At 38.0% G+C, this 129395-nt stretch overlaps 2 protein-coding genes across 30 annotated transcripts; one reads left to right on the top strand and one right to left on the bottom strand.

Moving 5' to 3' along the window:
• Positions 1-9432: 9432 nt before the first annotated feature.
• Positions 9433-70331, bottom strand: LOC139121718 (heterogeneous nuclear ribonucleoprotein K-like). 7 transcript variants are annotated; one of them, XM_070686832.1, is made up of 15 exons: positions 70199-70331; positions 70012-70068; positions 43181-43368; positions 28923-29026; positions 25001-25057; positions 23799-23842; positions 22939-23011; positions 22342-22455; positions 19990-20118; positions 19081-19421; positions 18825-18894; positions 16599-16641; positions 15967-16028; positions 13630-13799; positions 9433-10733 (listed from the first exon to the last, which is right to left on the bottom strand). In XM_070686832.1, the coding sequence occupies exons 3-15, from the start codon at positions 43191-43193 to the stop codon at positions 10673-10675; spliced, it is 1281 nt and encodes a 426-aa protein (XP_070542933.1). In that variant the 5' UTR covers positions 43194-43368; positions 70012-70068; positions 70199-70331; the 3' UTR covers positions 9433-10672. The 7 variants fall into 7 exon arrangements, with proteins under 7 accessions (XP_070542933.1, XP_070542936.1, XP_070542932.1 ...); XM_070686835.1 differs by having other exon boundaries at positions 9433-10719; XM_070686831.1 differs by having other exon boundaries at positions 70012-70087; positions 70199-70272.
• LOC139121717 (DET1 homolog) lies at positions 70264-122359 on the top strand. Of its 23 annotated transcripts, none has more exons than XM_070686821.1 (7): positions 70264-70381; positions 87818-87938; positions 96058-96140; positions 96743-96843; positions 110904-110928; positions 117364-118907; positions 121569-122359. In XM_070686821.1, the coding sequence occupies exons 6-7, from the start codon at positions 117397-117399 to the stop codon at positions 121759-121761; spliced, it is 1704 nt and encodes a 567-aa protein (XP_070542922.1). In that variant the 5' UTR covers positions 70264-70381; positions 87818-87938; positions 96058-96140; positions 96743-96843; positions 110904-110928; positions 117364-117396; the 3' UTR covers positions 121762-122359. The 23 variants fall into 23 exon arrangements, 17 of the variants coding, with proteins under 17 accessions (XP_070542922.1, XP_070542916.1, XP_070542915.1 ...); XM_070686815.1 differs by having other exon boundaries at positions 96058-96224; XM_070686817.1 differs by lacking the exon at positions 70264-70381 and adding an exon at positions 70476-70660 and having other exon boundaries at positions 96058-96224.
• Positions 122360-129395: the final 7036 nt, after the last annotated feature.

Here is a 129395-nt window from a genome sequence, read left to right as displayed (position 1 = left end):
ATAGCAACCAAGGCAAGTATAGACGATATAATTAGCTGTTCATCCTTTTTATCCTTTTTAATCCTATTTTTTGTATAGTAGTCATATATGTATAATCAAAACTGAAATTTGTATCACAAGGGAACCTTCCTGCAACTTGCGTCATTTGAAAACTTCAAGACAAAAAAAGCTGACAGATGCTTCAACCTTCACAGAAGTGCTTTAAAGATTTCTCAAGGAGCGTGTGCATGTATTACGTGTCGTGACAAAGTGTCAGACGACACACACAGCAATCTATCAACAGGTGTCAGGTCATAGTTCAATGTCCGTGTAAGTGTTGGAAAATAGAAATCTGAAGGTTTTTATCCATCTCCAAAACCAAAGTGGCATCTGATTATACGTTGCAAGCGTTCATGATATCAGAACCATTATTCAGTAGCTGTTGAAGACTTGGCTCTCCCTGCCATCATTGCAATGAGTTAAAGGCAAGGCAGATGCAGTTTATGTATAATTCAGAATGAAAAAAAATGAGGGCCCCTTGGCTATCTGACTTGGAAATTTTGTACAGAGAAAGCCTGATGGCTCAAATGATGGTACAATTGGCTAAATTATATAATGAAAGCCTGATGGCTACAATGACAAATGAAGGCAGGAAGTGGGAAGTCATGCACATCTGTAGAATACTGGAACCATGTCTTTATGGTGGTGAATTGGCTTTTGTAAAATATGAATATACTGTAGAATTCAAGCCTTCAAAACGATATAATTTTGGGAAGATTGCCTCAATGGTTATGAATTGTAATTTTGAAGTCCATCCATGGGCCTGCTGCAAGGTATCTTTCAGATATGATGTACCGATTGGTAAATAGAAGGTTAGCTGAGCAGTTGAGACATATAGTGATCTTGCATTCAGAAATTTGGAGAACATTCCTGTTTGTGTTAATGCAGAACCACTTCTTTGGAATTATCCTCTGCTCGAGCATTAATCTGTCTCTAACCCTGTCAGTTTTGAAATTGAATCTGAAATTGAATCTGAAAATCATTTGACCATTTACCATTCTGTTGATTATGCATTTTGTCAATTGTTATCAGCGTGATCGCTATCTGTATCTTCACTGACATCTTTGATCATGTTCTTGCGATTCTTAACATGTATTAATATATTTTATTTCAATATTACCACTACTACTACTACTACTACTACTACTACTACTACTACTAATACCGGAGTAAAAATAATAATTATAATAAGTAGTAGTAGTATTTTAAAGATACGTCGCACCTCGAAATTTGAGAAACTTGGACTTTTGCCAGATAACTTTCCCCAAGAACACTTCAAATCATTCCCTTTTTAAAACAAGAATAAAAATCTGGGGGTCAAAGTAAAAAATTAATCCAATATTTACTGACACCAGAAATTCAAAATGGTGGCAATCCCCGTGTTATGGAAAAATTTAATTTGGATTTTCATAAAATTACTTTGGTGAAAGTGGTGAAAACTTTATTTTATAATACTCCATGAGCTTCAAAATGAGCCTGCACCAGCGGGAGATCAAAAATGTATTGCAAAAGTGTGAGAGCCCCTAAATTTGTCCTCGAGACACATCTACCTTAGTGTCAAATTTCTTTTGAGGAAAAGAATCTTCCCCTTAAAAATAGGCGAAAAAATTTAGCTGTTATAGTGTTTTTCATGTTTGTTTGAGATTTACTGATGCTTTCTTTGAAAAAAGTTTGCTGGGAAAGAATGGATCTGGTAGATGCCGATCATTAGAGCTACTAAGACATGAGAGGCGACTAGACTGGCAGAATTTGCTGAGATTTGGTTGGATATTGGTTTGTCCATGTCATCAATGAAATTCAATCACAGAAGACAATCATTTGTCTGACTGTGCTTTACATTATTGCAACCTCCATGGCTGGGTGGGAAAATGCCTCACCTACAGTGTGAAATGCAACATGACAATGAACTTGGCCTTTCATGAGATATTAAAGGTATACTGTCACCTGTTTCAATTTTGCCACAGTCACCATGAAAAGAGAAAATCTAACGAATCACAGATTTTAAGCAAGTGGCCACTTTTTAAAAATAGCGCCCTCACATGGGCATTTTGAATACCAAGGAACGCCCCTTTGACCATATATGGGCATATTTAAATTACAGGTGACTGTATACCTTTAAATACAATATTTCCAAGTCTGGTGAATTGTAGTGATCATGTAACAAAGAAAGTTGTGTTGAATAGAAAATTTTATTCTTTATTTATAAGCTTCATTCATATGTTATTGTGTATCGGATAAGCAAGCAATATCCATATTGAAAACAAATATGCTTGCATAAAAGAATTGGGAGGTCATTCAAGAATGAGGATAGCTGTGTGGCTCCGTGATGAAAAATTAGTTCAATGCCTCAATTATTTTCAATACAAAAAATTCTGTTTTTACGATAAAGCTACAGGCAACCCATGGTCATTTTGATTCTCAATTTAAATGTTGGTAAAATTTCAATGTTGGTCAAATTTTCAGCAATCTTGGTTGTTTTACTTTCAGAAAAAAATTGGATGGTTTCCCGGATTTTGTGCTCATTCCTTGGCATTTTAAGATCTGTCCTTCACAGTAAAAGCAAAAAAAATGAACAAAAATGAAAATAGGTAATTTTTGAATGAATAAGTAGATGAATCCATAAATCCATATAATTTTGCCTTAATACATTTCATGAACATTTCGCTTATGGAGTACATTTCACAAAGGTGACATTGATTTTATACTTTCCCAAATACTTTTCATTCTTCTTATGTAGCTTTGAATAAATTGATTGACTTTGTAGTCCCACTTCACAGGAAAGTCTTTGCACTCATGTATACAACCATGTATACAACCATGTTTATTCAAACATTTTCTTTCAGTAGTTCATCATCATCATACAATGTTAGCATTTACACCGAATAGACAAATCTCTATGGTTTCGTCGGTGATTGCTGCATTTGTTGCTTGGCAACAGAATCCTTATTTGCTAAAGCAACCAATGGGCCTTCTTTGGCCAAGTTTGCTGGAACCTCCAACATGAGATGAGGCCCTAGAGGAGCTAGCAGTTTGTGTAAATGTCAAGAAAAAATTAAATCTCGACTCGACCTTGAAGCCTACATATAACACAAGTCTATGATAAGACATGGCAACTGTAACCTCACCATATATTAAAATAAAATTGGTTTCTAATTTATCAAAGCAGCTGTCAGCTTGCTACCAATTTCTCATGTAACGTTTGATTATCTTAATTTATTCATTTATGCAAAGTGTATTAATTAGCATTGTGTGAATATGCAAATTAAATTATAATGAGCATTATCAATGGAGAATATTCATTGTCCTAAACTTTTGTATTATATAATTTTTAGTGAAGATAGAAATTATGTGAATTCTTCATCCACTGTTTTCTTTCTGTAAATATGCCTGAGAGTGTTTTGCTGTGACCACGGCCCTCTTTCAACTATTACTTCAATACGTATGCAGAGCAACATGATCAACTTAACGAACGTGAAAAAACTCAGAAAAATGTCTGCAGTTTCTTTGCAAGAGCAATATAAACATTCTTTTTTCTTAGCAAATTGTTAACCTTGCTAATTTTCATAACTTCCATTATGCAAATGGAGCATATGCTGATCGGCAAATGTTTAAGGTATCTCGATTCTCTCGTCTGCCTCACAAGGTCAGCAATGCAGTCACCCTGTATTATCTCCCGTGTGCGTTGTCTCCAAACAGGCGCCTGAATCCCATCTGTTATATTTTAAGCTCTGTGTTCGGAAATTTTCCCCCGGATCATACATTTTTAATCAAGCACTGCACTCAAAGAATGAAGAGATAACTTCTTTTCCTCTCAAGAACATCCGACTGCTCTTCTCAGTTCAACTATGTCACCCCTATTTTTATGTCTGTACGTCAAGCCATACTATTCAAAACACTGAATAGGGGGATGTATCATAGGTCTAAGGGTGAAAGGATCCAACCTATGCACCCCCGTTTCAAGTAAACAGGTCCACAATCACCATAACAACAATAGTTTTGGGCTAAACCATGGTGGTGAGAGGGTTAACTTTGTCATTTACTTGGAATAATGAGTAGTTTTGTATTGCTGAAAGGTAAATTTACAAGTTAGTTTCCCCCTACGGTTACAAGAAAAAAAATGCAAAATTGAAATTTGAAACGGAAGACTACCGGTACACTAGGTCTTTGCCAAGATAGAATAACACAATTCTGATTCTAATAAAATGGAGTGTGAATAAATCATCTTTCCTCTAGTTTTCAAAATGATTCTATACCAGATTGTAGGGTTTCAAAACACTGAAGACGTAGCAACAAATGTCATTTTTTCTGGAAATGTCCTTGAGGCAGTGTTAACTTGCATGCAAAACCCTGGAAACTGAGAATAAACTGCCCATATTATGCTGTTTATTTTTTATTGCATTTGTCAACACAGGTTGTTTACGTGTGATACAGCGATATTATTGTAGACTATTGAAATAATGTCTTTGACATGTAAATGCGATTGTTGACAGTGATAGTGCTTTTAATGTTCATTGTTTTAAAATGTTGAACATTGGGCATTAAACCCTCTGAGTGCCAAAGTCAAGTTTTGTTGCCTTTATAAAATATACCCTGGTCAATTTGTTTTTCAGGTTTATGCCAAAATTTTGATAAAAAGCTGGAGCCAATGAAAAGTGATGTCCATTTGGTCCAAAATTATGAAAAAAATCAGAAAAATTTCATGAAAATTGTAAAATGCTGCAACAAAATTTTTGGTGCTAAAAAATTAAAGCACTCAAAGGGTTAATTCCCTCAATTCCTTGCTTTCTGGAAAAAAACTGAGAAAGTGAGGCGAATTTGCTGCACACACAAAAAACCTGAATAAAATTGCTTAGGTTAGAGTTACTAGAGTTTAGATAGGTGAAATGTAGAAATTTAGAATGAAAAGTCTCATTGCACGAGTGTGGAGTTACCAAAGCTGAATGTGCTAACAGCCTGTTCTCTCTCTCTCTCTCTGTCTCTCTCTGTCTCTCTCTCTCACTCTGTGAATTTGTTATGTGCCTAATTCTGTTTTTTAAGACAAACCAACACTGAAAGCAATTTATCAGGACACAAGCAAAGATCAGAGTAAGAAAAGCTTTCAATAAAGATTTGCAGGTCTGGAAAGAATTGGCTAAGCTAACCATGGCTGCCTGAAACTCTAAAGGGTGACTCAAACTATGGTGAAAAATGTACAATTATCGAGAGAATGCACGCATCTTCACATCATATACGACCCCTGGGGGAAAACTAAATGATTTTGGGAGGAAGGTGCGGAGCAATTTTTAAAAATTTGGCCACTCAAAGAGACGAAAGAAAGTAATTTGTTCTGATATCTGAAAGTATAAGAAACTGTAGTCGGTCACATCCCTGCCCTTTAGGAGTGAGGACTGGCAAATAAGTACGGAAAACTGTGTTACACGCTACAAGAACGCAGGATATCATTTCACGTTTCCACAAACTGCCTGAGGTGGCTCAAACACCTGAAAAATGTTTTAGCAAAATCGCTTTAAAAGTGAAGAAATAAGTTGTAGATAATCTTCAATATTACTCTGGTACATCCTGTCCAATGGCAAATCAGTTTCTGTTGCCCAGGGGGAAAAATCTCTTTGATTTTGGAATGGAGACTGTGGTGCATTTCCTTGGCATTACTTTAGAATGTACTATTAAAAAAGAATTTATGATTGTTTTTGGGGAAAGTGAAACTAGGTACACTCTGTTGTACACGGAATAATATTATTACCAACGATCACCAATAATAGAGAACTGCACTGTTACACTATTATGATAAGCACTGTAACCTTTCATTCATGTTGACGAAAAAAATGCAAAATGAAAAAAAAAAAAAGGTGGGGGATGGGAGGGGGGGAGCCAGTAAGCATTGGATGTTGTACCAGAAAGCATCTGAGAAGCCTTAGTGATGCAAAACTTCAAAACGTGGGAGTAAAGTACACCATTCCTACAGTTATATGCCTCTCGAATTCTTCCTTCAGCAGGGTTAATTTGCAAAGTGTGCCCGACTTTAAGGAGAGAGCAGAAATTGATAGTTACATTTGATAATATGTATACATGTATTTCGGGAATTGATAAAGTTTCTATCATTGATCTGGTCGGTGAAAAATCTAAAATCATCAAAAATATTGCCATGACAATAATATGTTGAATTAATGACAGCTGAGGTCTTTTGTTTGATGACCAGCGTTTATAAGAAAGATAAACCACAGAAAATTACATTCTGTTTAATACTTGGGTTGAAAAATCACACTAAACTTTTCTCCGTCAATACCAGCATTAATTTCATGTGCCCTCTTGACAGACTTTGCCAGAATTCTGAAGAATTGAAAATTGCACAATCATCAATGTGAACAGAGGTTGCACTGAGAAACTGGAAAATTATAGAGTTATATTTCCAAATCCTTCCTCAATTTGATGCCTCGACAGAGCTCGGGGCGTAATATGAGCATTGAAAATGAATGTTAAATCCACGCTCACACACCACTCGGGTAAATTTTGGGTATAATTGCAAGATTAAGAAAAGGTTTTTGAACTATTCCCGAGGTATATTCAACTCACACCCTGTACATCTTATCCAGAAAGCTAAGAAACTTCTGATAAAGACATTCATTTTGAAACGACACCAAATCTTTCTTGGTTCATTAATTCATAAATCATCCCAGTGGTAATTTATTTGTAAATCAGGGAAATGTAAGACACTATATCTTTTCAGCGAGACGCCTGGGAATGGTTTACGCAACTTGGGTATTTCCTGATGGCTCTAACAGGTTTAACCCTTTGAGTGCCGGAATTTTTTTCCCACCAAAATTTTAGTGCAACATTTTACCAATATTATGAATTTTTCTCTAATTGTTTTGAAATTTTGGGCCAAATGGACATCATATTTCATTGGCTTAAGCTTTTTATCAGAATTTTGGCAAAAATCTGAAAAAAATTAACTGGGGTATATTTTATATTGGCAACAAAAGTTGACTTTGGGGCTCAAAGGGTTATATGAAGCCAAAGTAGCTTTGACACCATTATACTTTGTTACTATGTGCATCACGGCTGAGATCCATATTTTGTGAAGAATTTTTTTATAGTTTCTCTTAACCTGTTTTTGTTTTGTTGTCACGTTTTCAAGGTTTCTGGACAAGGCTGTTTGACTGGAGCATTGTTTTCAATGCATGGCAAAAAATTTGTCTGAAATACACAGTTATGTAACTTTTTGCATTCTAAATATGGTTTACATGGGATAGGAAGGGGTGAAAACTAGTATCCTCTTCACCCCCATTCCCAAGTACACAGATCCACCAACACCATTGATATCAATGGGTTCAAAGGTCAAACCATGGTGGTGAAAGGGTTAATAGGGCCATATGTGCCTCAAGACAGTTACGGGGGCTTTAAAACTTTTTCATTACTTATTTGGCCTACCACTTTTGGCGGCTCATTTTGAAGCTCATGCAATAACCAAGTGTTCACTGGCTTAATTTTGTGAAAATTGAAAATATTCCCCAACACAGTTAACACAGGGATGTCGGCCATTTTGAATTTCAAGTGTACCGGGTAAGTAAATATTGGGCAATTCGTTTCTCTTGTCCAAAATTTTTCATAGAGACCCTTGGTTTTGACTGTTGATTTAGAAAGTGAATGGTTCAGAGTTTCTTGAAAGACTGTCTTTCAAATTTCAAGGTGCGAAAACTAGATTCTGCGGTACAGATTATGGACAATGTTGGACGAACTTATGGTTGAACCACAGGGATAAAAGCACGACTTTGAATGCTGTAATTTTCTCCCGCAAAAATTCAAGTGCAAAATTTTCACAACCTTTATGATTTTTTCTGTAATTTTTTGATAATTTTTGACCAAATGGACATCATATTTCATTGGCTACAGTTTTTTCTCAAAATTTTGGCAAAAATCTGAGAAAAATTGACTGAGATTTTATAAAGGGGACAAAAATAGACTTTGGCGCCCAAAGGGTAAAATTTGAAAGTCTATGCAAGCCATGCGTGGAACATCTCACCATTCACGGTGTTGAAAGTTTAACATCTTCAGGACACATTCTTTGACCGATATTTTAACAAGAACATCTGTTACAACTCCAAGACTGTTCAGTGTTAAATTTGATTACTATGTTTAATTAATCCACGAGAATATCTGATACTGTTTTCTTCGGTTAAATTCCTTTTTTGACGTTCACTACTTTCAGTTTAACCATAGACCTATGGTTTAACACTTTACACTTTAATTTTTTGTGTGTGCCAGCATGCAGATTTTCCTCCATTTTGTTTTGTCAGTTTTATTTGGGTGCCTGGTTGGCGACTCTCCAAATACATTTTTAAACAAATGAAACCTTTCTATTCTCACACTTTGAGGACAAAAGCTTTAAGTGTTTTTTCTCTACAAAATTAATATTTGAACTCTGTTCATCAAGAATAATCAGATGAACACAGCTACAAAGTACTACTCCATTCATAGCAGGCATTCTATAAATTTGGAATAATGAACTTATGGTATTGGTATGATAATATATGGTGCCCCATGGCGGGATAACTGGTGAAAATCTTCACACAAATCCGTGGATACAACTGATTTAAGGTTTCATATTTTCACACAAGACTGCTTCTTCAGTGTCTACCCTGACACAACCAGCATCTCCCGGTAGAAATCTAAACTTTTATGTCAAAAAATAATACCTCATTTCATAAAAAGACAAGTTTATGCACTATATGCCAGATGTCTTGCAGTTGAGGATTTTTAAAGATGGATGCAGTAGACTGAAGATTTTCAGTTTGTATTACCAGGATTTCCTTCTGTGCTTAACCACAGGGGAGCCAGGAAAAAACAAACAAGCGTACAAACAAACAAACAAAAAATAAACAAATCTACAAACAAGCATACAAATATGTAAAGAAATAATAAACAAACATACATCCTGGCGCCCCTGTGCTTTAACCAGTTCCAGGAGAGTACAAAAAAGGTGATTGAATACATTTGGATATAGATCAAGGCCAGCTCTCTATATCACAACTGCTTTGGAGATAAACATACACATGCATCATATTGTCACAAGACTTGGCCAATCTGGCTTGTATAGCACACAACCTGACACTGAAGATCCACGTGAGATCTTGGGTAGATACAGGTACCGAAGACATTGAAAAATTAGCTCTCGCCACAGAGAATAAGCCAACAATAATACCATATGCACCTTGTCCACTCTAAAATTGCAAGAATTTTTCCGTCTTTAGATGAGAAAAGAACGGTGATAACTCAAGGTTGGGATAAATCTAAACTCTATTCATGTTCCTTGTACATGAAGATGCAATGAGCGAGTAAAACAACACAACACACTGACACAGTGAAAATATTATAAAACAACACACAGTGAGAACATTTTAAAATTTCAATCCTGTTTATTGTCATATGAAAAATGTACAGTTTCCTTTGCCGAAGAAAAAGGGAGCAACAAATACGAAAGTGGAAACAGAACTGCACCTAGGTCATATTTTAACCTCACAGAATTACTTTTCTATTATTATTTATAAAAAAGGCCCGTAGCTTTTCAACTGTAGTACTTTCACAATGGGTTCAAAATTTGGAATAAAACAGCTCTCTTGTACTGTAACATGTTCACAGACTGACTGATCATTCAACCGATAACAATTCATCGTCATTTGGAAAGCTTACTGACAGGGTTGTCCTTTTGAATACCATACAAAATTTTCATTTTTTCTCTCTTGGTTGATCCAAATCCAAATCCATATACACTTTTAGTCCTGACAAGTACAAAATTCCTCGCAAAAAATAAAAACTATTTTTGTCATTCTTTCTATGACAGCTAAGACAAAATTAGTCGACAAAAATTTGTAACGTCTAGAGTAGCACTACATATCTAAAATAGGCAACCGCTAATAGGCCAGGTATTACAAAACATCTGGAGGAGCGTTTCTGAACAGAGATAATTTTTTTACATGCACTATGAGAAATTTGGCAGATATAACACACTGAAATTTTGCTTTAAATTTTTACTCCGAAAGTTTACCACGTTCTCGTAATGAGATGATCAGGAAAAACATGTACATTATTGAAACACTTGCATAAAATCCAATAACATGAAGGAGAGAACAAAATGTCAACAATTCCTGAATAACAAAACTTGGTTTGAAGATTTGTATGTGTGGACCCATAACATTATTAAAGGATAAAAATTTTGTCATTACAAATTCTCAAGGCAACATCCACCGTTATTTATGAACATGTAAAAAAAACAAGGAGAATGAATGAAAACAAAAACACAATGAGCTCCATGCTGAATTGAGATTAAAGATTATCATTTTAAACATCCTGTATAATTTCTGGGAATGACAAAACTAATCATTACAAATGATAGGAGATATTGGCAAAACCTTGTATGAAAATGATCGACCTGGGTCATTACCATGACGACCATCAAAGCTCCTTTGAAGAGTAAAATACGACTATATCAGGTTACAAGTGAAAATACAAGAAGGGTTATGTATACTCTGTTTAAAATTGCAAGAATAAGAAGAGAAATGGGTGCTGTTTGAAGGTTGACTCTCCCCCAATCTTGCCAGCCAGTATTTCTTCTCCTGTCGCTCTCTCTTCGTTCAATCTACCATTTACTGAATCTAGAAAAGCTTCCCTGAGTGTTCCCGGACGCTGCAGATGAAACACTATTTTTAGTTAGGGCACATTCAATAGCATAGAATGAGAAAAAAAACCACCATGGTTGTATCGTTTATCCATGATAGCATGAGACTAAAGGTAGTATGTGCTTCAAAACTGATTTTCATTTATAGCAGAGCTAAAAAAAGTGCAGGTAGCTTTTCTAAAATCTAAATGACTGTAAACTAAACAGTGATGCAGTAGCAATAGGGCTTGTTTTAGTCTGTCACTAGCCATGCTTAATGTTACATGGTCCCTGATAAAACATACAACCAACACCTTTTTTACTGTTAAATATCACACAGTACTGTAGATTTCCCATAATTCATTGCGATTTGTATCCTCGGAGATAACTGAGTGAAGTCTACTATGTCTCCCATGTGTAGACAAATTCACAGACTATTTATCAAAATTTTGAAAACGTACTTTTATGCACACCATTCTTCTCAATTCTCATTTGAAATAATTTGGAAAATTGTGCATAATTGAGAGAGGAGATAGCATTTTTGTGAAATTTGCCAGAGATTGTGTCCTCAGCCATACAGAATAATGTGATGGAAAGTAGGGAGGCTAGTTGCACCTGTTTTATGAAACAAAAGGATATTGATTTTTTCCAATGGAAATGACAAAAGAAATTTGCACGCTAAGTTTTCTCAGAGAATGACCCCTTCAGTTCGTCATAACTTGCTGCCTAAAAAGTATGGCATTTGTAGTACCTGCAGAATGTGACTTTTATGGTTGTATAGTGGTTTTCACTGAAATATCTAAACGTACTTTTACTAGATATTATTTAAAAATCATTCTGATGCTGCACACTAGTGCTTACATGCAGAACTGAAAAAGTTTTTAGAAAAGTAACCTTCAAGGATACAAATCAAAGAGTATTGTGGGTAATTTATTGTACTGTGTATCACGACATTAACCGCTTATTTCATTTATTTCAGCTTTTGACAGTTTTAATGGCGGTTTTGTTCACCACAAGTTCAGCTTTAATCTACTAATACACACTGCTCTGCCTATTTCATAAACCTCTTGGCACAGTTATCTAGACACCAGACCCTAAAGACAACCAATTTTCCCTAATTCCACGGCCACAGAATCCACTGATTCTTGTTCACTGCATTCCCAACATCCTTTGTGTTTTGTTGTCATTTTCACACACAGTAATGGATGACTGTGATTTTTTGTTTGTAAGCTAGCAACAACAACAAAATCACTAGTCTTCCATACCGTGAGTGACATCAATTGATTGCCATGGTGATTTAGGCTATCCTGGCACTGACTGAGTCCCCCAGAAGCATTTGCTTTCACGTATGTCATTGACCCTCTTATGCTGATCTAGCCTTCACACACTGCTGCACACCCGTTTCTGCCACTGATGTGGTTCAGTCAGAAGAGAAAAGAAGCCTAATGGACCAAACCACTCATAAAAAAGAGGTAAAAACCATGTATTGTCCCCATTAGGTCCACCCAGGGGACTTCGGATATGCTGTCGTCATTTGAGCTCTTTTGCAACAAATGACAGTGGAAGTCTGGAGGTGTGAACTCGCATAGAATGACGAAGGTTCGTTTCTTCCACAGGGTCAGGAACGCCCACAGATCACCACATAATGACACAGCATGGTAGCGCTGTACAGTATTGGCAAATGTCAAACCGATAGCAGTATGGGCTTTGATTGGCATGATCAAAGCCACACAGGGAGCTAACAAAGACAGAGATATCGAAGAAAAGAGAGCCCAAGGGATGGTGAAACATCACATCAGAGAGAGAAAGGGGAGGGAATACCCCCGCTAGATAGCTGGATACGTCATTGTCTAGCATGCAAAGTCTTCTGATGTCTTTGGCAAGAGATAAAAAGGTTGAATGTGGAGTTGTCCAGGAGATATGGGAAATATGTAAAATTTCAAAAAAAGCAGATTTTACATTATTCAACCCAAAATTTAATGGAATATCCTGCGCCTCTGAGAAAATCCACTTCATTTATTATCTGCTCACCAAACACCTCTAAATTACCATCCTCTCACAACCCTGCCTTCCCCAATCGCCCAAGTGAAATACAGCGAGGGGATTCCTGACCCAAAACACACACAAGAACCAAGGACCCATTTCAAAAGTATTTTCTGATGAACCAGAATGAAAACTCACATGGCAGTGAAACAAAAACAGGCCTTTACAGGCTCAGTGACTGAAGCTTTTGACAATTTTTTTCTCAGCTTTTGTTGCATGTGTAAGCTACAGATTCTATGTCTACTTCCCATAGTGTGTTGAAATACTCAGTACTCAGTGTGTCACCGCTGACTGTATGTGTGTAGCCTGGATTGTTAGTGTTGAAATCAAATTCAGTTCTAGGACTTGAATTTACTTGTAAACAATAAGCCATGCACTTCACACTCTGATACGCCGTGCTGACAAACCAAATACTGGTTTTCAAAATGCTGTAGGCAGTACATGGTAGACAAAATAGTTGATACATGGATCAAATATTTCAAAAAACTGTCAAAAGTTAGTTGCTGTAGCTTTTAACACTTTGAGTGCTGTCATTTTTCCTACCAAAATTTTAGTGCAACATTTTACCAATTTTTATGAATTTTTCAGTAATTTTTTTGAAAATTTTAGACCAAATGGACTTGTCATGTCATTGGCTACAGTTTTTCATCAAAAGTTTGGCAAAATTCTGAAAAAAATTTGACTGGGTACATTTTACTGTGGTAAATAAACAAAAATTTACTTTGGTGCTCAATGGGTTACGGGGACTGTTGTGATCACAAGCAATGAACGCTTTTGTCTGCAGGAGGGAATGGATTAGCATAAATGCACACAGATACACAAAGACAGAAAGAGAGGCATGCATAAACAATACAAATGAAATCGAGAATGCTTCTATATACAGGGAGTCTATTCACCTGTTCTGCAGGAGAAACTGTGCATTCTGAATTTGATCCGGAGATCCAGTGATGGTGATGATGCGGTCATTTGATCCCGGCAACGGCTCATCTATCTTGATTTTGGCTGCCGAGTCCTGACGTATCTGACGAATGCGGGAACCGCCTTTGCCAATGATGGAGCCTGCCAACTGGAATGTGATGAAAGAGAAGTAAATGTGACGGCCACACATGGAATGAGTAATGTCTCTGGACTTTCCAGGGATTGTGCTTTCAATTCCAGTGACATTATCTTGTCAATATTCACACATGGAAGTCCACTTTCTGAACCAACTATGCAGTGTTTTGCCCAGGAATTGTAAAGGTGGGACACAGTGTCCCATGATTGTCAAAATAGGGGGACACTTAGTTTACAATAGGGGTCAATGTGTGAGCGAAGAACGCAAAGCAAAGTCAAGTCACCAAGGCAGAAAGGTATACATTCATTTTAAAATTAATATTGCTGGCCGTCTCCTATAATGGTTTGTGACAAAGTCATTTTAACTGGTTGTATTTACAGTTTTGAATTGTAAAAAAAGACATCATTATGATAAAATCAATTTCATGCACATTTTCTTTTATTGTGATTCTTGCCAGTGACTGCATTGCATGTGTTTTAACAGAAATAAAGAAGATGTTTCATTACACTTATGACTCCAGAACTAGAAGTGGTTGAAGACAATAGTTTGATGCACACTGTAACCTGGTTTTTATCATTACTGCTATAAAGTTCTCTTCTTTTTTATAATTGCTCCAATGACTGGCAATTTTCCCTGAAAATTGCAAAAAATAAAGTTTGAAAACACAAATATCTGAGAGAACTCCTTGATCCTCATGATAGCACTAGCACATTGCCATAAAGCTGTTTTGACAAGCTAGGTGGTTCTTGTTAAGATCAGCTACAATCGAGCTAGGGGGTCTTGACTATATAAGGAATTTCAGCATGGTGACCTCGATCTCTCTGGCCTGCAGACGACCGGAGAGTTGTATGAGATTCCTTCTGGGAGAATTTAAGGCAAATTACTACTTTGAAAGTCAGGGATATATAGTGTTTCAACAAAATTGTGGGGGTGATGATATTTTTAGGTGAAGTCATGAGCTTCCAGTACACCAAAATACACGTACAGTCAATTCCGTTTGATGCCATGTTACCGGGCTAGTATAGTGACTGAAAATTTGATTCTCCTTACTTCACTCCATGCTTCACTGTACTAGCATATACATGTATTTACAAGTAAAAGTTTCATTCAAAGTTGGTGGTCAATAAAATTTGCTTTTTATGAAAAGTTTGTTGTTCTTTTTACAAGCCTTCCGCTTCCGAAATCATTGCCTGGTTATCGGGATCGTACGTGGCCTCAGGTATTGAGTCTGTCCCCAAGGCTGCAGGGCTCAGTGGACGCACATCGCCTTGCTCATATGAACCCTGAATCGTAAACTGTAACAAACTAACTGATTTTCCAATAGCGTTTACATTGTGACGAAAAAAATAGACGAAATTTTAAATGTTTCATTGTCTCAATAGAGAAGCAATAACCATGGATGTGGGGTTTTACATCCATGCAATAACTGTACGGACTATCAAGTATGTAATTCGGTAGCTAAAAAAGTAGTCTCTCTGTGGACACTGGACTTACAATTCTAGCCCTGATTTTAGTGCGTCCCTGTGACCCATGTCCAGTATTTTTGCGGGACATTGTTGCTAATTTTGCGTCAAAAGACGCAAGAACGCACTCTGGGCAAAACACTGACTATGCGCCAACACACAATTGACAGAGCGACAGAATAAAATATGAAACATTTCTTGGAAGAGGATATTATAAATAATGATGGGAAATGGATTTGAGGACGAAGGCTGAAGATTCTGCTTGAGGCTAAAGTCGGCTTAATCTATCAGACTTGACTGAAAGTTTGCACGGATTCAGTTCAGAAGACAAATGGTGAAAAAAGGAGCACAACAACAAATCAATAATAAGCAGATCAGTAACCATGATCAAACAGCAATGTTAATTAGTTTTGGAGACCTATTACCCTACTGATATTCACGATTTTATTAATTCACATATGTGTGAGGGAGAGTCTGAGAGGAGGCTGGGGTGGGGTCTAATAGGGGAAACATTACTATAGATCTTTGTCTGTGTGTATTGATATCAGAATGACATGGAAGGAGGGGGGAATAATACGGTGAAAGGTTAATATGATCTCTGAATGGGTGCATTTACGACAGGGTGACATTTTTCAGTGTTCATTTAGCTTGCTAAGCCATGAGTTAAAATCTACACGGGTAATTTTCAAAGGAGTAATATATGTACCGGTACTTACATCTTTTGGGATTGTAACTTGAGTTGAGGTAAACTGGTTACTGTTGTATTGATCCATGCCGTCTGGAATGCAAAGAGAAAATACGTGCGTCACATGACCTACTCTTCGCAATAAAATGACACACACACGCAGTGGAGCCAAAGACAGCCATAGACATTCTGGCTCCACTCACATTCAGGTTCAAAAGTCACACTGTCACACATACTGGCTGATCATGCTTTCTGTACTAGGTACCGCTAAGTATGACAGGGTATGATAGCACACACAGAAAGACAAAATTTAATCATGCCAAGGTGATAACAATACCTTAGCTGAGTAAGAATGATAAATAAAATACAAGCAATCATGGGAATTCCCTATAATAAATGAATTTCTCATGTACAAATGAGTTTCAGGAAGGGTCATTTTACTTTCTGCCTTCATCCTCTTTCTAGAGTATACACTTCAAATATTTATAGAGCTACCTAGACATTTATTGCCAAAAACCTAATCTCAACAAGTCATTAATTTTGAAACAGATTCGCATAAATGTGACGATGTATTTTTTTTTGTACAATATTTCTGCCTTTCACTGGAGCTCATAACAATAGTCCTACAACACTACAAGACAGCAATCTGAGTCAAAAGCTTACCATTGTCATAGCTTGAAACATCACTGAAATTTGAACCACCAACCTGAAAGGTAAGAGAAATCAGTGTATAGTTGTAAGATAGAGAGTGGTCCAACAGAAATTAAAGGGTTGGAATACATGGCAATTACTGTTGTTCTCCCTGTGTTGAACAAATGTGACATGTTTCAAAACTCAACATTGGGCACTTTGCTATGCCATATCTAATTCTACACACCAAGGGGCAGTCAACACACACCAAATTTACCATAATTGACGGAGTCGGCATCTACTTGAACGATATGATTTTTTCATGAAAAGGTCATGTCGCTAAACTATTCGCATTTTTTTCCATGAGTTGCACTGCAATAGGAATCCTCAATGTTCACTTTCTTTCTTCCCGACTAGAACACAACACGGTCAGAAAAACCCATATTTATATCAAATTGTCTTGCACAGTGAAATCTCGTGATGTCCATGTGGACTTACACGTTCTATGTATTTTGTCAATAACATTGCATGTAATGAATTTGTCAGCCCTAAAACAACGTGCAAATTGCTCCCACTGGCTATAGCACACCAATGGTAAACATGCCCTGAATAAACCATGAACTTCATGGATGAATGGAGAGGATTCCTGCCCCCTCTCCCCAACAGTGTTTCGTCTTTTTCATGAGTGTGTACTACAGAGTGTGTTTTATCTTTACATCAACCCTGAAACGCACACCCTGCTTTGTAAATCTCTGGAGATTGCTAAGCAGACACTCAATCTAGAACATACTCATTTACTTTCATCAATCATTGCGGAATCAATTTTGAAAATGAAATGATTGCTTCATGAACACCGGATCTGTGCCACCGAAGAGCGCCATAACTTGAGAAACGGCTGAATTAGTCACGGCTTTGATATGGACATTTTTAAGGCTACACAGGATCTTGTGAAGCGAGAAAAACTCACTTCAATAAGAAAGAAAACACACTTGCTAAACCAGATATCAGGGACCGGAGCACAGATTACAAACCAGTGATCGCTGAGACATGGTTTACTGAAGCCAAAGTCTGACGGATGCTCTGTCTCTGTCAAGATGCTCTTGATATTAAAACTTTGCCCACAAGCATTACAGTTCAAGGATGTACGGACATCAAGATGGATCACAGACACTGAATATCTCAAAGAATGGTGGCATAAACTAGCAACAAACGGAAGGAAAATTCTCTATGTACATGATTCAGACAGAATTTTTTAAATTATTTACTGATTTGGATTCAGGGAAGGTTGTTGATGGGTGGTGTTCATCACTTTCTCAAAAGTAATTTAGTGCGTAGGAGGTTTTTTTCATAATTTTTCACCTAGCTGCACCTAAAAATATTCTCGCCAAACAGAAAATGTTATTGCTTTGGTCAACAAATAGTTTCTTTCCTGGTGATATTAAAACCCATGAGGTGTTCAAATACTGCAATTATGCAGAACTTCCAATATTTGTTTTTAATATCAAACACAATGTCCAGATTATGAGGCCGTTTCACAGAACTTTCTACCACTGACGTGGCTAAACCATTTGTTACAAAAATTTTTGTGACTTGGCACTTAGTAAAGGAATAAAATCATTAAAAATTCATAAAAGAAAGGCAAATTCCAAGGGGTAAAATTATCAAACTATGAAAAAGTTTGAAACAAATCAGAGATACATTTATTACCCGGGAGATTGATATTCCTAGCAAATCTTTGATTTCTTAACCGTATCGATAACTCAGTTTAATGGAAATTTATCTTAGCAAGCACCGATTTCACTATCATCGTATTAAAACTTTGCCTTCTATTACACACATTCTATTACACACATTCAATTCATCCAAGATGGGCTCTGTTTCCTCCAAGAGACAGACAATGACATTTTTGGAATGAATCTGATGTATGCATTGATATTTTATGCTTCCTGAATGATACGTTTGGTTCCAGAACCATGACACAACAATGTCATCATATAAAAAACAAAAAAAAAAAAGGTTACAAAACGATTGTATATAACATAAGTTGGTAGTATGGTAGTATTTCTGCACCAGACATTTAAACAGAATCAAGCCTTGTCACTGTTTAGTCTTTTAATTGTGCCATGAAGATGTGAAACTGCCACTGTGCCTATGAATTGCATTTATAATACTATGTTTTGTGATGAATGATGGGTCATGTTGCATTTGATGAGATACTATATTACTGAACAATTTACAGCCATGAACAATTAGACTTACCGGATCTTGAGCAAAGTTTTGATTGTAACCCTGGGAACTGCAAAACTCATCTCGGCTGCTAAATCCAGACCTGAGAAGAAAAGTGTTCATGTAATGGTTTACGATGTCTTTTCATGTACACTGCAGTTACTGAATAGTCAATGTTGAATTGAATAACTAAAGAAACTAGCTCACATAAACATATTTCGTTGATATGGTAATCATGTAAAATTAAACAAACCCTAAAAAGGCAGGAAGTTGATATAAACAAACTTACCCGTAAGAGAATGAGCCTGCACCGCCTCCACCTCCTCCAAGACTGCTGCGTCCACGAACCCCACCTCCAGAGCCTCCTCGGCCTCCTCGCATCATCGGGGCCCCTCTGTTGAACCCTCTTGGGCTGGTTCTTGGTGGGGGGCCTCCTCTCATTCCCCCTCTTGGTCCCCCACCTCTTGACGGTGGTGGACCCATTCTTCCCCTGGGCCCACCACCGCCACGGCCACGTCCGCCACGTCCACCACTGCCTCTGCCCATGTCATCATAAGCGCTGAAACCACCGTACTCATATTCGTCGTGGCAGAAGGGATCGTACAGTTGTGAGACTCCTTTGATAGGTGTCTGAAAGAATATTGAAAGCATATAACATCTCAGAACAGACGGATAAGTACTCTGCTTGCAGTAAATAAAAACTAGGAAGTACGGTCCTGCAAGCAAAATGAAAAAGCTAGGTGCAGTATAAATTGTAATGACATGGCAACAGTGACATCATTTCAGGAAGAAATGACAGTCAGTTATATTCACACAAATAATTTATTGCCTCTACAGAACACACAATGGGCTTGCATCAACTCACAAAGAATAGTCAGTAAAAAGTCTTCATTTTTTTAAATATTTGTACAAAAGCTCATTGCAGTGAGAGTGAATTAATCATTGATTATAGGACCAGAAACAAACACGAATAATAAAGACTCTGCATTTTGTTTTTTACACTGACCTGAGTTTAGAGTGTATGAAACTGAACTGTAAAATGCAAAAATACGTACACCTTCCCCTACGTCACTCATCTGTTTTCAGAACAGGCTGGTAGTTAACAAAGGAGAGATTGTGAACAACATGAGAAAAACTTGCTGTCATTGACCACGATACATTTTCACAAATGATCTTAAACAACCAATATTCTTTTTACCTGATGTAAGAGATTCAGTATGGAGTTAATGCACTCCACCACGACCTGCGGTCTTCCGTTCATCTGCACAACCCTTTCAGTAGAGTTGGGGCAGCATTCTGAATACACCTTAATATTGGAACCAGTTTGCTGAAAAATATCGGAGAGGGGGAAAAAAATAATGAATAACAATACAGTAGTTTATCAAATATCTAGACTTGACCCCTCCGACAAATATTGGCTGAAAAAGATGACCAAATCACCTGCATTGACAGTCAGGAAATTACACAGAGAAAATTTCCAATTTTTTTCTCTTTCATGATTCGTGAATTCTCAGCAGAATATCATAAAAGGCCCGCCCACGCAGTTATTGATAAAAGACTGCAAGGAAAATGTGTTATAGATGAAGTCACTTTTGAACCTCCTTGGCATAGAATGAAGGTCTGCTATTAAACTGGCAGTGCGTCCATGTATACGAGATATTCTGTACATGGGTTTTTACATATCATATGACAAGACACTGAAATTTGAAGGGCCTTTCAGGGGTCAGAGAACACCAGCCTTGGCACAGAAGAAGAGATTGCAGTTTACAATTTCTACACAAAGACAATATTGGATGACGACAAAAGAATTAATAAGACACGACACGTCTCAATTTCAGTGAAATTTGAGCCAAGCCAGGCTCCTTGCAAATCAAGAGGATCCGTGTTAGCATAGATTTATATGCTAAGAAGTACGAAGAAATAAACAGAGCCGCTGGGAGTGATGAAACATAATTCTGTAATCAAAATGTGTACCTTTTCCACGCGCTGATAGAATGAAGACCACCACAAATGATTCGCAAGTACGTTTAAATGAGAAAACTACACAAATAAATGAAAAGGTAGATAAAGATGAAAGGGACGGCATGCTGAACCGAATTAACCAATTTGTAATATTGCCAGGCACGATGGGTGGCCACAAAGACTAGTACAGAATTAATTTTCATATTTATTTCCTGCATTATATATCAAGGAGATTATACCCGTTATCACAGCAGACTTTGTTCATATGCTGGACTGAACATCTAACTTTCCCTATGAATGACCACAATTCTGCAGAATAGAAGTGAGAGTACGTGCATGAACCAACAATCACAACACCAATCTCCATACAGATGCTTTCAAATCCAAATTTTTACATTGGTTTTCTCATCAAAAGAGTCCCAAAACGAGCAGAAAATGGCAAAAGAATAAACGTTTTCACAAAAAATAAAATACATCAGCGAACTATATTACACAGTTCTCTTGAAAGTTCAAACCAAGCCATGCCGTGTAATATGACTGGGAGGTGTCCAGTTTCCCTGTACCGAAACATACACACGTATGACTAACACTCACTGACATGATCCACATCAAAGAAATCCACAAAGGTCACTCTCGAACAGATGGAGGTCAGGCGATATTTTCTGCATCACAAAGTAGTCCATATGATCTCCACTTCCAGCTTTGATTGAATAATATCAACACTGACACAGGGATTAGGCAGAAATGATTGGGTCACAAACCTAAAATGACATCACACTGACGACCACAATGAATAAAACATGCCTGGCTATTTGTAATACGCTCCCAAGTGAGAAACACTTGGCTTAACGTCATTGATAAAATGCACGCACCTCAGCGGTGTTGTACACGGATACTAGTTTTTTAAAGTGGGAATTAAACACAGGGACATATGTTCACATCATGTTCAGGTTTGCATACATGTAATTACTTTCATCTATGCAAATGGTCAAACACAAGTATACAAATTTACCATCGAAGAGATCAGCAGAATGATACACTTGATGTACGGGTACACATGAAGATACAAGCTAGGGACATGTACTCGTTGAAACACAAACATTCCTACATATTTATCTATGTATCCACACAAACACACACACACACACACACACACACACACACACACACACACACACACACACACACACACAGAGGAACAGGCACAACAAAACAAGGATGTGCAAGAGCACAGACTTCATATAAAATCTTCACTCGATCCCATACATTCAAAGTTGAAACATATAGGAACTACTGTCATAAAGGCTTGAAGAGATTCACATTCTTGTATATGCAGGACAGACAGAAAGACTGGCACACAACACATTCAGAGCGATCAATGACACCTATACAACTCTAGAGATACACATATGCAGTTAAATACAAGTGTGTCTGTGTGTGTGTGTGCATGCGTGCGCATACAGACAACAAGACAGAAAGGGAAAGAGAGACACACAAAAACACAAACTTACACAGGCAAATCTTTCAGCAGGAACAGAAGTACAATTGTGGCACAAGGTCAAAAATTGAATTATCTACTACTCCTCACCTCTCTGAGTTCCTTGATTTTAAATCCAGCTCTTCCAATGATGGCACCGGCTTGACTCTGGTGAACTAGCATTCGCAGCTCACAGTCGAAATTCAAATCCTTAAATTTCTGGTACTGGAAGAGAAGAAAACAAGGTTCAATCAGACTGCCAGGAAATTGTCAACGTATGAAGTACACATGGCGTATGATTAAATGCAAAGAAAAATATGTTTGTAAATGCGATATACATGGAAACAAAAGATTTAATATTTTTGTAGTGAAAGGATGATTAATATTGCACTGTTCTGATTATTTTTACATCTTCTTACAGTCTGGCTGATTGATTTCTCTGTTCAGAGAAAAGGTGACTTTCTCATGCTACATGTGACTGATGAGAGTCAATTATGCAAATGATGTGTTCTAGTCTCTGCCTGTAGGTGAGATTTGAATGGGTATGGTGGTATCCCCTGTGTAAATACCTTGCCAGTTTCTTGTCATCCAGAATGATAACAGCTTTAAAGCCAGCATTGATTGAGGGTGTAGGCGGGTGGGTGGGAGTTGGAGTCAAAACCGTCACTTTTTGCAGCCCAGCTACAGGGGGAGAAAAAGTGCACTTACCTCCTCAAGTACAGGGATGATGTCAAGCAAGCATTCCAAAACAGTGTCCTGTTTGGCTGCAATAGTCAGGATTCTGTCGATTTTGCCGAGCAATCACCAAGCCAGGGAGTCCACATCGCACAGCAGACAGCAAGATAATGCAGAATAGAAAATGAAATAGACCAACGTTAGTACTGCGACAATGGTGCGACCAATTTTTCAAATTTACCAAAACTTGCCACACTGTAAACTTTTCCCCCCTTAAATCAGTTGATTGTACTTTCACATTAGGTAGTATGAATTCTATCACATAGGAGCAATTTGATTAAACAATTAGTGTGCAAAATTCAATTTGTGAGAATTCCCCTAAATCTACAACATTAGGTTTGGCTTTTTACTACTCAACGTATCCAAGCAATTACTGCTCTTTCATCGGAACTATTTGATTAAACATGATAAATCGAGTTGGAAAACTTGAAAGCTAATATAATGCAACAGAGAAAAAAAAAGAAACAAAAAGGAAAGAAGAAGAGAGAAGAGAATAGGAACATTACACAAAAACCAAAAAACAGCACATCACTTTAGAATCACTAAAGTTGACGAAAGAAATAAAATAAAAATCAAATTACACGAAAAGATTTTAAAAATAAAATTTTCCCCTTGGCAGAGTGTTACAGTCCCAACCCCAGATAAAGGATGCTATTTTGAGAAAAATCTTGGCACTTCTAGGAAATGTTCTTGTGTCAGTCCGTCTTTCCGTGTTAGGTTTATATGTATACATGTCCCCACCCTTATTTGAGAATTACGGGGAATCCCGATATAACACTAGAAGTCTATAATATATAAAATATGGGCAAGAGAATCTACACACTGGGACGTACCGCTCTGGCCCACTGCAGTCGGGCACTGTGACTGTTGCATTGTACTGGATGGACGTGTGGAAGTAGCGGAACAGGGATTCGGACACAACAGAACGGGCCACAGTGGTCGGGTCGTGTTCCAGAACAGGGCCGGGGACATGGCATTGTGGGCACAGATGTTGGCGGGCCGTCAATCATTGATGGCGTCGTGTTGGGCAAGGCCAGTAGAACAGAGTCAGTTCATATCAGAGTTGTGAGCGTGCAATATGGGGGAACAAACAAGTAAAAGAGAAGGGATTCATGGGCATAAAGGGCACATTGGGCAAAATATATAATTCAAATATAGAGTCAAACTACATGATAAAACTGGCATAAAAGTATCATAGAATTCAAAGCAGAATATAACGAAGCGTCACAAATATCATAATGCGTATCTGATGCTGAACTGATTTTTAAAGTGATCCATTCACTAGGAGAAATTAAAAATGGTCGAGACTAGCGACTTTTCCAGGGTATCTTCTTTTTTAATACAAATTGAAATTTTCAACAATGAATTGCGTCACCTACCGAGGTGGTTTCCAAATTGATATTATGTGAAATTTGAATTACCACTGGCATAAAGAATTTGACTTGGTCATCGTGCAGATGTGCAATACGCCTTTTTCGATATTTTTGAACTCAACAACAGAAAATAAAGACATAGCGACGAGTCAAAATTGCAACACAACATGACACAAGGTATCAACATTAATAACTATCACAGAATCAATGGGTGCGATGAGATGCGTACACTTTAATCACCAATGATACTATACTGGAAGCTGCCCCTTGTGAAATGCTGGCAAGCTGGACCAAAGGGCACGACAAAGGCTGTAATGAACCGCGTGCAAGTGTGACAGTCGAAAAATAAAAAAGGCAAGAAATAGGAAGGCTGAAAACCAGCAATGCTCTGCTTAGCTTCACATGGACAACATTACCGCCTAGTGATGAAATGTTAGATTTAGAAATAATCCTGAGCATTAATCATATCCTTTTTTTTTATCTTTTATCAACAAATAAATCCTTTAGACAAAACATGCAGCAAATGTGAGATGAGATGTCTGTCTTTCTTCTTCTTTTCTTGCAAGAAGTATCTTTACAGCAAAAGTGACATTTTTTGGTGATTATGGATAAGCTCCATAGCACAGGGATTTAGATGAATGTGCGCTAGTATAGACACTCACCTCTGTCCGCAAGCGTTTGATATTACTCCCTCCTTTACCTATGATGGCACCAGCGTTCTGTAACAGAACAATAAAGGGGAAAAAGGAAAAGATTCCAATTAATATTTAACATACATGTATACAGTATCCATTGTTTTGCTAATCCTTTGACATGCATGCATATCATCCCTATCAGTATTGGCAATAGCCAGGACTTTTTGAAAGTAGATTTGCAGAGCTGTTCACCCAGTCAAAATGCCTTATGTTTATTAAACACCACACTGCCGCCTTTGGTAATTTTTGAAATACCATAAAAAACAAACAGAAGCTGTTATTAGCATTTGGATGTTTGGGATATCAAATCAATATAAGAGCTAAGTCACTGCCTTTGTAAAATAACACTGCACTGGTGATATAATATGCCAACACCAACAAAAAAATAGGTGCCATTTTTCCATGCTGTGGGTATTCTGTACAATGATCAGGCTACCTGGGTTTAAATTGTCTGGACTTCAATTCAATATTCCTGGTGGATTAGAGGTATTTCAATTCCCATTAAAGTATTTATGAGACTGGCTGGTATTTCCTGGATACAAAGCTATCATGGCAGCCATGCCTCCCTACAAGGTCATCACTGCGGAACAAGTCTCTTTCTTTTTAATACTATAAGACTACAGGCACGTTATATCTTCAAAATTTCATAACAGAAGTTGTACTTTTCCCAGCGCATAATTTGACGGTCCGTTTGACAAAAACTGTGACGACTTTTAAAACGGTTTTTGTTTACAGCACATATGAATGGTAACGATGTTGATCATTAAAGGGCTGTCACAATGATGATTTTCCAAGAGAAATGATAATCACTCCAAATTTGTATCAACTAGATACTGCACGAGTTCATGATTACACTCATGTAGTGAAGAAAACTGGCACACATATACATCAATGTTGCCAGAAAGAATAAAATGATGAATATCTTAAATCTAATTTTAATGCAAACATTGAGCACATACATTTTGGAGAGCTAAGAATATCTGAACGGTCGGCAGGTAGTCTCCATCCTTAGTTTCTATATGCTTGGAGTATAGATGGATGTTAAAATGTCGGATGTGAGGTTAGCCAAAACTGCTTACAGTAGGCAAGACTTTTTTAACATGCATTACATATTGTGTGAATTTTCCATTTGCAGTGACAGTGGCAGGAAACGGGTTAATAAATAATCACAATTAAACAAAATCACCTGTCGGCGATTTCTTAATGTATCGCTCTTTTCATAAACTCCTTTAGATGTCATATGCTTTTCAACTGTTTGCAAGCCACATATTTAGAGGAAAAAAGTCAGAATCTTTCCAATGTGAATGTGAATGAAATGGCTGGGGTTAATAGCTCTTTTGAGACTGATGCACTGATGGGATCTGTTGAGCCGAGAGGCCAGGGACCAAACGAAATTCAGAATCACACCGAATATTCGCTGTTAAGTAGCACCGATACGTATACATCTGCACAAAATGTGGATACCCTGAATGGAAGGTGTCGATGCCGGATCCTTGAAAAGAGAAAGTCATTCCTTGCTTCAGTGCATTCACGGGTAAAAGATTTTGGCTGTCAGGTGGTAGTTGGCCTTCAAGCACTGTGCTTTCACATGCAGACACTGGCTGTCATTAGAGTTGCAGCAAGATGTAGGTGAAGGGAATTCAAGCATAGTAGGGGAACTGAAAAGCAAATGCAATTCACACTATCCCCTGTCACATGCAGGCACTGAGTCGCTGTAATTCAGCGGCACTGACGATGAACACTCCAAAAGAGTCAGAAGTGATCATGCCTCTTGTTGCTATTCAGTAGATTCCTTTGAAGTTCTCTCTCTCTCTCTCTTGGCACTAGCAGCCAGTAACTCATTTATTCCCTCATGAAGTTGCTTGACGAGTGCTCACAACAGATGCATCGCCGGTTATTTTCAATACCTCCATTCTTCTCTTTTTTCTCCCCTTCTTTCGTCTGTGACTGCCGCATCCAGTGTATTTGGCAGCGAAGTCGGTCCTCCAACCCCCTTCAACCATCAAAACCCGTTCTGCCTACACTCCATTTCACAATTGCCTCTCTCATTTACCTCCCCAATTTAATCTCGTTAAGCAAATTGATTGGCTCATTATCCTTATTAGACATTATTGTATGTATAACATTTTTGTCAATCAGCCATGAATTCTATGGGTGCTTTCTAATATTGTCGGGGGCTGCAGAAACCCTCTTTGTTTAACTCCCCAGTGGTCCACCTATTTCCGCATTCAACATTTCCAGTTTTCTTCTGATCATCCCAATATCTACACAACAACAAAAAAATTTGGCCTTGTAACAAAACCGACCGCATAATTGAATAGTAAGCTGTTGCCTTGTCACTGTCTTGTCTAACCAAGCCCATTATGCAGCTATTTACAAGATCAACTGCACTCCAGTCTGCAACTGCCTCCAGTCCCTGAACACGTCACTTCACCACATCACAGTTTTAATACCTCTCTATCGCTTCTTCATCATTGCAACAGCAGTCTATTTCAAAATACATCTACGCATCTTCTAAACCAAATCATTCAACCTTCCTAAATACAAGGTCTGCTGGCAAAAATATCACCAAGTAAAAAATAATATCAATGGTTGAAATGTGATTTCAAATTATCATTATATCGTCATATGAAAATCTGACTTTGCCTTCCAATTTCAAAATGTCATGTAAATTTTTACACTCTCTTTTCAGACCCTCTCTTTCAAATGAACAATATTAACTCATATTGACCTGCTAAACATATACACAGTCAGTAAATATTCTAAACTGTAATACAGCCCTTCATTCCCGCTAGAGCGACACACATGAAACCTACATGCCTTGTAACTGTCTTGCTGTCAGCCCTTTTTTTTGACAACCAGAATTAAAGACTAATTAGTCACGCCAGTGACAGAAGAAAAAAATTCATTCATTTCGTGGTCAAGAAGAATATGCATGTTGATGAGAAAAAAAACCAATCCATTAACGATATTATGGTGATTAAAAATAATAAAATATTGAAAGCTTGATCCATTCAATGGGTCATTAATCATACTAAAAACAAAACTGATAAAAAAAACAGAGACAAAATACAGACTGAACACAAAACAGGGTGCACACTTCAATAAATGTTTAATTTATTTACCAGGCAATAAAATGTTTAAAATTGTGGCTTCCCTGTGTGCTCATTAGAATGCGAAGAAAACATGGCAATCATTAGTCCTGAAAAGCTCATCAAACTGCAATTACATGGCTGACTTGCTCGCCCTAATCTTCACCACAACAATTGCATCAGCACTGAAATACCTCTCCCCTTTGTCTGTGGCTCATTGCTTCATCACAGGATATTAAAATTGTCATTGTACCACCACCAGTCTGTTGGTTTTCTGAGCTCCTCTCTTGTTGGCAAAAAGAAAAGTTTCCACAAAAAAAATGATTGAAATGGCATCCAAACACAAGATCACAGCCCCCAGGGAGTAATAATTGCTTTTTATTCCTCTGTCGTGTGCTGGAAGTTTACATCCTGATTCAAATTACATTTTCCCGACACAAAATGAATTTTCTCACGGAAAAAAATAAATTTCTGCCTGGCAAAAATGGCGGCAGTTAGCACACATTTTTGAAGCAAGGTCGGTCCTACACAGTCCTTACGAAGGATTTCTGGAGAACGGAGATAGGCGAATACTGACTGTCACGAGTAATCACTTTGAGAGATCAGGATCTACGGTAATTGGTTTGTTTCCAATCTGCACTCATCAGATTGGCCATAAATGGTCACATGGGAAGACGTTGATAACTGAAAGTGACATGTTGATTGGTTGCTGTGAAAATCATACGACAGATGACTGGTCAAACCACTTGGCGCCACATGTCACTACCTGATTGGTTGAAATTGTACTGTTTCCTTACCTTGCTTTGGAGGAGGATACGCAGATCAACTTTGGGACCACCGCCATCTCCTCGGGATCTCTTGCCACTGCCGCTGACTTCATCATCTGCTGGGCGTTTGTTACCTAGTGATAGAACAAAAACATGGACATTTAAAAATTTAGAATATGCATAAATCCAGACACTTTGAATTGGTGCAATGATTGATAAAGGCACAACATGTTATGTTATCGCTATATCTGTACATGAAAAGTAGAAATTTATCAAGGTTAAGGCAAAATTCTGCACAATACTGTAGGGGGTTGTAAAAAATGAATTATGTTGGATTGCAAACTCGCAATGCAGACTGTGTGTATTAATGGGCAATTTACAGTGTGAGAGGCAGCATTGACACTGTATTGGCATGGTGTGTGACTTGCTCTGTATTAACTGCCATATACAGAATTACAATTTATTCTTGTCATAAATCAAACCACACGTTCTTTACACACAGGTCATACGGAATTCTCATCATGTTCAAATCTGGAACTATTACGTATTCAAAAAACGTTCAAATCTGTGTCTAAGAACCATCCGTTCACGAACGCACTCCGTGTGCCACTCACTCCGAGATCCTCATCTCTTTGAAGTTCTACCATTTCGTCTTCATAAATGTTCATTAAAGGACTCATGAAAGGCAACGGCCACCGTTGGCAGCCAAGGCAAACACTGGGTGTTTTAATAAGCAGAATAAAGCACCTGTTTGCCCACAGACAATACAAGTTGCTGCCGCTCGTGACAGTGACATGCAGTCAGTCCTTTCAGCAAATGGCAGTAATTGATCACTTTGCCACAGAACAAACAACTCGCGCTCAGCGGACTCGCAATTCCGACTATCAACTAATGGTAAGTTATATGAATGTATTTGAGCTGAAATTATCAATTCTGCCAAGTACAACATCAAAGACTAGATGGATTCACATTTTAGACTCGCAGCTTTTGAAGTACAGCTTCAACTCTACATCAATTCTCCATACAATCATTAACTGCTCAAAGCCTTGATTTTATAGTGAAGAGTGTTGGGAGTAATACAAATATTCTTTGAGTTTCAAAACTGAGTGTTAAGTATATAAAATTACTGTATAAATTTGGTCTCATAACACTGCATTATTTACACAACTTAAATTTCAATTTTTTGCTCAACCTTTCCACAGCTGTGATTTGTTTTGACCCCAGTGCTTTTCAACAGCAAGGTTGAGTCCACAGATGAGGAAATAGGGGTGACTGGGGTTGAGACAGCTGAACATAATTTTAGTTTGCAGTTACTCTTGTGGGGGAAAAGTAATAAGTTGTCATGTGTGATTGTGTCTGGATGTGTAGTTACTTGTTTTGAAATGATGCTGAAGATTGCAAATCGCTGATTCACGTATGTACAGAGAGAGTCTGAAAGTAAAAACTCTGTACACATAGTAGTATACCAGCTAGGCTATAATTTGATATTGATAAATAGGACTTTAACGAGCATTATGTGTCAGCTTAAATCAAACTGAAGAAATATAGCAGCAGTCTACAGAGACTGTGGCCATACAGATCAACTCATCTTCAAGACATGATGGCCGAATCGTTGTGATGTAGTTCACAAGGACACCTACGTAGATGTGATGTATGTGGGCAAAGTTACAGTACTTTTAATTAAGCAAATGTTTGACACTTCCAGCAGATATCATAGTATAAGCAGCCCTAGTACATTTTTGTTGGTAGAGAGAGAGAAAGACAGAGAGAGAGAAAGACACGTGAAATCCTCTACAAATGGTCCATCTTCAGCTGGACAGATATAATCTTGTCTCCACATATTTCAAGGCACAAAATTACTGAATACACCTAGTTCTATAACAAGCCCTTAAAACTGAGGATTTTTAACACACTGGCAAAACACATTCCTTCTTTCAATATGCCAAGTCTAATCCACATATTTTCCCATTCTTAATGAATATTATTGCATATGAACATGATCATAAAATTAAGAACTATTTAGATTCAAGATACCAATATAGGTGTTCTCTGTATTCCAGCCGCATATTACAAGCCACACACCGCACAAGCAGTATACGGAGGGGAAAAACAGTAACTAAAAAATTCAATAGAGCTGACGCTTGTCATAAAAGCATTTGCTTGTATGCTGAAATTTGAGCCGATTCCGCTGCAGTGGTGCCACTCGGTAACAAAAAACTGTGTAATTCTCTAACAGTGTATGATGTGTGTGGTTGGGAAGAGGAAATCTATCCATTGACACGATTGAGCTCTCAGAATGCTTATTGTACAATTCCACAGCAACGGCGAATTCAGTAATCCACCGGTTGGTTTGACCACAGTTTGACAGCTTCCTCCAACCAAAATTTCTATAAAGTCAACTTTTTTTGCGTAAGCATTGTGCTGCCTGATTTACCGAAGACAATGAAAATGTAAAGGACTTTAGAAATTTATTCCTTGAATTTTCTGAGGCAAAGTGATCATTATTGGAACAGAGAAAGTGTGACAGAACCATAAGGAGTGATAGAGTATTCATTGAGATTGCTGTCAAAACAGACAGCTGTACACAAATTTTGAACCCTTAGATAGTACTGGGCCAACACATTTATTCTATTGTTTTCTTTGAAGGATTAGATTTAGAGAAAGCAAACAAAGGCAACAGAATGCAATAAATACTTGCTAAAATGGAGTGTTAACAAGGAAAGTGTGTTGCTATTAGCAGCTAATTGACAGCCTTAACAAATTACTCATTTCTGCTCTATATTTTCATGCCGGCCGGGTCCGAACAGGGTTTTGTAACTCTGATGTGTTAACACTGGAACGCTTCTACTGGCTACTCTCACAGGATTTACACAACCACACGCAGTGCAAATCTAGAACATGTCCATCTGTTGATCCAATTCAATTAATAATTTAAACATTTGGCATCGCTATTCCCGGTGAATTTCAATTCTGTGTTGCTGCCCTACTCTCTCTGTACACAGCTAGGTTTAGGATTTCAGAATAGTTCATCAGGACACCACAGGTAACCAAGGTTATGATATATCAAGTTGCATGGTATGAGTCAAAAATAAAACAAACATAAAATTAATTTTCATTTCAAAGACCACTTTTTTAAATGAAAAAATCAAGAGGGCAGGCATTCTGAACAATGTGATTCTACATTAGAGAAGCAAAACTTTAACACAATTTCACATAGTGTTTGTAAAAAAAAATTATCACGGAGCATGGTTGCTAAGAGGGATTAATAAACAACCCTATGAGCTTGCTGTGAAGAAATTTCCTCAATATTTTTCCCTGAACATTTCCAAATTCAAACGGAATAAAAATATTTTGACAGTCATAAGCCTGGCCTGAAGAAATTTCAGTTGTGAGGATTTTACAAATTATGTGACAAGCCGATTTGTATTCCATGCTGGGATGACACTGCAAATTCAGCTGAGTTACTGTTGCTATGTTGGGATCATCTCCGACAAAGAACTCGTAAAAGTTGGTCTATCTTTCCATATATCAAAGTCCACGTAATCAATCAATGAAATGCCACACAAAGGAAATGTCATGTATGTATGTATTGAAACACCACAGAAAATGGAAAACATGCTTTCTTAGTTTGACAAAATCTCCTGTCCCTATCACGAAGACTCGGAAGAGGACATTTTTTTTTCACAAAAATTCACAACCATGCTGTTCATTAACTAACACAACCTAAAACCACACAGTATAAAACTATATAATTTTAGAATACTGATAATTACGCAAAGGTCTGCATAGCTCCATGGTGTTATTTCAAGCTGACCTCAAAAGGTGGAAATTCTTCACTTTATATCTAGAGAAAATCTCCAAGGAGAAAATGCAGGCATCAGTGTAGAAACAGATAAGATTATTACGAAATGAGACAGACTCAATATCCTCCTCGGCGTTTCAGAATTTGATAAAAAGACAACAATCATAAACAATTAAAAAAAAAGCAGAAAAACTGCTAAACTACAACACTTGCCAAGAAAAGCAATGTTATCATAAAGCAAGTCAAGGGAAAAGATGACTAAAGAACGTAAATTCAATAAAATACAGTGAAATACTAGTTGACCTGCTTATAAATGGGATGATATAATATTGCTGCGGACTACTCCATTGAACAACTTGAATCTATCTAGCTGACGTCATTCAGAAAAATAAAGAAAAGTCAAAATGACACAAAATTGAAAATTTGCCAGTTATGACATAAACTAAAGGTAGCTACTGGCAGACCATGGGCTGGTAAGGACGCTTCTCCTCAGAGTCCTTTATGTGTGGATTATTTAAATTAGGATTGGAAAAAAACTGATAGTAGAAGAGAGAGTTAGCCTCGTAATATGTGAAACCACAGGAAACAATCATTATGACAGTACTGAACAGAAGGACAACAGAGGGGGAAAAAACAGTATTGCACATGGTAACAGAACGATGGTTCTTTGTGTACAGACACACTTCCACTCATTGCATTAGGTAGATTAGTCCAATTAAATATTCATTCGCTATCTCAAACTGTGCTGAGAAGTAGCCTGAATTTTTCATGTAATGAAACAGAGACTTGAAAAAAAAACCCAGCTGAATACTGAAGAACAGTGACCAAGGGGGTCTTACGCATGTTAGAAAATGAATCCAATCAGAATCCACTCTGAGCTCTGCTAAAATACAAAATTATATATTCGGTTTTCTGTTTTCACAGAAATCAAGTGATTTTTCACTCATTGGCAAGAAATATTGTGAATATTGATGACACAAAATATGAGAGGTGACTTTTATCACCTGAAATTATACCAGCTTTTGTTATTTAGATTCGTTTTTAGCACAGTGAGAGGAAATCATTTGGGTTTGCCCACAATACAGAACAATCAACGGGGGAAGTCTCTTTCATCAAGACAGGGTAGCAATGTGCCTTGAGAGAAAACGACAGGGAAAAACACACTGCCAATTTAGACATGGAAAATCACTCCCCTGACTATTGTACAGAGGAGCACGAAGAAATCACAGGTTCAGACAGATAGTAGGGCGGCCATCTTGAAATGCTTGGCTCTGAAAGGAGAATGACAAGCCTGCTCAGCTTGCTGACAGTGGATGTCCTTGGTTATTGTGGGCAAAGTCATCACATTGTGCAGAGTAGCCTGACGCCTGGATAAATTCTCTGCATCATCCATGAGTTAACGGAATGCCAAAATTGGAGTGAACTTGGCAAGATGAAAAACTGGACGTACTGAACAGAAGAGGTCACATGTAGCAAAAAGCAACGCTACATCAGCTCCATCTCAAGGGTTGCAAGGCGTCGTTGAGTTGAAAGAAAAAAAATGATGCTTCCGTTGGTCAATTCCCTGGTAACACACTGCCCTCAGCCATGGATACATCCCCATCCTCTACAACACAATATCCCTGGTCCTTAGCCTCAGTAGCATTTTCCTTCACTTCAATCCTAAAATTTCCATGGCACTGCCTTTGTGTACACCGGGTGACTGGAGCTCTGAACACAGGAGAGTGCTGGGATTTTCTAATCCATAGCCCTGGGTATCTCAATGGCACTGAGTGAGATACTCTGTCAACATAAAACATAATACCATCCACACATCCCCTCAAAATATACTAAATACAAATGTGCCGTGGCGGCGTATACAAAACTTCTCAGGCTGTGAAACATTTGCACATTTACGATAGAAAAAAATCATCCTTTTAGCCTTGCAAGGCAAACTCTGAAAGACTAATATTTCAAGGTAAGAACATACATTGGTATTAATATATATACATTCACGTTGAAATGATGTCCTCTAACATACATGTACTGACACATCAATAAATATCGTAGCACAGACAAGTGTTATTGTAACCCTACTGCCTACTGTTACACTCATTTTTTGCCTGTTTAGTAAAAATCATTAATTTAGTAAGAATTATAACGCCATTCTTTAATTACTGAATTCTTATATAAAATTTTTGTCATCTTTGATACTGTTGATATGTGTAAACTATTAAACCTTTGAGTGCTGTAATTGTTCCCACCAAAATTTTAGTGCAACATTTTTACCAATTTTTATGAATTTTTCTGTAATTTTTTGATAATTGTGGACAAAATGGACATCACATTTCATTGGGTACAGTTTGTTATCAAAATTTTGACAAAAATCTTAAATTGACTGGAGTATATTTTCTAAAGATGACAAAATTGACTTTGGCGCTAAAAGGGTTAATATTATTATCTCTGTCACACTGCGAAATCCTTAAATGTTAGAGGATAGCACAAACAGTGCTATACGTAGTTCCACTGACTGGACAAAGTTATTTTTCCTTTATTGTGTCTAAACTGATGTAGTCAGGGTTTTACATTATGAAATCACATCACTGCAGAGACTGTGACCAATACACTCTGTGGATCAGTTTCCTTAATGCTCTCCACGGTCACACACACCTGTGACACAGTCTTCAAACGTGGCCACATGTTGCAAGAAGCATGAACAAAACTGCATGGCATAGTGTTGGCATCCTATGATCTTTGCTGTACGCTTGTTTTCATAAAAAAAGCCTTTCTTCTTCACTATGGTCAACATGAATTTTCTTATCTCTACAACCAAAAGATGGCCAGTATCTTACATGCTGATCTATTCCCAGTCTGAGCTGATGAACAATATATTTAAGAATTTGTCGAACTTTTTTCTTTTGCTAAAATGCTCTTCGGAAATAATTTATGTTTTCATAGGTTTAAGATAATAATGAGTCCGTATCTGTATCAGAGCTTGCATGCTACTAAGTGGTAAATTATGAAATACTTGGTGACTGGTGCACTGTAGTCCTCGGCACAATTCACATAAATTACAATTCGTTATATTTATGCACAGAATCTAATCATGTTAGTCACTCTAGGTTCACTTCCGTTGGTGCACCAAACTTCACACACATGCATATATATTTCAATAAACCTGAGACTGGGCAAAGTAGCATAACCATAAGCCGTTTGACAATTCTTAAACTGATTTGCAATCTAATGCACGTACACACATACACATACATACACCTATATACACACGCATACACTCCATGGCAGAACTCAAAATAGAACCAACTTCAGCTCCAACACCATACTTCACGACAAGACTGTTCAGCTGATGCTACGACACCCGTTAACAAAACCACCTACCTTTTCCTATGCTCTGCATTCTCATCCTCCGCACAGTGGGAACTGAGCCCGATGGTGTAACAACTACCACAACTGGCAGAGTGCAACAGATCTATGCACTACACTCACTCAAATATATCACACACAAAGCTGGCCACAGGCATGGTCCTCCTCTGAACGGCACACAGCAAATGAGTGACAAGCACGCAGTCTATTGATTTTAATATTTGTTAAATTTCCATAGATTGAATGACTCCAGCCAACCACCTGTTGAGCTATTGTCCTTCCACATCTAATTTGCATGATTAAATTGACAATTTTCACAAACAAACCGAGCCCACTAATTTTCTCCAGCTGAAACAATGACAGATGTATTACTTCAGGAAATTGCGTCCTCCACCCTTCGTGGAGACCAGTCCACACCGATCATTTCACTCTCAACACCCAAACCTTAGGCATCCAACGCCCAGTCCTCAGGCATTTGACCTGCGGATTAAACTGCAACCTGCACAACAAATTTTTAAGCGCTTTACTTATATGAAAAAAAAATGCGGTCCGACTGAATAACCTTACAGTTCTGTCTTTAATTCTGATATTCAAAAGTTCACAGAATGAAAATCAATCGATATTATGAGAGTTTGTATAAAGACACTATGCTGAGTAAATATTTATTTGAGCTTGACCTGCTGATGGTTGTTATGCACGCCTAGAGAAAGGATAACTCTCTTGCCTATTTTTTTGACATTGTGAAATCGTGAGAAACGCACAGGGGACGGGGAGTAAACTTTGTCAGATGAGGCAAACGACTTATTGGCATATTGGTTCTGATATTGTGACGTACTATTGTTTCAGATAATAATGACGAGTACCATCTGTTTCACGTTCCACATCAGAAATTTAACAGACTTTCTGAGTGGAACTGCTCCTAATTATTGCTAAAACCATAGCTGACCAATTCCCCCGGCTCCACCAACCCCCCCCAAATTCTCCTTCCTCTTTCTATCTACTTTGTATCATTCACTTCTGATCAGAACATACAATATTGAACTGCTCCCAGTTTCTGAGGTACCCACAGACGCAGCGCTGGGAATTTCCCCTTAAATGTTCCATAAATTGCAAATCTCTGATGCCACATTTGAAGCTAATGTGAGGGGACAGGTAATGGACAAGCAGTTACTCTGGGCATTACACCCATGGTTGATCAAGATACCGCTCTGCACAGACTCTCAATCCTCAGCTTACTATCGCACTTCCATCTATAGCCCTCTCTCTAATCTCTCCACTGTTTGCTCAAATTTGATGGATTAAAGTTGCTTTAAGCTAAAGAGTGCCTGCTTTGTGTATCTTACTCTCAAGTATTAGGCACAAAAAAATATTACAGCCTAAATGTAAATTTTATAGGAAAGAGACAGCTGATCACTGGAGAGGGTGTGGTCTACAGGCATCCTTTTGTGTCCTTTTTTTTGTTTCAAAAATATATCATCAGAATTGTGAAAATTTTAAACAAGTATTTTTACCCAAAATAAAATATTGCGTGGCATGATATATAATGCTACTTCTCGCTTTCTGTGATATCTTTATGATTTATTTTCATTGATTCAAGTTCAGTGATTGTGCCTGCACTCATTTCTGGAGCCTGAGAATATTGACTGTTAATTCATTGATACAACGACATTTTTCTCGGTGTTGAAAATCTTTGATATCCGCAAAACCATGCCATTCCAAAGAAATTCAGGCCCTGTGCATTTCTAAAATGACCCACTGGCTCAGCAGTGGAGATCTCTAACTTTAGTATCATACCCAACACCTGATGTTCACAACACGCCCATGCTGAAAAGCTGGCAGATATCCACTGCTCTGTGCCTCTGAGCATGGGTGTTTTTAATGCCATTAAAGGCTTTTGTACGGCACTGATGAAATGCCCTCGGAGACAACCTCAATTTGGAACATCTGCTTGGGAATTCATCAAATTTGATAGCATAAGTCCTCTGATTTCTTGTGAATCAAGTGATGGCTGCAGAAGCAACCTCTTGTTGAAATTTTATCCCCACTCCCCTTCAAATAAATGCTTTTTGAAACCAAGTGGAAGAAGCTTGTCACACATCAAAATCAATTAGTTCAGGATACAAAAATTTCACAACTTCAATTTCCACTGTGCTAACTGACTATTCACACACAAGGCAACTGGTATAATATCTCAGAAATGCTGTCCATCAATTCAAGGCGATTTCTCTGACACAAATTATCCGAATAATTAAAATATAAAAAAATTTGCTAATCAATAAAGTGGCACTTCACGTTAAAACCCTTCTACATAGGATATTTTTTCTACACCGCTGGCCTCATGGATTTGATCAATTCCAGTGTGTGGAGACACGGGGCTTGTCGCAGAGGACCATGGGATAGCCACGCAGCTAATCTATTCCCCTGATCTTATCATGCCAGTTAGGAAGCACAATGATTACACAAGTAATGGTAGTTGTGTCTGGCAATCTGGGCATCAGATCATACTCAAATAATTACTAACCATCTATTAAACTTTCATTAGCCACAAAAAAACATGCAACCGGACTGATACAGGCCCCGGTTGCCAAGGGAAAGTGCAGGCCCTAGACTCTCTGCTTGTTAACGCCTACACCAAAATGCATTCACTTTTCCAGTGCTCTGGCTTCATTTCCTTTTCAGCTGCCAAGATGGAAAAAGACCGGGCACGACGACGCGCAGTGGGGTTCACTTTCCACGAGTCCCAACTGTGCCTCTACAGCTAAATATGCCTTTTTAACTCCATGTGCCCTCTGCGCCACTGCTTCTGTACACACACACACAAAACTGCCACTATCCTTCATCTTCCATGAGATACGATCCCAATCTCTCTACAAATGGATGCTATCTATCCCTTGTTTAATTCTATGTAGCCCTGCCCCTCCTTACGCTGCCCTTACCCTATGGCTCTGTGTACATTGCCTATTCACACTCTACAATGTACAACCATACAGATCACAGTATGTGGGCGGAACATCAAAAGATGACGATATACTCAACCATATATATTTCTTGCGTATTCACACAAATATTAAATTCAGGACAGATATTACAAAAGCCACGGTCCATTTCATATTTTAATTAAAATAGCTGTTAATGCTTAATTGAGATACTTGGAAAATTCTTCTTTCCTAGCACAAGCATGACTAAACAATTTCACTCTGGATCTATTGTATTTTAAATTTTGAAATTAGAAAAAGCTTTTTGTTCATGACAATGGCACTGTCAGAGACATTTTATCAACCTTATTTCGAACCATTGACACATCCCCTTTTCTCAAATGAAGAATGAAATATGCATGAATAACTGAAATATTTGTTGTTGGCAGGATCAATAGTGGGAAGAAAAAATATATCTAACTACATATTGATGATCGATTCAACTACATGCCAACAAAAGCAGTGATGGAACGTTTGTATAACATGATTTCTATTGGTTATCGCCATCAAATTCTTCACAAGTATACACAGTACTCCCTCTGTGTGGGCGTGGATTATTAAAATTTGAGAGTACATGGTAACTTTCAAACCGCAGTGAAGGCTTTTCCTTCACAGGGTGGAACCATCATTGACTTGTCGAGAATTGCTAGAGTCGAGTCGCAGCAATTTACAGCGATAACCTGCCAATAACCTCACAGTTTCTACTCATGCACAGAATATACAAATATAAATTTTCCTAAAAGGTCATTCACATCGTTTTTTAACCAAATCATACAGCTTTTCCCAAAGTTTCCACTTTCAACTACGTCAATGTAAGCATTTGCTCATGCAGTAAGGTACATGAAAGCTAAAAATTTAGGTTTTGTTGAAACAAATCAGAAACAAGATACAGAAAAATTCTGGTAACAATATCCAGCAGTAACCTTTCAGTGAAATCACAATTATTTTCCAGGCTTCTAATGGAAAGGATCAAGTTTCCATGTAATAAATTATAAATGATACCAATTTCAGCCATTTTGACCTACATGCTAAAAGCACTGCCACAGTACACAGTCTAATTTTGACGGGAAATAATATTCACATAATTCACATGTGATACTTGTCATTGATGTTTTGGAGGCCATGTGCATGGGTGAGGAATCAAGATTGCTGCTGCAGTGTGTCACAGTGGCTCATTGGTTTGGAGAGAACTATGGCGACAGAGGAAAGCCAACAGCATTCCTTATATGCCAACTACTACTCACAAATTTTAAAATTTGCGAGCGCAAAACCTCAGTATTTCCTCATTAATGACTGCACATTTCCATGTCACAATGAAATTGGCCTCTACTTTCCACCACAGATTGATAAAAAGCTGATCGCGCTCTGACCTGTTGCTCGGAAGAGACGGTTTTTCAAATTCTGTTGACATGGCATCTATTAAAAGACAAGTGTCTTGTATCGTGTATGTAGAGCAGGTCACATCTCCACTACAGCTGTGCCCAGCATTTAGAGCAAGCAAGAATTACGCGTTTGCTCCACTCCACGTTGCTGTACACAGTCAGCCAATGAAAAGTTCCCTGACAGCAGCAGCCTTTTCCCTAACAGAATGTTTACTTATTAAACAGACGAGGACCGGCAGACATTCTTTGCTGCACATGACGGTTTTATTCGGTGATTTGTATTATGTTGGAGCCAGACTCGATTGCGTAGCATGCAAACTCCTGACAAAGCCTTAGTATGATAAATATCCCTGCCTACATTATACCCCGGATATAGCTTATCCCTTTTTTAGGCGATCAGTACTATCTCAATTTTCATCTCTACTTAGCGTTTAGCCATGAAATCCCCCTCCATATTTCACTGTTTCTCCATCTACATTTTAAGTACAAATTGTTTCCCCGACAGTCCACGGTCACTCGTGCATCAGTCTGGAAGTTTATTCTCCTTTTGGCGCAGCGAGCCTCCCTCGAAATAATTCATCAAGGTTTCTTTTGTGTCTAAACATGAAAGCACATTTTCTTACTAATGAGGCACATTTTAATTCATGCTTGACTCTGTGAATACAGCTAGCAAATCATTTTGTGAGAGCATTGTAGCCATTGTCTTCTCTCATAAAGACTTGTGGAAACTCCCCGTAATAACACCTTTCTCACAATGAATGCCAAGTCGTTACTTTCTAATAATCTAATGTGCCTGCCTTAAACAAGTATCTCAAATCCTGGTACTGTTGGCTCTCTCTCTCTTATGTACACACTATGTGCCGCCTAATGTGCCTAGTCTCAATACTGACTTTGTAAAAAAAATCAATAGGCAAACTAAACCATCACTTTTTCTCCTTCCGAATTTTTCCAACGTTTTCACATGATGATTATTTTTTTGTGCTGTGCCTTGATATGCCAGAAAGTGATAATAAAACGCTCTTTGCTCTCGTGGTTATGTAGTACGTATACGTGTATTTTTATTATCATGTTAGTGTCAGACAGTTATCAAGGCAGTACCTATATCATGATATATTCATTTGGGCAGCACCTGCCTTCTTTATACAGCTTTTATATTGGTAAGTTCTGGACATCATTTGGACATCACAGATGCAACTAGCGCCCCCCGGTTGAAAATACCGATCTGAAGAATCCAATAAAAATCCCCAAACCTTCTGGATTTCTGAGAATATTTGGATGAGATAAGATGAAGGGAGAAATATACAGCCCACTGCCAGCATTGATACCAATGCTGGAGGCAATTTACTGCCGTACAAGGAACCAACTAGCGCTCTTAAAAATCAATAGACGACAGATATGAGACATAGGGGGTTCAATCCATGGTGTGAAAGTCGAATGCTGTCAAGGAACGAACACTGGCGAGCTGGCACTACCATGTCAGATGATGGCTGTCTTTTTTAACACCCTTTCCCAGCACTCTGTCATTAACAAAGCATAAAAGCTTTCCAAGCTGACAATTTATTCACCAGAGAGGACTGATCAAATCAGATGTAAAACTGCAAGCTTCCCCGCAGAGATCAACAGATACCCTCATTTCCCACACAATTTTTTTTTTCTTTCTTGGAATAGGCGCAAACGCTCAGCATGGATTTTCTACCTCCATGATGAATTTTTCTTGTGTGTTGTGCATGTGCAAGAGTCTCCCGAGACACCCTGGCAAAATCCTATGATTACAATACAACAGACGCATAGGGAAACTAATGGCTACAAGACACACAATAATGATGTTAAGCCGGGATTTGATAAAGGAACATATGCAAGCTAGCATTTTACTATACCCCTGCTAATGAAATCATAAGGAGACCTTCCAGTCCCATTCACCGACACAGCAGTGAGGCACAAAGGCCAACAGAAAATAAGTGGAGTGGAGGTCCACTTCAGTTGATGTATCCGAATCAGGGACATAGCTACCTTCATCTTGGTAGTGTCTACCAATCATTATCTAATTCAGTTTTGTTCACCGCGGGAGGAATCATTAACCCCTGCCTGCTGAATCATCACTCATCTTTTTTTTTTTCCAGGGCACCATTTGACTTGACTCTGTTCAATTTCACCGTGATTTTGAAAACTGGCCACTTCTAATGTCATAAAGAGCGATATGATACTCAGAAGAAGAACGTGTGACCAGGAATTGTTATATGGCCGAGTGGTACTACGTTATTAAAAATGAGACGACTATTGTGTATGACAGAGTCACTTTTTTTATACTAGTGTAAAATGTCCAAATTGATCTTTACTACTATCACCCTAGTAACTGCCTTAATGTTAATGTAAAATACGGACATCATTCCAAATGGTGGAATCAATACATCAACTGCCCCCCCCCTCTCTCTCTCTCTCTCTCTCTCTCTCTCTCTCTCTCTCTCTCTCTCTCACTCTCACTCTATGGTTAGGCAAACAAAGCAGAAATAATACATCTTAAAAAAACACAGCATCATTTTTTTCACATTGACTAGCCGTGACAGACTCCAGGAGTGGAGATGGTGTATATGCATAGGGACACTGGTGAATCCCAAACTACTACGGAATCAAATTATCCCTGTTGATGTACATACCTGTAGAAGAGAATTAAATCCCGATTACACAGAAAACAACTCACGCAGCCAAAACACACAAGCTACAGCACAGCAGCAGCAGGAGCGATTTGTTAAAATGGTGATTACGTCTTACCTTCGTCTTGCATATTGATATTTGTCTGTTGGCTGCTAACACTCGGGTCTACAACAGTTGACAGTAAATGTGGTTGTCGCCTCCGTAGCCGGCACAAACTGACTAGATAGCTTTGATGGATAGCTCTCCCTTATATAGGCTGTCCTTTAAACAATGTCTCTGGCGCACAAGCAGGTGGAGCTTACAGTCTGCAACAATACACCGAGAAAATTAGAAATTACAATGAGCTTGCTCATGTGACCGCGTTCCCATTCAACAACATACAGCAATTCAATATCAGCATAATTATGAAAATTGACCGGTGACACAGCACATCGCATAAGTGGCTGAATTTTCAATTTATAGAGGCACAATTATCAAGGTGGGAGATTATTCATTGGTACTAGGTTCAACACCAGTGTGCAATTCTTTTATTTTATTTTCAGCCAAACTCTCTTTCATGGAGAGTGTCATTACAAACAACGTTATTTTCTGTGACCACTGATAATACAAAAAGCCTCGATGTTGAAATAAATGACTAATTCTTCTTTTAAAATTTGTTTGTTGAGAATTTACATGTGAAAAACACACGCAGTTTTTTGACGGAATTGATCTACCCCTGGTGAGAAATTTAACAAGAGGTGCATGTATTTATTTATTTATTCCTGACAAACCTATACGTCTTCGGGGCAACGGAAGCATAAAATACAATATATAACTGACGTTATCGATGTGTTCAAAATTTAAATCCGAATCCAGAATTGATATCAATATGATTATCTTCCACAACTCACACAGTCTGAACGAGTGGGAAATATCTGACAAATATGTGAGCATGATGGCTCATAATATGTTATATGGAGAAGTTCCCTCCCTCCCCTCATTATTCTCATCAAATCGAGGAGATAGGGGGCCTTGTTAAAAAGACCATGATGCCTCACTACATAAACTAGTTGCTATGCCAACAGGCAATGTTGACTCATCATCAAGAGTGGAGGTGAAACCATGTTGATAGGCACTGCAGACGACCCCTGTCGCCGAGTCCTTATATCGCAAAGTATAAAACCCTCGTTATGTTAATTTTTTGAGTGGGAGGACGACTTTGAAAAACTCTTGTCAAGACCCAAAGATTACCTACCGCAACTGCACATTATAATTCATGAATATTTCATTCAGAATTCTAATTCAAGTGATACAAGCCACATGTAATTGTTTTCTAACAGCTCGATTGTGGGCAAGCAGTCGCAGTTGGATTTTATCCTCATTTTGGGCCCCCTGAATAACATATTATTAACTGCAAATATCAACACACAACCAATACAGAGTTCAAATAAAAAGACTTGTTGTAGCATTGTTGCTTACTGTGAAAATGGTCGTTCGGTTGATATCAGTGTGCAACAAAAATGCATCAAAGACATTGCTTGAAACGCCCTCATCTAAGTGTAAACCATTGTGACCCAACAAGAATTATGTTGCAGACCAAATGGTTATCTTAACATGAGAAAGGTGAAAATACACTTCCACCGCTCAAAACCATTTACACGTACATGTACCTCTGTATTAAAAGGTTAAACTACATCACAGAAAACAATGAACGTTTACCACCATCGCTGGAAAATGGATGAACATGTACAGAACAACACAACACTTTTGAACTTTGGCTTGGAGTCACACTCAGCTGTAAGAATCTTTTGACACTTTTTTCTTTTAATACACAGAACAAATTTTTATATTCATATTCACATTGTTGATAGAATTTACCAATATTTGAAATTAAAAAAGGCCGCTCTTTTCTGTTTCAATTCTACAGGAAAATTACAATATTGATTTTCACAAAAATTTTCTTTCACAATCACTAGCTTTTCTGTTCAATAGCAGTCGTAAAGCCACAGATTGGCAAGAATTTGACAACCTAAATTTTCCTGAAAAATCTCTTCCCGGGGCGTGTTCTAACGTCATAAATGAAAAGCAACAGTACTTGAGCTACCACACTGGAGTCATGCAGGAAGGAGACCATTGCCTACGCAATGAAATATTCATATCCATATCCCATGACCACCTCCCAGGTGACTCCAGACTACCTGTATCACCATCAGCTTGTACTTCCAAACACATACATGGCTGGTTACATGACCACATCTCAGGTCACACAGAAAACCTGATCTTCTAATAACTGCTGGTGAAAACTCAACCTAGTTTTTTTTAAAGATATCTTTATAGCTGTTATCCATTCTACGCTGTATTGATTTAACCATTCAATGACAGCATAACAGTGAGGTGGGTATGAAATCATTAATCAATGAATTTGGGATGTGAGTGCAAAATTTCATTTCTGAAGTATAAACAAAGTCAGTACTCCCTAGGACAAACACCGATTTCAGTTGCATTAAATGAAATACTATGCAACAAAAAATTCAAAATGCCAATTTTGATGAACAGTACATGTACTTGGAGAAGTGTAGTTTCTCTACATAAGAACTCACGTTGTATTTAGTTCTGACTGCAAGTGCATCACATTTTTATAAACACAAAAACATCAAATAACAACAGCAATGATAAAATTAGGATCATTTCCACCAAATAATCAATATCAAAAAATGCCGCAATTAGATAACAGACTAGTAAAGTATTATATGTTAATTTTCTCCACAAGTCAAATGATGAGATAAATATACTTTGTCACTGATTACAAAACACGCTGCTTTTACTCTACAAAAAGTAGATCTTGCCCTTGATAATGAAGTTTAAAACCAGATGTATCTTTCAATTTCATACAAACAGGACACTGTACACGAACATGTGTTGTTTTGTTGTTTACCCTTTAAGTGAATCTGCTACGCTCTTAGTATGTAAATGCATACCTTATAAACACCTTAACAGTGTTTTACAGGGATGTAGAAAATTATGGTTAAAGGGGGCAAAAAATAGAAGTATAGGCAGTTACAAGTGCATATGGTGGAAATGTTTCAAGTTTTCTCTGATTAAAATTTCCAGTTGTTATGGCGATAGTTACCATGATCTTAATTAAGCTTTCCAATACTGCATTACAGGGAAACCTATGTGACAATTTTTCGCTCACATAAGAAATATGGAATAACCCCATCTCAGTTCCTCTAGCTGTGGAAAGCAATGGGTCATGCATTGGCCTCCCTTTTAACTAAAGAGGCACGATCACTTACAAGCAGCTGCCCAGGAATTACACAAGAAACCGAATTATGGTTAAAGGTTTGAGAGGAAGGTCATTGGCAGGTCATCTCCGAGACGTGAAAGACCACTTGGAAAGCCAGGGAAGGTGTTCTAATCAGACTAATTAGATTCGGGGAGTGGGCAGTACGAATGAGTCATCAGTATGCTTTGCTGTAGAGTGAGAGGGTTACGTGGAAGGGTTATACTGCAACATGTGAATCGAGACAAGTACATGTACATGTACAAGTCATGTGTGATCTCATGAATATCACACCTGGGTATTTCAAGATCCGTGCCGCTCACATTTTCATTTTCAATCAGTATCATTACATTTGTATTTACACATTTTTGCATGTTTTGCGATATGCACTGACGATAATACCAGTCACACTTGCTATGGGTCGGAAAGCTAAATGTAGATTTCCAGATGACTTGTGACTCTCTCAAGAATGAATAAGGAAACCTCGGACAAATTTAAATATGTGTGCCTCCATCAAAATGAATTATGTTTCTCCTGGTGTACAGTGGTGCTGTGAAAAATGATTAACAGTGCCATAGAATCAGAAACAAACTACGATCTCTACAGTTGCTTCTCACGGCTGTGCGGACCTTCCTTTCATGGCCGGTTTGCAGCTTAACAGTCTCCCCAAACATTGAAAGTGATGCCGCAACACGCCGAGTTTTTGACAGTTCGCCAGTCACAACGCACAAGAATCCCAAGCGCATGAAACGCAATGGCTATGCATGAAGGCTTCCATCTGGAGAAGGCATACAGGCAGGGAGAGTGAACAAAAAAGTGAAGTAGGTGTTAGCTTGCACCTAGCACACTGCCTGGCTGTCATGCTCACACCCGACCGTTTTCATTGGTTAAATAAGTCCACTCAAGATGTGAAATTGCTTTTACAACTTTTGCTACAATGACACTTGACGGGAACACTTCTCGTCATTTCCTGAGTTGCTTTCCTCGCGAAAATGAATCTGACGTGCTACATCCAAGGACCATATTCTATGCCTGCCAACAATGGTGTAGACTCTCACCTTCGTCTTAATGCTGTAAACCTGATGTCAATTATTCTAGTCAAATCAAACACTTTTCATTCAAACCCTTGAAACACTGCCTTTAACATAGACTAAGCCAATATCTAAGTACAAATGCGAAGACAGAGTACTTTCAAAGACCACACATGCTTTTCTGGGCCACTAATATTGTTGGTATTTTTTCTTCTTCCCAAATTTGCAAATAAGTGATATTCCTTGAAATGCGTATGCTTCACACAAGGATGAAACATGCTCTTCCAAGCGTTGTTTTCCCCATCAATGGTCACTCTTTCCATCTTTGTGAAACTACATCTGCATGGATCAAAGTAATTTTCCCCACACACAATAGACACTCCCGAAGGAGAGACGTAATTCAAACTTCATCTATAAGGTTTGTGGATGCTATATTGTACGTGTCAAAATTCTATACATCAAGAGTGTTTTGTGAGAGTTAATTTCACTACTTCATCTTCATATTCTAAACGTTCTTCCTTTTTGGTCAATAATTAACCGACCTAAGAGGAATTCATCAAATTTTCAACAGAGGTACAAGCTGTTTTATTGAGGATTTTACACAAGAAACGAAATACTTTCAAGTTTTTGAAAATCAACCTTGAATGCCAATAATGTTTGTGTATGATAATACTGAATTTCAGATAAAACCTTCCTTTACTCAGTGCCGCAGTTCCATTTTCTTCAAGAAGCCATTACCTTATTAGCATATATTTTCTGAAGGATACCAGAAGTTATTGAATGTGTGTCATCCCTTTCTTTATCTATCTTCTTCAAGCATGGCTAGAGGTTTGTTTGTCAACCACCCTTTCTAAATGTTTCAAGACTCCGAATATTATCGCCGACTTCACATATCATACAAAATTGACAAGAAACAGTGCCGAAAGATAGGGACTTTGTCCTGGTAAAACTTTGCCCAGCTAATTTGCTTTTAACAAAAGAAACTGTCTCATTGTAGGTAAAATACACAGGAAGCCAACAAAGGCTACCTAAGAAAAAACTCCCATGGCAACTTGCAAATCCCTCTTGGGCGTAAACATAATTTGGAATTCACAGGAAACGTCATCAAATATTGTCACATTATTTATCATTATCATCGCAACTTTTCAACGATGGCAACACGAACAAAAACTCATCTTTGATAGCTGCATAGGCTCAACAAACAACCAAACAGCACTTTCCGTGATCAGTGTTCAATTCTTACATGATTCATGGAAAACTGTCATTTTGGTAGTACGAGTACTTGTATGTAATAGTCTAAGACTAATTGTGGAAAGACATTACTGACTACTGAATAAGCGACTTGATATACATGTAGCTTGCTATTTTGAAATAAGGAAACTTTTTTAACTGTCATCATTTGTATAAACAATTATTTTCTTCTTTTGGTTGACATGTGATTTATTGTCAATCACCCTTTTTTTTATTTTCTTCATCTTTGATATCAACAATCTTCTTTCTTTTGTGATTGAGTTGTCTGGGGTTAGACCAGATTAAGTTCCAGTAATTTTCAAGTTGATGGAATTCCTTGGCTAATCTTTTCTACGCCTCTAATTCTGTGTATCTGGTGCAGTATTTCAGGTCTTTTGAAGCCACTGTAACACTGTATACTTCATTGCAGTCCTAACAATCGTGACCGCTTCAACTTCTCTTCCTTGCAGCGAGCATCTAACAGTCATTTGCTGTTATTGCGACAGACAGGTACTGCATGACAAACAATGCTTTTCAGAATATAATCACTACGATGAAAGGTTCCATTTTAGCATTTTCATGACAGGAACTTACAAATTTTCTGAATTTTCAAGTCACATCGCTTACATCAATTAAAATGACAGCAAAAAAATACCATGAAATCTTTTTGTGACAACTATTAAATCAAAAAATATAACAACAACATGCCTTAATCATCAGTGCAGATTTCTGTAACAAACCTTTGTAAACCATGCAAGTTACTTTCTGAAAAACCCTCGTTTACAATTATGTAGGCCAATTATACAAAAAGATATTGAAGATGACCACTTTGTGATACAATTTAATTGATAATTTTTTTTCAGATTTGAGCATGGTGGATCGTCCTCTTGGTTTGAAACACCAGTAAGTTATTCCAGCAAAAGCACATAACAGTCTGCAATGACCGTCAATTATAGGCATCCAGATTACGGATACATCAGAAAATTGAAAATAAAAGCTGGCAGAGATGACCACAGATTACTAAAGAAACATTACCTCATTTCTCAATGTGTGTATCTCTCAGGGGCAGCTATGGGTTAGGTTCATGGGAAAAATAAACCCTTTCTGCACAGTATATGTTGAGTATGAAAAAAAATGCAATGAAAAATGTAGTGAAAAACTCTCCTCTTATTCAATTATACTTGTACTACATGTATAACTTATAAAAAGAACGTTCATTTTGGCAATTGATGAATACATGGAGTCAATCAACTCATGTATTTATACCTGCTATGGAATATATCTTCAAAAACTATTAAATTTGTAAAAGTAATGTTTGAAAGACAAAGACAAAACCAACCTGTTTTCATTTTGTTTGTAGAATATATATTTTTACCTTGTACATGTATTAAAAGAAACCAACAAATAATTGTACACAATGTATAGATTTATTGTAGTGGCCAGCTGTCGATCTGAGGAACACTTTCTAGTATGTCAGTTCCCTTGTGAGTGAGTTGTTCCAATCAAGTTTAATTCCTTTGCCCTACTACCCCATTCACAAGCCCGGCGCTGCCTGGCCATTGAAAAAATGCAGCCAGACCAAACCATCGTCAGAGCTAGGGTCAAAGAGTCGCACGGACAGATACATTTATGCTGGTAGACTTAACCCAAGTCTTGCCCTTCAATTGCCTATGAGAGACGTTCTACAAACCATGCAGGAGGCGTAGGATTTACTGTGCCTGGATGTTGTGTACCACAAGAATGAATTATTTGTTTCCCTGTCAGTCAAAAAAATATAACTACACGCACTGGCTTCACGCAACAACATGGATTTGATAATCCTCAGTGCAAATCCCAGGGCTGGGCTGGGGTGCTGTCACAGCAGCTACCTACGGAGTTCAAGCTTTCCATCACAGCATTACAAGGAAACCCATGTGGCAATAAATAATATTTCCAATCCTTGCACAGATTAAGTTCAGAAATGTAGCTTGGAAAAAAGGTAACTGTAACGTAACTAAACCAAGAAAAATCATAGCAGAATTATGAAAATCCTGTTGGGAATATGTACATTTCTGACATTTTCTCCTCACCAAATTCATGCCGTGTGTAATTCTCTATGGGCAGGTATAAACACATGATGGGTAAATAGACTCCACAAATTACATACACTCCTGTTGATTGTACATGTACTTCCTCAGAAGTCCTTAATTTGCCTGGTGTTTACAAAACAGACACATGACATGATCACTCGATGTCCCAATATGAGCTGAGAGTCAATAAACTGGCAGAATATTTGGCATTTGTAAAGATGTAATACCAGCGAGTACTTTGTCCATCGCTGGATTTCAAAATGGCATGCATTTCACTTATGAAAATAAACCCTCGGCATCAAAACTAGAGTAGGTCATCCGATCATGTATGTCATGAATACATATTTCTGTTGACTATGGAGACTATCTGTACACTGATACAGGGGGGTTTGCCTATTCAGGGTGTAATAAACTGTTATTACTGAATTGTGTGCACATGAGTATGTATGTGTGCACATGTACACGCATACATGTGTGCACAACAAATGTGTACACAAATGCATGTATGCTCACAGTCCCATTGACTAATATGCGTCTGGATGTAGATGGCCAATTTCGTCGAGGAGTATCAGAAGCCGCATTATTTTCCTTTCTAGCTGCTCCCATGAGAGATCTCCGACCGTTTTGTCATTTCCCATCAAATAAAATAAATATGAATACCTGGAAAGCAGAAAGGAATCTAAAAGAATCATATCACTGCGGAAGAGTAATGATACCTCCCTGCATTCCAGTAAGACAGTTTATCTTATCTCAAATCAGTGGTAAAATATAATGTATGTTTACATGGATATCTTTGGCCCAGTGATAAAAAATATATGGTGTTTCTGTGGAAACTGTTGCCATGGCAATGTCATCTTCGCTTCAGGAGATATGGGAATGGATAGCAATAAGTCTCAATTTGGAAGAGGAGCTCTGGATTTAGATAAGAGTTAAAAGGAGAAGGAAGGAAATGACAAATCTTGTTAGGGAATTGTCTCTCTAATTGATTTTTGGGTAGAATTCGGCTCCTCTTGCCCCGGCAGTAAAACCACACACATTAAAGGCTGTATTGTGTGAACTACCATGCCGACTGCAACCTCCGGTCGACATCACAATATGAAAATTTCACAAATCATACAGACTACGGTGAGGTTAATTTGCAGTGATTGTCTGCCTGGTGAAATCTTATCATATATACGACCGTGGAGGTTTTAACAAGCACTTGGCACTGAAGGGCAGACCACATACTCAAATAAACATTTAACAAATTTTGCTAATTTTTCTCTTTTTCTAACAGGAATATTTCTCCGTGCTACTTTTTGTAGGTCAAAATTGATAGGTCTTGGCACGACAATACGGAACACACGAAAGAAGAGAACAGCCATCTGATGCCATGCAGCTCCGGAAAATATAGGTCATTTACATTTTTCATTCAGCTCCCAACTTTGGGGAGAAAGACAATAAGTGGAGCCTAATAACACCAATCAATCACAGACACTGGATACAGTGGTCCTCATTATCACCGGTATTCAGATAATGAGCATCATCTTCACCTGTGTTCTACACGTTGCAAAAACTGTCATTGAAGGCTCCCCTTCCTCTTGTTCTTTCCTCTATTACGGAACACTAATACAGGAAGTCAGCTTGACTCACTGGAGCCATGAAGTAAGTACAGCATGTGAAAAACCTCCCTAGATCAAATCCTTTACCTGTGTGATTGACACTGACTTGTAACCCTTCCCTTTGAAGCTCTCTATCAAAGCAGCTACATATAGGTTTTCCCTGCTGATATGAAGTTTTCATTTTGTTGATCAGAGTTGGCTGGGTTTCACTTATCTGAGCTCCGTTCAAAAACAAAATCAAAGGAAAATATACCACTTACAAAAAAAAAATACAAAACTGAAGCACGCCATAGATGTACTGTGATACAAGTGTACCCTGCGTGTTGTTGCGATATATAAAACATAAATGTCATGATTTATAAAATGATGTGTGTTATTTCAAAGTGGAAAGAAAAGTATGACATATTTATATAGCTTCCATGTGTCACTTATTACAATGTGGAATGTACATGTATTGTTAATTTTTGTTCAGAGTACATCACCTCTCTGCTGTGCAGTACCTTCTGGTGTGTTTACTCTTTTCACATGATGCCAATTCTGAATAATTACAAGTACATGAGCAGGAAAAATCCCTGTTTCATCAGTATTAGTATTACACTATTATAATTTATGCAATTGTATTAGTTAAGTGAAAAACCACACCCAGCAATGGTATACCACGGGATTTTGACCAGTTCATGACATATTTCGCTCATGCACATATAGAGTGAACTTGTCAAAATTGAGTGGTATACCCATTGCTGAGGTGGTTTATTGCTATGATATTGTAATATTAAATTGAAATTATAATGCAAATCATCAAAAAGAGGACTTTTCTCTAGCTGAGAGTTCGAGCCTGTTCCAACTGTGCTATGTAAATATAGCACAGTTATTTTCGCATCTCGACCAATCAGATCACAGTATTTACATCATCACAATACTGGTTGTATGATATACATATAATCAGTGTTATTTCAGTATGCATATACACAGATAATGAATCATTATCACCTGAGGATACCCTTGTTACCTTGAATTGTGCACTTCATAAAAAAAAACACAAAATTGCCTCTGAAACAGATATTGACACCCATTTATCCTTTAGAATGTCACAAGAAGTTGCAAGAAACCACAAGAAACACCAATATTTACTATCTCAAGTCATTTTTTACAACATACTGAATCTATATCCTTTATCACTTGTAATTTTAATTTTTCAATGGCAATAAATTGGCTATTTGACAACATTGAAGAATCTCGATCGAGGAGCAAAATGTTCCATCCCTTTTAGACACTACCAAACCCAACTTTTTATTGCGGTAAGATATTGTTGCAAGACTGAACCGAAAGAGGAGTGATACGACTTGAGGATTGAGAGAGATTAGCGTGGAGGGTATCATCCCACAGATGAAATTGTCCCCGGTCATCTCATTCATCCAGGCCCATTTTCAAAAATATCACCCTTATGTATAGTCCCACATGACAGCTAGATGTCATCTTTCTCCTCAGAAGCTATTGTCAACTCTTGCTAGAGAAAATTAATTTCAAGATTAGAAAATTAGCTTCACTGAGGACTCAAGTAACCGGGTGTGAATTATTGATGTAGCACATTCATGCATATCAAAGCAGTTGTCAGGTACATGGGACTACAGTGGTAGCTCTTACCAGAGGGTCTGTCGCTGAAGACTGACTCCTATAACTGTCTCGACACTGCAAGTCACGATGCCATAGCCTTCCTTCACACACATACATGTATTTAGTTCTTTGGAGACCTAGTTTAAGACATCCACAGGAACATTTTTCAAAGAAGATACGAGTTCACATAGTAGCTGCGGTAGAAAATTCTTACCAGCTTAGAGGGCCAAGATTCCTTTGTATGTGCACACATGTATTTCTTGTCACTTTCTGCATAATTTGAGAAGTAGTTCACATTTTTTTCTACATTTTGAAATATGACAAATAAATAGTCAGCAAGAAACACCTAAAGTCAAGAGGAACAGGCAGAAACAGAGAAAGAAACGGGTGATTTGATGAGGAGTACATGCATCTGTCTGAAGTACATATATATGTTAATGATCCCATGTCTGCTTGAACTAACTTCAAACCTTCAATATAGAACATAATGACAAGCATTACTACAAGTGAACTATTCATAAATAATTTTATGAACATTTTAAATTTCTTTGTATTCCAAACCAGGTTAAAAGTGTTTTTTTTTTCCTGTCCATTACTACAAATTCAACTCAAAGGAATGTTGTGTACTGATTTCAAAACCTAATATGGCGGAAGTTAAGACCTGGTTCCTGTTCATATCAATCACCCAGATGCTCAATCCATTACTTTCATACTCGGGGCTGTAAGATATTTTTTCTGTAAGTCACTGGTATTAGTGGTAATGTTTGAATGTCCATGTCATGTAACGAAACATTAGCAACATACAGTACATAATTTCAGGCCATAGAACATTCTCCATAGATGTAACACTATCATTTGCTGTACAAGCTCACACATAGTGATACATTACCTTTCATATATATGTACTCTCTACAAATGAGCCCGTTCAAAGCATTTGAGAAACTGAGCCAGTTACATCAAACTTTGCAACCGGCTCAGGTCCAGTATGCCACCAAAAAATACGGCTACTGTATGTGTGTATTGGGTAGTATATTCACTTTTATAGCTGATAATATTTTTCGTTTTTGTACCACTGTGACTAGATGGTTGTATCACAATTTAAACATACGCACACGGCTTGAGGGGTAACCTTATCATATTGCCTGTGCGAAGTCGGTGTCAACATTGTACTATTTATCAAAATTACATCTTAGCTTTGATCATGATGCTGGTATTACCAGTGGTACCAACTAAAGTATAACATACATAGGGAACAGCTGCAAGTTTCACAGCCAAATCTTCATACGCACAGGTCAGGAAAAGGTCACGCAAAACAACTGCCATAAATAATAAATCCTTTCAATTGGTGCATTTATTCAAATATGACTCCAATTCGCAAATGTTTCATCGCTGCTACCAGTTGACGTGAATTAATATTGAGGTGGATATTTTGAGGTGCAAGGCAATCTTAACAGTGTTCTCTTTGAGACAGGAGACATAATATCAAGAGACAACAGTAATACATGGTTTTTCATATCTTCAATCTCTTTTCATATCTTCAACCTATGTCTTCCAACTCAGTGTGAGAAACACACTGCATATGGATGCATTGATACCCAATACTATTGACATACCTACTTGACTCACAGAATGGACAAAGCAAAGGTCTTGTTCAAGACCATGCATCATTAGCAGCATATTGAAATTGATGCTTTTCCTAGAATCTTCGTAATGGATGGTGCATAGCTCACAATTATACATTACAAGTGCATGCAAGGAGGCTCTGGATCACTGAAGTACAATGTATATGCTTACAAAAAGCCCGCAATAATGCAAAAAGCAACATGATTTTTAATAAAATAACAAAAATATGCATGTTTTAACATTTCAGTATGTTAACATCCTACAATAGTACCTAACGCTGCCATTCAGTACATGTAACTATTCTTAGTTGTAGTACCAATTTGTAAACATCCTGTTTCAAAGGTATTCATTCATTTAATAAAATCTGTGACTTTCATGTGAAATACACATTTTGAACCCAACAGACAGAAAACCAGAAAATCCCCGGCTCATCTTCATTATTCTTATTCAACATCCACACAAACACCACATTAGGTCTTTCTCTTGGCAAAAACCCTGCCCAGCTTCAAAAAAAATTGAACTTTAATCTTGTGCTAACCAGTGAGAACATTTTAACAAGGTGCTACCTGCTGCAGCTGAAGGAAGCTTACTGCAGAAGATGGTTCAATAGAAGTAGAGGAAATGGATTTTTACTCAACACGTACGTGTAGTGGAACATCTACGAGGATACAGCTGTACAACCAGCGCTAACAGCACAGGTATGGTTCATCTATTCTACTTTTGGGTGCGTTTCAAGAGTGTGCATGTCCGTGCATATTCTCACATGCATTTAAAAAACCACTAGAAACTTCTTTACAGCACAAAAAGGAAATGTGTGTGTTAGAAGCTGCATCCCAGCCTTGGTAAGAGGCCGATCCATCCATATCTACCTTCACAAAACCCATCATCGTTTGACAGGTCAAATGGTGTGAACGATATACAAAACAGCTTGCCGTGGATGACTCCATCCATTCCACTGAATACAAGTGGATCAGACCAATGTTTTGTAGGAAAAGTGCATACCGGTAAGACCTGGCATGTTTCGATCACAAGTACCTTGCTTTTACCCATACAGGAAAGGTGTACAAACTTTGCAAGTATCTCTATCAAGGAAATTCTGAAAAAAGGCTTGAAAAGCACTAGTTTTTTTTCCAGGGAAATGTTTCCACTGATTTGCAATTCCAGTGAATGGTGCAATTTTGGAATCTACGAGTCGCTTTATTGAATATGACATGACACAGCCAGCGACAACTGGAAATCATACAGCAGCAATAAATTTCTGTATTATAATTCAAGAAAGGAAAAGCAAACATCTCTAGGGTGAAATATGACAAAGTTCCTTTCAGATGTGGTAAAGTAATGAGCAAGAGCTGTCAAAGGTGGCCTCCAAGTCTGAACAGGAAATTTGTGGAGCCCGGATTTGCTACAATATTGATACTAATAAAGGCATGCAACAATAAGCAGTCTATAGCTACTATTACCACAGACATAAAACAGACACATTGCCATATGATGTCTCCGCTGAAATCGGTCCCTATTAATGTATCCACGTTCTCTATTAGCCTGTGTATGTCAATGCTTGAAACAGGAACTGGATCAAACCTTGCATCATTACAGTATTTGTGAATGGAGCTACTTGTATACCACCATTCCGTTTTTTTTTTCTCCTTTGATTGCCTTGGATTGCAGTCTTGCTGACACAGAGAATGCATACTTCAGATATGTTTACTGAATGAACACTCGCAGTTTTAAACACACAAAATGCGTTGCAGGTGCACATCTGAACGCCAACAAATACCCTATTTTTGTTGGAACAAAACTCCATCGCAGGCAGCAATCTGTGCTGCCAACGTGTTGCAACTACACCAAAGTTGGGTAAACATAATGTCAAACGTGCCAACATGCTTTTCACATATCCTTTGCATCATCTTACTTGATATCCATTCAAAACAGCGGCATTCTGGTACAACTATTCAAAGAGATAAAAAAGGCAAGACTTCCTCGATAAACTAAAAGGTTATGAATAACACAATAGGTTTGCCATCTCTGCCACTGTGATGGGCACAAGGAAAAAATCACACTCTGCCGATTAAAACCTGTTTCTATGCTATGCTATGACCTACAATGATACCAAATGGCTAGATAAGTTGCACGGTACAGATGAAATACAGCGGATAGAAATTGTAGGTCTTCCACCAAAAATGGTGAGTACTCCTGAGTAAGGGAAACTTCAAAATATTAATTTTTGCATAGCTAATACTTTTAACAAAATCAATCTCCTGCAATACCAAAATGTTAAATCTTTCAAGTTCACTCGTGAAGCCATATTGAAGTGCTGTTATACTGTAATACCGTGACATTGAACAGTTTCAGAGTCAGTGTCGGTGTCTCTACTAGACTTGATATGGCACTTTGCTGAAGCTTCCACAAGCATAGATACAAACAGTGCTTTCTATTACTTATGGAATATTTCATCGTTTGGAGAAAGAGGCAAGCTTTTGCTCTCTGCTTTGGTAATCTGTATCTGCCTTAAATTATAAAACTCTTTCAACTTGAAAACTGCATTTCTTTTACACTCATCAAATGCAAGGACCTGTGCATTTGAGAATGGGGGTAACAGGTTAAAGGTTCAAGTATCATATATGAATAGGGACTAATTGGTTAATTCATCTGACATTACCCCTTCAAATACTGGTAACTTACTTTTAATTGGTAGTTTCTGGAACAAATCACGCGAGCTGTTGAGAAAAATTCTGTGAAATGCACCTCGAACTTTACCTATAATTTTTTGGGAAGTCTGCATTCAACAATTCATGATATGATCTTTCTCACATTCATTATTTGTTTCTTTCTTTCTTGTTGTTTTTCAGGTCTGACCAAAGCCTACATTGTAGCAGAGTATAGCTGTGGCATCAACTGATTTGTTGGACAGACCTAGTTTCTTGTAATGGACAGTGATGACAGAAGTTGAAGCATCACAACAATAGCAGTTGTGGCTTACGAGCGCAACATGTTCACGTTGCTGAGAAGCCATATGTACGTAACTTGTAATCCGGTTCAAACATGGACTACACTGTGAACAATAAAAGCAATATTTCCATTTTCCCCATTAACATCAGAAGGATGGCCTGTTCCTGAAAATCGTTTAGTAGGGTGGAAGGACAGCTCACAGCAAATCGTCCATATTGTTTTGCCCGTAGACATTTCCATCCAATTACGGATAACCATCAGCGTATCATATCTCCTATAGCTGGAACAATTACTGGTTAAATGGGCGAATTCACCGAGCAAGGCAGAACACAGACCAGAGCAACAGGCACATACAGATATGGCAAAAAAACTCGACCATAGCAACGAGTCATCACCAGTAGCAGTGTATGTGTTTACTAACTCCTGATAAATATACACCAAAAACTGCATTGGAAGACAAGAAATTGTGGGTTTTGAACCACCGCTTTTAGTATATTCTCCCCATCCTAGAGAAACAACGGGTACTGCTGCTTGGGGAACAAGCAATAGACGAGGTACAGAAAAACATGAGAGAGTCTTTGTAGGACAGTGCTACACAAGAGACATCTAACCATTTTATCCAAAGACTGTGTCCTCAGAGGTAACATTTCAATGAAAGTGGAAATAAACTTGGCGGGTAGCTCAGTGATGAATAAGGCAAGCTTTGCTTTCGACAGTTACTCAGCAGTACCATCCACCCACATATCACAACCCACAGGGAGACCAGGGGAGATTCTATGCAATTACGAAGCATGTAAAAAGAAATTTGTCACACAGACCAGCATGCCCTTTGTACATGCGTGTGCCTGGACAGGGCTTTGCTCCAATGCTTACTGTACGAGGAAGCACTCACACTGTTAGCGCATTACAAATCTGAGATTAAAATTCAAAAGATATCGGACAGGCAACCTCTCCAACTGACTCAATTACTTGAAAAACCGTACGCCACTCGTGACATTTCCACTCTGCATTTCAAGGCGTTCGCCATCTGACAAGCAAAAGGGTGTGTTTCAGCCTCTGGAACCCTTTCAGAAAACAGTGCAAAATGTTGTTCAGGTCAGACACGGTCCTTTCACATTTTATGGAGGAACCCTGATGGTTCAGAGGTCTTCATATACGTAACATTAATGTGAGCAACATGGTAAATTTATGTATGATTGGACTGTACAAAAAACACCTTCTCAAGACTATGAATATTTCAACATGTTTACATTATACCAATCTACTATCAGACAGTGGAAGAATGGATTGTTGACTTTGTACATTTTATTGTCTAGTTTCAAATACAACATGTCCCATGAGAATAACTTTTAATGCATATTAGCTTTAACAAAGTATCTGTGCTACTACTTATACATACTGTGTGGCAAAATATTCAGTCACATGTGGTGTACAGCATTTCAGGTAAATTCAAATTATTTCAAAGTCACTGACGCCACTACTGGTAAAATATTTTGGCACACAGATTTCAAATGTACTGAATTACTGCAGCATTACTATTATATACATGTATATTTAAGGCAGAATTCACCCCTGTGATAGATATTCAGACTCAAAAAATTTCTACAATTCTTTTCTGATCTACCACTTGTCTGGGCTCATTTTAAAGCTCTTGGAGTAAGAAAAATTTTAACTTAGTTTTCCGAAAATTGAAAATTGAATTTTTTCCATAGAGTTAGCACAGGGATGGTGGCCATTTTGAATCTCAAATATCGGTAAATGTTGAGTAATTTGTTTCTCTGGTGCCAAACTTTGAACGATGACTCCAGATTTGTATTCTTGATTTTCAACGAGGATGGTTGAAAGTTTCACTTCAGAAATTTTGAGAAAAAGTTTAAGTGTCTGATTTTCGAGGTGCTTACTACATTAATACTTAGGGTTTTGTAAGCCAGAATACAGTTCAATATGTTCAACACTAGAACATGCAGAATATTACCCTGTGTGTAGACAGTGCAGCATTTCTCTGGGTATGCAAAGATTCACACCTGAGACACTCCACTGATATGAAATCAGAATGCATGGTGGAGAAAGTACATTACAGTCAACCACATCTTCACAAGAACATTTGGAGGACAAGCAAAATAAACTCTTATAAAATAAATATGTTGCCTTGGGTTGCTCCCAGCAATAACAGTTAACACTTTGAAATTCTGTTTATTCCTTGATAGCTTTCTTGCTGCAAGGTACATACACACTTTTTAAACTGTGCTACACTTTTTATGTAAATGTCAAACCAGAGTGCGTTACTGTGAAAAGCAATATGCATAGGTAGGCAGTTTACTTTATCACCTTTAATCAACTGGACTAGAAGTTGGAACACGATTTGACTCAACCGCTCTTTCACAACCCTGATCCAGTGCTCAGATTCAGCAACATTGGGAATACATATATCACTCCGCTCCAGGAGCATCGGGACACATATCCCCACGATTTTTCTGCGATAAACGAGGCCAATATTTGTTATAGAAGGCAAACATGACGAGTGAAAAATGGATCAAGTACTGGCAATCCACAATTGCAAACACTTCACATCACTCACAACCTGGATATAATTTCTGGAAAATGTCCGCACAAACATCTCTGGCCATAAAACATTGATTTTGTCTCATTCAGAAGCTACACCTTTACAAATGAAAGCCCCACCAGATAGGATAAAAGTGTGCTGCACACCCCAAGAAGATGAATAGAAATATAAATTGAAATCTTTGTACTTTGTCATCATAAAAAGTGACCATGTCACAAATCTTTTAATACCCTGCGGTGAAAACGCACTTCCAATACGTAGTCAGAAGATGAAGATTTACTTATGAAAACTACTTTCAAATTATAGGCAATCATTCTAGCATTTCTTACTCCTACTTCCATGAGTATAACATATATTATTTCTTTCAGGCGTCGTGGTTAACCCCCCGACCAATAAAATAAAAGCCAAAAAAATGCTTGGCAGAGTTACATGTATTCATTCCAATGCGGAGAACATTTTCTGGGGCCAACTATAAGATAAAATTTACGATTACTATTATTAAATTGTAGGGTGGCGAGAGAGTATTTCACCAATTATGGCAGGGAATAATTGAACTGACACAGAAATCCATCAAAAGTGAAACACAAACAGAGCAGGCTAGCCAATAATGAAAGCCACAGTAAGGAAAAACATATTTGTAACTGACTTAGTAAGCTTTTATCAAATGGCCAGAGGCTGTATTTTAAAATGATGACGCCAGTCAGCCAATCAGAAGCCGACACATGCATCTGCTGAGCACTGATCACAATGGGCTCAGTTTGTGTTCATTAGAACTAGTTGCTAATGTTTGATTTTCACCAACCGACTTGTGTGAAGCCTTTAAAATTCCGGCCATAATATACTTCTCATGATCAATACTGAGTATTAAATTCACATTAATTTTCACGGCAAGCTTACCGCACGACTCACCCCCCAAATGCAAGCTTGATTAAATACAATGTAGCCATTCAGTTCTAAGACATAATACCGTGGCAATGTAATTATTGAGTATTAATAAAATACTACGCATATCTCTCCATTTCTGACAAGTTTCAGCTTATAAACGTAGCCAGCAAGGAAAAAATTATTAAAACAAATCTCTGGCGCAATCATCCTAACCAAACATTTGTTTGGCTTCTGTAGTTTATCTTCCCCAGAAGTAAAACTGAATCATAAATGCGACAGCTGAAACAATCACGCTGCCCGACCTTGTACTGTCACTGTCATTAATTAGTTCGCAGAGGAAAGAAATTGAAGGGTTGGACAACGAAAATACAAACGTCACTTGTGAACAAAACAACAAAAGCAGGCAGTGTATTGTGCATATTCAGCAGGCAAGTTTTCAATAAAATGATGTTTAGTTTTAGAAATATGCAGAACATTTAGAGATTCGTATTGTCACATCATTATCTATTAATATTCATTTCTTTTAATTTTATTCAGTTATGCAAATTTTATAAGCTTGGAGTGAATTTCATATTTTTCTCAAGATATACATGCATGTATATTTCAATGTCCAGGAAGTCAGTAATATCAACTGACAAAAAAGCTACAATGGATCAATAAGTTAAACATTATCAAACATGTCTTTAAAAATTTCCATATACCACAGTACCGGTATTTCAGAAACCTTGCATAGTCACATACCCCCCTATTTGCACATCCTGTTTACCTATTTTGAAATGTGTGTTTCGGCAAAATTCTTTGAATTTACTGTTGTCAGGATATATAAAAGAAATAAGAAACTTACAGCATTAAGCTTACCATATGATCATTATATCTATGCCAAAACAATACACAGTACATCTTGTTACAAATTTACTCTGCTGGTCGTCCTACGACAACTGTCATTTCACATGAAAATGTCAGATACAAAATGCAATTTCCATAGAACAAGTATAGGGGTAGGGATCTATTGTCCCATAATGACATAAAAGAAATTGTCTCATATTGATTGTGATGAACATTACACAAAAAGAGTGCTTACAATATACCTTTGTGTGGCCTGGCCAATATTACTTGTCTTCATTGTTTGAATATTATTTGGTGTCAGTATTTTTTCACAATTACAACCTAAGAACTATTATTACATATGTACCACAGTTTACTCGCATCGAAGCGCGCATACTACTGGTATTTGCATAGTCTGGCAGAGACCCTGCGATTCGCGTTCTTCCCTGTTGGAACACGCGCGCGCCCTTCAGAGACGCGACGCGAATCCCAGGGTCTGGACGTTCTTGCAAGCGACCGGTCGGATTTCTGCCTGATCTGGGTACTTTATAGAACTCTACGCATCCGTAAATCAAAACAAAAATGACAAGTAGCATAGCAAAATAAAATGAAAAATGAAAAATAAAAACATATCACGTATATAGGTCTACCGGCTACTAGTATATATTCTCTCCGCCCAGTTAGATAGGTGTTTCTTTTGAGGTCACTACCCTTATGAATATTCATATCCTTGCAAGAACTGACAGTCGCTGTGTCTGGCAGCGCGTGCTCACAGCTGCACAGCGTAGCCTTCGAATGCAGGCACCGTGGGCGCGCACAAAACAAGGCACAGCGACTGTGGAGAGTCTAGTATTTGCACTGCAGTGCAATACCAAAAACATTATGCCATTCCTTTATGTTAATGAGTATTTACCAATTTCGACCCGAAACTATTTTTGTTTTTGAACACAAAAAATGTCTACAAGATTTCATTTCACTTTGGTTCAATGCTAGTTATAGTAAAATGCATGATATTACCGATAAAAACTACGACAAAGAAAATTGCATGTACTTACTATAGTGTGATGATGATTTTTATTATCCGGAAGAGCAGTTTGTTTGTCAGCAAAGCAAAAACATTGACAACAGGCGACGTCCGTTTCTAGCTCCATGGATACACTGTGGCCGCCGTACCAAGGCGGCCATCATACATCAAAACACACGTAACTGCGGGCGCAGCGGAACCAATTAAACATTTAACATTTTCAGAGATGTTTTTTTGCCAGTAGTTTTCTCACCGGACATTCCCTGTTTACAATAGAAAGTCACTTTTGCATGCAGTTTTTCTGACCACGTACCACGTTATTGATAACACTGCTGTGAGCGCTTGTGTGTGCCACGGTGAACACTGAAATTTGATCGTTCGACAAGTCACGTTTGCCGTATCTTACTCTTAAATTTCCCGTAAAAATCTTCGAACTGTTATTTGTATCGATCATTTAGAAGAATTTCAAGCTCAAAATGTGAAAAAATCAAAAGCATTCCATGTTCAAAGTTCTCTTCGTTTGGCTCTCTGTGGCTACGTGTATGTGTGAGCGATCGCAAGCAGAGTTGGAGCCCACCGATGTTCCTCTTACGTCATCCTTGATAAACAAGTAAACAAAAGTTTAGCCAATCAAAATAGAGGGTGTGGCGACGTTGACCAATGAAAAGTGAAAGCTGATTCGATGCCTCATTACAGCGGTGTCAATGTTATATAACTCCGCAGGGTCACCCTGAAGCTTTGACAGACAAGTAGTACGCACGACTAATCGTCGATTCTCTCGATAAATGATGCAAATAAAAGATAGAACATATGTAATAATAACAGAACCCCATGGCCTGTGAGTGCAAGCGCGCCGTACAAGCGGTATTTGCACGAGTGATGCTGTGCATTTGGCTGTCCTTTCACGAGCGACTGCCGCTGAATACACCGCAGCATTCGTGCAAATACCGCTAAGTACGGTGTACTTGCACTCACCGGCCATGGGGTTCTGTCATAATATCTACGTGTACATACATGTACATGTGTTGAAGTACACCCTATAGGTTGGTATAATGTCTCATGATTGGCATTTTTCAAAACCTTACGTGGTCCTTTTTTTAACCCTTTGAGCGCCATAGTCAATTTTTGTTGCCTATATCAAAATATACTCCGGTCAACTTTTTTCCAAATTTTGCTAAAAATCTGAAGCCAATAAAATGTGATGTTCATTTGATCCAAAATTATATAAAAATTTCAGAAAAATTCACAAAATTGGTAAAATGTTGCACACGATGATTTAGGTGGGAAAAATTGCAGTTCACATCATAAAAGCAACTTGTAAACCCTTCTACAGCTGATCTCAGGTAAACTATTTTGGTTTTCAGGCAAATTACAACCCTGCATATACAAACAGAGAACTTGGGAAGTAGCTACCCTTGAATGTTTGACAATCTTGGACGACATATACCTGTATATAAGTGCTTTGTACTGTGGTGACACAACTGAGTTGGTGAATTTTAAGTCCAACCATTGTCATACATAACAGTCGCTTGTGCATTTTGCATACTGCCGTATTTGCCCTAATTGACATGTGTTGAAGCAATGAACCACAGAGGTACACAATGTGCTTTTAGAAAAATCATTTATGGATAAGCTTTAAAGGCAAGTTAAACTGTAATTTATCATCAACAATATTAGAAGTAACATACATAAGTGAAAATATTTTGATTCAGCAACATATGCTCTCATGACACAGAACTTGCCATTGGTCTGTTGTGGGGGCAGTGCCTTTCACATGCTACTGTTGCTATAACTACAAGTACATCAAGACAGCCATTCATTTGCATCACAAAAAAACGAATATTTCAAAAAATTTATTTGATAAAGATAAGCATATGCTAATATTGAAGCAAACTACAAGTCGTCATCAGTGGGCCTATATTGACATGTACATCAGTCCAAACCCATTGTTATCAATGTTGATTGTGGACCTGTTTACAGGGAATTGGGGTGAACAGGTTAACCTTTTCAAGGGTGTTTGACACTGATTTCTTTTTTTCACATGCATATGTGACATAACTGTGCTAAATGACCTTCAGCTAATCTGTCAAAAATACAACAACTTTTTTCACTCTGATTTCAAAATCATAAAATTCAAATGTCAAGAAACTGCTGACATGGGACTCCAATGAGATACGACTCTTGCGGCCACTTCATAGTTCACTTTTCCCATTAACAGAGCAGTTCTAAATACATCACTTAGACTTTCATTTAACTTGAATCTTTTCGTTACAATTTAGAGAAATCTTGACAGGTGATTTCTTTTGGGGAAAAATATCAAAGTTCAGTACCTGTGACGGACAGCTAAAATGCGCCCCCAAAAATTCTAGCAAATTGACAAATCATCCCATGGATATGCTGTAGGATGGATCAATTACGTTAAGGAAAAGATGACACACATGTATCATGCTCCGATTACGCACAATAAAAGGATTTGAAAAATCATCTGCAACTCAACCAATCAAAATCTGCACAAAGGAAGATCTGTGGACAAAAGGGAAGATGTATCTCATATTGATAATGACAGAAAGGGTGGCACGGTATTATCAACTTGCAAGGCATTATCGCTGAATTTAGAATTGGGAAGCTAGTGCAGAGTTGATGAATTATTTGAGTGATTGATTGTAAAAAGCTGATCCACGGGGGCTGATACCCATGACATGTTATGTCACCAGATGTCTATTTCTCGACCTTTCTCGGAAGATCTTTTCTTGTCTAAAAGGTACGTCCATCCAAAACATTAACAGATGCAGGAGGCCTAATCTCCTAAAGTTCAATTGCCTAACTACTTCACATGCACTAATGATCATAGCAGACATACTCACTCAGTGTTCTCTGATGTCAGAGGATAATGGAAATAATAATTGTGGCCAATTTGTCGGAAGTGCAAGACAAAGTATCTTTCAGCTCATAAATATTAGCCTTGGAACAATCATTGCTTGAAAGGTAAAAGGTTAACACATCTCTGTAATCATATGCGGCATATTTATTCAGCTTATTTTGGATGACGTAGATGAAAGTGTCATTCACATCATCACAGATTCCCCTTGAAGGTACATTGTATGTTCATTCGGGAATGAATTGAAAAAGCTGAAAAAAACTTGGCATAAAATGTTTAACAGCAGACAAAATCCTACCGAGAAAGAAGTTACTCTGTGGCTATAAATGCCCACTCGCCGGCTTGGTCGTAATAATTGCATTATTTACAACAGAATACGTTGACAGAAACCATGGCTGGCATGCAAATGCATGTTTGTGCTTTGAGGCCATGTTTGTGATAATAAAAAAATAATTCCAATCTAACAGAAAATGAGTTCAGGTGTTACACGTATATGTCAGGCATTTCTTGACAGTATGAGAAACAATAGTTTTTCAGGGTGTTAAGATACACATATTCAGATACATTTGGTACAAACTATGTTACACTTGTTGCCTAGCAACATGTATTTTCTACCATCCCAGCGTCTTCAGTTAAGATCCTGCCGAATTCATATATGTCACCATTAGGCAAGGTTTGTTAAAACCAATGTTACATGTCCCATTATGTTGCATTTTGACAAAAACTAGAACATTTTAAGGCCTCTAAATACACCGATGCTGTCGGCACAATTTTCACTTGATCAAACATGCTACAACATACCATGTGAAGTAATGTAGGTGAAAATACAAAGGATTTGACTTACTATCGCTTTTTATTGACTTGGCGGATGGGGAACTGATAAGTTGTAGGTCTGGCAGGGTGGGGTTAATGTTAACGATCACTGACTACAGAAATTTGTTGAAAATTAAACATGGGAACACGGTGAAAGTTTGTGCTGACAGCCACTCATTGCCAGTATAAATACTTCTTTTATCATTTTTATGGGGCAACCAGTGAATCACAGAGTTGACTCATAAATTTATTGTCTGGCCGCAAGTTGTTGCAGCCAAATTGCCGGGATATTTGAATACTTGGAGAAAACGCGCTGACAACATACATTTCCAACATAATCTGAGTAAAGGTGTACACACTACTGTAGTACAAACAATTTATATTCCCAACATTCTCTGTGTATGATCATTATACACATGACATTTCTATATCAAGTCCATTTTAATCGACAAAAATCCTTTGACAGACCAGTTTTAACTTATGAAAGAATTTTTCATATTTCCATTTTTTCATATTTTTCATATGACGTCTCAAACTCTGATAATTCTAGTTGACCTTGACCAAGAAGTCACATGTTATCCTGTACACCTGTAAATTGATATTGTCAACATTTACTGTTATGTTTGAGCCCTGTGATCATATCATGCATATGATTGGCAGTGTTGCAATTGATACAATGACTACAGACAAGCTGTGGTATAGCGGTTAATTTTGCCCTAAACACATTTTTCAATGACAGTGGCAAAACTGATCATATTCCAGAGGGCCTGAGGCATTGAGTTTTTCAATTTAATGTGATCATTTTCACATTTCATATTTTCTCAGGATTTCATGGAGCAGTGCATGGTGTTATCAGATCTTGGGGTTAAACATTGAGTAATATTTCTCCTGTGTACTACAGCATGACAAAAACTATTGGTAAGTCTTGGATATGTACAAAACAAAGCTTCACATTTATTTCCTTGTCCATAGGTGAGTTGTATATCTTCAAACACCACCCTAAGATTTCCAATGTCATACCTTTACCCAGATTGAATCATGTCTTTAACCAAGCCCATAATCATTATCAAATGGTGCATTAATATCACAAGGTTAAGTTTGAAGTTCACCTGTCCCCAAAGTAACAAAGCTCACTTTTGTTTAATTTCTACAATTACTTCCTCTCCTACCTCTACAAGTCTTCCACACATTGGTAGATTTCCTACCCACCTGCAAAGTTCTCATTACACAGACTTTGCCCGACTTCCTCATAATGAAAGATAACCATCTGCTGAACAATGTTGACTGATTACGTTATACCTCATCTAGAATATATTTAGTACACACATGACTATGAGACTCAGAACATTGCAACTCCTACCTACAGAGTTAAAAAAAATTCCTCTTGCCCATTTTTGATCTTGTTTCTTATGCTACCCCGTTCTAGCACTATAGGATGTAGACAGGCGTCATTTTTAGGCTCCAAGTTCTCCACAATTCAAGAAATGTCGTGCTTTAAAACTTGTGGTATAATTTCAAAATGTGCATAAAAAAGTAATCTTTTAAACTCTCATCATTAACGGCAAAGTATTTTTTAAAAACATGCCTTATGACTACACTTTTAGATACATATACACGAGTGGGTACAAACAAAAAATTCAAAAATAGCAATCATCTTCAGGACTGCAGAGTGACAAAATAATGTGCATGATACAGTTTACAAGTAAACTTAAACAAATAAATTTGCAACAGATTAACCATGATCTTGAATAGAGATTCTGTACACTTATAATAATTTTATTAAAAAGTTACAAATTCTGTCAATCTTGTAGCATATACCATGTCAAATTTCCCAGTGAACAGTCTAGTTCACACGCAATTTTACTAATGATTAAAAAACAAAAATGTTCAACATATATCTTTTGCAATTTTTGACTAAAGGAAAGGGATATGCAACAGCTCGTCTGTCCATAGGTTGTCGCTTCTTCTACCGTTTCGGGACTGACAAAGTTCCAAAAAAATGTATAACATTTTCGATGATTTAGGTGAACCACGGCTTTACAGGGTCCGTCTTCAAGGATGGGAAAACGCAAACTATCTCAACTTATTAATGTGCGAAGCCCATATTATATTATTTCAAGCGCAATTGCGTCTTTATGGCTTCGGTCACGCCTAATTTACATACTCGACCGACCACCGCATTCGTAAGCGTATAATACTTCCCTAGTACCCATTTGTTTTTGACTTGGAACGCTCTAATTATGGTATCGAATGCAACCAACTTCCATAGGCCCTTTACATTCAAAGTATGTGCAGATACGCAATAGTATTGTAAACACTATGGACAGAAAAATTCAATTTCCCGAGCACATGTAAAATTGGGTCCTCCATCGATTGCAAATATTCACAAATAACATGGCAATCAATGACTGTAGTTTGTCTCTCGATATGCATTCCGTGCGGAGTTAACCAGTTGTCTAGTGAAATATATATTGAAAAACATACTTAAGATAATACTCTTACAAACTGTGACTAGAATGGGCAAATATATCTTCGCTATGCGCAAAATAACAAAGAAAATATATGCGGAAACGGACGTTACCTTAAATTCGCCGGCGAAAGGGTAGGGAAGCGTGGTTCGGATTGGTTACCACGTACCCTACAAGAAAATCACCCATCTGTATTAGAAAATATAGATTTGTCATTTTACGAAAAGTTTGACGAGACCATGACAGTTGTAAGGTTTTAAGTGTTAAACGCTATCAGTAAAGTTTCAGAAGGTATCTTACCGGCTATCACGTCCAACTGAGTGTAAACAAAATTTCAATCGTTTTCCAGACGGTCACTAACTCGGGTAGACTTGGAATTATGGGATAGAAAACAAAATGGCGGCCGCCAGATGTCGTCTTTGTCCCGAAACCGAAACCAGGTCTATTTTGAGTAACAGCTGATGATTTAAGTGAAACACACTGGTAAGTGCTAAACTTTTGTATCGATTCGATGCACTTTTCGCATTTCAAATACCTTGAAATGCTTTAGTTCATGACGCAAATAAACTTTACTGGTGTCTACAAATCTGATTCGAAACACTCCGGCACTGAGGCGCCATGATATACACACAAGGTCAAACAGCAAGGTCATCTGGTCACCTAACAGCGCACACGTGGGCTCGTGAGGGAATCCGGAAGGTGTGTGGAACCTGGATACACAGTGATATAGGGCGACAGCAGTTATCCTAGCAAAACTACGAAGTAAGTTCACCTCACGATTTCAAGTTTGTACCGCTGCCAACATTTGGATGACATGGCGATTTATTTCAGTTCAATCAAGTGACGGTTCGTCGGAGGTCCGATGAAGTGAAGGTTCGTGCCCTCAGGCCTGGGGTGAATGGAATTTTTAGCCGAAAGCATGTAGATAGATTTGTCATTATCAGTACAGGGATAATGGCACTGATACTCCGTAATCTACGTGATGTAATAATAATCATGGGCAACTTCACCATTTCTATTCCTGTTCGACCAACGCAAATGCACCTGGCCCTGCTCTGCATTGCAGTATGCAGGGCTTTACACCAGCTACGCCGTGGTGGGAAGAGTAGCCAGCAGAGCTTGCACCTGGCCGTGTGTAAAGCAACAATGAACCCACCAAGTAAACGCATTCTTTGCAGTATTCTGCTTGATATACACCATGCTTATCCACAGACTTTCATAAAGTAAATCGAGTTTGGAGTTCTTCTTTAATATTGCACAAAGGATAGAGGTAGAATCTAGTCTAGCTTCTACCTCAACCTCATGATGCACAAAGCAACCAGTTGATATTCAACACAAGTATATTTCCAATTCCCATGAGAAATTAAAAAAAACGCTGTGCCATACTGGAGATGTCCTCTGGACAATTCAAACTACAAACTGCAAATTTTCTTATCAATGTTGGTGCTTATTAAAGTGCAACTATCCCAAAGAAATTTCCAGGATTCCTAACAGTTGATCTGTTGTATTGAAGTTACCCAAAATCATGTGATATTATCGTTTTGCTGTGTAAAAGTGCATCATGTGTGACATACATGTATGATATATAAATATTCACCATTGTCGATGGAGTCATTATTAGAAGATTTGCATATTTCAAAAATATTCATGCGTGAAGAATACTGAGATATCATTCGTATTGCATTGGAGTGTTTCTCTGCAGACAACATTCATTATGTTCGTGAAATATGGAGTATTTGAATTAGTTTATGACTCCTGATGAATAAAATTAAAATTATAATTTCAAATGTTTTGTTTTTCTTTATAAATTACTATGAGTAGTCTTCAATGTAAAGTAGATAAGTTTTTTTTTGGTTTTTTTTTGGCCGTGGCTATTGACAGGCACCTGTCAATAGACAGAATCCGGCTATTGACAGGCGCCCGCCAATGACAAAAAATGGCTATTGACATGCGGGACGTTTTTCGCCAAAATTAACCACATTTTAACGAAAGAAACTGCTCCATCTTGTTAGAATGCTTAACAAAGCCTTTTCTCACTGAAACATGGACAAAGTCGCCGCATTTTTGCGTATTGCACAAGTTAACCTTGCATGATGTTACCTCAACACCTGGCCTGTCAATAGTCAAAATCTGGCTAATGACACGCAGCACTCGTTCATCAAAGTCAAGTTACTGGTTTGTAAAGTAATAAACTGGCCCATGCTTCTCAGAATGTTTTACATAGTCTTTTCTATGCATGAAAATATGGACAAGGCGCCATAGACTTCAACTTTAGGCCGCAATTTAGCGTACACACGTAAACTCGGCGTGTACGATGTTGCCGCACCACCGCGCCTGTCAATAGCCAAGAGTTGGCTATTGACATGCGGGACTCGTTCGTCAAATTTTACAGGATTTTTGCGAAACTAAGTGCCCCATGCTTCTCAAAATGTTTCATATAGTCTTCTTACACATGAAATTATGGACAAGGCTACGTAGACTTTACCGTATACGATGTTGCATCAACGCCTGTCAGTAGACAGAATCCGGCTATTGACAGGCGCCTGTCAATAGACAAAAGTTTGCTATTGACACGCGGGACTTTTTTAACCAAATTTTACCGGATTTTAGTGAAATAAACTGCCTCATTGCTTCTCAGAATGTTTTCCTTTGCCATTTTGTTCGTAAGAATGAACAAAGTCGTCGTCTACCTTACTATCCACGATGTGGACTGTGCATGTACCAATGATCGAATGCAGCATCCGTCTCGTACTGCGGTGTGCAGTTCTCTGACTTGAACTACTGAGATTTTCCGACTTTTACGCTGCAAAACGGACTTCATCATCACTAAAAGTACCAAATAAGTATCACCAATCGGCAAAAATACGCGTATGCAGGACCGTGATTATGCTAGCGTGACACGGTGAACGCGTACGATGTACCGTGCGTGACGGCTTTCGCTAGCATTGCAAAATGCTGATTTTCCGATGTATTAGAACTTATTTTGTAATTATTACATGGCAGAACAATGTGTTCTTCATTTACGTGGAAGAAGAGCAGTTTATTTCGCTAAAATGTGGCAAATTATGGCGAAAAACGTCCCGCATGTCAATAGCCAACTTTTGTCTATTGACAGGCGCCTGTCAATAGCCGGATTCTGTCTATTGACAGGCGCCTGTCTTTCTGTTTGTTTTTTACATGAACTGCAATCAATTCAAAATCCCATGGTGGTGTTGTCATTGGTTCTAAATTGTTTGTCATATACATTTTGCTTTCTGGCATTTCTGAAAATTCTCTTTTATCACATGGCAAAGGCAGAGAGAACATGCAATAGACCTTGTAACCGCCACACACTTTCTTATCCACATATCAACAGATGTCATTACCAGTCTTGAATAACTAAAATAAATTGCTCAATTGTGTGATATACCGTTATGTTACAAATAAATAGTTTTAATCAGGATTTTTGGTCATTGTAAGTCCCTTGGAAAAAGGCTATTGATGAGAGTGTTGGCAGATTGTGTGAATTGGCCGAAAAAATTGTACACTAGCTGCTTGTACAAAGATTCATTTTGCTAGCCAATGAAAATATTCCATAGCTGTGGTGATTGGGCAAAAAGTCATTGAAGTCAAAATCAGCACATGAAAGGCGGACAACCTGTCGGAAACCTTCAGCACAACAATGGACCCTCATCAGAACTATTCCCAACCGGGTCAATCTGCTGGTTCCAAAGTGCCTCTCTACACAAAAAAATTTAAACTGCCTCCCAGGATATGGAGTTGAAATATAGCTTAACCTTTGGCCACAATGGTTTGGCCTAAACTCGTTGTTATCAATGGTGACTGTAGACTTGTTCACAGGGGATTAGGGTGAACAACTTAATGTGGTCAAAGTGTTCTTTTAGCCTTGCAAGTGAAATACCAAAACTTTTCACCAATTTCTGTCCTGTAAAAAATGCTACTTGTGAAGCTATGACAATATGGTTTACCTTCCAGTTCATGGTTCCATGTGCATGTCTAATGCTAATAGATTATGACAACTAAAAATACATTTCACTTCTTTCCAAATTTTCTATTCCCTAAATATAAAGAAAGTAAGCATGGAAAGACTGCATAACTTGGAGATTGTCATAACATTTGCCTTGGCTTAACACTATTCATTTTTTTTTCTTCAATGAAACAGAGGTAGAAGTCCTCAAGCAGGTATATTCTGGTCATCACTTGGGTGTGCAATCATTCCAGGTCATGCAAAGAAAGAGCTGGTAAAATCGATCATTCAGTGCAATACAAAATGGTGTTGTGTCCCGCCAGGTGTCATTCTCTTCAAGTATACAAATTCAATTAGGCAGCAAATTGTTACGGGCAGGGAGCAGTTCACAGATGGCATAATCCTTACCCAGTCATGGATGAAACATTCTTTTAACTGGAAAATAGCTGGCCAAAATTCATGGATTTGCCTCATTCACATGCATGCTGATGATGTACATCACTCTACAGATTGAAGATAGCACAGAAGTGTTCTCAACACTCAAAACTGCTTGCTGCTATTCATTTGTAGGTGCTAGCACATCTGTGGCTGCAACAAAAGAAAACTGGTATTATATCTTCTTCATCCCTTCTTCTGTCTGTACTCTCTCTTCCTGAATGTCTTATTAAAGGTGTCATGACGGATTTCTTTACGGTCTGAAGATGTATTCACTTGTGTCCTTTCACTGCAACCTCAACAGTGTAATCTGAAGGGAATCTCCTCTGGTAAAGGAAAGCTAAACAAGAGGAGGAAATCTTGAGTTTGACTAATCTTGGAGATTGTAAGATTGATTGTTCCGTAAGACAGTTTGATCATATAAGTATTGCAAGCTTCACCCACCCATTAAACAAATGTTTTTTTCTGTAGATATATCAGAGTTCACCAGAGAGAACTACAGGTTTGCACTTTGGTATTGATTGTCAGGTAGTGACAAGGTTAACAGATTATAAGATAAGGGACTGTTTGAAATTACTTTGGGTGACTGACTTCTAACAATACCGGTATATACATTACACCACCGTTTCATCATTGCCAAGGCAGATATAATTGCCAACAATGATGGTTTTCTCAGTCCCTGGTCATGTCCGTGTGTGCGTGCATCTGTCCGTCTGTCCGTTCACGCAGATATCTCAGAGATGTCTGGAGTAATTTCATTCAAACTTGGTAAAAGGATTACTCCTTATGTCATATGCACGTCAATTTATTTTGTGATACGATCCAAAATGGCCGCCTTTCCCAGGGATTTTTTTAGGAAAATCTTGTTCCCCAAGGTTTAAAAGTTTTCTCAGAAGGCATTCATCAGATATCGTTGAAAATTCATATGTGATTTTCACTGACTCAGGTTTGTTCCATATAAGAAAGAAGTATCTAATATTTGATAATTATATGCCCTCATTCATTAAATATATTCATGTCGATCACTGCATTTTCCAGGTGAACTTTAGACTGCTGTTGAAATTGACCAAGGTTGCATCAAACACACATATATTGAAGGCCATATAGCTGCTCAAGTCACAGATGCTTTTCAATTCAATTTTGATCAAATGGTAGCACAGTGTCACTAACACTATTTTAGTTCATTAACCCTTTGAACCCGGCTTGGAAAAAAATGTCTGTATGATGTCATAGGTCACCAGGAGGTGAGGGTGCAAAAGGTTAAATGACACACATGACACAAACGGCCAAAGAGGTGAATTCCAGATAGATTAAACAAAAACGCAAGTGGTTCAACCAATTTAGAGGGCCAGTAGCTGTAACTTTTGAGGTTGTTTTCACTATTTTAGCTTTGAATGTCAGCTACAATCACTCGTATGTCCGAACAGTACTCGCTCAAGTTTAAACTGTAGAGATACACAGTGTTCAACTTGTCAACTCAACCTGTACATTGTGTAGACTGCACTCTTGTTGTTGATAAGTGAATTCAAAGTTAAACACTAACGGTCTACTTTAAAATTTTGTGTTGACAAGCTAAGTAGTCAGCATTTCAACATGCGTTGGGGAGTAGAACAAGAACTTGAAATTGACATAAAAAAACAAAAATATCGAGAAAATCATCAAAAGTTACAGCTACTTGGCCTTTTAACCCCTTGAGTGCCAAAGGCAAATTTTGTTGCCTTTGTAAAATACAACCCAAACAATGTTTCTCAGACTTTTCCAAAAATTTTGATCAAAGATTTGATCCAAATTATCAAAACAATTACAGAAAAAATGAAAAAAAAATATTTGGTAAAATATTGCACTAAAAGTTTGGAGGGAAAAAATTACAGCACCCAAAGGGTTAAATTCAATGGAAAGCAAAGGTTTGCAAGGTATGAATTAGGTTCTGGACAATGTACACGCATAGAACCTAAGTGTACCAAGTCGAGAAGTACATGCACATGTATGCCCTTATGCTGCCATTCTTCTTTTCATTCTCATAAAGATGGTGAAATGTAAATATGTAGAGTTCATCAAATTAGCTTTTTTCAGAGTTTGACTGCGATATATCATCCACTCTGCTACTGTCAATTCGTCATGTCATATCAATGTACATGGTATTATGGTGTACACATATATGAATGATGTGAAAGTGCCAAATAAACTTCCGTGTCATTATATGGAAATACTTTACCTGGGAAATGCATTAGAGTTAAGCTTGCCATGGTTTTAAAATGTAGATATACTCACAAAAGTCAACATTTTCCATTTTCATATGTGAACAAATTGTTCTGGATTTGCTATTCCGAAAGTTGGTTATGAACCGTATGATTTTGAAAATTTTAACATGATGATTGATGCCATGTCACCTGATCAGTGATCTTTAACAACAGGAGCCATGTGAGTGCACAGGGGAGGTTCCAAAGGTGTGAAAGACAGAGGAGGTTCCAAAGGTGTGAAAGACTTCCTTTGTAGCGACAGACTTGTGAAAACTTCTAAAACAGAAAAGTTTGTTGCGTTACTACAACAATCAATCCTCCCACTGCCCATCTCCCGTTTTTGGAGGAAAAATTTACTTGGGTGCTAATGATTAAAATTCCTACAACAAAATGCCAAACAACAAATATACAAAACTGCAAAAATTTCACACAGAAAAATCAGATACATGTACCTTTCTAAAGTAAATGATGCAAAATTTGAAAAAAGTATCAGCAAACGCCACTTTTATTTGAGTGCACAGGTACATTTGTGCCAATACTTTACTATCTCTGTCCCCTTTTAATGCATCACACAGGCAAACAGCATCCTACCAGTAACCGTTGAAAAGATTTTATAACTATTGAAAGAATATATCACTATTTACATGGAGAAAAGCTGAGCCAGACCTGGTTGTGTGATCCGAAACCAGCAAATCGATCTGTATCAATAGCAAGACATATGGTAATACAGAGGAATAGTTTCCTGGCCGCGCTCTCCTATATATTCCACCCGAAGCAATTGAATGAAGTATTTTTGCCCCTCAAGAGTAATTTCCTTTAAATTTTTGTACCATCTGTGGCTCGTTCAAAGGTTGCCAGATGCTGTAGTGAGAATTTCAGTCTTTCAAGACATGATGATTCATGTTTGGACAAAATAGAAGAGGTCGTGTTGGTTTTGATTTTTTTACTTCTTCAAAACTATTCTAAACTTGTGATTTTTGCATATCCAGAAATTTCAAGAATAACGCTAATAGACTTCCCTGAAACCTCTATAGTTTGATTAATTCTCAATAGACATTTTAAACGCAAAAAGAATTTGACATTTGTTGGGTTTTTCCCTTTCTTTTCATTTGGACATGCCCAAAGTATGGAGATGTTTAGCTTTAGATGAAGCATTGCATACATAATTCCACCCCTTTGTAGTATGCATATATGCATGTATGTTCATGTACAGTGTGTACACTCAGTTGTTGTCTTGCTCAGTTAGCTATAAATGTACATCCAAACACATTGGGTGTAAATTTGATTTTAGTTTTTTGCTCACGTGTTCACACACGTGAGCATATGGTTTACCGCTGTCTGTATGTGTGTGTGTGTGTGTATGTGTGTCTGTCTGTATACCCGATATCTCAAGAACCGCTGAAGGGATGTCAACCAAATTTGGTGCACAGCTTCAGGATCTGAATGGCAAGAACTGAAAAGGTTTTGGTGGGCGTGGCTTGGATATTAATGAAGTTATGAAAGTTTTAATTTTTCTGTTGCATGGTTGTCTATGAGAGAGCTTGCGCTAACGCCGTTTATGACAAGTGAAAACGATCGACTGTTTGAGGGCGCTGTGAAATGAGCTGATCCAGGTTGGCTACAGCTGGATAGCTCTGGTTTCAACCACGGTCCCTCCGTGTTTCAACCTCGTATTTAACATTAAAAATATGATATTTTATGACTCATTCAACTCACTATTCAAGATAAAATATCGTTTAGCAAATTAGCTTTACCCTTGGTGATTGATTGTTTCTCTCGCTGCTCGATCGCCAGAAATGACTACATACGTTCTCTACCTAGCCCCGATCCCTAAATATGGAAGTGCTGATGAATAATAACTTTGGGTCAAAGGTATTGAAGTGTCCAATCAGGTTTGTGCACAGAGTCCAAGGCCGTGACCTACTTCATGTACTTCTGCCGTGTTTTGATTTTGCTTCGCCAAGAAACGTGCTCACCATTGTCCATAAAAGTATGTTTGCTCTCCTTTGTAAGCATTTTTAAATTCTAACTGTGTCAGATTAAAAAGGGGAGGTTGTTCGTGAAACAAATTCCGGGATAGGCTTTGGTATGCATACGATCGGCATCGCAGCAGTGCATGTAGCATACCATGCTTGTGTAACTGCCGAGCTCAACCTGCATTCACGGTTGGTACTCATGTACAATCAAGATGTGTTCAATTCCGATGAAGATTCATAAGTCTTACTTTTGCAGTCTTTTTTCCGTATGATAATCCCGACAATTCGTGTTACTGTTAGACGTTGTGGCCATTTTATGATAAGTTTTCAATACTGCAAAGCTACATAGCGTCACTATCGTGTGATCAAGGTACAGCGTTGTTGAACGGGATACAGAAACTCTGCAGAGGGAGAAACGGTCGTTGACATGAACAGTCAATGACTTCAGCACGTAGTCCGCAGATTGCGGATTGAGAAAATAAACGTGTCCCAGTAAATAACGGGATATTTATGTACATTAACTCGATATTAATCAAATTTCCAGCTTATCGCAAAAAGTGTATTGCAAAGATTAATTTGTCACTGACAAATACTGCCCTGTACGGAAAAAAACAGTCAGTAGAATAGTTCAAGTAGTACTACCCGAGACAAACACTTGTGTTGTCAATTTTGATTTCATTTTACAGACTTCATACTTCATCAAGTATCGCGTATTTCAGCCTTTGTGAAGCCATTTTATTGATATTTTCAATTTTTGTCTTGGCTTTGTTGTGGAACATGTTGAATCGTCTCCGCGGACATGTAGGCACTAGGCCGTGGTGCAAACATTCAGCGGCCAAATTATCGTTTCGAAGCAAACAGTTCTATCACAGAAACACCATCAATTCTCTCTAGCAAAGTTGCATTAAATATTCAGTAAAATGTCACATAACGTTAAAAGTGTGACGGGGTCGAAGTTACTTGGGTACCGGGGTCGACCAAAACCAGTGTGAATTACTGGGGTCGAAGCGGACAGCGGTATGGATGACGTGTTCCCTAAGCGAGCTACCTTCAGCAGTCTGTTTCGTCGCAAAAAATGTCAACTTTTAAAACCCGTCATTTATTTACTGATGTTATTCTCAGCATCACAAACATATACGCCTCTGCTATGTATCACAGCAAATAGTTATATTTGAGCGCCCCGTAAATGGGATCCTCGTTTTTTTGCAAACCCGGAAGTGTGTCTTGCTCAATGCATTTCCTACCCATAGCGAGGGAAACTGCCCGCGTTCCCATGCACCTGTTTTCAATACCAGTGCAATGCTATCTGTGCAAAATTTGTGGTGATATGCTCCCGTGTGATGGAAAACCTCTCTTATTCTAACAATGACGTAGTTGACTTTGGACTTCGATTTCGTAAATGTGATGTCCATGCAGTGAGTTTGGGTTGGCGCGCTTATAATGCAATCTTCGCCCGCCTGCGGTCCGATATCCCACATAAGACATAAGACCACTAGAAAGATTGCAAGAAACCTGTATTTCAACTCTGTTGTCATTTTTAGTTGCCTTCACTGCTTATCGGAGAGGTTTTTCCAGGATTGGAAGCCGTGGGAATGTAAATCTATATCTTTCTCAAACATGCTGTGTACATTGATCATTATACCAGGTTATAACAGTATTGAAAGTCATTTTGCATTTTCATGTCAGCTAATTCATAATTTGCATAGCTAATAAGCTTTCACGGTTTGCCATATAGAGCTTGAAGGACTTGACCAAAGGCAATTACACATGCTATATTGTGATACAATGACAGTACTCAAAGAAATTAATTATTTTTATTTCAGCTAATTACATATTTGAATACTTAATGACCTTTAGAATTGATCTGTGGTGAAATTCATTATGTTGATCATAACACTTTCAATGAAGTTGCAAACATGTAGCAAAGGTTCAAACTTGCACATAAATGCAATATATAATGAAACACGTGAGCATTTTCAGTTCATATCTGGTTAATTGTTTGTTTGTTTGTTTTTCATACCTTAGTCATGTGACATGGATATGCTCACAGAACACCAAAGAAGAAGAAAAAATGAGTGATGAAAACACTTTGTCCAGTAATCATTATTGTCAGTTTAGTGAGTTTTGAAGTCTTTTTAAAAGGATGCAGGCTATAACTTCAGATAAAATTTTCATCATTTTTATGCCATAAAAATAAATGTATTTGTGTCCTCTCCAAAGTACAGATTAAATTACAAGGTCTTAGCCTTGTAAATGCTTTTCGCATGTATGATGTGTAATTTTGTTGTTCTAAAATGAATTCTACAACAGACCAAAATTTATTTTGTCAACAATTCAGTACATGTAGGACATACAGGTTTCGAAGAAGCAGAATACCTGTTACTGGGATTTGATTTTGAGAGAGGAACTCTGAACATGAAGCTCTATTCTACTGACAGAACCAACATGATAACACACAGAAAGTTACAGCTATTGGAGCTGTACCTTTTAGTGCCACATATCATACACCAAGATGAGCACATCAAAGTCGAAAACATTTGCATTTCCAACATATCATGAGGAACCACTTTCTCATCCAAGGTTTCAGAGAAGTCCCAAAATATTTTCATCGTGTGCAGAGTAACATTTGTACAATTTGACCGCGATATTTTAATTATATTTTCTGTAATATTTGCCAAAAAGGCTCCATATTAATTTTCATGACTGTTCTGAATATCTACAAAGAATGAATACACACTCATATCAGAGGACAACTATATCACGTTGTTCTAGATATTTTACATGCATTATTTATTTTTAATTCATGGCTGATACATACAATGCAAATTTGCATAGAGATACCACACATTTAAAGCATATGCGGTCTTATTGAAGTTTTGCTTGCAACTGCTTTATGGACTTCTGAAAATACCAATGCCATCCCAGTCTCCATTGCATGGTAGCTTGCAAGCTACTGATATGCATGACGAACAGTTTATCTCCATGTATGTTTCTATATTTTTCATGGAGCCAGTACAATTCTGCTGAATTTCATATAACTGCATGATAATGTTGATGCACTTGTGTTGATTGCTGGTCTGTCCAAACATGGAGTTACATGCATACTGTCACGTGTATATCATGCCCCATGATGATGTGTTACTGTTACTTGTCAATTTGAATAATTAGTGTCTCCCAGTGTATTTCAACAGGTGTTTTCATTCAGCTACATGTAACTTCTCTTGCTATCCCACCTCCTAACTGGTGTAGAGATCCAGTGTTGTTTTGAAAACTGCAGGGTTTTGGTCAAAGCTCATCAGTGAAAACATCACTAGATGTTATCACAGTCCAGACTAGTTGTCCACTGTTGTCTCTGTAACAAGAGAGATTCACTCAAACTCCCTGTTTGTGTTTATTCCTGCACCTGGTCGTTGGCAACATTTTGAATTTACCGAAGGACCTTGTCCATGAGCCAGAGTTTTGACCATTTCGATTCCTACAATTATTGTCAGGACTCTTGCAGAATACTGGATGTAATCTTCTCTATAAAGACAATTTTGTTTTCTTAGAGGACTACAACTTTAGAAAAAATAAAAAATGGGACCCCTTGGGATTATACGGGTTGTGAAATTGTTCAACAAGGGCCCGGTAACTTTCAGTCATGCCTCATATTTTTTACCAAAGACGGCAGGTAATTTTGAACATTTTCTAAAGCAAAAACTATGCAAAGCCTTCAAAGTACGGTACGGTAACTTGCGTTCGTGGAAATATCAGAAAATTGGAAGTTCCACAGGAACTTCACACTCTCTGCTCCAGTTCGCTGAATGAATACTGACACAACAAGCTTCCTTGTAAAGCTTTTGTTCCTTTAAACACACACACACAAGACAATTTACTCCTGACATCAAACTCAGGACCAATCTTGTTTTTGTGCCATCATTGGATTCAGAATCAGTAGACAAAGGCCCCGTATTCTCACTAAACGTTTTCAATTTGATGCAATCAAGACAACAGAGAAAAGATTTAGTCCTCTCAAAGCAAACACACAGTGGTGAAACAGTAAATTGGGAGAAATATTGTACCGTCAGCCTTTGTCAGGAATGGTTTATCATAAAAGAGGCTATCAGGTAACACAAAAACCCATTGAAAACTGTGTGTATCCCTAAAAGTGTTGCTCTTTCATTAAGTGACTGGTTGCATATTCAAATGATAACTTACAAAAAATAGAAAAAAAATTTCCATTAACCTGTATGTGACAGTGAAATTATGGGAGTACAATGCCCGCTTGGGGAATATTTACCCTTCATATCTTCCAAGACAGAATGTCTATATTCGCCATGTCATCAATATTTGTTCTGTTGTGTATAAAGATGTAACTTTATTGTGTTGGAATATCAATGGGTAGTTCCGTCCTCTCAGCAAAGCATTGAAGCTGAGACTGTTTGATGTTCTTTCATATGAGAAATGCCGTGGTAATACTGCATTTGCCGTGAATTGAAGCTGTAGTTCCGTTTGTGTAATTTTCCTTCTGATGTGGCAAGTGGCCGTAGCCAACAACAATGACCCTTATGAAGGAATATCTGATTTTTGCAAATTTACAAATTTTTGTGTCTTTAGATATCCTCCATGTAGATTCTTGGAAAAATAATTGTTCGGTTGTTTCATTAATAAAAAAAATGAAAGGATACAATGTACTCCATGAAATTTGGTGATAATTCAAAAAAATTTGTCATAATTCGAAAAAATGAAAGAACTAGAGCAGTGTTGACTTTCAGTGTTCATACCTGCTTTCGGTATTTATATTTGCATTTCCGATTAGGGTATGGGCGAATATTTTCCAAGAAGGGCTAGAATGTTTTCAATTGATGTGACTGTAGAGCTGCAGCACCTGGAAAGGACAATAACTTTAACTTCTGATAACAACCAGATTGAGAAAATTTCAGCTGTCAAAAATAACATTGAAGGGTTCAGACATGAGTCGAACACAATGCATTTCAGTGTATTTTAGGGAGCAGGACAAGAAAGTGCATTTCACAAACGGAATGAAAATAATCGGAAAACACATCAAAAGTCGCAGTTTACGGAGCTTTTAACAACCCCAATGCTACTCAAAACCAGCAAAATATAGAAAATTACAAACACTTTAATCGTCAAAACTCGCGCTTTCCGAAATAGCGTTTTTCACTCTTGTCACTCACGGCAAAACAAAGCCAGAAATAATCACGTAGTGTTGTATTTGGGCATCATAGGTAAAATGTTGACAGTTTCCATTCTAATGGGTACGTAGAGTGTTAACCCCTCCATTCTCATGTTAAATCAAGTGTATTTGAGGTCATTTGTTCATAATGTATCTCTGTATTCATTACTAATACAATCAATTCATGCTACTTTCTCACTTTCCCCTTTCTCCCATTTATAAGCAATCCCTCCATCAACCACAAATTTATTCTTGACACTGATTGACTGGTATTGCTGTACTACTCATTTAAGACCTATTTGGCAGGTCTTGTAGAATTTTTCATCGTCAACCTAGGTGGTAAACTTTCCATCCCGTGTGGCAATAGTACCGTTAAGACATACAGGCAGCTGTTTTTCTGTTTCTACCGAATTCTTTATAATATAGAAGAAGGGACAGTGTCCATTTCAAAGTCTGTGTAGTCCAGGTTATTGAGAAATTGTACTTTTCATGAGAGATGTGAGCAAGCTTGATCTGATACTCAAAAATCCTTTATAGACATATTCATTTATGGGAAGTTTAGTACATAATGTTTGGCTATGCATTTCAAATAAAAATAACTCGTTATCAATTCATACAGGCGATGCGCTGACCATTAACATTTATTTATGTGCAAGGGTGAGAGGAAAGCCAAAAATTAACAGGCGAGGCTTGCCGAACCCATTAATTTTTGCTTTCCTCGAGCCCGCACCCATAAATAAACGTTAATGGTCAGCGCAGAGTCTGTTATTTTCATTATATTATCAACGAACCCGAGAAAACCATCAAATTTGCGAAAATTTCACAAGCGAACGACAACTGGGCCGCAGAACTGAGCAATAGGCAACGCACTGTCACGCGCGCTGTAAAAATTTGGCAAATCCGGAGATGTTTTCAGAAAAAAGAATCTCAACTTGGCCCGCAAGTGCTCCTTTTTATTTTGTGATTGATTATGATTTACGTTTGAGCTGTAAAGTTATGATACTTTGAGTTGTTAATCTTATTATTCATATTCATGGGCATGTAAACAAACCATTACTGTGTGTTTGTGGTCAGTCACATGGTTCAGCTCGACCTATCAAAATGCGACAGGCAGGGCATGGTAATATGATGTACAGTAAACATTGGCCCGAAATTGTGCACTGTAGTCCAACTTTTTAAAATTTCAGGTCATTGCGTCAGTATGTGTTTCATGTTTTCAGCTGTTAGTCACACTCATTGGGAGACAGTATACCCTGGCAAAAACTGTGTGATATGGTAGAATTGACAGATGACCAACACGTATTTATATAGTTGTAGGACCTATGGATAATGCTTACACTATGGATCCACCAGACACTGAAAAGTATTGCTCACTCAAGACTACTTATGGATGGATTTCAAGAGATTCCTTAGTTCTTCTTGTAGCTCAGCAAAATTATTAAAATTGTGTGGCTTTTTCCATTAACCCTATCTCCATCTTGGTTTGGCCCAAATATATATTGCCTGCCATGATGAGTGTGGACCTATGTACAGAGAAATTGGATGAAACCAAAAAGACAGTGCAATTCAAGAGGAAAGGCTGTGCCAAAATTTGGCAGTGAGAAAATTTCACATATAACCCACCATCTGGACCTTTTCACCCCTATTTTCCTTTGTGGAGGTCCATCTTTGCCTCAGAAAACAACGGTATTAGACTGAACCATGATGGTGAAGGGGGATAAAAGTTGGGTGCAACCGTAGTTTTGATGCCAGAATCAAAAACACATTACCGCTCAATTGAAATTTAACCATTGAAGTTGTGTGAAGTACAACGTTGTCTTTCATTTATTCTGTAGTAGAGTAAGGGACCATACAAGTCATGGAGAAAGAAAGACGAGTGACACAGAGGATAGTGTGATTCATTAAAAGTATACATTTAGAACATCAAAAGATAACAGATTGGCAAATACAATCACAGTGTCATTCTACAAATGTCTTTTAGCTCACATGTACAAGTGTGCCATTAGAGAGATCACCATTAACCTCTACAATACAGGAGACAAAACATGTGTTTTACTATATGCTTATCAGGTTTCCTTTTGTACACTATACATTTAATGTATTATTTCCTCAAACAGCAGTCTTGATATTAGACTGTTTTCTTTTCTTCTTTCAAACATCTACATGTATTCTTTTGATTTCTAATATATGGTAAATATATACAGTATATTATATTTATCTTCTTATTTTCATAACTCTGCTGGCTTCAGACAGTGTTTTTGCTAAGGTTTAGGAACGTTGGTAAATGACATTGGTAAATGACATTTCTGTTGTCACCTACATGTAATAGGATAGACTCTCCACAGCCGCTGTGCCTTGTTTTGTGCGCGCCCACGATGAGACTGCATTCGAAGGCTACGCGCTGCCAGACACAGCGACTGTCGGTTTTTGCAAGTATATGAATATTCATAAGGGTTGTGACTTCAAAAGAAACACCTATCTAACCGGGCGGAGAGAATATATACTAGTAGCTAGTAAACCTATTTACGCGGTATGGTTTTATTTTTCATTTTTCATTTTATTTTGCTATGCTACTTGTCATTTTTGTTTTGATTAACGGGTGTGTGGAGTTCTATAAAGTACCCGGATCAGGCAGAAATCCGACCGTCGCTTGCAAGAACGTCCAGACCCTGGGATTCGCGTCGCGTCTCTGAAGGGCGCGCGCGTGTTCCAACAGCATGAACAGGGAAGAACGCGAATCGCAGGGTCTCTGCCAGACAAGTAATAGGATTGCATCAATATACTACGGGGGACACACACACACACACCTGCAGTAAAATTTACTGGGGTACTGGCCTCAACAAAAACTGCTTCAGATAAAGTACACCTTGTGAACAATTTTTCAAACATATTTTCACAGTGCTTTTCTGGTTTACTCTCTGTGTGTGTGTACTCACCTTGAAGCTTGTGGAGTATAAAAATGTCGCTTTCGCAAAAATAAAAACTTTTTATTTTTACATACACTTAGCGCAGGATATGATAACAATGTCAATTTTTAAATCAGTGATTTAGGTAATTTTTTTCACAAGTACCAAAATTTGTATGGCCTCTGATTTGGATTCTTGACAATGAAGGAGAATGGTTTAAAGGAGTTTGAGTTCAAAACTTTCAGTTTTGAGGTGCTTCTTCTGTCAGTAAGACATCTAGGAATGTAGATAATATCAAGTTGTTGGCAGAAATGTGGCCAAGAATTCAAAGAAAACAAAGATGTTAGTAAAATGTGACATGTTGATGTAAGGTTACATGTAGCTGTGATATCTCTACCATGTTTTCAGTGAGCCACTAACATGTTCAGTACATGTACTGTACATGTAAACTGCGAGTAGTAACTGTAATCATAGACAGTCAACTGTCTGTGCTGTAATTGGCCATCCATACAGGAACACTATATATTGTACTTGTGTACAGCCAACTCAACACCTTTTCCAATGTGATTCTCCAAACACATTTCAGAAATATAGGCTACTCTTTCTGAAAAAATGTGGTGCAGTGAAAACTTTTCATGCAGATCGACACAGGCTGAGCCCTATGCAAATAATCTTTTATTCGATTTGTGATAATATGGACATCTGTCTCTTAATTGACGGCAAATTGTTTTCAAAGTGAAATGTGATGTTGAGTGGAATTTACCTGTTTATAAATACCTCTTTGAATAAATACCTCTTTGAATAAATGTCTTAGGCCCTGTAATAGAAACAACTTTGCAGATGGCAAGGGTGTCTATAGACAGGTCTCAGTGTATGCACCAACCCTGTCATTTCTATATTTATGCTGTACATTATATGCTGACAATAAGGAGGCATCGTGACCCAGTTGGTAGAGTACTGGACTCACGATCTGAGGATGGTTAGATTGAGCTGAGACCCGGATGTGGTCGGCGTAGTGGACTGGCTATCAGAGGATGAGTTCAAGACTAGTGTTGTACCGTTGAACACAACACTTCACTCCTCATCCTGCAAATAGGTTTGTTGCCCGCCAGTAAATACAAAAATATGATATGTTGGTAGGTAGAAGGAGCTGAAAGCATAAATTGCACTGAAAAGTTGAGATGAAATTTCTCACGGTTTCTCTCTTTTTACACACCAGATCACATTCCAGAAATCATCTCCAACAGATGCCCTATTGTTTGTATTGTATCCTAAGGCAAAGGTGGAGCCCATTCCATTAGACGTTTTGGAGTAGAAGTTGTGCTCAGTGAAATATACCTGTAAGTAATCCCATTCTGTCATGAGCTTTCAACACAAGAAAACTGAGATATTCTCTTTACGTGTAGATTTCATATACATGTCTAACATAAGTATGTCAAAATGCATGATACATGTGCATCCTTTAAATATGCGAGTGATAGGTACGTCTCTTGATCATATTCCGTTTCAATGTCTTTAGTTGTTAAATGCTAGAGTGTTTGATTAATAGATATAAAAGTGCTCTGGTTGTTATTGTTTGCATCTTGCCAAAATGACCACAAATGTAAAAATTTTGGGGCTTTTGAAATTTCAACATTTGTTCCATATTCCATGTTTATGTTATAACTTGTGGTAGCAAATTTTTGGGCGCGGACTTTTTTATCAAGCTTCTATGCTTTAGACTGTGTGCTTCAAGAATGATGTGTGTATGCACAATTTTGCCTAGGGAAGCGTCACACAATGTCTTTTTGCATAATGACAGATGTATGTCACTTTTTTGGGGGCACAATCAGATTCAGCTAACTTGCAGCAAGGTTGTATATCTAGTATTTTATGAGCAGAGCTATAATAGTTGATTTGTATGATACACAAGAATTGAAGAATTTACCAGATCATAATGTTTGCAGGTCCTTGTCTTGTGACACAAAAAAAGGCACTCTTTTCAGTTGAATTGCACAGAAATGTCATGGTAATAAAATTAAGACCTATTTGTTTCTCATGGCCAGAAATCAACTAGTACATTGACAATCTTGAGTTTCACAAGTCTCTACAGTGTCCAAAAATTGTCTTCCAAAAGATGCCACAGCAGACCCCATTGGTACATGGATAATATTACAAAACTGAATTTAAGCTTTGCTCTGGGCAGTGTACAAAGATCAGTTCACCAAGACTGACATGTGTGTGTGTTGATGCGTTTCGCAACAAGATCCAATAAAATATGAGTAATCTGTGCATGGCTGTTCATAAGCATACACATATAGAGGCAAAACGCTATGTTACTTTCTGTGTGTGAGTCCACATAATTTCATCGGAATTTTAATACTTTACTTATAACTCTTTCACTGTTGAGACATTCACAACCAATGCCATCCTTCACAAAGGGATGGGCCACAATTCCCTCCTTGTCCATGTACCGGTAGGTGGACCCCAGCAAACAAAGCTTCCTTTCTGCTAGGTCTCGCCACATAGCATTCCACATCCGTGATACTGCGCAAGTTGGTATGTGCGACCAGACCTGGCTGGGTGATATTCCGTCCATCATTTCTTGTCAACCGCGCAACTGCAATCTGAGTTTGCTGCGAAAGAAAAATTGCTGTCTGGAGTAACGGCCGCCTGTCTCCCTGACCGGAAGCCTGTACAAGCAGTCGTTGCATTGGAGAAGGCACCATAGAGAGAACAGCCAGAGAGCATGAAGACAAGGATGCGGTATTGCATTCGTAGGAGAACAGTTCCACACAGGCACACTTCATCTATTAAACTAAAGCCATGGATACATAACACGGTACACGATAATATTTTTCCACTCCCGAAAAAATACACCATACATATACATTTCCCATCCCAATACTAAGGGATGCGGTACTATCCTGTAGGGAAGCACTTCTCCATCTGTTGATGTCAAGACACTTCTCCCATGGCTCTCACAATTGGATTGCTTCATGCACACACATCTAACGTTGCCTCAATTTACATGTAATGAGTCTGTATTAAAACATAAGCCAGGGTACTCGTGTAATTGGGTGAGTACATGCTCAAGTAAACATTGTATCACCATCTCCTGAGATTTGATTCAATCGATGGTTAAGTTACATTTAAACTCAAATGCTACACTTTTAACGATGAGCTCTTACATGACTGTAGTAACTGCCAAATTAAAAAAAAGAATGTATACTAATAGAACCTGGGTTATGAACTTTTCGAATGCTTAGCAAAAAGCAATGTGTAAGAATTTTCTCATTTATTGCAGAATAATCAGGCCTGAGAAAACCATGCAAGTCCACAGTTGACTACTTTTTTCTTTGTCAGCACAAATTTCATTCATGACCAATTAGGATGTCACCTTTAGAGCCAGCAAGTTTATGTAACATATTTGATTTTGTGGAATGGTACTTTCCTCAAGCCCATCATTTGCTGCTTCCGGTTTCGAGCCAGATTATTTGCGCTTTGCTTGCCGTGGCCTGCCGCGATTGGAGGAAAGGAGAATGCAGCTGCCGTTACATCTCGGGGTCGCTCAGTCAACATAGTTCATTAGCGAGCACAAAAAGGAGATGATATAATTCCGCATATGTTCATATCCACAAGAGCTGTCCACCTTTGGTTCACCCTGCCATTATTTAATCAATGGTTAATTGCGACAAGATGATCCCTGCATTTATCCCATTCAGGCTGCCTCCTGTTGGTGAATGCCATTGTACAGACCGCAAGTGTGCAGCAATTTGTTTGACTGTGAATTAGAAACATGAACGCACATTCATTCAGTGACGGAAGATTAAGTTCATTATTTGTGATCTGTCAATCAAGCTTCCACAAATTGACAATCAATCTCATAATTCGACGGATATAATGTCATCAGTTTCTGTGTGGGGCCAGGTGAGATTATGGTTTTCAGTTTTTTTGTCATGCTCGTTTCAAACCGGGGAAACAACGATTAAAAAAAAGTACACTTTTAATCGGAAATGAGGTGGACATTTCAAATTATTCATGTTCAGGAAGTTGTTAGATCTTCTTGCATAAAAGTGTGTTTGTCGTTACTTTCTTAATGCGTCTATGGTGGAACATGACGACAAATGAATAGGGTATAAGTTGACATCTGAGGAAGTGCTCATTGACTGGCTGTTTCTTTTGGGAAAAAAACCACAAGCTCTGGGTTCTGTTATTAGCCACGGTGTCTTGAAGAGACGCTCTGTGTGCAGCTGACAATGGCATGTGTGTCAATGGAAAAGCCTGCTTGATTTGACAAGCTCTTTTATGTCCCAACACGGGTAACAAGCGTTAATTGTAAGGGCAGATCCGTGGCAACAGAGGTTTTTTTTCCAGAGGTTTCTATTCATGAGATCTGCAGCTGAAGAAGTCGGAGAACTAAACAGCGACGGCATCAAAGCCGGGTGGTGTAGCATTTGAATTCCTTGACACCTCACCGATGTTGATGTAATATCAGAACCAAATGCACAGAAACTTACTGTGAAAAGTGTTCACGATACAGATGGGTGTTATAAGACCTCAGTACAGATAGCGTCATGAAAACCCATCTTCAATAGAGAAAATCGCCATTCAGCATAGAAACTTTTTGTTCTGATTCTTTTCATCTGCTGCGCATTGCCAGTCTCTTCCCGTGCCGAATACCATCATCTAGTCAATGATCAAGTAGCGTTTGTCACTTATCTCTTTTCATTTTCCCCTTTTCCATTCCCTGACTTTGTACAAATCCATGAAAACATCAATTGTACATCTGAAAAATCACACCACAGTTACTAAGTCAAGTTCAGCTGCCTTTTTTTTTCATTGACTTTCATATAATGTATGAGACTTGACAATAAATGAAGGCGACTCTTACTCTAAAACTTCTTCATCACTGAAGAGAACTTTTTAAACAGCTCAGTGATTTCTCTTGCGTGTGATCACTGTGCTGAAAAATTCATAGAGATAATTTTTTTATCATGACTTTCTGCCCACCTCAAGCATCTGCTGGTATCAATGCTGGACAAGAATAACTTCTCTCGCGCAGAATAGTGTGCCGCATTTTAGCCCGGAGACACAGAGAACCGACTGTATTGTGTTCACTCCATCTGTCATAATGAGAGTGATGTGGATTATGGGAATTGCTTTTATTTACGGAGAGTGTGACTTGAGATCTATGTTACCGTACCTCCAGGAACCACCTTTTCATTCCGCTGTATGGTTTTGGCTACTTACAAAAATGAAAGGTATTATTTCAGTGATGTATATAGAGTTCTTCAATTTTCATATGTAGAGAGGGGGAGGGTGGGCTGTCTTCTTTTTTTTCTTGGCAAAATTGTAACAACATGGCGGGCTTCAAATCTTGAAATTAGGTATGGGAAGCATTGTTCGCAGCATGGCAAAGGTGTTATTGATAGTTGGAATGTAAACTACATCACATGGCTGCATTTCAAGGGGAGAAAAAGGAGGGAAAAAAATCAATATCGTTTGCCCATGAGCTAATTGTAAATTAAGAGTTATCGTGAAAGAAGTGCATATTCTTGTCAAAGTATTCAAGCGTTCAGGAGGACATAGTTGTAGAGGCAAAGTGGGGCTGCCATTGTCTACCAGCACGTGAAAACGTGAATAAATGGCAAAAAAATCTGCTCAGAGTTGTGAATGGACATTTATTTTTCTCGTCTCACCCACATGCCTGCAAGATATTGGCGCTTTCCCGACATTCAAGTTTTTTTTTTTGCTGCAGATAAATGGGACTCTGCAATCATTTCTTGCTGTAGGGTCTCGCAGTGACAAGTTTTGTGTCTCAACGTTCTCTGTACCAGAAAAGCATTATAACAGACATGCATGTTCCCTTGCCTGTGTCGTACATAAAATGGAATCCTCGTAGGGCAGTAGAGAATACAGGAGTCAGGCAGTATTTTTTATATTATTAAAGGAAACGACTTGCCCTGTGCCAGCAACTTTTAATCAGAGCATCCCTGCCCCGATATTCGGAGAGTTTCCGAAAGGTTTATTTTGGATTAAGTATGTGGGCTATGTGAGGTAACCTTTTGAGGAATATTAAAGTTAGGATGAAATAAGCCATCAAAATAACTGTGTGCCTGAGTGTCTTCTGAAATTTTATTTATTTATGATGCCCAGAAAACACGAGGAAAGACTCTTCGGCCAGTCATCCAATGTGATGAGTCAGCGGTGGAGTTTTGCATATTATTATGAAAAGCAGTTTGCCACCATATTGTGCTTTGGATTCAACAATTTTTGAAAGTTCTCACTCTCTATCAAATTATGCTGGATTTAATCAATTCAAGTAAACAAATTTGTCTGAGTTATCTGCCAAGATGTATGTTTAATAAAAATCCAGAACCATGGTGGGTTTTTATCAGAAGTTACACTGCTTTTGACATACATGTTATCTCAGATACAGTCTTGTTATCATCTTGCTTGATTCCACACAGACCTCGTGTGTTGAGGAAGTTCACGCCGTAAAATTGCACGAGCTAAACTTTTCCTGAAATCCATTAGGAAACAACAACATGAAGAATACAAATCATGGGTCACCATGCAAAATTTTGTTCTAGATAGATAAATTACCCAACTTTTGAAATTCAAAATGGCCGCCATCCCTGTGTTGACTCTGTGGGGGAAATTAAATTTTTGAATTCAGCAAAAATATGCCAGTGAAAAGTTAAGTTCCTCCATGAACTTCAAAATGATTCCCCACAAGTGGTAGGCCAAAGAAGTTTTGTGAAAATTCAAGAGTTGGAATTTCTGAACCAAAGGCGCATTCTGTCAAAAAACTGAATGTTACGAACTATATTTCTTGCAATGGGTGCATACACAGTGCCTCGGTGCATCGGGCAGCCATGTTTTGCCTAACCATAGCACGGGAGATGAGCGACACACCCTTTCACACTATCAACCTGCAACTTGAAACCAGTGTATTGGCTCAACAGTAATGATACATTTCTTTCCCAGTACTTTTGAACTTGAAGGAGGAACTCGAAACTTCAGACTCCCTGTAGTACCACGCTTCTACAATATAAAGGAGTCTACCATACAATGGGTCAATTTACAGTGAATATCAGTGCTTGTAGTGGAGACATTTGAGAAGATGATTTTAAATCGCCGTTAAAGGTTACATGAAAGACAAGTAAAAATTCCAACAAATGAAACACTACACCAGCAAGAACTTTCATTTTTTTGTGTGAATTCACCCTTGCTTTTTCCCATTGCCACTGTGATGTAGTTGTATACAGTAGGTCCAACATAAAGTAGGAAATCTAATGTTACCAACCCTATCTCCCCATTTTCGTCATAAATTGGTTTGACCTTGCCGCAGAAAGCATTCAGGTTGCACCAAAATTTAGTGACAAAAGGGTGAATGGCACCACATCACGGTAGTAAAACGGTAAATTGATTCCTCGGTACGCCTTCAAGAATACCAATACTATCAGTCAGGGCTGACGCAGAACCCTGCAATATGATTCTTTTCATCATGTTTTTCACTCTGTATCATATCATATGATAGCCAGAATCAGATGAGACCAATGAAGGCTGCTCTATTGCGTTGACCAAGGAGCTAAGATATCTATATCAATTGTAGCTCTGGACAAGTTACTGTTTGAGAGCTGTATGAAACGGAACAACAAACTGCCTTTGAACTTCAAATCAATTTTTTTTCCGCTTTTCCAGCCATTTTTGTGACTTACCACAGCCAAATGTTGCGCTAAAACCAAGTGACTTGATCCATTGATGATCCGTTTCTTACAGTTGTAAAGCACACATGTATAGTGACAAGTTGACATATTACGATCAATCCAGACAGCACAAAGAGCACATTGATGAAGTGAGTGCGTGTATATATAAGGAGTGATGCTAAAGCTGAATACTGTGTGGTATTTCACCATATGGGTATATTTCGCTGTATTACATATAGGGTACATCAAAAAGCTGGACATGCAGACATGCCGTTGATTCACAGAACGAGAAAAAAGGACTGTTAAAAACCTGATTTAAAAGTTTCGGATGATGTCTTTGAGAGAGACATATTCTGTCAGGCCGCGGTCGCTGATTTTGATATTGCAATTTTACACAAATACCATTATACCATCACTCAGGAAGTGCTACGTGTACCAATATGCCCATCATCATCAATATCCTCTTAGCGAGCCAGTGAGGTATTTCTTCACATAACGATCAGCGCATCATTATAGTCCTATTATGGATTGATCTAGCAGTAAGCATATTACATGCTAGTATCATGAGGCAAATCCTTTCCATGAGAGGAATGTGGAAATTATTGCAATTCCATCGCTTCTTAATCGGTGGACAAGGTCATCGATGCAAAATTCCAGGTTTACGTTTTCTTTTCTGTCACATCCACCATCCTTTTTTTTCATATACTAAGATTTCCATGTTTCAAGTAAAAAAATCGGTGTTAACCCTTTGAGTGCTGTAATTTTTTCCGCCAAAATTTTAGTCCAAAATTTTGCCAATTTTTATGAAGTTTTTTGTAATTTGTGTGACATTTTTGCACTGAATGGATATCACTTTTTATTGGCTACAGATTTTGATCAAATGTTTGGAGAATATCTGAAAAAAATTGTCTGGGTTACAATTTATGAAAGTAACAAAAATTGACAGTGGTGCTCAAAGAGGTTAATTCACACCTATGATACAGAAGGTTGGCTGTCAAGCCAGCCATGAATTCAAATGAAGCAGAGGTAACATTTTCCAGTTTCTGACTTTCCGTCATAAATTGGTTGATCATATTTTTTTTCCCAAGGAATATTTGCATACTAACAGAATCTTGAAAACGACCTATCCCAAATTATGGTCCCACTAGTTATAATTCATCTGGAAGCAAGAACTTATTCAGCACGGCAAACGTTCCTTCATACTGTACACAACACATAGGTAATGGCAATGAAATCCATCACCAGTGATGAAGGCAAAATAGCGCAGGGGTTTTATGTGTTAATTTAGATTTAATCAAGATTTCATTCAATGCCCTCCTTGCATTGTACTGGCATTCTCTGTATCTCTTCAATCTTGTCATGGAATTAAAAACTTAATTCCACCATAATTATCATCAAGGATGTCGGGCAGAGAATTTGTTGAAGTAGGCCATCGTAGGTTTTGCGAAAAAGGCCTTAATCCACCTTACACGACAGTGAATACTTTTAAATTTGATGTATGGCAGTGAGCTGTAATTTTCACATTCTGTGTTTGCTTCGTAGAATTAAAGGTGATTTTCTTGGCTTTGCTAACATGTGATATTCCCTTCAAGTGTAGAAGTATTGGTGTAAGAGAACATCTTTCATTGCCCATATCTCACTACTACCTTCGCAATATATATGTGTAGGTAGCCTTACAACTACACTGTGCCTCCATGACCCATGCAACTGTCTTAGCCCCCCCTGAAACAAACTTTATTTTCTTCTCTTTTTTTTCCGTTTTCAGACCTTTCCCACAGTGCTACATATCCAGTTAAAAGTTTGTCAAGAAGAAGATGAAACAAATTTTCTGCATCTAGCTGTGTAACTGTGAGTTTTGATTCAAAAATTCTTACTCCGCCATTCAAGAAGGGATCGTTCCACATTTTGGTGACTAGATAAGTGCATATGAAGGTAGATATACCAAGCTTGTAACATTTGACATTTTTAGGGGGCAGCCTTAACCCCTGACATACATGTACAATACATGTTTATACCAGCACTTCCCTGGACACGTACAGATATTCATAATGCAACTCCATTCTGGCAGCATTTGGGTGTGGCAGTCCGCTGAAAACAATCAGGCATTGACCTCAAATTTAATGTCAAGAGGGTCAAAATACAGAGCAGGAGAAGTTCAAAGTCAGATATGTTGTTGAAAATTGATGTATTTTGCAAAATGATGTCTCAAAGGAGAAATTGCAATCCAGAATCTGTCAAGCATTTCGGTACCCTATAGCTGGTTTTGGAATACTGAAAAGGTATACCGGATAGATAGTCTGGACTACAGTAGTTAGCAATGTGTGACAGTTATGAGACTCATCAGAACTTTCCAATAATTATTATACAATCATAAGCAGCTAAAACTTTCAAGGGTTGAATTTATGAATGGTGCACCGCCAAATCTCATTCCCAGCTTTCTCTGCCATTAGGTTTTCAGGAGTCTTTCCGTTTACTCTGAAAGCAGTTTCCAATGCTAGACTCCTGTGAATAATGCAGTGTCCAGAGCTGGTTTGTGTATGATTATATACCGGTAGGTAAAAATGGATTATTCTCACATTGAATACATGCGTTGAATGATGGCCTCAAGACGTAACATTTTCTTTTATTTCAGAAAGTCGATGTACAAGAAAGGTTTTGTTCTATAGGTAGTTTCCTGTCATGGCAGTAGATTTGGTCTTACTAATTTAAATTGACACGGCAGTGGCACCCATGTGTTGAATCTTATGTACTCAGTTTTATCAGGAAGCTTATGAATGCCCCGATACTTGTATTGTTTTCACTGTATTTATAAGTTTTTACCATCTTCAGTCTTGCTTAACAAGAAATTAAGTGGGTCACGAATAGGCAACATGATAAATGGCTATGTAGTTTACTGAAATCACTTTAGGTGAATCACCATGGCGTCTGTTGGTTGTGCCGCTGATAGTAATACTTTCCCTTTTCCATCCACATAAATTCAAACCCCAGTGTTTCAGTCTTTAGGAGTGGAACATCCCTGTAACATCGGCAAATGTTGACTTTAAACTGTCTACGGCACACAACAACTCAACTTTAGCCTCAACCTTGAACCAAGTCATAACAATTTCCCCCCCCCCCCCTCCCCCAAATCTCATGTACCTTCAATGTTCGGAACGCCTTTGGAACAGGATTTAGAAGAAAATGAATGTCCCTTCCCCCAAAGTCTTTTATTCAGAGATACTATAGCTTGTCTGGGATCATTTTGAAAGTCAAAAAGAAAGCACTGCATTCACGGGCTTGTTTCCGCAAAAGCCGACGTTTTATTTTTTATTTTAGTTTTGGGAGTTAACACAGAAGATTACAGCCATTTTGAATTTTTGATGTCCATAAATTGGAGACAATTTTCTTTTCTGGTGCAAAATTTGCATGGTAATTCCATGTTATTATTCTCGATCTTGAAGAGAAATTCTCACAAGTTTCCCAGAGCGAAATGTGAACAAAAGTCAAAGACATTCATTACCACGGCCACGGTACCTTCACAACAGCAGGCCGATCCACAGAGCATATATAATTCAAATAAATAGCGAGCACTATCTATTTACAGAAATCAGTTTTTAGGCTGAACCACATAAACTACATTGATTCTGCTCGCAGTGTAAGTCAAAGTAATTTTGTGTTAAGCTTTACTTTGCAACAACTTATATTCTCAAGGTAGTGTGTAATGGAAAATATAGGCCCCAGGCAGTTTATCGTAATACCTCGCTCAACAAAGTCTCCAAAATCCATTCTTTCTCCTTAAAGTTACAGAGAAGTGGGGGAAAAAAACTCGCACCGATTTCTTTCATACCAGAGAGCCATGTTTATCAATTCGTGAAAATCAAAATTTTGATTCATCCCAATTGACTATTGACTTGGATCCTGAAGATTGAGATTTCGTACATTTTTGTTCCTCTGAAATTTTTACTAAAGATTTTTAAACAGCTTTAATCATGGTGAGAAATGAAATATTTGAGAGATTCTTGAATATAGTGACATCCCAAATTGTATGTTCCATGTCGTTCCACAATTGAGTCTTTCACCAAAACAGGGCAGACAAAACTGCTCTTTGGAAAGTGGTCAAACCATTGTGCCAGGAAATCAGAGCTCTGGAGTGTGAAAACACATCAGTTGATAATAGTCAAATACATTCATGAGTTTAAGTCTGTTTTCACTATAACATTGTAACTGACAAGTTGAATTTTTGAACTCCTTTTCACACCCCAAATTGAAAAATCAAAGTTGGAAACAATTACATTATACATTTATGTAATTGCATTAATTTTGAAAATGGAGCTAACTATTCACCGACTTTAAGAAGACGTGCCACATCCATGTAGCATCCAGACAATTACAATCTGCTGGGTTTTTTGAAATGAAAGTCCTTTCAGAATGGAAGATCATACACAGTCAGAAGAGAGAGCATTCTAGCTGTTATAATGTAAGGTTTACGTTTAGCGACTCAGCAGTTATGTGCATCACAGCATTAGATATTGATTTAAAGATCTTTATGTTTGGGGGAGAAAAAAAATCAATTCCTATTACTTTGGACATCATAAATGATGAAAGGAACAAACATGTATGTGTTAGCACCACGCACATTCTTTGCTGTGTGTTCCATCAATGCATTTATTTTGTTCATTGAACTTTGAACTCAATGGAGGGCGCTGGCATATAGAGGTAAATAGCGATACACTGCCAGCTGTGCATCAACAATGGCGAGGTTGCTTTTCATCGGTTGGGGGGGGGGGGGGGGGGGGGAGGGAATCATACAATACAGTTATCAATCCCCGGGATCTTGATTGACTTCTTGGCGATATCTCACCAGTACAATTAGCGTCAACCTTCTTGTCAAGATCACATGTTGTAAAGCCTACACAAAGTTGACAATACAGTCCTCATTAGTCAGGAGGGCTTACATAGTCAATGGAGGCATCACCTGAAATAAAAAAAAAGATAAAAAATATGAAAAGGGGCTCCTTCATATGATTGGCAGCTTGAGGCAGTATTAGCTTTGAACTGGGGCTCTTCAACGATGGCATGAAAACTCATTGGAGCAGAAAGGATCAAGATTATTCAAGTACACACGCTGTTTGATTGGTTATTTCCCATTCTTTTATTCATGGACGGTTAAGCATTTTTAATCATGGGGGGACACAGTCAATCATTATTTCATTACCTTGCATGTCAAGCTAAGAAGAAAGTCCCATGCCGTTACGTGACAGACTCTTGAAGAACCGGCCCAGGATGCTTTTTTCAAGCTTGATCCGCACTGGTAATACCAGATTATCAAAAATGGAATTTAAGACCTCTTTATAGGGTCCGTTTTTTTTTTAATTTTTCACAATATAAGCCAACTGTGCTATCTTTCCCGCATCTTTGCCGAGATTTTCAATTCCAGATGTGTATACTTCCATAGTGAATGCAATCACATACACGGTGAGGTTTCCTATATACTCCTGTATCTCAATGTAACTCGGTGATTACGGTGATTCTAACGCGATCACATCTGAGCCGGTGTGAAAGTGGCAATTACGGCTTTCCAATGCCATCTTCAACGAGGCTGTAACTAATGATAATAAGAAAACAATCAATTTCCTTCACTTTTCACAGGACAATGACCTATTTTCAATGGATGGCAGGCGTGCCATTAAAACAAATTTTCCCCAGAGATCAAAGCATCAGCGGCAATTTCACAGAGACAATTGCCGCAAGTCTTGATAATATTTTCATTCTTTTTGTTATAGACAAGTACATGTTCATGTTCTGCTCTCCTGAAATATTTTGAGACATAATGTATTAGTCTTGCAAACACAATAATATGCCGTGCAGTGGTCGACAACTAAATTCCAGTCCAGACTAGGAGTTCAGTCATCGACATAAACAGTGAACATTGTCACATACAGACTGTCTTGACAAGTTAAATACTGAGCATTTCAACCTGAGTGTTGACTAAGAACAAGAAAGTGTACTTTACAAATAATGAAAATCGTCAAAAAGTTGCAGTTTTTTAATTGGAGTTTTAAGAAATTGGACTCAGTGGGTTTTTTTATTTACGCAACTTTAAATGGGGGTTTCAAGATATGGTTGGGTCTAAGCCTACTAGAAATATTTGTGTCTTTGCAGACTTGTTTCCTGAGATTTTAAGACAGGTGAATATTAAGATACAGATTTTGTTCACACAAGGGTCAGTTCAGTCTTGAAAATGCTTCCAGAAAAAGATTAGCAAAGCGAGCATTTGGTGGTCGCATCAACCAAAGTATGTTGAAGATTAACCTCGGTTTTGGGGTGAAAATTGAATACTTTTTACCACTTTTCCTTCCAGGTGTGCTGTTGCTACATGGTCAAGTTTGTTTTTTAAACCAATAAAAGTAAAACATATCCCATCAGTATCTATACCTCACTTGACCTTGTACAGACCAGTGAAAAACATACAAAAACATGATAGTCACTTACTTGTGTAATGTTGCTAAAACACGCATGAAATTGGTGACTTGATGACTTGATGTGCTAGTGATAAGCTATGTTAAAGCAATCTTCTGGGCATTGTGATTTTCATGTTGATTTTTAGTGACTTTATTAAGGTAGAACGCGCCTCAGGGACAGATTCTCAAATTTCTACAATTCTTTTCTGATCTATCACTTGTGGGGGCTCATTTTAAAGCTCTTGGAAAAAGAAAAACTTTCACTGTCTTTGTTTTTCGAAAATCCAAAATTTAATTTTCCCCCATATAGTCAACACTGGAATGGCAGCCATTTTGAATTGCAAATGTCGCAAAATGTGGAGTAATCTGTTTTGCTGATTACAGACTTTGCATTGTGACTCCCGATTTTTATTGTTGATTGTAAGAGAATGGTTGAAAATTTCACATTCAAGAAAGTTTGGGGCAAAAGTTTTAGGCTTCCACTTTGGAGGTGCATACTACCTTAAAGGCTTAACCCTTTGAGCGCCAAAGTCAATTTTTGTCACCTTTAAAAATATACCAAGTCAATTTTTTTCAGAGTTTTACAAAAATTTTGATAAAAAACTGTCGTCGCTGAAGTTGGATGTCCATTTGGTTCAAAATTATCGACAAAATTTCAGAAAAATTCATAAAAATTGGTAAAATGTTGTGTTAACATTTTGGTGGGAAAAATTACAGCACTCAAAGGGTTAAACAATTTACTAGGTAGAATGCGTTTGCTCCCCGGGGTTTGGTCCTGATACTGCAGTCCCCATCCAAGGTGAATATGAGACTATTGGCACAGCAGTGTTCTGTTAGAAGGTGTTTGTCGATGTATGTGCATGTGTTAAATAGTGTTTATGTACATACATATGACAAGATACATGTACCAAGGATAAACCCAGACTTGTCTTATTCGTGTATGCGATGACTTCGTCAGGCAAATGATAATAGCTCTAGGGGTATTGATAGTTTCCACTTGAAATCCATTCCACACCATTGCATCTTTGTGCTCAGTACTCTCTTTTCTTGTGAACACACACCTGTGATTCTGCCATAGATATGTCCTTGGTCAGATTTTTAAAAAAAATCAAGTGAATGCACTGACTTGAATACGTGCAGCAAGAGTCCAATTTCAGTTTCACCGCCAGAAAAATTTCAACTCTTTCAGCAGAAAATCTTGGTACAACCTACGTTGTCATCACATGCAATACAAAGTTGTACTTTTTCAGAGGAAAACAAACAGATGTTTAAAAAGTCACAAAAAACAAAAATATAATTTGATGCATCAGTGGCTTATGTTGTTAACATGCTCACCCCCAATTCCTCGTGAACAGGTCCACAATCGCCATCAATTATACCAGGGTTGGCCCAAACCATTATTGTGAGAGGGTTAAAACAAAGCAGGATTTACAAATGGCACCATATAAAGCATTGCCTTCATGTTTATGTTCCATGGAGCATGCAGCAATCAGGGGAGATGTGTCCCATACCCCTGACATCAGCCCCCCCAGTTTGCAGGGAGAAATTTGACTAATCAGAGATGTTCTTAACTCTACGCAGTAAATCAGTATGACCTCTATGCTAGATGCCAGGTATATGTGAGCGTGCATAATGAGGCCAAAGTAAGTAAATTCTTTGTTTTGTGTGCATGAATTGTCAAAGTTTTTTTGAAAAAAATTCAAATTTTTTTCATAGAATTTTTCATCCTTTGCACTATTGTACTGCAAAAAAAGCCTTGACTGTTTGTGTTTAATTGTGTCAAAATACTTCGTCACAGCAATCATTCTACGACCATTGAACAATGTGATGATGTGAAACGGTATAAACCTCCAGAAGCGTATCATTACCAAAATGTACATGCTGTATGAGAAAACGATCAAATAAAGGCAGATTGATTTTGTGTGAACTTTGTGTGTTTAACCACTCACCTGCTTGCCTTTCAGAATGATGGAGTGGACACAAAACAAAGAATTTACTTACTTTAGCCTAAGATCCAACAGCCTGATAGCTAATAATGAAGAAGGATTCGTAGCTCAGCCTTAGTTTCCACAAGCCCACAGTAAATGTTTTAATTACCAGCTTAACAACTCATTTCATTTGTTGGAATAGCAGAAAAAATAGTTTTTGTGTAAGATCAGTCATGAAAACTTCTAAGCCCATATTAGCCTTAGTCTAGGAATTCAAACTTTTACAGTGCAATTTTGGCCACAGTCTAGTTAACTCAAGAGATGGCAGCCATTTTGAATTTCGGGTATCGGTAAATATTGGGTAATTTGTCTCTCCAGGACCAATGTGGTAACCACAGAACAAATAAACTACAAAAAGTTATCTAAAGGTAAATGAACCTTTAATTTTGTTCATCTCATGAAGGTATTCAACCAGTGATGCTTTAATCAGATATGATATGTGCAGGAAGTGTGCTTGATAGAAATGTCATAAAAATCATGATACATGATTTAAGTTATGTTACATGGACAGATATTCAGATTCTCAAACTTTTACGGTGTAATTTCGGCCAACCACTTGTGGGGGCTCAATTGGAAACCCATTGAGTATATAGAGGTTTCACTGGCATATTTTTTTGACAATCAAAAATTTTGTTTTTTCCGCCACAGTCTACTTAACTCAGGGTGGTGGCCAGTTTGAATTTCAAGTGTTGGGAAATATTGCGTAATTCTTTTCTCCAGGACCAAATCTTGCTCCACGATTCTTGATTTCGGAAGGCAATGGTTTAAATTTTTCTCCTTCAGGAAAGTCTTTCAATCTCGAGGTGGGAACTACCATAGAACAGGACATTGTAAAATGAAATTGGTGAAACTTGTCACATTTGTGCTTGCCATTACTGCGTACTTGTAAGAGTCTTTAGACTTCACACTCAAACTGATCAGAATATCGATTGGTTGTCGGTCGCGACTGGCGAGTGGTGAATCCCACTTCAAGTGTCGGACAGATGGTGCAAAATTTGCACAAGCACGCAGCTCAGATGAAAACGCTCCTACAGAAACGCATTCAGTATTGAGATGTTGTACACAGCTGACACCAAAGTCTCATTTGCCGGTAATGCCTACGAATCTCAAAACATCTGATTACATCATCAACTTATACATATCTTTTGCAAACCGTGACAAAACCCTGTAGAGATACAGCAAATTTCATCTCCTTCAATGCAAGATTCAAAATTTCCCCCAATGGTTCTACTCCGGAATAAAAAGGACGCGATGCGTACGACGTTCTACATACTCAGTACGCCCAAATAATCACGTGATGCCAGTACAAACAAACCCACATGTGTACTGAACGCGTATGGAAATACACGTACGTCTATGCGCGTTTGCGCACATGGCTTTGTTTGTACCGTGGTCGATTCGAATTCCGGGTTTGGCCTATTTCCCAGTATTAGGATCAAATTGTTTGCTGTCACTGTTTATTGAAATGTGCATCATGATAACACCCAAGTCTTCATTGAGCATCTGAAAACTTTATAGTCTCATCAGTCTTGATGTTCATCGCACCATAAATATTTTTTTTCATAGCAAAGGATTCGGGAAAGATGACTGTTGAGAACCACAAATGACATCCTGTGTTATGGCCAACTTTATAAAATAAACAGCCACTTTCAGTTCAGAAGAGACATGCCACTGTCACAAATATTATCTTGTTGTACGTAAAATGTTTTTTTGGTTTTTCTCATTAATTTTCTGTATATCATGTGTCCGTGTATAATTGGATCTCCCAGTCTGTTGGTTGTTCACTTAGCCAGTTAGCTCTGCCTGAGAAAAGTACTAATTAATGTTCACGTTTTCCTATTAGTGAAGGTGTGGCTGCAGTCTAGCGATATCTGAATGTTCACATGCTATAAACTGGATGGCTTAATTAACATCATCTACAGAACAGATGGCGTCTTTCAAAAAAATTGTTGTTTAATTGACAGTAAATTCCAAATGTGCACTGATATTTCAACCCAGAAATGTGTGTAGTAACAGTAGTGCATTATACGAATTTTGTTACTCAGAACCTGAATTATTTTGAAGTCGTCTGCTTGCAGTCAATATGAGGGGTAGAAGGCGAGAGCGACTCATTAAAGGTGTGTTCAAGTCAGTTTGACCGACAGGCAGACAGTTCATGGACGTTGTTACATCACACTGTCTTGCGATGGACAGTGTTGGAGACGGAGCATCTGCTGTTTAGCGACCACATAAAGCATCTGCTATGCGAGACAAACTAGGAGCAGGAAGGGCGCTGCATTGTCGATTTCAGAACTATCATGTCACACTAACGGCTATCCAAGGCCATTTCACACTCTGCTAAGCAGATGAGTGTTACTTTAAAAGGCATTACTCATATAAGAGTAAATTGGCCTTCCTATACTTCTCCACACCCACACGGCATAAATTCTTTGAAGAGTGATATCTTTAGAAAAGGGAAGTGCGGACCTACCTGTTGCCTTGTCTTTTGGGATTTTAAAATATATTTACATTCCATTACCTTAATCAAGAGTTTGGGAAAGAATGGATTAATAATGCCTAATTAATTGCCTGCCTATTCAGGTTGTTGTGCATGTTTCATGATGCTATCGTGATCAGCGGCAGAGTCGTGAGTGGGGCAATTTTTTTTTAAATTTACTGAAACAGGATCTATTTCCCTTCCATTGTTTCATGAAGTGTGTTTCGTGATGGGTTGTTAACATAAATTTATTTTTATCAAATTGAATGTCCATTGTTCTTAAGATATTACGATGCTGAAAAAAAATCGTCGACAAAAAGTACCAAATTTTTTTGTTTTGTTTAAACATTTTAGTCGTTGGCTGTTGATGATGTGATCACAGAAATTACAACTGCGTGATTTCACAACACAGAGATTAAATGCCCAGCCCACTTTTTTGCACAAAGAGCTTTGTCGGCTATCCCTGAAAACAACAGGAGCCCCTAATTTGATGGAGAGAATTAATCTGCATAAAAAGTCTCACCTATTCATCCACATTTCACCGTAAAAAGGCATAGTGATCTTAGTTATAGTAGCATGCGCCTCAAAAGTGAAAGAAACTTTCGCTCAAACTTTCCTCAAAGAATATTTTAACCATACCCTTTCAAAATCAAGAATAAAAATTGGGGGGGTCACCGTGCAAATTTTGTTACTAAACAAACAAATTACCTGACTTTTGCGTAGATTTGAAATTCAAAATGGCAGCCATCCCTGTGTTATCTCTACGGCGAAAAGTAAAATTTTTGATTTGCGAAAAGCTAAGACGATGAAAATTTTTCTTTCACCAAGCACTTTAAAAGGAGCCCAACCGGAAAAGAATTGTTAAAGTTTGAGAGGCTGAATATCTGTTCCCGAGGTACATTCTGCCGTACAAGAATGGGGATATATCAAAGTTTATGGGCAAATAACTTTTTTAGCTCGTATTTGGTATGCGTATAAATACCAAATAGAGCTTATATTTTTACAGTAAAATTTATACTGTAGATGAACTATGTAATTAATTGATGGCCTATCTTTTGAATCAATCACCTTAAAACATGAATGTCACTTTGTTTTTTATTTGGATAAATGTACCGTCAAAATCATACCAGATTGGTATGCAATATCTCTATTAATTTGCAATTAATCCCCTTTTCGCTAATTGCTTGGTGTTGTCAAACATCTGTGTTCATCCAAGGTATCCACAGAATGTTGTTAAACAGCTGTTTGCTTCCAAGCCTCCCACAATATGTTTTGTCTTCAACTTCAAATAAAACAGTAAATTATCTAACTTAATGTTCCATATTTAAAAAAAAAAACACTTAAATTTAAGAATTGAGGAATAGGCACCAAACCAATGGAGAACACGTGATAAGCAATTGAACTTGTGGCATATGTAAGTGGTGCAAGTTCATTTACGTTTTGGTTCACTTCAACAACAGATCTCTATCTATCTGATAAATATATAGCGTCAAATATCAAAAGTTAATGCTCACAGGCGCTTCGAGTGAGGAGGAACTTGAAAATGCTCTTTGAACGATGTAAATTTTGAAGGCAATAACTGTAACCCACAACCGGAAAGAAGTTCAAATTAATAATGAAAATTATGATTCGTCTAGTGTAATCATGATAATGGAATTAAAGGTATTAATTTTTAATAATTCAGTGGCTATGAAGGAAAACATCACGCATTTTATCCCTTGGCTTCGGGATAACCGCGTTTTTTTTTTCAAAGTGATAGTTAAAGCTGTTTTCAGGTGAATTGGGTATAAAATGGTCCAGGGTTTTAAGACAGCTGATGGCGGCCGTCATGTTTCTTAGGAAACGTCAAAGCAGTGGCTTATATATGTATTGTGCTGGCAACAAATAAGGTGTTGAATGGTTATGCCGTGTGTCTGATGAATCCTGTTGAAGCTCTTTTTAATCATAGGAAGAAGGGAAGAGTGGTATCTGACTCTAAGCTGTGTTAAACAGGATGTTGTTTGAGATATGTGAAGTTCAAGATGAATTCCTGTTTGATTTCCGTAATAATATTGGAGACAGTGGAAGTACTGGTGTTGTAATAAAGAATAACATTGCTAGCTAATATATTTTTTGCAAGTCAAGTTGTTTTAGAAGATTAAATGTCTTGTTGTTTGACATATTACTAAAAAGTGTTTTGTGAAAATCCTTTCCCTATCAAAAATTCATCTGCCATCCTGCCAGTTTGATAAAGTGATATGAGCATGGTGACCACGGCCGCTGCACCTTACCATCAGTGTACAGTAGCCGAATTCAGTCACGTGATTTACATGTGATCACTTAACCACGTGACTGATGCCAATTGTCCAGCCAGTGTCATTCATGCTGATGAAGGGTTACTGGACAGACCCGAAAGCTACAGACAATAGTAACCATTTGTTGAGTGCAACAGTTAAAACTACACTGTGATGAGCAAAATGTGTTTTCACCTTGTATTAACCCTTTCACCCCCATCTCCCTGTCAAGAGGTCCAACTTTGCCATAGAAAACAATGGAATTGGTTCAAACCACAGCGTTTCTAAATGCAAGATTGTGAGATACTTGTACTCAGCTGGGCAGATTGAACCCCCTAAAAATCCACCGGAACAGTGCGTGAGTGTTCAGTGACTTTGCTGGTTGTTGTATGGATGCATTACTGAATTTGACTGAATTGGCGGAATAGTGGACCCGGAATGTCACCCTGAAAATCATGGCAATTTTCACTGACACCTGGGTGTGGTGGTTACACATGAACTCTTCGAAGAGATGAATTTATGCAACAGATTCAGTGCTGTCTCGAAGAAGTCACAGGAAACACTATCTTTTGCTGTAAATAAGATTTTTCCGTCACCTAGGCAAATGCAAAATAGTCCAATTGAATGAAAGTGTGTGTTGGCATATTGGTTTGCATTCAATATCTTGGTACCCCTGTCAATTCCACACTTCAAAACTGATACGATAAACATGATATGTACACATGTATTTGCAAATTGCTATTGTCAGGAGACTCTTCTGTAAAATTAGTACATCACCCATCCACATAGAATAATGTCCTGTCTCGTTGATTCTTACATGTTAACTGCATGTACTTATGACAAGCCTGCGGGGCCAGTTTTTAAAATCATTTGATGTGTCCCAATGATCTGATAATTTCATATCCTCCAGCGAAAGTATCAGTCCGTCAATAAATAAATGTCAAGCAAAAGATAGGAATGAAAATGTGTCTTCAACATTAACACACCAACTTTTTTTCACCTATCTGTGGAGTTTTTAGGCATGTATCTGCACAGCTGAGGTCTGACGACGTGCATTCATATCTTGCCATAGGTAGTCCGGGTGAACAGTGGATTTTTAATAATAATCGCAGGTCCAACATGGTGATCCACTGAACGGTACACCATGGTTTTCTGTGACACCACAGTGTAACTAATTATGATATATGAACTGCATTGCTCAAAGCAAAGCTACAGAGCCATTTGCCGGGTAGTGTTGGAAAACCAGTACAGTTTCAAATTTGCATGCATTTCTATATGAAAAAAAAATCACAAACATGTATCTATACAATGCCACATACAGGCATTTTATACACAGGATGGGGAGCTTTCCACAGATACTCACATATGTTCAACGGCGGCAGACTTCCCCTTGCTTCCAGGAAATAATGAGTGAGAATATTACCACAGTTTGGCCTTCAGAAATGATAAATTATTTTCTTAGATCTTCCTAGGAATGGATTACAACCTTATTAAGGAATGCATCTCAGTATCAGTATGTGTAAGTAGAGGGAGGAATGACTAACATCATACGCAGAGGTTAATTGTCAGTGAGATCTCCAAATTCAGTCTTTAATAAGATGTATTACTGTTCAAAAAGAAATCTAACAAACTGCTACAAGTTAGTTGTCTTTGACCGTTTCTGAATTCACAGTCAGACAAAATGTTTGGCTGTGAATGTCTGGCAAACTACATGTACATTTCGGTCACCTGAATAAGGCAAGTAGAACAGCCACCCCACTGGTAGCTGTATGCTTCACCAAAAGTGAAGACGTGCTGAATAGCCTGGGATGCTCTGTCTTCCCCGCGCAGAACCTGCTGGCAGGAAAATATTCCTGAAAGTGCCAAATAAAAACCCAAAGTGCAACTGAAACTGTATATAGCAAGAGTAGCATATAGCACACTGTAATAGGAGATTGTCTAATTGCTACACAGTGAGACTGGCTGTCACAATATAATCATGTATGATACATGTGTATCATACAGCAATTTCAAATTTTGACGTCAATTTGGGATGATTTCGCGGTGGATCTGCCAGAAGGATTTCGTTTTTGATACGCATCCACATCAATGGTGGGCTCCAGTTTTTACGTCTCTGCAGGCAACAAATCAATTATGTCCATGAACTTCCTCCAATTGGTAGTCTTTCCAGTTTCACTACCTAGATGACCCCCCCTCCTCCCAGGCCCTCTTGATTTTCAGTAGTCTCTCTTTTCCACTGAATTTGTAAAGTTTTACTCAGAATTATTCTTAGAGTAAGTGACCGAGAGAACTACATTGTAAATCCTCTGACTTTTTTAATGTCTTGAGAAAACATGTTATTAGTATGACAAAGTTATGGAATATTAATGAAATAAAAAACTCAAAAGATGGCCAAATTTAAAGAAATTTTACTAGGGTTCTAAATAACGAAACCTATCCTTTAGTAGAAAAAGATATTTAATCAGGTAAACCCAAATCATAGTCCAGTATGAAGATTTCTGAGGTACTGTCTCCATGTAACTTGAGAAAATGCAGCCCTCTTTTGATTGGCTGTTTTCTTAAATGTGTAATAGTCAGTGTAAAGAAGAAACACGATTCGCATCTGAAAACAGCGAGAACCTGCCAAAGGAGAGAAGTTCTTTCTGCAAATAAGTTGATTTTCCACCAATCCATGACTTAGGTCGCTGTTTTGTGAATGATATTAGGCATTTTATCAGTTTGAGTGTTTAAAAAGAAAAAAAAACCAAGAATTTGAAAGGGCTTCTCATGGCAACCACATTGACAAATTTTGTGTCACATGTTTGCTCAGAATGAAGAACATGACTTTCCTTATCGTGATAAATCTTTTCATGGCTGTCTCTCAAACATAGAAAATGAATATATGACAAATTAGGTACAACAAATTGAGTTTTGTATGTTGTTTTTGCTTCTTGAGCTCTACACAGTTCCACAGCTCAACAGGGAGTTGGCATTACAAACATTTGGCTCTTTCAAAGTGTACCAGTTTCATCTAAGGGATCGTTAAGCACATATCACATGAAACTGTTTCTTGGATTTTCTGTTTTTTAGCCCCTAATCATCAAAACAAGGCTTGAAAGAGGCGGGCGGGATATAAAAAGGAGCAAGGTAGTGGCTGGGCTCATTATGCAAGATGCAATGACAGACCAAGCAACGCAGCAGAGGGAGAGCAGCAGAAAATCTAGCTTTTTGAGTTTGTTTCAATAAAAACATTACAGAAACCGATATTGTCATCATCATAAATATAACGATGCCATGTCACAGAAAATATTTGTATAAAAATAATATTTAGTCCATTTCTTTATGCCAAGTAAAATTGCTATATTCTTTTATGTCAATCCAGTGCCATGATCTTGTTTATGTGAATTTGTGAGAATCATAACGTTTCAATGGCGCAAATCAACATTATTTTTCAGGCTGCTAGAGTGAGGCAGAGAATCTGTAAGTTTAATATAATGTTTTTGCTTTTTCGTGTTTCAGTATTGTTCACTAGATCATTACCAATATCTTACTTTTGAAACGCTACTTTTATATTTGGCAATACAAACTTTGGTCGCAAGAAGCATATTTTTCATAATTCAAATTTAGTGTAATAGTGTTTTAAGTCTGAAGACTTCCCTCTACCCCCCCCCCCCTCCACCACCGCACCATGGGTTTCATGTCTTGCATGATATGCCACTAGCCTGTAGGGTACATAAAGCATACTGTGGAAAGAAAAGTAAGGAGGGGTTGGAATTACGAGACAGCATACTGTAGTTGTCCAATTGCCTCTGCTGCTGTTGTGATGCATCTTGCCCAAAACCTAATTATTGTTGATCATTGGGACAGAGTTCCTCAGAAGATCGAAGACTTCAAATTCACTTAATTTCATCGCTTTTTTGTCATGTGTCATTAGAATATTGTCAAATATTCCAAAGTCATACCCTGCATGCAAATCTACACACAATGTAGTTCATTCTGATTGACATGGGGGGTTTTTGTTCCTCAAAAAATTATTTTCATTGGGCAAGATCACTGAACAAAATTACAGATGCCATAGGCAGGTTATTTTGCCTGTGCTATTTGTCATGTATGTTACTGTGTCAGTGACTTCCCTTGGCGTTGCAGAGTGACCTGGAAAAGTGGCGACAGTTTTGAGGGAAGGGCAGAAATATTTCAGTGGCAAAAAGATATATTAGATACAAACACGCAGAGAGAAAAACTGATATGAAATTTATCAGTTTTCAGAGTTTAATTGAGGATAGTTTTGGAACCACACCTGGAGTTTGTTTTTTACACACGATGTGGGCACTGCATTTTTATCGACAGCCCAAGATTGATGTCTTTTGTTGAAAACTTGTCATCAAATTAATTTAGCACCCAGAAGGACGTGAATGTACTTTCTTCAGCTTGCCTGAAGGCATTCTGGATCTTTTGTATGCCCTAATTCATCTGATATATCTATTTGAGGAAAAAAAAAAACTATGGCAAAGAAAAGAATAATTGCTTTGTTAATAACGTGTCTGACAGCACAACGGTTTGAACATTAAGATACTTTGATTTTGTTTGGTACATCAATTTATCATGAACATTCCAATATGGCATACCAGGCACCTGACAGCTATTGTAACTTTATTTCATCATGTATCATTGGCTGGACACGCCTGAAATTTCAAACTTTCTGAAGGATATCACTTCATTCCATGATAATATTCCTGCAAGACTGCCAGGCGTCTGTTGTGTTCCAAGTATTTTTTTTCCTCCCCGTAATCCAAAGCAATTACTTCTCTGTGCCCCCTGACTAACAACACTCATATTGACTTCATCATGGGTTGTCATGAGGGTGAGACACCAGCAAGGCCCGGGGGGTGACACAAAAGTCGATAGTCATTCCTTTTCTAAATCTCTAATGAGTGATCCGGCAGGTACATGCAGTAAGTCATTTGAAATGACATGGCGAACAGTAAGAACTATATACTGAGCAGAGCCAGCCGAGTAAATGTGTTTTTGTCACAGAGGTCGTAACCCTGATCTTAAACCTAACCCGGATCCCGTGACACAGCCACAAGTAATTTCTGCTGGGTCTCCACTTTGTTAATGCTTGCCACTAACATATTCTCATGGAGGCATTATTTTCGTATTCCCGCTAATGACTCCGACATTATCCAGAGTTTAGACCTTATGCCAAAACTATTTAATTGCTTCAAGTGCAACTTGTATGTGTATAAGGCAAGCACCTCTTATTTAAGGTAGTTCACGCTAAATGAAAGTGAAAGACTTTCACTTTTGCTCAAACTTTCCTTGATGAATCTTTCAACCACTCTCTTTCAAAATGAAGAATATAAATCGGGTCACCTGCAAATTTTAGTACTAGGGAAACAAATAACTCAAGATTTACTGATATTTAAATTCAAAATGGCCGCCATCCCTGTGTTAACTCTATGGGAAAAGCAGGTGAAAAGTTTTCTTACACCAAGAGCTTTAAAATGAACCCCCACACTGCAAGTGGTAGATCAGAAGAGAATTGAAAAAGTTTAAGAGTCCAAATTTCTGTACCCGAGGCGCATTCTTCCTTAAAAGACTTTTACAGTGTTGCAGCCAGGAATTTTAAACCAGGGACACTGTGTCCCACTACCGTTTATTTTTGGGACATTTTGCACATTTTGGGGACAACATGCATCAGTTGTCAATCAAATTTTGTATTACTTTGTAACAAACTAGTTTAACTGAACAAAATTCAAGCTACCAGGACCGCATCGCTATGCTTGAAATTTCAGGCAATTGTAGCAGTATACCGTATCTGCCTCCAATCAGAGCTCAGTTGGACCACAAGTAAGTTATGATATCACGTGCAGCATATTAATAACTTTATCATTGCTCCGAAAGTACCAAAGTATACAATGTAAGCCTTAATGTAATCATGCAAAACAAAGGTCATCATCAGTAAATATTACTAACAGACCACATCCAACACAGTCGGCGCATGAGTGCACCCGAGGTGACCTGCAGCATGCGAGAATGCGGGACAATGGGTTCCATTTTCGGGGACATTGTCACAAGGGCACATCCTGGCTGCAACACTGATTTTATATATTTTCCATTAGTTTCAAAGTTAGCGATCAAACTCGCGGGGCTACATCCCCCCACCTCTAAAAAAGTCGTTCAAGCATAAGGTGAAGTTGTTGCAATGTTGACTGTGACCTCTCCGCACTGGAGGAGTTCAACGAAGCACACACATACATTGTACATACATGCCAGCGCACAACTTATGTGAGGTGTACATGGCTAAACTGAGCTTCGTACAGCCTCGGGGTAACTCTGTCCATGGGAAGAGCTATCCACTCATGGCAGAAAATTCATTAAATTTTTAGCGGATTTGAACTCTCAATAGTCAAGAGTCCTACTGCTGGCACAGAGAGTAACCAACCGTAATTAGTTGAATTCAACAAAGAGACATCACACGATACAAGGCTTGCCAATTGGAATCGATTTATTCAAGACATCTTTTGATTTGCTAAAAGAAAAGAAGTCCTGTTAAAATGATGTCAGGATGTTCAGGTGGTAGCATGCCAATCCACAGAAAAATGTACCAAAGCCCTCTTGATGGGTTGTACATCGTGTTATAGTATTGCGTCTGTGAATTAATTGTCTCATCTACCAAGGAGCGGAAGTGTCTTACCCCCACGTAGTAGAAATACAATTTCTCTCTGTGAAATCAAGGGTTTATAAGTTCTCTTAGTGTTATACACCCTGCCCACAAATCTTCATAGGAGGAAGTAAAATATATTCTACCTGCGTATAGACCTTAGAAAGGCTTTTGATACAATTAATCATGACATTATGTTACAAAAATTAGACTATTATGGTGTATGGGGGTTGCCTTTACACTGGTTCAAAAGCTATCTGTCAGAACGTATTAAAACAAACGGTCAATATAAGCAATGTATTTTCGTCATATAGGTCAATTGAAAGTGGGGTTCCACAAGGGTCTATTCTTGGTCCTATTTTATTTTTGTTATATATAAATGATATTGTAAATTCTACTGATATATTCGATTTTCGTCTATTTGCTGACGATACAAATATGTTCAAATTTATTAAAAACACAAGTGTCATCAACCTTGACCAGATTAATGTTGACTTTCAGAAGGCCTGTGACTGGTGCAGTGCAAACAAGCTCACTGTTAATGTGGAAAAACAAACTTTATGTTAATTAAAACACCCCAGAGGCTGGTAAATACAGAGGGCAGCTTGAGTGTGGATGGAAATATGGTCTCGAATGTCTCATAGACAAATTATCTGGGGGTAATTTTAGACCAGCACTTGACTTGGAAGGCTCACATTGATAAAGTTAGGAAATTAATCGCCCCTGTGGTTGGAATTATTTCTAAAATTCGTCATATCGTCCCCAAAGAAATTTTGCTTTTGCTTTATAATTCCATGATTTTACCCCATATTTGTTACTGTATTGAGATCTGGGGGAATACATTCAGTTCTTTACTCCAACCTATCCTAATTTTACAGAAAAAGGTTGTCCGCCTTATCACATTCTCTGCTGCGCGAGCTCATACCGCCCCTCTATTTCAGCAACTGGGAATTCTCAATGTCCATAAGCAATGTGAATTTAATACTTGTACTTTTATCTTTGACCTTAAAAATAGTCATTTCTCACATTCGGTATATCGTTACCTCGATCCAGTGCCTCATAGTTTTTCAACACGTCTTAAAACTGGTGAAAACTTCTATATTCCTAAGGTTAATCTTACTTTGAGCCAACATAATTTGAAATATGCTGCAATTATGCTATGGAACAAACTTCCAGATTCTATAAAAAAGTTAAATGAAAGAAAGCACTTCAAACGTCATGTAAAAGACTGGCTACTTGCCTGTTGATACTATTTTCCCCAAAAGTTGTGGGGTTTTCTGGTCACGTTGTCTTGTTGTTTTATGATCTGTCTCATATCATTTGTTTCCCGTAATATATTTTTTGATCTGTACCTGATATGTAATATAGTTTGCAATTATTGCTATAGATTTTTCTGTCCATATCCGCAGATGTACATCTTATGTTATCTATATAGTATAAACATTAGGGGCCACAACTCGACTAGTTCAGAAGAACTATATTGTTGTCCCCGCTAGGAATACCTGCTAAATTATAGAACATAAATTTAGCAATTGTACCAATTTCTCTATCTTTATTTTTTTTTCCATGTGTCTTTTGAGTGAATGTAAGTTTATATTTCTAGCGAAATAAACTGAACTGAACTGAACTGAACTGCGTTAAAGAAAACCCAGTGTTAGAAAATTCTAGCAGAAGCCATATAGCGTCTGTCACAATAGTAGATTTCTTTGCTTTTTCCCCCTCTGTGTGAACACTTTTGCCATTGAAGTACAAGTCAATAGGGACCATACCAAGATTTCGTTGTGAAAGGCTCAAAGTTTGAGCAAGAGGGCAAAATAGCAATCCTATCTATTACCGGTATGTGTTGGGTATCCACTCCATGTCGCATTTTAAACTTTGTTTAACCTTCATATTACAAGCTTTTATTTTTCCATTCATAGACTAAATCACATTGCAAGAAAAGAGTTTTATTAACAGTATTAGGCAAAGTATTGGTTTCAGTGGGACTGGATTCGTACACATGTACAAGTAGCAAATTTTCCATAGTGAAGTGGTTTTTAATGAGCCATACCCATGGAATGGTATAGACATTGTACTGTGACGAATTAACTGGCAGTGGAATTGATTTCAGCATACTTGGCTGGCTGCTCAGCGGTGTTGTCTATAAAAAAATCATATTTCTAATACGTTTTTTATCACCTAGATCTCAATTTTCTCCCTACCCAAGTAATTGCCTCAATGGTGAACTAGTCACTGTGCAATCTGCTTTTGCTTCACTCGTGAATTAGAGGTGCAAAGTTAATGGGGGTAGAGTGTGAGAAGAAGAAAATTATCTCAATTCATCTGCCATGCATATCTCACTGGAGATGTGTTTGAGTATCTTGAAGTGTCTGTCCTCCTGAGAGTTATTTTATCGGAGAGACTTTCCCACCAGTGCTGGGAGCTTGTCTGAAATGCAGACAGCTGGTGACTCGATGAGTTCGTTTTTGGAAAATCATACGATCAAGACCAATTTATTTGCATTAAGAGGAAGCAGCCCTTAGCATTTTAACATCTTAATGATATCCACATCACAGAGATTATAAGATCTGTCACATTTCTGCAGCTCCTGGGTGCCGCTCGTTCAGTCAAAATCTTCAATCAAGCCATTTTTCTGACTAAACATCTTTACTCCTTGCAGAAATGACTTCAGAGAAAAAGCGAAATGTCACTGCCCCTAGGGCTTTTGCACCGTAATGTGCTACAGTATCAAATGATCGTGACATATTGAAATTGCTAACACGGTTAAAGTATTGTGCCTTAAATGCATGGGCTGTATGCTTAGTCATTAACAGTGAATCTGGGACCCTTTTTTTATATCATCATATTTTTTTTATTTCTGAGCAGAAGAAATTTTTTTTTCCAGACGCCCAACTGAAAAGTCTGTGATTCGGTGACTGTTTTTTTTGAAGTTGCAGCATTTGTCGGCAACACTTTATGTCTGTGAAGGCAACAATGAGGCTAGGAATCATGGTGTGAGCCAATCGGCAAGATCAGACAATGACGTGATTTTTGAAGATCACATAGACCGGGAACTTCTTCTCCCCTGGGCATTGCATGGGCGAACAGATTGCAGACTAATAGGGTGAACTATACAAATCATTTTTAGCTTTCTTTAGTGTTAAGGCAGTCATCGTAATTCAAACCAGCAGTGATTTCTTGAGCTCACCATGTTTTTACACTGAAAAGTTTTTTTTTCTTTCTCCTTTTTCTCACTCTCTGTGTCTGTGTAGGTATTGAATGTAAATTGCATCTTAAGTCCAATTATGCCAATAGTAGAGGGAGACAGCGCAACCCAGCAGGATGGTGATGTCAGAACTTTTGTGACGGATGAGCAAAGCAAAATTAGACCCCGCAGGATACCCAATCAAAACATAGTCCACCGCTTGCGTCAGAGAGAAACGCACGAAGGCAGACCGGGTACCCACTTCCAGGCAGCAAGAGTTTTCCACCAAAATATTTTCCCCAACTTTACAGTGGTCAATGTTGAGAAACCGCCGTGCTTCCTCAGAAAGTTTTCCCCGGACGGGCAGCACTTCATTGCGTTCTCTGCTGACCAAACCTCGCTGGAGATCTACCAGTTCCAGGGCCCGGCAGCTGCAGAGGTGTTGCTGCAGAATGCTAAGGGAACGCTTGCTGGCAATGATGAACTTTCCAAGCACATCCGTGACAACATCTTCAACACATTCTTCATGCTGCGACACAGCGTCAACGTTGCCCCCAATGGTGAGCACCTGAACCGGGAATGCAGTTTGTTTACAGATGATGGCCGCTACGTTATAGTTGGCTCAGCGGCCTATGTCCCCGAAGAACCCTACCCTTACTTCTTTGATGTGTACAGAAACAATGAGTCTGTGTCTCCCAACCCACGCTCACCGCTCGAGGACTACTCCCTACATGTAGTTGATATGCATTTAGGTATACTGTGCGACAGCCGTCAGTTCAAGTGCGACAAGATTTTCTTGTCACACAATCAGGGATTGTATCTTTACAGAAACATTCTGGCGGTTTTGTCAGTCCAGCAACAGACAATACATATCTTTCAGGTCACTCCGGAAGGCAACTTCATCGATGTCAGAACAATCGGCAGGTTTTGTTATGAGGACGATGCACTGGTGTTGTCGGCCGTTGGGCCTGATGCCAGCACTGGTTCGCAACAGCACCGCCCGTTTCGAGAGGGAAGCCTCAACTCCCTGAAGCACAGACTCCTGGCATTTTTGTGGAGAAAGGCTCATGAGGACGGCTCCCCAACTGCCATGAGGAGATTCTATCAGTACTTTGATCAGATTAAACTGCTGAGAATGTGGAAAATGCAGCTCTTAGACGAGACGAACTTGTTGATCAAATACGCCAGTGAGGATGTGGTGACACTTCGCGTACAGGATCCGAACTCACAGCCCTCATTCTTTGTAGTGTACAATATGCTGACCACGGACGTCATGGCCGTATATGAGAACTCCCCCGACAAGTTCTTGGAACTCTTTGAGAACTTCTGTGACTTGTTTCGCAACGCGTCACTGCACGCCCACGCGCAGTTCACCTGTTCCGCCTCGTGCAACGTCTACGCGCGTCAGATCCAGAGGAGGTTCAAGCACACCATCATCAATGCCAAGTACGGTGGGCACACCGAGGCTGTGAAAAGACTCTTGGCACAGCTGCCAATTAGCTCGCAATCATACAGCAGCAGTCCCTACCTGGATCTGGCGCTCTTCAGCTACGACGACAAGTGGGTGTCAGTCATGGAAAGGCCCAAGGCGTGCGGGGATCACCCAATCAGGTACTTCAACTATTTTTTTGCCTCAAATCACAGATTCCTCTCAAAATGGTGAAACCATACACCACCACCCCCTTACCTAAAAAAATAACTTTCCTTGTCCATGTAAATGATTGTTAAACAAAAATTACACTGGCAGTCATGACTATACGATCATTAAAAATCACCAACTGTAGACCTTCGTGAATGCCCGATTTGGGTTACAATATTAAAGGGGTAATTGATTTTTTTCTGAGTATGTAGCTTGAATCTCTACACCTTTCATTAATTTTTTATTGTTTAATAGTTCCCCCATGTCTCCGAGTGGTTTCTCTGTACGCTCTTGATTAGGGGATCCCGTGATCCCACGTTATTGAATGACTCAGGTACATTATACAAGGCATATCATATAACATGTTTCTATTACATATGAACTGGGAAAAAGTCTGTCAGTCATAACAAATGAGCGTGTTCTGTGGTTGTCCCATATTTCATGCAAGAATGAGTTTTCTCTTTTGGCCGAGGGGGTGGCCTCTTGCTATTAAGTGAATGGTGGGGGGCCCCTCATGACCAACCAGGGATGGTATACGTAATGTGTTGTATTGTGACAGAAATGTAAGGGATGAAAGGAATCGTTTTATGAGTGTAAAAGTCACCAGCAGTCTGCCTACGATTCAATGCTTATGTCAGTCTTCTTTGACTGATCAAATTAATCTGTAGATGTAAAACTGTGGCACAGAGCAACATCGTACAAAGCTTACACTGTAGTTTGTCTTCAAGTTATCATGTTTCCCACTGAGCCCGTCACCTACTTTCCTTCAAAATTGCTAAACAAGCAAAACTATTTTCCCCGACTTGGCAGATCTCATATACTAAAACAACTTACTTGTGATCAACGTTGCAGCTTGAACTTCCCAAGAATTGCCCCTATATATGTCGTGTGTCACTGGACTTAGCTGGCTATCGCATATATAGACAATACTGAATTGCACGCACTGACTTGGCAGGACAATGGCCCCTGAATACCAGCTTCTGAGCACCCCAAATATCGATACAATTTCCAGTGACCTTGTGAAGCAGGATTATGGCTAAACTTTATCAGGTCTCCAGTTTTCAATGTCGCATGTGCGAAAGCAATGTTGCCAGAAAACATACAAATTTTCCTACATTTTGAATAACATTCACACATGTTTTTCTCCCCAAATAAGGAAAAAATATCCAAAATACAGAAGTTGGTATAATTTATTGAGTATACACTGACAAAAGTGAAACTAATATGTGATACAGCTTGTGCTAGTGATACCATACGGTGTATACGACTCTATGGTTCTACACAAGAACCGAAAAGAAATTTTCTTTTTCATCTCTTTTTGTCAGAACAATCATTGCAATAACGTATCGCTGATATTTTGTAATTTGCTATATTGCCGTAACTTTGATGACTGCATATCGGGTTGCACTGTATCGGATGATGTGCCTCTACATTAATGGCTCTAGGGACTGATGAATGGGACGTGAAGTATAGGGTTTTGGAACACACACTCGCAATCGCCGAGCTCTCAATATCAATTGTGGGCAATATTGATTTCACAGACTCAGTGTCTTCAGATAAAGATGGATTTGATAACGGTGATTGTCCTCTGGACGCGGATGGCATCAGTCTCGATTTCCGCAAACTTTTATGCTGACGTCCAAATATGCATTGTGATTTTGGAAGAATGAGGAAGTATTTACATAGATTTTGTGTAAAACAATCATAAAAACAGTGACATTCAATTACTTCAGTTAAAGTCAATATCCAGCCATCCTATACACTACGGCAGTAAACAGCATTGCAACTTCTTAGGTCTACATAATAATATCCTATACTCTGTGACAGTATATCACACCTGCCAATCAGTGCCAATACAGTATACATGTACCTCCTTCACACTGTGACAGTACACAACACCACATCTACTATATTCTGTACTGTGACATCCACTACACAATGACAGTGTACAACATCACATGTTCTATATTCTGTACGGTGACATCCTAGACACTGTGACAGTACGCAGCAATACTTCTGCCACTGTCGATATCACAGCATTGCACACAGATAGACAGCACCCACACACACAAGTATCTCTGCTGTAGTGTCCAGTAAACCATCCAATACACCAAGACAGTACACAGTTTACTGTAACTTAGGCTACATTGTTTATTACACAATGTACCCTCCATGCCTTAAATCCAGTAGCCAATGATTCATGAAAGGTGTCTTTGACTCTAAAGACAGAATGTTACATATAACGTGCTGGTGTGGGGCCGACTCAAAAAAATATCCACAGTTTGAAAAAAACTCTGTCAAAGTCCCCTTCCCAGAAAGTTCAGAGGTCACACTGGTAACATACCGTCCTATACACTGAGACAGGATAAAACTAACTTGGCTCTATTGTGTGTTACACACATCCTATACATTGAAACAATACCAAGTCATGCTGTACACTCTATCACACCATCCTATACACCAAGACAGTGCACATTAACTCCTAGCTTGCTGATTTCTTATCACACCATCCTGTACACTGAGACCGTGTTTTTACAGACAAATGTCCTACATAACTATCTAAAGAACTAAAACTTGTCTATGATTGCCTGACTATTTGGTTTTCAAAAGTTGATTCGGTTTTCTTTTCACAGGTTTTATGCCAGGGATTCTGGTCTTCTCAAGTTCAAGATTCATGCTGGAGTGCTGGGCAGGCCAACACCCCCGACAGCGCGCAGGCTGGTGGCCTTCACCTTCCATCCGTACGAACCATTCGCTATCTCAGTCCAGAAGACCAATGCCGAGTACATCGTCAATTTCCACATCAGGCACATTTCCATTGATTGATCACTTCCATGTCCGAGACATTTATCAATGACGTGGCGCAGTCTTCTGAAATTGACCTGAAGAAGAGAATGTGCAGTTTCTGTATAGGAAACACTGTACTAGCTTGGTCCATGGTTCCATTGGAGCAGTGCTCTGATAAGAAGTTTGCACAGACTCCTCGGGATGTGTCTTGTTGAACTTTTAACACCAAAGTTGTGCTCATGTCCATTCACTGTTTTTCCCAACAGTTCACTGAAAGAACAATACAAACCAGAGAATGGACTTTTTAAATGTTTTTTGTGGCTCTGTAAAGCTGACAAAGTATGCATTAGATTGTTGAAAAGATTGACTCTCTGATTGAGTCACAGCTTCATCAGTGGCTTCATTTATTTACTCCTTCTGTGAAGTAGAGCAAAGTGATCAAAAGGAAAAGACAAAATAATCACTTTTCTGTGATTGATAAACTTGCTGTTTAAAATTCATATTTGGTCGCATTAGTTCGCTGGATCATGAAATGTTACCTTGTCGTACATTCAGGTTTATTCAAATATGTTCCTTGAGTTACGAAAAATAGCGGCTTGGTTCAATAAAGCCTGACCTTTTTTGAATTTCACTAAAACTTGTGAGTGTTTGAATGATTTTGTTAGCTCCCATATGGCACTGAGAGCTCATGAGATGAGCATCTGTTTACTGGATGTGTTTGTCTGTCTGTCTGTCTGTCTGTCTGTCTGCTACAAGAATTTGACAATTATGTGTATGTTACTAAGTTTGCTACAATAATTTGACAATTATGTGCATGTTAGTATGGTTTAAGGTATAGAGACTTATATAGGGTTGAAGATGTCTTGTTCTTTCAACTAAACTCACCACCCTCAAAAACATGAAAAGAAGCCCAAAATGTGAAAGTGATGATAGCGCTGATCAGATTACTTTAATCTTTGGTTTGTCCAAGAGTACAGTTTATGTACATTGGTCCATTTTGTGGTAACATCTAGTGAAATTTTAGTAGTTGTTTTAGTAGATTCTTAAACATAACTCCAATTTCTCAAAGTAATGATGAACTTTGCACATGTAAATGATTAAAATTTTTGGAGAGATTTTCCTATTTGATCAAAACCATTTGGGCGAAATAACCTCACAAATCACTCTTACAATCACACTCAAGAAGATTTCACGGGATGAGCTCAGATTTTCAAATCTGGCTATCTTGTATTTTTAGAGTATTTTTATCATTCTAGGTCAAAAAGTTGCCAGGAATTGTCTAATTTCTTTGAAATTTGGTTTACAGATTCACAAGGATATTTCTCAAGTGTATTTGTTCATATGACTGAAGATAAACAAGATTTTCCTTTCAAGATTCTATGTTTTTATATCATCCCAGAAAGTGCTGTTCTGATTTCCTTAAAATTTTATTTGTAGGATTTATAAAATGTGAACTGATAAGCTTTAATTGAGAACCGTTTAGTGATATTTAAGTCCTGAAGTCGAAAGGGTTACAATGAACGGCATATCTTGAGAGGCGAGTGCCACATCTTCGATTAACCTACTTATACAGCAATCGTATCGAAATTTCCATCCTTCTTCTAATCTGATTGCTGCCATACGTTGACCCCCCCCCCCCCACTGCAACTGAAGTCGCAAATTGTTATCCACTCGTAGGCTAACACTGTAACAGGTGTGAAAATGGGGCTCAGTTGGGCACAGGTCCAGTAGGCATAATTTGTGATGATTTTTTCCTATTATTATCATAAAAAATAATTATGAATATTAATAAATTATTAATGTTACAGAATATTGAAACTTTTTACACACAATGTCGTCTACTTTGTGTAAATGCCATCTGGAAACCCCATTGTTTTGTTAATTATGATTATGAATAAATCATGATTATGATTAATAAAGTCATATTTTACACATTGTAATGTGCTTATGTGAACAACCCTCTGGAAACCCTCATACAGTTTCACAATCTATGCCAAAATATACAAGTGACACCATTGCCAAGGTTCAGTGTATATAAATGGGATTATATACACTGTGTAGTAACTTTCGCCGTAGACTGAACCTGGGCAATGGTAACCCTCGCCGTAGACTGAACCTTGGCAATGGTGTCACTTGTACATTTTGGCATAGATTGTGAAACTGTATGAGGGTTTCCAGAGGGTTGTTCACATAAGCACATTACAATGTGTAAAATATGACTTTATTAATCATAATCATAATTTATTCATAATCATAATTAACAAAACAATGGGGTTTCCAGATGGCATTTACACAAAGTAGACGACATTGTGTGTAAAAAAGTTTTGATATTCTGTAACATTCATATTAATAATTTATTAATATTCATAATTATTTTTTATGATAATAATAGGAAAAAATCATCACAAATTATGCCTACTGGACCTGTGAGTTGGGCGGCTTTTAAAAGTCTATAGTATTGACCAACACATTGAAACACCCCCCCTCCCCCACCAACCATAGACAGAAGTCTTTCCCCGTCTGTCCATGCACCAACACACCCCGAAACGTGATGTGGGAACGCGCCTTGTTTTAGCTTTCTATTGTTTGTTTGTTTGTGTGTTTGTTGTTTCTATGTTCGTTATTTTTCACTGGAGTGAACATTTAACAAGCAAACTTTCACAAAATGAGAGATCCCAGGCCCCGGTTGTGTTTGTCCAGTATAATGAAATCACCCATCCACGTCAGTGTTTGCCTCCGTGTTCTCTCATGGAAGATTAATTCCCAATACGTGAATTTTTCGCAGGAAGCACAATTGAAATATGCGGTTTTTGTAACAGAAATACAAAAGAGTTGTTTCAGGTAAAGCAGGATGTGGTATGAAATGAGGAAAGTAGGCCGATAGCAAGATAAAGAAAGCAAATAATAAAGGTTTTATTTGCTCACGTGTTCACACACGTGAGCATATGGTTTAGCCACGTCTGTCTGTGTGTCTGTCTGTGTGTCTGTGTGTCCGTGTGTCTGTATCCCCATTATCTCAAAAACGGCTGAATGTATTTCAGTCAAATTTGGTAGACATCTTCAGAATTCAAATGGCTAGAACTGGAAAGGTTTTGGTGGGCGTGGCTTGCATATTAATGAAGTTATCACAGTTTTAATTTTTGTGATACATGGTAGTCTATGGGAAGCATGATGACCATGGTTTCTGGACATCTCGACCCCTAACCAACTCGACCCTAGACAACTCGACCCGCTACCAACCCAACCCTGGTTAGACCTTATAGCCTTGCTCCTTCATGCCAAATATCAAAGTCACAGGTCTTGCCAATTTTGAGAAGAAGATTTTTAAAGTATTATTTTTCTGATTTTTCTATGACCTTTGACCTCCCCTATACCTATGCAGCTAAGCTATGGCAATGGCTTATTCTGGCGTATGTTAAAGTCCAAGACAGCCAGCGTCTATTGGACAATGGCCAGTAGGGGACCAAATTGCTCTCCACAATTTTGGGGATTCCACTTGACCTTTGACCTTGGCATCTTCCCGCAACTCATTTATTATGTGCATTTCTAATTCTGAGCTAGCCAATAGAGCTAGAGGTCTGATTTTTGGTATATAGGGATAACTTAGCAATACAAATTTTTTGACAAAATGTCATGTGACCCCATTGACCTTTGACCTCAAATATACATATATGGCCATAACTAAGTAACCCCAAGTGCTACACCCTTCATATTTGGTATGATGGGAGACCTTATGACACCACATCCAGTACCTCATTAATTATGTGCATATCTAATTCTGAGCCAGCCAATAGAGCTAGAGGTCTGATTTTTGGTATATAGGGATAACTTAGCAATACAATTTTTTTGACAAAATGTCATGTGACCTTGATGACCTTTGACCTCAAATATACATATATGGCCATAACTTAAGTAACCACAAGTGCTACACCCTTCATATTTGGTATGATGGGAGACCTTATGACATCACATCCTGTACCTCATTAATTATGCGCATATCTAATTCTGAGCCAGCCAATAGAGCTAGAAGTCTGATTTTTGGTATATAGGGATAACTTAGCAATACCATTTTTTTAATAAAATGTCATGTGACCTTGATGACCTTTGACCTCAAATATACATATATGGCCATAACTAAGTAACCACAAGTGCTACACCCTTCATATTTGGTATGATGGGAGACCTTATGACATCACATCCTGTACCTAATTAATTATGCGCATATCTAATTCTGAGCCAGCCAATAGATCTAGAGGTCTGATTTTTGGTATATAGGGATAACTTAGCAACACAATTTAACTTGATTTTAGTCATTGAAACTTGCTATATACATCAAAGATACTGTGATATAACATTATTGAAAGTCAAAAGACGTTTTTACTTCAGCCAATTCCTAATTTGCATATTAAATGAATTTCCATACTTAGGGATATTCATCTGAATTGACTTGATCAAAATTTAAGCATTTTCTCTTCAGCCAATTCCTAATTTGCATGTTTAATGAACTTTCCTTATTAGAGATATATATCTGAATTGACTTGACCAAAGTTGACAAAACTTGCTATATATATTGCAGATACCATGATACAACATTATTGACAATCATTAAGCATTTTTACTTAAGTCAATTCCTAATTTACATATTTAATGAACTTTGCTTATTAGGGATATATACTGGGATTTACTTGATCAAAGTTGGCAAACCACGACAACATTGATGATTATACCTGGTTAAAACAATATCGAAAGTCATTTCACATTTTCATGTCAGCTAATTTACAATTTGCATATCTAATGAGCTTTCACAGCTCGGCATATATGGCTTGAAGGACTTGGCCAACGTTAATTACACTTGCTATATAAAATGGTGATACAATGACAGCAGTCAAAGAACTTTAATATTTTTTTTTCAGCTAATTACATATTTGTATACTTCATGACCTTTGAGAATTAATCGGCGGTGATTATTGTTCATTATGTTGATCATAATATTTTCAATGAAGTTGCAAACATGTGGCAAAGGTTCAAATTTACACATAACTGTATGAAACACGTGAGCATTTTCAGTTCATATCTGGTTGTCTGCGTTTTTACAAATTTTTAAAAAGAACTGAATGTCTGTCTGTTTGGGACACATTTTTCTAACTTGTGTGATAGATCAAAATGCAAAGAAAGTTTACATTGTCACTTTTTTATCGTGTTCATTTTAGTATCGGCGCGAAAATGATTAGAAATAGACTGTAACGTGTTGCTGGCAAGAAAACTATTAACAATATGCTAGAAACAAATTTACTCCATGCAACTCCAACTGTCCACAAATAATTCCGAACGTGTTCGTAGTAAAGTGATGAGCCTGTTTATGTCAACAGCTAGACTTGGTTCAAGTCTGTGATTGTGAATGTTTGAGTGGAGTGAACGCAATGATTTGTATTTTGCTTTCATGTGAAACGCGCGCGTGAGTGGACGCGATGAGTAGGTTGAACGCGATATGTGGAGTGAACGCTATACAGCGGAGTTTCACCCGGAATCGGCAGAAACTAACTCACTACTGCGCAGACTCAAACGTGACGCAATTCAATCGCTGGGAAAACCTGGCGTGAGCTGCCAAATTCCGGATAGGTTTGTACGAAATAGGAGAGACACAAGAGAAACTACTATAAATGATTTTATTTTTTTTAAATTCACCGACTTGAACCAAGTCTAGTCAACAGCTAGCGAAGCACTAGATCAGGTCCGGGGTCAAAAATAACGACGCAGGATAAAAGTATTGAAATGTTCTTCATGTGGATCTTTTCACGCAATACGTAAAATTATTTCTCAATATCGTAATGTGCAGAGTCATTTCGATGGCGGTGAAGATGAATTATCCCAGTACATATGACAAAACAGGGCGAGCACCTATTGTGACTGTAGTTTGTCAAGTGTCTACACGCGTAAAAAGCACATTACTGTAATTGTTTACGTTTGAATTTTAGTCCGGACCCCAAATCCGCATGTCAACTATAACAATACAGTCTATACACAGTCGTGTACAGGTGAAGTTGACAAGCTTAGGCTGCGTTCACAAATAACGATAAGGGGGGGGGGGGCTGGAGGAATCTCGATTGAAATCTTATTTTTTTTCAGATCCCCCCCTAAGTACCCTAAAAAAATTTTCAAATGCCCCCCTCTATATGGTCAAAATTTTTCAAGTCCCCCCCCCAACTATCACAGGCCCGCATATTTGTAAAGGATGTGAGCGCAGAAAAAATAAACATGTATTGCGCCGTTCTGCTAACAGGTGTTCAACACTACCTGTATTAGCACTTTGTATAGTCATATTCCCAAGGCAAGTTCTTTAAATGCATCAGTTAATTTTTTAGATTTATTGGTCTAAAAGCCAACTTGAGTTAATCCAAATCTGACCAGGTCAATTGCTCCTGTTGAAGAGCACACAAAATGCAATCATGAGAGAGTAGGAAAATTGTGAATTCTGGCTAATTTGCCGTATTGCACAGTGACCTACCAAAAAATTGTTTCAAAACTACAAGACCTATATGAATTAGATGCTACTCAAAATTGACAATACTGGAAGGTTAAAATATTCCATCAAATAAATGTTTTAATCTCTGAAATTTTGGGTGTGATAATTGCAAATTTAGTTAAAAAATAAATAATTCCATTTAGTCACATATTTTTTCTTTTAGTCTTTACTATTCAAAGTTTTACTTCTGTATCATTTTATGATAAGAGTGTGAAAAATTTAGAAAATCAAGCATGGTGACCCCGATCTTTTTTCTGTAATATTTGATTATTCTCATATGCCAGAATTCAAACATTTCTATGTTTTTTTCCATGTGTTGCTCTCTGGCCTGATCTTGTGTACAAGTGAGTTTCACTGTCATGAGTGTCATTTGACCAAAACTCTTCTTCAACTACCATGTACATCAGAGTCAGAGCTGTCTCTGTCACTGTTCAGGTATCCAGTGACAGTGACACTGCAGTAGCAGGGTAGTATCTGATAGTGACACTACCCGTAGGCAGTAGCTGTATTAACTTTGATAATTTTGGCAATATTTTTGTTCAGTTTTACAACTGCGTTCTTGTTCTACTCCCTACAGCATGTTGAATTGTCCAGTATTCAGCTGGCTATCGCAGCCTATGTATGTGTACCATGCATTTGTATCACTGACAACTGACTGTCAGTCTGGACTCCAATTAAATTATCACCAAATACATATTTATATTTATATATACAGGCTTTGTCGACAAACTAAATATTGTGTGTTTGAGCATGCTGTAGGGAGATAGCAAGAAACTGTAGTTGTTATATTGCATAGAAATATTGCAGAAATCATTAACAGTTGCAGCTTCTGCCCTGTTACGAGGCTCAAGTTTGTTTTTTACGACAAATCACACGTTTAGATTTTTTCGAGATAAAAGTCATGAAATGTGACAAAATGGTTCTAGATTTTGTTAAATTATTACTAACATTACAACATTTTGATAACATAAAAAATGGTATTCATTTTTCATTGAATAACCTACAAAAACTTGGAATTGGAAAATGTAAAACTCAAAAGGGACCCAAAAATTTTCAAGTCCCCCCCTACAGGTAGAGCAAAATTTTCAAGTCCCCCCCCTCCACTAACCCCAAAATTTTCGAATCCCCCCCTGAATTCCTCCAGCCCCCC

This window comes from Ptychodera flava, chromosome 21 (assembly GCF_041260155.1).
Source record: "Ptychodera flava strain L36383 chromosome 21, AS_Pfla_20210202, whole genome shotgun sequence".
Classification (NCBI taxonomy): Eukaryota; Metazoa; Hemichordata; class Enteropneusta; family Ptychoderidae; genus Ptychodera; species Ptychodera flava.
This window is presented reverse-complemented; position numbering and strand designations above follow the sequence as displayed.

Bases quoted from the DNA above. Each gene is read 5' to 3' on its own strand.
- LOC139121718 (XM_070686829.1), bottom strand. From the start codon at position 36,094: ATGAGAATGCAGAGCATAGGAAAAG. The intron at 25,058-28,922 runs GTAAGGAAACAG...GTTCTGTTACAG, and splicing joins GTATCCTCCTCCAAAGCAAG to AACGCTGGTGCCATCATAGG. The intron at 23,012-23,798 runs GTACGTCCCAGT...CAAAATCGACAG, and splicing joins GACTGCAGTGGGCCAGAGCG to AATCCTGACTATTGCAGCCA.
- LOC139121717 (XM_070686825.1), top strand. From the start codon at position 117,397: ATGCCAATAGTAGAGGGAGACAGCGCAACCCAGCAGGATGGTGATGTC. The intron at 118,908-121,568 runs GTACTTCAACTA...TTCTTTTCACAG, and splicing joins TGCGGGGATCACCCAATCAG to GTTTTATGCCAGGGATTCTG.